The sequence below is a fragment of the Cetorhinus maximus genome, unplaced genomic scaffold, assembly GCF_964194155.1.
Source record: "Cetorhinus maximus unplaced genomic scaffold, sCetMax3.hap1.1 HAP1_SCAFFOLD_557, whole genome shotgun sequence".
Lineage (NCBI taxonomy): Eukaryota > Metazoa > Chordata > Chondrichthyes > Lamniformes > Cetorhinidae > Cetorhinus > Cetorhinus maximus.
In genome coordinates, this window is record NW_027596499.1 from 73,103 (window position 1) to 217,281 (window position 144,179).

The 144,179-nt window shown below is 45.3% G+C and overlaps 1 pseudogene; it reads left to right on the forward strand.

Annotated features, from left to right (window-relative positions):
- Positions 1 to 28,059: 28,059 nt before the first annotated feature.
- On the forward strand, positions 28,060 to 70,106 carry LOC144674108 (uncharacterized; annotated as a pseudogene).
- The last annotated feature ends 74,073 nt before the right edge of the window (positions 70,107 to 144,179 follow it).

Consider the following 144,179-nt stretch of genomic DNA (forward strand, 5'->3'; position numbering starts at 1 on the left):
TTATTTTTCTCTCTCTTTATTATTGCCTTTCTCCCGCCATCTCTTTTGCTATCTGCCCTTCTCTTTCTCTCTATCTTAAGTTTGGAAAGGGCTTGGAATCAAAATTCAAGCGCATCAGATAAAGGGACGACAATGAGAAGGGGGACGGAAAATGCAGGACTGAAGGTGTTGTATCTGAATGTGTTGTATCTGAATGCACGCAGTATATTAAATAAGCTAAATGAGCGTTTGATGCAGATTCAAATTGGCAGGTATGATGTGTTGGGCATCACGGAGACATGGCTGCAAGGGGATCAGCTCTGGGAGCTACATATTCAAGGATATACATCCTATTCAAGAGATAGGCAGGTTGGCAGAGGAGGAGGCGTTGCTTTGTGAGTAAGAACTGAAATTAAATCGATAGCAAGAAACGACGTAGGGTCAGATGATGTAGAATCTGTGTGGGTAGAGTTGAGGAACCGGAAAAGTAAAAAAAAAACAAAATGGGAGTTATGTACAGGCCTCCAAACAGTAGTCGGGATGTGGGGCAAAAGATACTCCAGGAGATAGAAAAGGCATGTAATAAAGGCAAGGTTACAGTGATCTTGGAGCATTTCAATATGCAGGTAGACTGTGAAAATGAGGTGCGTAGAGGATCCCAAGAAAAGGAAGTGTGGAATGTTTACGAGATGGCTTTTTGGAGCAGCTTGTGGTGGGGCCCAGAATTGACTGGGACATGAGCCCAGCAGGGAAGACAGTGGAACAGCAATGGCAGGAGTTTCTGGGAGTAATTTGGGAGACACAGCAAAAATTCATCCCTAGGAAGAATAAGCATACTAAAGGTAGGACGAGGCAACCACAGCTGACAAGGGAAGTCAGAGACAGCATAAAAGCAAAAGAGAATGCATTCAATGCGGCGAAGAGCATTGGGAAGCCAGTGCATTGGGAAGCCTACATTGACCAACAGAGGACAACTAAAAAAGAAATAACGAGGGATAGGATTAAATATGATCGTAAACTAGCTAGTAATATAAAAGAAGAATGCAAGAGTTCTTTTTTTTAGATGTATAAAGGGTAAGAGAGAGTCAAAATCAGTCATTGGGCCGCTGGAATATGACGCTGGAGAAGTAGTAATGGGGAACAAAGAAATGGCGGAGGAACTGAATGGGTACTTTGCGTCAGTCTTCACGTTGGAAGACACGAATAACATCCCCAAAATTTAAGAGAGTCGGAAGGCAGAGGTGAGTATGGTGAAAATTACCAAGGAGAAGGAGCTAGGAAAACTGAAAGGTCTGAAGGTGGATAAATCAACTGGACCAGATAGATTACAACCTGAGTTCTGAAGGAGATAGAAGAAGAGATAGTGGAGGCGTTAGTGGTGATCTTTCAGGAATCACTGGAGTCTGGGATGGTCCCAAAGGACTGGAAAATCGTTAATGTAACCCCCCTTGTTTAAGAAGGGAATGAGGCAAAAAACGGGAAATTACAGGCCTATTAGCCTGACCTCGGTAAGATTTTAGACTCCACTATTACAGATGAGATTTCGGAATACATGGAAGTGCATGGTAAAAAGGGCAAAGTCAGCATGGTTTCATCAAGGAGAGTTCATGCCCTACAAATCTGTTAGAATTCGTTGAGGAGGTAACGAGCAGGTTAGACAAAGGAGAGCCAATGGATGTTATCTACTAGGACATCCAGAAGGCCTTTGACAAAGTGCCGCACAGGAGGCTGCTCAGTAAGATAAGAGCCCATGGTGTTAGGGGCAAGGTACTAGCATGGAAAGAAGATTGGCTGTCTAGCAGGAGGCAGAGAATGGGGGTAAGGGGGTCCTTTTCAACATGGCAGATGGTAACTAATGGAGTTCCGCCAGGGTCAGTGATGGGACCACAACTTTTCAGTTAACACATTAATGATCTAGATGGAGGAACTGAGGGCATTCTGGCTAAGTTTACAGATGATACAAAGATAGGTGGAGGGACAGGTAGTATTGAGGAGGCGAGGAGGCTGCAGAAGGTTTTAGACAGGTTAGAAGAATGGGCAAAGAAGTAGCAGATGGAATTCAACGTGGGGAAGTGTGAGGTCATGCATTTTGGTAGGAATAATAGAGGCATAGACTATTTTCTAAATGGGTAGATAATTCAGAAACCTGGAGCGCAAAGGGACCTGGGAGCCCTAGTCAGTATTCTCTTAAGAGTAACTTGCAGGTTGAGTCGTTAGTTAGGAAGTTAAATGCAATGTTGGCATTTATTTCGACAGGACTAGAATATAAAAGCAGGGATGTGCTGCTGAGGATTTATAAGACTCTGGTCAGACAACATTTAAAATATTGTGAGCAACTTTGGGCCCCGTTTCTCAGGAAGGTTATTCTGCCCCTGGAGAAGATCCAGAGGATGTTCACAACAATGATCCCAGGAATGAAAGGCATAACATATGAGGAACTTTTGAGGACTCAGGGTGTATACTCAAAGTAGTGTGGAAGGATGAGGGGGGAATCTGATTGAAACTTACAGATTACTGAAAGGCCTGGATAGAGTGGACGTGGGGAAGTAGTTTCCATTAGTAGGAGAGGTTAGGACCCGATGGCACAGTCTCAGAGTAAAGGGAAGACCTTTTAGAACAGATATAAGGATAAACCTCTTTAGCCAGAGAGTGGTGAATCTATTGAATTCATTGCCACAGAAGTCTGTGGTGGCCAGGAGTGTATTTAAGACCGAAATAGATAAGTTCTTGATTGGTAAGGGGATCAAACGTTACAGGGAGAAGGCGGGAGAATGGGATTGAGAAACTTATCGGCCATGATTGAATGGCGGAGCAGACTCGATTGTCTGAATGGTCTAATTTATGCTCCTATTTCTTATGGTCTCTCTCTCACTTCCGTTTTGTATGTGTTTGCATCTGTGGATATGTGTGCATGTGTGTGCGGCAGCTTCTCTCATTCTCTATTTCCCGCAATATTTGGCCCTCCCTCTGTCTAAATCTCTCTTTGCAACTTCCTCAGTCAAAATCTATTCCCAGCCTGTCTCTCAATATCGCTGTGTTTTTTTTTTCACTTTCAATCTGTCTCTCTCTATCTCTCTCCGTTTCGATCTCCCTCTCTCGTTTGCTCTCACGCTCTTCCCCTCTGTCTGTCTCTCTCCCTGTGCCGCTGCCAATTTTATTCTCCCACTTCGCCTCTGTGAGCAGAATTAGCACAGGATTGCGCTAAGTGCAGTTCTGTGTGGGAAGAAATAAGTTTAATCCACCCCCCACCCCCTGGCGTCCACAGTGGCAGCTTTTCATGCCATATGGTCCTCAGACAGAGGGATCGTGCCCTTTCGCTTCTCGGTGGCCTCTGAATGTTCCGCCGTGCTGTTGGCACACCGCTTGCTCCCTCCGGGTGCCATACATAAAATGCAGCTGCGCATCCTGTTCTCAGTGCTTGCAGACCAGGATCGCACCACTGAAGACATGGTCCTGAAAGCCAAGAAGAGCTCAGTGGGCCGTTACTGGAATGCCTTTCGGTGGCTCAACCTGTTGCCCTCCAACCCACTCTGGCCTGAGGAGGAGCAGCAATCTAACAACTCCAGCATGTGAGGGGTGACGGTGGTGGTCAGTGCCAATGCTCCACGGGAAGCTTTGGCCACCCAGTGCAGACGGAGGGCGCGCAATCTCATCCGTGCCGCTAGAGTAAGGCAGCCATCTTATCATTCTATATTTAAACGCTCGCAAGGCCATCACACATTCACTGGCACCTCACTCATAGCCATTCAGTTGACATTACCACTCACAATGATCCACACACCCTCACATCTCCATCAAGCCTCAACTAATCTGGAGAATGCCTCCTCAGCCCTGACCATCTTGAGTCCACGTACAAACACCAGAATGTTCCCTCACACATCACCTTTGATAGCCTCCTCCCCCAGCACTGATCTTGCCCTGCAGCCTCTTCCCTTGCCTGAGGTCACTTCTCCCCCTTCCCCAAGCAAGCCCCAAGCCTGCAGCCGTTGAAATGACATCCCTTCTTTACACTTGTATTGTGGGCAGTGCCCAGCCTGTAAGCCTCCCCCCTCCCCCCCCCCGCTAAAAGTGAGAAGATGCAGCCTGCGAAGTCTGGCGCTGATGGCCGCGAGTTCTACTCCAAATAAGGTAGACGAGCAAAACTCAAATTCTCCAGCACAGTTCAGATCTCAGGTGCTCGTCACTTATGTTCAATTGTGAAACAAGTCGGTGTGATTGCCTGGAAGGTCGTACGTTCTGGGATGAATCTGACGAGTATGGCTTATAATGATTTGCAGGGACATTAAAATGAATTCCCAGGCACCTGGCAGTGGGAAACACGGCCTGGCATTGACTCACGCAGCGGGTGATTGCAATTTGTTTTCATAGCGGCGTGAAGTGATTTTTGAACTTCCTGCCATTTTGTCACCTCAGGCCTAATGTCACACCCGACAGCAACGGACACGGAAAACTCTGACCTGTGTCTATTTGTATCTCGCTCTCCCTCTCCCTCTCGCTGTCTCTCGCTGTCTCTCTCTGTCTCTCTCTCTCTCTCTACATCTCTCCTCCCCTATCTCCTCTATTTCTATACCTGCGCCTCGCTTCTCTGTGTCTCTTTCCCCTTCTCACTCTGTATCTCTCCCTTTCTCTCTCTCTCTGTCTCCCTCCCATCTCTCTCTCGCTTCATATTATTATGTCACTTTATTCACTCTCTTCCTTTCTCTCTCCCTCCATTGTTTTCCCTGTCTCTCTCTCTCTCCCTCTCACACACACACTCTCTATCTCTCTCTCTCTCTCCGTCTAACTCTCTCTTTCTATTTTCCCTTTGCCTCTTTACATCTCTGTCTGTCGGAGTCCCTCTCTCTCACTCTCCCCATCTTTTCAACTTTCTTGGCAACTCGTTATCTCTTTCTTTGCCTCTCCCTCTCTCTGACAATCCCTCTGTCTTTGTATCTCTCTCATTCTCTCTCTCTCCCTTTATCCCTGCCTCTCTCTCCCTCTCTCTCGCTCTGTGTCTCTCTGCCTGTGTCTATCACCATTCCAATTCGTCATCTCTCCATTCCCCTATTCCTCTCGCTCTTTATTTCGTTCCCTTCTTTATTTCAATCTCTCTATCTCTACTTGACTATCTTTATCACTGTACATCTATACCTGCCTCTCTCCCTCTGTCTCTCGTTCTCGCTGACTCTCTCTCCGCCTGTGTTTCTGTCTCTCCTTTTCTGCCTCTTCCCTCTGTCTCTCTCCATCTTTTCCCGTATTTTTTTTTCACGGTGAACAAGGTCGATGCTGTCATAATGTAACATGGTGGTCGTCAGATGGAACCAACCAATGGGACGGGAAAGGTGTAGGTGGTGGCATTCTTTCCCTCCACACCCACCCGCTAATCCCGCTGGAAATATGAAATTAATTGAGAAATGTCAGGAAATTCTGACTGATTCATTTCCCCAAGTGAAAGTCTGTACGCCCGCTGTAAATATCAGTTAAAACGAGAGAAGCCTGGGAAGTCTGTAATTAAGATCTTCACTTCATTTAATGAATTGAAGAATTGTAGTAAACGCATATTTCAGCACACTCTTGGTCTCTGACCTTAGTAGGGGGTCATGGCAAACACCGCAGTGCCTGTGCAGGAACACAGCAGGTTCAACATGAAGGCCATATCCTGGACAAAAGAATGTAGAAGCACAGAATAATACCCGAAATTTTCATACTCCCCCATTTAGAATAAACCATTAGCATTGCCCATAACAGGAAGAAATTTCCCAACATAAGAAGCAGTAAAATTATTGATTTCCTGAGACTCTCCATCTCTGCAACTCTCGCCACTGCTGTGAGCCCGCAGTCTCATGTGGGCTGTCTTGGTCACTAAAATGTGTCTGACAGTGAAAACGTTGAGCAGCAATATCAGGTCAACGGCACACCCGGGGTTAAAATGTTGTGGAGTCATTCGACTATGGTCCAATGCAGAGATTCCAGAACTTAAATTGTTACCCCACAAAACCAAGGGGTGTTCAATAGTTGATACCCACCCGTTAACACAACTGACCAGAATTTGTTTTTTAAACAGTTCATCACAGCCACAGTTCCCAGCATCACAGCTGCTGTTTCCTAATTGGCATATTTATCTTTCAGCTTCTGGCAACAAACGGCCACAAATTGGTCAAAGGTGAAGGTTAAGACAGAACAGGCAGCGGCTGCAGAAAACGGGATGGAATGGATGTTACACAGGGGGATGGACTTCAGGAAATAAAACTGTTCCGAATAAACAGTCGGAATATCTCTCAATATCAGGCCGAATATAACGACCAGTAGATCGGCCACTGACATGACCTTTAGTTAACAAGTGAGACATTTGGAGAGACCACAACTTTTGCACTTGTGGATCACAATCGTGAATGTGTTAACTGTCAGGAAGGGAAATACACATTGGCATTTTACATCAGGCTGGGGGCAACGTTACCAGCTTGATCAAAAGTTATTGAGAGGTGCACCAGAACCCTGTGATGTATTGTGATAAATGGACATGAAAGAACTAATGAGATATTTCTTTGATACATTGGCATGAAACAAAGAAGAAGAACTGGTCGCAGAGAGGCGAGGTAGAAATGACAGGGGCGACAGAGGTGATGGTGCTAACCAGCAGTGATGGGGTATCGGGGTAAACCGTGGTGATGGATGAAGTGAGTAGTGATGGGGGAACACGTGTGGACAGGAGCCAGGCGTGATAGATGTGTTACGGATAGAGGAGAAATTGGGAATAATTTCTCCTTAGATCCTGTTCTCTATTGAAGTTTCCTGAGCAGGAATGCTTTAACCACTTCAGTGCTGTATTTATTTAATGAATAACAGTCGGGCGATGTTACTGAAGTGGAAATAGGCCATCTTAGTGATAGTCTGAATGTATGACACCAATTTTGGAATAGTGTGGTTCAGCCTGAAACAGTTACCGGGAGAGGGATGGAGTTGGGGGACAGGGTTTGTGGTGGGGATTTAAAACAAAGATCCAGCCTACCCAATATTTAATTTGAATGAAAGGTGTTTCAGATATGTCATTTTGGGAGGATGAAGATGGAGATACAAAACAAGTTAAATTGTGAATATTAATGGGGAGTGCAAGAACAGAGAGACCTGCAGTAATAGTGATCAAAGCTCCGAAGTTAACAGGGCCGGATAATAAAGGAGCTAGTGAAGTAGGTGGAATTCTGGGCTTTATAATTGAGACACAGATTACAAAGTACAGGAAGTTATGGAGAACCTGAATCAAGGCCCAATTTGATTCCACCTGGCGTTTTGTGTGCCAAGCTGGGTTACAAATTTCAGGAAGGATGTGAAAAACTTGCGGGGGCACAGATGCGTATTATTAGAATTATTCCCGATATGAGGGATTTTATAGGTGCTTGTATGATGTGGAGAAGCTGGGCTTGTTCTCCATAGAGCAGAGGATATTAGGAGGAAACTGGATGGAGGTATTTAGAATTATGAGCGGTGAAATCATTTAAATGGAGAGAATCTGTTTCATTCGCTCAGAGTTCGATTGCCAAAGGGCACAGATTCAAGGTGATTGATATAAAAATGTAATATGAGGGAAATCGTTTTACCTTAGTGAGTGCGTTGGATTAGGAATCCACTGGCTGATAGGATTGTGGAAATTCATTATGTACCTATTTAACGGGAAATTGACAAACCTATGAAAGGAGAAGAATACAGGGATCAGGCGAGAGCCAGAGAAAGGGACAATTTTTGATCTTCAAAAGAACCAATACAGACTGTGTCGGCTGAATTAAATCATTAAGTTCGGTTCAAGTTGATGACGCAAGATTACTCCTGACAGACATTGCCAATTGTCCTGGCCTTTCAAAGTCTGCTTTATAATGTGCCATATAACAGACTTGTAACCAACATTGAAACACATGGGATTAAAGGCTGATAACAGCCAGGCATTGAAATTAGTTTCGCGACAGAAGGCAGAGAGCAGGGGAGAATGGTTGTGTCTTTTTCAGATTACGAAGAAGTGTCCAACAGTGATCCCAGGTTCGGTGTTGGCCCCACTGCTCTTCTTAAATGTTTTAAGGCCTTGGGCGTACTCACACACGTGTACTTGTAAATATTTCAGATGTTTAGAAAGTGAGAAATATTAATAAACAATGAGAAGGATAGTAAAATAATTCAGGAAGACGGAGTGTCACTGGTAAAATGACTGGACACCTGAAAGATGGAGAGAAGAGTGAAATGAAACAAGTTGATATTAAAAGGATAAAATGCAATATACACCAAAATAATGCATTTAAAATCAGGAACTGGGACAGAGAGGCATGCCAGAAGCTGGGGGAGCGTGCGATTGTTGCCGGGCAGGGGAGGGGGTATGTTCTTGTGTTCGGTTTGTAAAGCACGAGTCCGAACAATTCCTGACTTCAGAAACCTGCACCATCCTCCAAACTAGAGGTCTGCTATATTTCCATCTCAAAGAGACCACCCCACCCCTAGTAGAGCTATCAGTACCTTGTTTGTCCAGCTTTCTACACTTATTTAGCACATTCCTTTAGGTAATATCACCACCTTCAACACCTCTTTATCCTTTTGTCTGTGACATCTTTTGGTTATCTCCACCTATCACTGACTTCTTGTCCCAACAACCCCACCCCACACCCCCTCCCCCCTTAAACCAGCTTATATTTCACCCCTTTCCTATTTTTACTTAGTTCTGTTGAAGGGTCATGAGGACTCGAAACTTCAACTGTGCTCTTCTCCGCCGATGCTGCCAGACCTGCTGAGTTTCTCCAGGTATTTCTGTCTCTGTTTTTGTTTTGGATTTCCAGCATCTGCAGTTCTTTGCTTTTATCTCTGTGTTTAATTGACTGCAGTTCTCTTCAAGAAATGCCTACCTCGAAGAATTTTTGTTCTACTCTCCGTCAGGATTTTCGAATCTCTCTTTTGCCTTGTTCACCTTCATTGCTTCCCATTTCTCTCCTGGTGTTTGACAAGGTGTTTACTAAAACCCGCTTTCACAGCCACATTTCCTTTCTTAGTGACTGTCTGCGTCTCCAACTTACCCCACGTGGATTGCAACTGAATTTCCATTCCTCATGTTTGAACCCACCCAGGATTACAGGTATCTCCGGGACATACAATGCTGATCGGACTGCTGTTCCCATCGCATTCTGTGATCCACACTCAGTGCCATGCGCCGCCATATGAACACACTCGACATCTCCCTCCAGCAGCACCGCTGCACCCTTTTTCAAAGCTGCGTGTGCCCCCCAGTTTCATTTTATTCTTCGTCTCATCCGATGCCTCAACAAGAAACTTTTTATCTTTCTCTCAGGTGCTAAGGAACGCAAGATCCAACAACTCATCCACACCAACACCCATCCAGGACACTCCACCCCTGGCTGTCCCTCTGTTACCATCCCATCTTCCAATCCCAGCCCCGGCCGGGTATTCACTATAACCCCTGACCTTCCCCTCTCCGATGCTGAACGTTCAGTGCTCAGCAAAGGACTTAGTATCATACCCTTATGCCCTCATCTCAATGAATTTCGGGCTCGGTCCGATCCTGAACTCTTCTTCCACTGTTTTCGTCTCCGTGCTCACTTTTTTGGGCAGGAGTCCTCTCCCCGTTCAACGGATCCTTTTACCCACCTTCTATATTCTCCCTCCACCTGGATCGCTCCCTCTGGATTCTTACCTTCTCTTGATCGTTTTATTGAGAACTGTCGGTGTGACATTGGTCGTCTCAATTTCTCTGCGCCTCTCACCCATTCTAACCTGTCTCTCTCTGAAATTACTGCACCCCGTTCTCTCAGGTCCAACCCTAACATTGTCATCAAACCCGCTGACAATGGTGGTGCTGTTGTTGTCTGGCGCACTGACCTCTACCTCGCGGAGGTTGAGCGTCAACATGTAGACACTTCCACCTAACTTTCCCTGGACCATGACCCCACCACTGAACATCAAGCCATTGTTTCCAGGACTGTCACTGACCTCATCTCCTCTGGACGTATTCCTTCTACAGCATCCAATCTGATAGTCGCCCAACCCCGGACGGCCTGCTTCTACCTCCTACCCAGAAACCACAAACAGAACTGTCCCAGCAGACCGAACGTGTCAGCCTGTTCCTGCCACAAGGAACTCATTTCTCGCTATCTTGACTCCCTTCTCTGTCCCGTTGTCCAGTCCCTTTGCACCTACATCCGTGATTCATCTGACACCTTACGTCACATCAACAATTTCCAGTTCCCTGGCCCCAACCACCTCCTCTTCACCATGGACATCCCACGGGGATGGTCTGATGGCTTTCCGCTTCTTTCCCAAACAGAGGCCCGAATAATCCTCATCCACCACTACTCTCCTCCGCCTGGCTGAACATGTTCTCACACGGAACAATTTCTCCTTTAACTCCCCTCACTTCCTCCAAATAGAAGGCTATGTGTACCTGCATGGGCCTCAATAATACCTGTATCTTAATGGGGTATGTGGAACATTCCATGTTCCAGTCCTAATCCGGCCCCCTCCCACAACTTTTTCTCTGCTACATCGATGATTACTTTGGTGCTGCTACATGCTCTCGTCGGGAAGGGAAAAAAAATATTAATTTTGCTTCTAATTTCCACCTCTCCATCATTTTCACATGGTCCATCTGTGACACTTCCCTTCATTTCCTTGACCACTCTGTCTTAATTTTTGTTGATGGACTGTCCACCAATATCCATTACAAGTCTACCGACTCCCACAGCAACCTCGACTACAGTTCCTCACACCCCGCTTCCTGTAAGGACTCCATCCCATTCTCTCAGTTCATTTGCCTCCGTCGCACCTGTTCTGATGATGCCACTTTCAAAAACAGTTCCTCTGAAATGTCCTCCTTCTTCCTTAACCGAGGTTTTTCACCCACGATGGTTGAAAGGGCCCTCAACCGTGTCCGGCCCATCTAACGTGCATCCTCCGCCCTCACGCCTTCTCCTCCCTCCCAGAAACATGATATGGCCCCCCTTGTCCTCACTTATCACCCCACCAGCCTCCGCATTAAAAGGATCATCCTCCACCATTTCCGCCAACTCCAGCATGATGCCACCACCAAATACATCTTCCCTTCACCTTCCCTGGCGGAATTCCGTAGGGATCTTTCCCTCCGTTACATCCTGGTCCACTCCTCCATCACCCCTACTCCTCAACCACCTTGCATGGAACCTACCCATGCAACCTCAGAAGATGCAACACCTGCCCCTTCACATCCCCTCTCCTCACTGTCCAAGGGCCCGAACACTCATTTCAAAAGAAGCAGCATTTCACTTGCACTTCCCTCAACTTAGTCTACTACATTCGTTGCTTCCAATGGGGTTTCCTCTACATTGGAGAGACCAAACGCAGACTGGGTGACCGCTGTGCAGAACACCTTTGGTGTGTCCGCAAGCATTACCCTGAACTCCCTGTAGCTTACCATTTCAACACTCAACCCTGCTCTCATGACCACATGTCTGTCCTTGGCCTGCTGCATTGTTCCAGTGAACCTCAACACAAACTCGAGGAACAGCACCTCATCTTCCGACTAGGCACTTTACAGCCTTCTGGGCTGAATTTTGAGCTCAACAATTTTAGAACATGAACTCCCTCCTCCATCCCCACCCACTTTCCGTTTCTTCCGCCTCCTTGTTTTTTCCAATAATTTATATAGATTTTTCTTTTCCCACCTATTTCCATTATTTTTAAATGTATTTCCACCCATTGTTTTATCTCTACATTTTAACCATTTTAGTATTCCTTCCCCCCACCCCACCCCCTCTAGAACTATCTGTACCTTGTTTGTCCTGCTTTCTACCCTTAATTAGCACATTGCTTAGATAAGATCACCACCTTCAACTATTTTTTGACCCTTTGTCTGTGGCATCTTTTGCTTATCGCCACGTATCACTGGCCCTCTACCGAGCTCCACTTGTCCCAACCCCACGACCCCCAAACCAGCTTATATTTCACCCCTTCCCTATTTTACTTAGTTCTGTTGAAGGGTCATGAGGACTCGAAACATCAACTATGCTCTTCTCCGCCGATGCTGCCAGACCTGCTGAGTTTTTCCAGGTATTTCTGTTTCTGTTTTTGTCAAGGAGATAGCTGATTTGCTCTCCATTGCTAATATCTTTCAGAAAAGCGCAATATATCAATTTGCATTTTGCTTCAGTATCTGGAACATTTCGTGCATCCAATTTCAGCAGAGCCTGGAGATGTGCGTCATTGCTACAGCGGCAGACATTTTATTCGAACGCTTAACAGTTTTTTCGGGGCGCCATTTCATACTGAATTTCCATAACCAGTTCACTATTTATGTCATTCATAAGCGGTGAGTCCTACTTGAAACATTTGTTGCCACCATGTTGAGTGATTGTTCCTGGCGTTTCAAAATAAATCTCACTTTTGACAATTATTCTGAAGATTTCAGAAATAATAATTTCTGACATTGCCTTATGTGCAGCGGAGTGATTCACCAAGCGTTTGATACGCAGGTTGTAATGCATTAGTGTTTGATGTAGCAATATAGATATACAGTGCATGCTCATTAAGATAATATAGATTACATGCTGCAATACATTTTGGTATGATATAATAACCCTTACTTTCATAAGGATGAGTCCGACATTCAGTTGGAGAATTTTAAGAGAACCTTGATTCTCTGCTTTGGGTAACTGACAATCAATGTTCCAGCAGTCCTTGTTTTATCCCAAATGGAGGACGACGTTCAACAAATTTTAAGTGAGCAAAGTGGACAGATCCTAACGGAAAAAAATCCAGGAAATTACACTGGTACTGTGCCCATTAAACTGTGTAACTCATGGACAGAGCTGAGCTGTCCAGTGATCGGACGCTGCCTTTGAATTTCATCAGGAGCACAAACTGTTGGTGCACATGCAGCAAACTTTCGAGACTGGGACAATAGAGCTGCTGCACACGTCTATCCCACTGTGAGCAATGGATTGCTTGTCAGCATCTTGCCCAAAAGATGAAGCTGACAATTAAAGTTCATCGACAGTTCCCCGAGGTGTATGTTCAGCTCGCTTACTGTGGAACCGAGCCGGAACGAGCCCAGGACACCTGTCAGCCGGAAAGGAGAAAAATAAACCCTTTACAGTGAAAGCATGCCTGTTGTACGCAATTCCCTCAAACGTGTTTTGTTTCAGAACCTGCTTCGTGAGGATTGACGTAGGGAATTAGATGATATCAGAGAATGGAACCACATTAGCTGTTCTCCAGTCCTCTGACACCTCCCCCGTGGCCAGAGAGGAATTGCAAATTTTGGTCAGAACCCATGCGATATCCTCCCTTGCCCCCGTTAGCAGTCTGGGACACAATCATTCTGACCTGGAGATTTGTCCACTTTAAAGCCTGCAAACATCTCCAAAACCTTTTCACTCCCTCCATCAATTTGCTCAAGAACTTCGAAGACTGAATGCTCGTGCTCGATACCTTTATCCACTCTCTCTTGGGTGAATACGAATGTGAAGTATTCGTTCACCACTCTACCGATGTCTTCTGGATGCAACCATAGATGTGCCCCTCCTTCACTGTTTATCCTCTTCCCATTGATATGCTGATAGAATACATTGGGGTTTTCCCTACTTTTAGCAGCCAGATCTTTCTCATGTCCCCTCTTTGCTCTCCTAATTATTTTCTTAAGCTCCATCCTGCACTTTTTACCTGGACTTGCACGGACCAAGTTTCAGCAGTTCAAAGGCGCTGAATACCTTTCCAAATGTGTTTCATCACATTCTGGCCAACGGCAATGGCGATCAGTGGCACTTCAAGGTTTCTGATCTTTAGAGCGCTGGCACCAGTAGCTCTATGATACCCAAATAATAGCCGGAGAATGGCACAGGAATAAAGAAATACACTTTAGAAAAAGTGCTGCATGAACAAATAAATGGAAATAATTTTCTGAGATACAGACGAATTGGCTCAAATTTAGGATCGACTTCATGGAGGAATTTTAATACATGAATGAAGATGTAAAGATTCAATTGCTGCCAGACCAGGAATTAATGTGGATCAGGTTTTATAGGATTAGGGGGCGAATGGGGGCTGGTGTCTGTTAGGGTATGGGCAGCTTTGATTTTGTCGAACTGAAGCTCATGTGTGTTGTGGCAAGGAGGTTGTCTAGCATGGCATTGGAATACCTGAATCTGGATATAACCATGGCCAGTTAATGCAGCAGGGAGGCTGAGATAGAGGACAATGTTATTGAGGTGATAGCAGAGAGGATTGGTAACAGAGATGATCTGGTTTTGGAATCCATTTCAGCGTTAAATCGTTCACTGAGGTTGCAAAAATCGTTGTTCACCCTGAGGTAATGGCCAGGGATGTAAGTGAGTCCAGTTATAGAGAATAGAGTTTGTGACCTGGACAGGAAACAATGACATCCATCGTCGCGATAGATAAATAAAAATGGGTAACGCCACTGATCGTGGTTTACCGATCTAATAATTGGTAACACAGTTTAAAATGAGCACCAGCAGATTTGAAGATGAGGATGTAAATTAAATGAATTTTAATGCAGTTAGCAATGGTTTGCAAAGTTAATAACTCGAGACAGAGATCAGCAGGATCAACAGCAGCAATAAGGAGTGAAGAGTAATTGAGAGGAACAGTAAGCATTGCTTAGAGAATAAAGAGCTTGTTAGAAATTTACCAGGGACGTTAACAATTGCCAAGATGGAACAGTACAAGTGTTGAATCAACTTAAGTGCATAAAAGTTCCAAGATTCCAATGTAGTACATGGAGAATCATAAGACACATTTATAAACCAATAGGATAGATCTCTATTCTTATTAGCCAAATAGAAATTTATTGTCCTTAGATTCGGATCTCTCCTCACCCTCATCTCTTGACCCGCTGATTCCTGTGATGGAGATGATGTTCCCGTTGACAATACGGAATAACAGAATAAAAGGTCTTCAGCATTAGTAGCAGAGCAGAAGCCTCCAGTCACACAATTATTCTCCATGGAGACTGCCATTAATTAAGGCGCTGAACAAACAGCTTCAGTTCACCACTTTCAAACTTGTTGTTTCACAAAGAAGCCGACCATTTGCCAGGCCTGTGCGTTATGTATGGATGTTGCTGAGGCAAGGTAGGTAAATATAATCGAGACACTGACTACTGTCTTTTCTTCACAAATGAAAATCATAGTAGTGCCAGAGGACTGAAGGGTTGTAAATTGTACATGCTATTATTTAAAGATGGAGAGGGAGAGAGAGAAAAAGAGAAGTAATTCATGTAACTACAAGTGGGTCAATAAAATAGTGCTGATGGGTCAATTTCTTGATGCTATCGTCTGGTTTTAAAAAATCATTATATGGGAGAAAAATCGATTAATATATGAAATGCAGGACACATATTTTGATGAAACATCATATCCACTAAAATTGATTGAGGCCGCTGATGAAAAAATAAAAACATTGATGAGGATAGTGTAGGTGATGTTCACTGTCTCGACGTCCAAAATCTATTTGATCGTGTGCCGTTTAATTGTCTTGTTCTGCAATCTGAAAAGAGCGTATATGAACAATGCCAATGTGGATGTGACACAGGTCAAGTTTTAAAGATGCTTCAGAAAAATAGGGGGTGTACCTATACAAGTATTGGAGATTGCAGATCGATTGATAAGATGGTTTATAAAATATATTTATTATTATAAATGGGGGTATTCGACTGGGGTTTTCCTTTTGCCTCAGACGGTCGATTCCAGCTATTTCCCAAGGGTCCCCCTTGACTCTGAAAGTCAGCCGATTCAGGCTAGCTGTGATTCCTAACGTAGTTCAATAGAAACAGTCAGTCCATACCCGTAAAGGAATTAACATTGTAACCTTGATTCCAGTGAGAGACCAATTATCCTGTAATGTCCAGATAGAGTTTCGCAAAAACAGGCCTGACAAAGCATAAACTGTTCTGGTATTAACGCTTTGGAATGCAAGATATTGGGGAGAGCAAACATTCTTGTTTTGCTCTCCCAAGACATTACAGCATGGGGACACTCTTTCCCATCAAACACATGCAGGGATATTGCAGCACAGCTTCGACACAGGTACGGATTCAGAGGTGGAAATGGATATTCTTAGTGATCGCCGTGATATGTGTGCTTCTCCTCAGATGCCGTGGCAGTCCATGCCCAAATGCAACAAGGCCTGGGCCCTGTCAAGGCCAGGGCTGAGACGTGGCAAGTAACATTCGGGCCACACAATTGCCAGGCAATGAGCATCTCCATCAAGAGAGAATCCAACCATAACCCCTTGATGTTAAATTTACTGTATAAATTCAGGGGTTAGCATTTACCAGAAACTGAGCTGGACGAGTCGCATAAATAAAAGGGCTACTAGACCAGATGAGTGATTAGGAATTCTGCGGCGATTAACTCACCTCCTGCCACCACCCCCCACGCCACCTCCCCCACCCCCAAAATCCTTTCCATTATTTATAAAGCAAATGTCAGGAGTGTGATGGAATACTCTCCAGTTACCTAGAGAAGTGAACCTCCAACAATGCTGAAGAAGATTAACAACGTCCAGCGCTAAGCAGTCCACTTGATTGGGACCACATACATAAAACATCACTCTCCCCACCGCCAACGATCACTGGTAGCAGAGTGTACCATATACAAGCTGCACAGCAAGAAATTAACAAAAGTCTGTAGGCTGCACTTTCCAAACCCAGCATCTCTACTGCCTAGAAGGAAAAGGGCAGCAGGCACATGGGAACACCACTAACTGGAAGTTCCGTTCCGAGCCACTCACCATTCTGATTTGGAGCAATATCGCCACTCCTTCAGTGCTGCTGAGTCAAAGTCCTGGAATTTCCTCACTTACAGCACTCTGGGTGTAACTACACCACAAGAAGGCAGCTCACCACCACCATCTCAAGGGCAATTAGGGATGGAAAATAAATGCTCGCCACCGACGCCCATATACTGAACATGAATAATAATAAAATATAAACTTCTGTCAAACTTGATTATGAAAAGAAAGTTGGATACGGTCTAGTTGAAAAACATACAGTCGCCAGTTGGACAGATGGATTCAGAATGCCAAGTATGGGGTGAGTGGTGAGCACAGAGGACAATGACTTCGATTTTCACAGTTCGCAGGTTATTAAAAATTCATTGTGATGATTCAATGTCTATGATTGAAAATATAGGAAAGGAATAGTTCATCTCACTCGCAGTTACCGCACGTCATCCCAATGGCCCCGCCCAACCACAACCCCCACCCAATTCTCCATGCTCCCATATCCTGGATGGATCAGCTCCAGACTCTCATTCAGAACAGTGTGGGGAAATTAACGCTTGCGCTTCTTGATCAAGCCTATGTAATTTGACTTAATTCTCATTACAAATTACATCTTCCACTGCCTTATTTTTAGCGATTAGCTGCTCACTTCAGTGACATTGTTGGCGATATGAAGAAAAATCTGAGATCTCATCCAAATTGAAACACTTTTGGTCAATGGACTTTGAATTAGCCCAAGGAGGCAGAACGTGGAATGCTTCCTTAACTACTCACCAATATCGGAGCGGCAATGTCAATGAAAACAAAACTCTCCAAGGAGGTAGTTACGAATGGATACCTAATGTGCAGGATGACCTGCGAATCTTTTTCCCTGAAAGCCAAGATTCATTCAATACCAACGCATCCGGATTTTCCAGAGATCCACTGGGGACACGTTTGGGATTTTCCCAGGCAACACGACATCGGTATTTCAAGGCACTTGCTAATGCCACCATTAAAAGTTCTGGAGACTGTGTATGCAAACGGCCCTACCCTAACAGACAGTCTGAGAAGTTAATGCACTTCGTCTAGTTATCGCTGAAGGACTGGCTAACGTCTCCACTCAGAAAGTGGCTGATATTCTGTCTCCTCAGGGAATCATTCACATTTAGAGCAGCTTCTCCAGCTATTGTTGATAAAGGCTCATTCACTAACGTCTGTTGGGCCTTCATCCGCCATATTCTCTCTGCCATCGCTAGGAATACTAAACCATTCACTGCGATCAACTGGGTTCTGGTTAAAACATGAGACACGAATCTTATCCAAGGATGTACCTCAAACATTGATCAACAATTCCATAACTGCATCCATCATGGACATTTTTAATATTTTCTATAAATTACCCCGCTTCAGTTTTTCATTCCGATAATAACCATAATATATGCTGGGTTCGGCCACTGTCATTCAGTAATGTAATTATTTTCTCTTGGAACTCAGAGAAAAGCAGGTATACACCAGAGCCAAATTTAGGAAGTAATTCACCCATTATGCTTTGCGAGAGTGGGTCTGATACATCAAAAAACAATTGCCTTTCCAAGGTCTCAATTTCGTGGTTTCGTATATTCTGTTTGCAGCACAAGAGGTGGATCTATAGAAAAGGTAGATTGCGTAACATGGCGTCAGGCCTCATTTGCATAACTGGAAGATTTTGCAGTTGCAGACACGCACTGCTCTCCATCTCCTCTACAAACATAAGGAACAATTCAATATCTCCCTGGTGTGGATTGCATGGCGAGAATCCATATCCTGATCCTTCATGGATATTTAAACTGTAAGGACATATCACTGTATCTCTTACTTGCTGACATCGCACCAGGGTTGTGGATGGGGTCCTAGTTATCCAGGACACTCGCAGAGATGTTCAAAGCTACATTACAAGCGTTGCCTCAAATACCTAACACTATTTACGGCCTTTGTAGCACATGTCTAATGCTTTTTGCGGTAATCAGGAGATACGGCTGATGGTTTGCAGCTGGAAGAGTGAATTTCAACATTATTCCTAACACTGTATCGTTAACAGTACTTTTACATCTGTGATAAACTATATGTGAATTAATCAACCTTCTTATTCTACATATATTCAAATAAGGTGAAATTTAGTTCTTTGTCAATTGAGTTAAGTGGTCACTGTTAGTCCAATTAGTTACCGATAGATCTTCTAATTTCAACAAATCATGGTTGGTCTGTACTTTCCTGTGAATCACACACAGATCTTTCTGTTCTGTTTCTGTGCTAGAATTTAGTTCTTCTTTGGCATGCTAACTAGAGTCAAAGAAATGTTATTAAATTGACAGTGATTATTAGATCCGCATATAGCTGATCTTTTGTGACATTATTGATTTGCTGTAAGAAACCTTTGATTTGTTCCTGAGCGTTCCTTAACTCGCCATTCAATGATCTTAAACGGTATCTATTTGCACCGTTCCGACCATACTGGCTTCCATAATTATATCAATGCTCAAACTCCTTTTCTTCATCATTTCTTCTGAGCTGCAGGCTTTAAGGACTGTGCGAGGTAGAGGGCGCCACTTCTCCCACTTCTTTCTCAAGGGTTTCATTTTCCTTTTACATTCCCAGAGATCAACATTTGACCCCACCCCGGCCGCCAAAAAAATGTCCACTTGTTGTTACATGGTACACACTGTCCCTTTACCACCATTTCCACCTTGCTACAGTAGAATTCAGAATAACAGAGAATTAGAGGAGCTTGACTGTATGGATTCTGAGAGGCTGTTGCCTCACGTGGGGGATTCTAGAAAAAGGTGGCAGTTTCAAATGAAGTGGTCTCCCAATTAGGACAAAGATGATGTAAATTTATTTCCTGAATGCTTGATAGCCTATGCATTTCAGTTTCCCAAAGAGTTGTGGAGGCTGGGTTATTAAATATATTCAATTCACATTCAGGCAGATTTTGATCGTCAAGGGTCTCAAGAATTACGTTGGACAAGCAAAGAAGTGGACTTACGATTACAACCAGAACTGTCGTGGTCTTATTCACGCCATAATAGACTCGATGGAATGACTGGCCCATCTCTGCTCATATTTCTTGTGAATGAGTTATTGCACTTGCTTTCGCTGGCTCATTGAATGATACAATATTCGGCAATCTGCCTCCCTTCATTTTTCTACCTTATCAAATCTAATCCACTGCTGCATCATATTTCCCCTTGATCCAAAAAGTTTTTACTTTTAAAAGGACATGTAAAATGCAGTTCCTTCACATAGAATTCAGGTTTGGCCTTGTTCATCCAGGTAGGTGATCGTTCATGGCAGCAAACCTAGTTCAGAGACCACACTTTTACACCACACGACTCCAAAGAGGATGGAGAGCACAGTCTTCTTCATTTATTTTTCTACCTGTTCAATAAAATGTCAATTTCGCTCGACTACAATATCCAGGATAAGTATTTCCCAATTGAATCATTACCCCTGGCATTTATAAAACCTCAACTTACATTTCAGAACTCTGAATGCTATTGTCCTCTAGGTTCCGCATCTCATTGCTGGCATCTATTTCCCAATTTTTGAGGGAGTGGGGATAATATCAATGATCTGTGTGACTGTCTCTGTTGCATAATTACCATTGGAATATCCTGTTCTTCCAAGGTACACCATTTCCTCATACCCACAACAATCCCGTCTAGAACACACTGGCAGAAAGGATGGTCCAGGCAGAAAGCCTCCTAACATTTGCAGAACAAAAAAAAAGCAATGTTTTGTCGTTCACTTGAATTGCTGTTAAATGAGGACCACGAACAGAAAATTGAGATTAGGCTGGACAACGTTATCATTCAACAGAAACACTATGGGCCATATGTCACTCATCTGTGAATTCAAGTTTCTAACTCTCTATGTCTGTTGTAACGTTCCACTGACTGAACTGGACCTATCAGATTCAGCGTCACTGGGGAGTGTGTCAGTATTTAGAAAGAACACCTGGGGAATGTGTTCATATTTATAACTAAGTGATGTTCATGTGCCAGTCATTATAATGAAACCCTGTGGAGGATTACAACAGTACTAATGAATCCCTGGGGCATTGCAGGTGCGGGGTGGGTTGGGGGGGAAAGCGGGCGGTGAGTGTTGGGCGGTGTGGAAGGGAGTTGGTGGCGGGGTGGTGATGTCAGTATAGATTATGCGTCCATGGGGAGTGTTTCAGTGTTTATGCTGGATCCCTGCCTTGTGGGTCAGAATCTTTACTGAATCCCTGGCTAGTGTTTTAATATTTACAGTGACCAATACATCGTGTTTCGGTATTTATATAATGAATCAATGGCGAGTGTGTTAGATTTTATTAATGGATCCCTGGCAAGCTTGTCAGTATTTAACATGAATCGCGGGGAGTGTGTAATTGATTTTAATTTTTTCCTGAAGAGTGTGTCAGTATTAATAATGAGTAACTGAGAAGTCCATCAGGTTATACAATGAATGTGTTTGGACATAACCTGTATTTATAATGAATCCTAGGTTAGTGTGTCAGCATTTATATTGACTCCACGAATAATGTGTCAGTATTGGTAATTAATCCCTGGGGAATGTGCCAGTAATTATAATGAATCCCTGGGGTGACTGACATAATTATAATGACTCAGTGTTTAGTGTGTCAGTATTTATAATTGAACATTGGGATTTGATTCAGTATTCATAATGCATCTCTGGGGATTGTGGCATTGTTTACAATTCATCCTTGCCGAATGTGCTCGTATTGATAACGAATAACTGGATATTGTGTCAGTGTTTATAGTTAATCCCTGGGGACTTTGTCAGTGTTGTTAAAGAATCGCTGGGAATTGTGTCTGTATTCATAATTAATAAATGGAGAAGGTGTCACTATTGATAGTTATTCCCCGGGGAGTGTGTCAGTAACTCTAACGAATTTATGGGGAGGTTCTCAGTATTTAACATGAAACCCTGAGGAGAATTTGTTATGAAAACCTGGGGATTGTGTAAGTATCCAGATTGAATCACTGCAGAGTTTTTCAGCATCCACACGGAATTCCACCGGAACTCGTTAGTATTGATAATGAATCTGTGGGGAGTGTGTCAGTATTTAGTATGGATCCTTGGAGAGTGTGTCAGCATTTATAAAGGATCCAAGGTTTGGATGGAGGCGTGACAGTATTTAAAATTAATTCGTAGACAGTGTGTCAGTATTGTTAATGAATCTGTGAAGAGTATTTTATTATTCATAACATAGCTTTGGGGAGTGTGTTAGAATTTATAATAAACCACTGGGGAGTGTGTCAGTATTCAGACTGAATCATTGCAGAGTTTATCAGCATTCACACGGAATTCCCCGGAGCCCGTCCGTATTTATAATGAATCTGTGGGGAGTGTGTCAGTATTTATTATGGACCCCAGGGGAATGTGTCAGTATTGATATTGAAGCCATGGGGAGTGCGTCAGTATTTATAATGGATCCTTGTGGAATGTGACAGGATTTGTAATGGATCCCTGGGGAGTGTGTCAGGATTTGCAGTGAATCCACAGGGAGATTGCTATTTAGTCTTTACATCGGATCCCCGCAAAGTTTGTAAATATTGATAGTGAAACCAAGGTAACCGTGACAGTATTTGGAATGAATTCCTGTGGAGTGTGTCAGTATTCATCAGGATTCTCTGGGAAGTCTATCAGTGTTTATAATGAATCCAGTGATGTTTGTTAGTATTTCTGTTCAATCCCTGGCTATTGTTACTCTATTTATCACGAATTCCTGAGTAGTGTGTCAGTGTTTATACTGAATCCCTTGGGACTGCGTGAGTGATTGTAAAAAATACCAGAGGTGATTATCATTATAAAGAACCCACAGGGTCGTGTGCCAGTGTTTATAATAAAGACGAGGGAGTGTAGAGGGACGTGGGTATTAGCAGAGATACCTCGGAGGGTGTGTCAGTGTTTCAAAAGCATTCCTGTGGGCAGGGGGTGTGTTGGTGAAAGTGCTTAAAATGAATCCCTCTGGAAAGTGTCACTATATTTAATGAATCCCTGGGGAGTGTGTCAATATTTATAATGAACCCCTGGAGAGTATGTTAATATTTATCATGAATCCCTGGGGAGTGTGACATTTTTTAAAAGTATCCCCGGGGAGTGTCTGATTATTTATAATGAAGCCTTCGCGTGCGTGTCAGCAAATATCATGAATCCCTGGGCTGTTTGTCAATATTTATAATGAACCCATGGGGGCTGCGTCATTATATCTAATGAATTCCTGAGGAATGTGCCAGTGTTTATAAAGAACCTCTGGAGAATGTGTCGTTATTTATCATTGATCCCTGGGGAGTATGCCAGGGTGCATAATGAATCTCTGGGGAATTTGTCGCTATTTATCATAAATCCCTGGGGAGTATGCCAGTATGCATAATGAATCTCTGGGGAATGTGTCGCTATTTATCATTAATCCCTGGGGAGTTTGGCAGTGTGCATAATGAATCTCTGGGTAATGTGTCGCTATTTATCATTAATCCCTGCCTACGTCAGTATTTGCACGATGCCGACACGAGTTTTGCCAGTACTTAGACGGGGCCACTGGAATTTATGTCACTGTTTACAGAGCATTTGTGATTTTGTGTGGCATTATAAACAGAATTTTACTTGGGAATATATCAGTATTAAGAGAGGGCCTTGTGTCAGAAACTATGGGGAACCCCCGGGGAATGTATGGGTGATTGCAATTACTTATTGGGGAGTGTGTCAGTATTTGCAATTAATCTCTGGGGACTTGGCCACATTTGAAATGAATCCCTGAGCTGTGAGTAAGTATTTGTGACGAATACCTGGGGCGGTAGTCACTATCTGGCAGGTGTTCTTCTGGACGTTGTCAGCATTCAAAGTGCTTCCCATGCAGTGTGGAACTACCCATTTAGCCGGCAAGCATTTTACAGGGGAACCACGTGGACTGCATCACTATTTACAGTGGACAGAATTTTCCACCACACTTGTCATCAGTTGTCATGGTGGCAGGGGCTCGTCAAACTAGCAACAATGCGAAAACTTGGTTTTATGGTGAAATCAATTTGCGATCGTCCACTCTACCCGTCAATGGCTTTCCCTGGGTCCAATATCAGGAACCTAATTTCAATTTATGAGCATCTCATCATCTTTCCTGCTCACCGGATTCTTCCAGACACATTGGGTTTGTCACCCACGTCAGCAGGAACAATGCCGGCCCCCAATATGTATTGACAGGTGTGATGTACAGAAGTCGGGACTTACTGTTAAAAGTCTGAACTGAGCATGAGGGCCTTGCTCATAACACGGACACCTGAGGAGAAGAAAATGCTCCAGCTCTACAGATACTGGACCCTGGAGGAGCACTTGCATTGTAGCAGGGAATGATTCTGATGGACATGGCTCTGCCACGCAGCAACACAGGGAATGTGGGAGGTGTTCATTGATGTCTGCCTGCTGCTTTTGGATAGCAAATACCTGGAAAGGGGCTGCTTTGGATGATCGCCACGGGGTGTTTGGGGAAAGAGAGGAAGGTACAGCAGTGAGTTGGAAATGTAGGGATAATGGGCGAGTGGGTGGTGGGATGGAAGGTCTAGGTTTGTCTGGGAGAGGGAAGTGTTCAGGAGAGGAATGGTTGGGATAGTGGGAACAAAGGTATCAGGGGTTGAGGTTGGGAGTGGGCAATCCATGTTGTCGGGGGGCGGGCGAGGTGCAGGCTATGAGGCAGGGAGGAAGTACATGGTGAGGGGAGTTTATTGGGGAAACGGTGGCAACTGACCAAGTAGGTACAAGGGGGAAGGAATGTGTAAGCGAAATAGTTCACAGGGGGGAAGAATGTCTGATTGGAGAACGAATCTCGGTGGGAGGGCTTCGTAGGTGGGTAGGAATTCGTGGGGTGAATGCAGTTCACAGGGGCGAAGTAGCCCGGGGGAGGAATGAGTCACGGGGGGAGGAGGGAGTATGGGTGGAGTAGGGAGTAAGGTTCAAAAGGAAGTAAGAGAGGGATATGGGGTGATTTCCAGGTGAACTTACAAGGTAGCTGCCTGTGGAATCAAAGACACCCTCCTCTGGAGAGAATAGAGTGTGGGTGAGCATGGCAAAAGGAATTGTGAGTATTGGTGGGGGGGTTGGGGGGTGGGGGGAGGAGGTGGAGGTGGGGAGTGGGGTGGGGGGGCAGAGTGAGCCAGAAAGTTTGGAGACTGAGGATGAGATGGTAGAGGTAAAGTGATAGCGAGAGTGGATGGTTACGGACTCAGAGTCAGACAAAGACCCTGGAGGTGGAAATAAAGCGATTGGGGAGATCAATGTGGATCGGGGTGGGATTGTCGGGGATGTAAGGAAAGTGCATGTTAGCCAAGGGATCCCGGAAAACAATTGTTTCTGTTTGGTAGGCGATGCTGTTGATTTGCAGGGTAAAGCCAAGGACCTCAACAGTGATGGTGGAAAGGACATGGGTGTCTGGGGCAGGAATAACAACAAGGGAGCTGAAAGTAAGCCTTAGTCAGTCTATCGTTTTGAAATCAAATGTTTTAGGAACCTCTTGCTGGGCGGGGACACGTGCTGCACGGGAGTACGATCAGTGGGTGGACAGAGATACAGTTCAGCTCAGATGGAAAACTGAAAGCGTACCTGAACACGCAGCATTGAACATTCTCGGGACATTGAGATGAGTGTGATAGAGGAAGGTTCTATTTGCGGGGGAGAAAGCTTGCACCAGGCTTCGAAATCCACTGCCAAACGCACACACTTCTACCTCGAGTATCACCTGTGGTCTGGCTCTGTCCAGCTGAAATGCCAGTGGTTGGGGGAGGGGGTGTGTGGGCTGTGTTGGTGACGAGCGGGTGGTGCAATGTGCATGAGGAAGACTCGAGAAGCCTGGAAATGCAGCTGATAAAGTCTAGTGCAAATTACTCAGTGAAAGTGAATGTGTTTTTAGGTTAGAATGAGTCAAAATGCGTCCAGCCATGCAACCACTTGTGATGAAAAGTTCTCAGTTTTTCTAGGCCTACCTCTTCTTCCAGGTGCTGCCCTGACATCCGCAGCAGTGGTCGAGGCAGCCAGTGTAAAGTTTGGCTCTGTTGCCTCTAGTGGATTCAGTGTGCATTACGCGTCCTCTAGAAAGGCAAGGTTATTAGGGCAAAGGCTTGCTTTGGTCAGCTCTGGCTCAGTTCATAGCACCCTCGCCTTTGAATCAGAGGGTTGTGGATTCATGTCCCACTCCTGGAAACCAAGAACTGTGATTGTACTCGAAAGAGTTATAATCTGTGACTGTTGATAACTCGAAAGAGTTTTCACAGCAGTGATATAAAATGGGCATTACCTTTTCTTGAGGTGTCAGCTGTGGCTCAGTTCATAGCACCCTCGCCTTTGAATCAGAGGGTTGTGGGTTCCTGTCCCGCTCCCGGTAAACCAAGAACTGTGATTGTACTCGAAAAGAGTTGCAATCTGTGACTGTTGATAACTCGAAAGATTATCCTGCAGGGCAGCTGCTCCCTCTGCGCTGATTGGGAACAAAGCAGAGGAGGTTCACAGGCAAAGGAGACTCGAAGGGACAGGGCCACTTCTGAGATTCCTGAGTGGCTGATGCTACTGTGTTCGCCTTGCTGCTCCTCCTCTTTTCAGAAGCCGAGGATCTCAAATTGACTCCTTTAGGGTTATTAGAAACTGCGAGCACTTCGAAGAGCCCTGGTTCCTTCTCGTGCCACCACTGCAGGGTCTCACTCATGGCAACACCGATGGAGCACAGGTCTGCACAGATCTCTGCGTTCCGCTGGACCAGGGTCTCCATGTTTCCTCCCTCCCTCCCATGGTCAGTATCAGACACACACACGTGGGCACCATTTCATCAGAGAGATTGTGGACGCACTCTTGTGACTTGTGTTCCAGTCCGGTGAGGGCTTTGAACAGCTCTGTGCGATGTTCCCCAGCCTTCTGCTGGACTGCCACGATGAGTTGGAAGGCAAAATCCAGAGGGTCATACTCTGACTCTGAGCTCCCAAATGTCTCTTCCCAGCCATCCTGCAAGTGCCGTGAGCTCGGCTTAACGATTCTCCTCCTGCTGCGGACATGTGTCCGTGTGGTGGCAACTAGAAAGTGATCCGAGCCTGCTTAAACCTAGATCTCACCGAGACCTGTGACTCTGCACTGATGGAGGGTGTGAGTACACGCAGTGATGGATCTTCCAGGCTGCTTATTTCCAGCTCTTCAATGGAGGAGTTATCCTCTTCGCTGGAGGTGAAGAAATGGATGGAGCTGAGCCACCAGCTAGCTGAAAGATTAATTTGCTTGGCAGAGATCCCAGGGAAGCATAATAGAGATAATTAGCGCATCTGACGGGAGTCAAAACCAGGAGATAATGCACTCATATTTCTGCTGGGATTTGGATGGTCTGGTGCAGGATCGTCAAGTGGTGCCCATAGCCAACGTCACCATTACTGCAGGCACGGCCCAGGATCTCAGCAGTTAGTTTGATGACAGGCTGCTCAAGGTGTGAGAGGTGTCTAACTTTTGCCAGTCCACCATAGGCCCTGGGACCTCACCTTGCAGTTATTACCCCGCTTCTCCTGCATGAAACAGATCCAGAGAGTGTGAGCAGGACGCATGGCAATGCATCGAATGTTTGTGTTGTGAGCAGAGTCATCGGCTGGATGAGCTCCAGAGGATGCGAGCCAGAGGAGGATGTGAGGTCGTGTGTACAAAAGTACAGCACAGCAACAGGCCCTTCGGCTCTCCAAGCCTGCGCCGATCAAATTGCACGTCAACTAAACCGTTTTGCACTTCTGTGGTTCGTATCCCGCTATTCCCATCCTATTCATGTACTTGTCAAGCTGCCTCTTAAACACCACTATCGTACCTGCTTCCACCACCTCCTCTGGTATCGAATCCCAGACTCACAACCCACTGCGTAAAAAACCTGCCCCGCACATCTCCTCTATAATTTTCTCCTCTCACCTTAAATCTATGTCCCCTAGTAATTGACTCTTCCACCCTGGGGAAAAGCTTCTAACTATCTAAGAGATAGAGAGAGAGAAATACAGAGAAATTGAAAGAGACAATGAGAGAGGTAAGGAAAGGGAAGGTGAGAACGAGAGGCAAACAGACAGGCAGAGGCAGAGGAGAAAAGGCAGAGAGGGAGAGAGACCGTGATATAGACAAAGGGTATTTTAGCAAGTGAGAAAGAGAGCTAAATCGAGCGGGGAAGAGGGAAATAGAGCAAAGATGCAATGAGAGATAGAGTGCGAAAGAGAGTGAGAGAGTGAGGCTCAGAGAGAGAAGGATACACAGAGGGAGAGAGAGAGACATAAAGAGAGAAAGAGGAAGAGACTATAAGAGCCATAGAGCGAAATCGGAATAATGAGAGCTAGAGACACAGTGAGAGAGAGACATAGAGAGAGAGAGAGAGAGAGAGAGAGAGAGAGAGAGAGAGAGAGAGAGAGAGAGAGAGACAGATAGACAGACAAACGGATAGTGTGCTAGATGGGGAGAGTGACACAGAGAGAATTAGAGAGGCAGAGAGTGAGGGCAATCGAAAGGGATAAATAGAGAGGGTTGCTGGGCGAGAAGGAGAAAGTGAGGCAGAGAGAGAAATAGAGAGAGACAGGCAGAGAGAATGAGTGATTGAAAGAGTGAGAAGTTGAGAGGCAGAGTGTGTGGCAGGGCGAGAGAGAAAGGGAGAGAGAGAGAGAGACAATGAGGAAGAGGAAGATAATGAAGTCAGAGGGGCTTAAATGCACCGATTGAGGGAGGCAGAGGGAGATGGAGAGAGTGAGATTTAGAGACACAGTGAGAGCGACACAGAGAGAGAGGAAGAGAGAGGGAGAGAGAGGTAGAGTAAATTTGGAAATGAGAGAGAGGGAGAGAAAAGAGAGAGAGAGACCAAAGAGAGAGATGTAGTTAGACAAACAGCGCGAGAGCAAGACTGAGAGAGACAGAGACAGAGAGCGAATGAAACAGAGAGACAAAGTGAGAGATGGATGCAGAGGGAGAGATAGGATGGGAGGGAGAAAGCGAGAAAGAGAAAGAAAGGGAAACAGAGGGGGAGGGACACACAGACAGGCTGAGGCAGAGAAGAAGTGGCAAAGGGAGAGAAAGGCAGACCTCGAAATAGACAAAGGGAAGTTTAGCAAGTGAGAAAGAGAGAGAGAGAGAGGGAGGGAAAAATAAAAAAGAGACAAGGAAAGAGAGAAACTGATTTGATACGCAGGGTGTGGGAGAGAGAGAGAAAGAGAGGGAGAGAGACAGAATGAGAGAGTAAACCGGGAGAGAAAGAGGCAGCGAGAGCCATAGAGCAACAAGAAAAGATTGAGAGATAGAGTCACAGAGAGAGAGGCATAGAGAGAGAGAGAGACAGGCAGACAGACAAAGAGAGAGAGTGCTTGGGAGGGGGATAGAGATAGAAAGAGATAGAGAGTGAGAGAGAGAGGCAGATATATAAAAATACAGAGTTAAATAGTCAGATAGATCGACCGATAGATAGATAGATTGATTGATAGATATATAGGTAGACAGAGTGACAGAGAGACACATGTACAGATAGATTAGATAGATAGATAAATAAACAGATAGGTAGACAGGCAAATGGACAAACAGGTATGTAGATAGATGGATAGATAGATAGACATACAGCAAGGCAGATAGAGGGAGAGGGACTGCAAAGGAAAGCAAGAGATGGGAAAGGCACACAGGGATACGCACACAGATTGAATGAGACAGAAAAACGTTAGAGATAGAGATAAAGACCCACGGACGCACGCAAACATGCACACACACAGGTTCTCACATACACGGACATGCTCATACTCACACACACTCTCGGAGAGAGAGAGAGAGAGAGAGAGAGATGGAGAGAAAGAGACAATGGGAATTTTAGAGTGTGGGAGGCAGAGGATAGAAAGAGATAATCGTGAACACAGAAACACGTAGGCAATCAAGCAGAAAAAGATAGAGAGTGCTGAGAGAGAGGGAGGACGATCGACAGGGAGAAAAGGAGAGAGTTGATGGGAGAGGGAGAGATGGTGAGGCAGAGAGGGAGAGAGAGAGAGGGAGAGGGAGAGAGTGAGAGGGAGACAGAGACAGGCAGAGAGAATGAGAGTGTGGAAAAGAGAGAAGGAGGGATACAGATTGTATGACAAAGGGGGAGAGAGGGAGTGAGAGAGAGAGAGGGAGAGAGGGAGAGAGAGAGAATAGAGAGAGAGAGGTGGAAGCGCACTGAGAAAGGGAGAGAGAGGGAGAAGGAGAAATTGAGAGCTAGAGTCACAGCAAGAGAGAGAGCGAGAGTTTGAAAAATACAGAGGGGGAGAGAAAACAGAGAGAGAGACAAAGAGAGAGACAGAGTTAGGCGCACAATTTGAAAGGGAGAGTGAGAGAAAAGAGAAACAGAGGCAACGTGAGAGATGGACGCAGAGAGTTGGATAGAGAGAGAGAAACAGATAGAGAGAAAGTGTGAGAGAAAATGAGAGAGAGAAAGAAAGGGAAGTCGAGATCGAGAGGCAAACAGACAGGCAGAGGCAGAAAGAAGAGTCAGAGAGAGAGAGAGAGACAATGGAATAGACAAAGGGAAATTTAGTAAACGAGAAAGAGATATTAAACGGGAGTCAAATACGGAAAGAGAGCAAAGATAGAAAGGAAGATAGACAGAGAAAGAGGGCAAGAGAGTGAGGCTTAGAAAGGAAGATGGATACACTGAGGGTGTAATGGAGAGAAAGAGAGGGAGAGAGAGAAATAATGTGAGGAAAGAGGAAGAGACAGCGTGAGCTGTAGAGGAGCGACAAGGAAATAATGAGAGCTAGAGACACAGAGAGACAGGCACAGAGAGAGAGGAACAGAGAGAGACAGACAGACAGAGAAAGGGTTCGTGAGTGGGAGAGAGAAAGAGAAAGATAGAGTGGCAGAGAGAGTTTGTGTGTGTATGTGGGGGGGGGGGGGCGTGGGGGGCGCGGAGGGTGGGGGGGGTTGGAGGAGAGAGAGAGAGAGAGAGAGGGGGAGAGAAATAGGGTGATCGAAAGGGAGAAAAAGACAGGGTTGCTGGGCAAGAAACAGTTTCTTAGGCTGAGCGAGAAATAGAGCGAGAAGGGCAGAGAGAATGAGAGATTGAAAGAAAAAGAGGAGAGACAGCGTGTGTGACATAGGGCGAGAGGGAAAGAGAGAGAGAGAGAGAGGGAGGGATAGAGAGATTGGGAGAAAGAGAGGCAGAAAGACCGAGTGAGGGAGGCAGAGGGAGAAGGAATTAGTGAGATTTAGTGACACAGCAAGAGACAGAGAGAGAGAGTAAGAAATATGAAGAAAGGGAGGGAGAGAGAGAAAAAAAGAGAGAGACAGAGTTAGGCACAAAGTGTGAAAGCGAGACAGAGAGAGAGTGGCAAAGAGAGAATACGGCAGAGAGACAGTGTTAGAGGTTGACACAGAGAGAGAGAGAGAGAGATAGGATGTGTCAGAGTAAATGAGAGAGAGAGAAAGAAAGGGCAAGAGAGAACGAGAGGTATACAGACAGGCATAGGCAGAGAGAGAGAAAGAGACAGAAAGAGAGAGACCATGAAAAAGACAAAGGGGTTTTTAGCAAGCGAGAAAGAGAGAGAAAGCAAGAGTAGAAGAGGGAAAGAAAACAGAGAGACAAAGAGAGAGAGAGATTGAGGCGGAGGGAGGGAAAGTGAGTCAGAAGAAGACAGAGATAGACATGCAGAGGGAGAGATAGACAGAGAGAGAGGGGAAGAAATACATTGAGAGAAGAAAGATGAAAGGAAAGAGACAGCAAGAACCAAAGAACGACAAGGAAAGAGTGTGAGGTAGAGACACAGAGAAAGATGCACAGAGAAAGAGGGAGAGAGAGAGAGAGATAAAACAGACAAACAGAGCAAGTGCGTGCGGGTCGCGGGGTGGGGGGGGAGTGGGGGGGCGGTGTAGGGGACAGAGAGAAATAGAGAGGGAGAGACAGAGAGAGATACAAAAAGACAGAGATAAATAGAACGATAGATGGGCACAAAGATAGATATGTAGATAGATAGATCGATACATAGCTAGATAGATAGATAAATAGGCAGATTGACAGACATAAATGCAGAAAGGCAGATAGAGGGAGAGGGAAGGCAAAGCAAAGCAAGAGAGGTCGAGAGAAACATAGAGATACTCACACAGATTGAAAGAGACAGAGGAATGTGAGAGTGAATGATAGAGACGCTCCAACACACACACACACACACACACACGGACACACACAGAGGCTCAAAGGCAAAAGAGAGAGAGAGAGAGATGGAGAGAAAGAGAGAAAGGAAATTTTGGAGTGTGAGAGGCAGAGGACAGAAAAATTGAAGCACGTACACATAGATACGTGGTCACAAACACAGAAAAAGAGAGGGAACTGAAAGTGGGAGGGCGATCGAAAGGGAGAAATAGAGAGAGTTGCTGGAAGCGAAACAGAGATTGAGGGAGAGAGAAAGAGAGAGAGCGAGAGAGAAAAAAATATGGCCAGAGAGAATGACAGTGAAAGAGGGAAAAGGAGGGAGGCAGAGTGCATGACATATGGCGAGAGCTAAAGAGAAAGAGAGAGAGATGACACAAAGATTGGCCTTGTGGTTAACAGTGAGGTTGAGTATCCTGGGCTCCGGGAAGATATAGACGGGATGGTCAAATGGCCAGATAAGTGACAGATGGAATTTCAACCTGAAAAGTGTAAGGTTATACACTTTCGAAGGAGTAAGTTGACAAGGAAGCATTCAATGAACTGCATGACACTAGGACGTTCTCAGGAACAAAGGGACCTTGGTGTGTGTGTCCTTCGATATCTGAAGACGGAGGGGCATGTTAGTGGGGTGTTGAAAAAGGCAAATGGGATTTTTCCCTTTATCAATTGTGGCATAGATTACAAAACTAGGGTGGTCATGTTGGAGTTGCATAGAACCTTTGTCAGGCCACAGCTGCAGGATTCTGTGCAGTTCTGGTCGCCAATTATAAGAAGCATGTGATTGCACTGGAGGGGGTGCAGAGGACATTCACCAGGATGTTGTCTGGGATGAAACATTTAAGTTATGAAGAGAGGTTGGATAGGCTTGGGTTGTTTTCGTTTGAGCAGAGAAGACTGAGGGCCGAATTGATCGAGGTGTACAGGATTATGAGGGGCATCGACAGGGTGGATAGGGAGTAGGTGTTCCTCTTAGTTGAAGGGTCAGTCACAAAGGGGCATGGGTTCAAGGTGAGGGTCAGGAGCTTTTGGGGGGATGTGAGAAAAAAAAAATCCCCAGAGGGTGGTGACGGTCTGGAATGCACTGCCTGGGAGGGTGGCATAGGAGGGTTGATTCACACCCTTTAAAAAGTGCCTGGATGAACACTTGGCACGTCATAACATTCAATGCTATAGGCCAAGTGCTGCTAAATGGGATTAGGTTAGTAGGTCAGGTGTTCCTCACGTGTCGGTGCAGGCTCGATGGGTCAAAGGGCCTCATCTGCACTGTGATTCTATGTTTCTGTGATTCTGAGAGAGTGAGTGAGAGAGAGAGATAATAGAGAGAGAGAGAGGAGGAAGCGCTCTGAGAGAGGGTGACAGAGGGAGAAGGAGAGAGTGAGAGTTGGAGACACAGCAAGACACGTCGAGAAATGGAGAGAGAGAGAGAGAGGCATAGAAAGAGACAGAGTTAGGCACACATTTTTAGAGAGATACTGAGAGAGAATGAGACAGAGAGACAACCTGAGGTATAGACAGAGAGAGAGAGTTGTAGGGAGAGAGATGGGGAGAAAGTGAAAGAGAGAAGGAAAGGTAAGGGGAGAGGAAGAGACAAAGAGTCAGGAAGAGGAAGAGAGAGAGACACTGAAATAATCAAAGGAATGCTTCGCAAGCGTGAAATAGAAAAAGCGAGTTTGGAAGAGGGAAAGAGAACAGAGAAACAAAGAGAGAGATAGACTGAGAATGAGTGCGAGAGAGTGAGGCAGAGAGAGAGAGAGAGAGAGATGCGCAGAAGGGAGACAGAGAGAAAGAGATGGAGAGAGAGACATAGAGAGAGTAAAGAGGGAGAGTACGAGACAGCGGGAGCCATGGAGCGAGAGAGAAAGAGTGAGAGATAGAGAGACGGTGAGAGAGGCACAGAGAGAGAGCGAGATCGAGAGAGAGAGAGAGAGAGAGAGGCAGGGAGAGAGACAGAGGGAGAAGGCAGTGATATATAAAGACAAAGATAGATAAATAGATAGATTGGATAACAGGTAGGCAGGCAGGCAGAAGTAGAGGCAGACAGACAGATAGACAGATACACAAATAGAGATAGATAGATAAATAAACGGACAGACAGGTAGATAGATAGATAGACAGACTGAATGGCAGTTCGAGGGCAAGGAACTGAGAAGGAGAGCAACATAGGCGGAATGACAAAGAGAGGTAAACACAAAAAAAATGAAAGAGACAGAAACGTGAGAGACAGAGATAAAGACGCACTGACACACGAACACACCCATGGACACACATGCACTCTCAGTGTGTGTGTGAGTGAGAGTGAGAGAGAGAGAGAAATGGAGAGAACTAGACATATGGAATTGTATGTTGTGAGAGGCAGAGGACACAGAGAGAGAGAAACACGTACACACAAAAATGGAGACACCCACACACAAAGAGAGAGAGGGAGGGGGGGCTAAGAGAGAGACGACGATCGAAGGGGAGAACAATATAGAGTTGGTGGGAGAGAAAAAGAGGACGACGCAGGGTGAGAGAAAGACAGAGTGAATGGGAGATTGAAAGATGGAGAAGTTGAGAGGCAGATTTTGTGACATGGAGCGAGAGGTATTGAGAGAGAGAGAGAGAGACTGGGAGACAGGTATAGAGATAGTGAGAGAAAGAGAATAAAGAGACGTAAATGCATCGAGTGGGGAACACAGAGGGAGATGGAGGGAATGAGATTTAGAGACACAGCAAGAGGAATAGAGACAGAGAGAGAGAGGGAGATAGAGAGGGGGAGAGAGAGAGAGAGAGAGGCAGAGAAAAACATTGAAAAAGAGGGGGAGAGAAAAGAGAGAGAGAGAGGCATAGAAAGAGAAGGGTTAGACACAGTGTGTGACAACAAGTCAGAGAAAGAGAGAATGAGACAGAGTGACAACGTGAGAGATAGACTGATAGAAGGAGGGAGAGAGAGAGAGGAGAGGGAGATAGAAGGAGAGAAAGAGACAAAGGGATGTTTCAGGCGTGACAGACAGAGAAACACACACACACACGGAGACACTGACACAGAATGAGAGAGAGGGCTGAGAGAGGCAGGGCTGTCGAAAGGGAGAGAACGAGAGAGTTGATGGGAGAGAAATAGAGGGTGAGGCAGAGAGAGAGAAAGAGGGAGAGAGGCAGAGCAATTAAAAGAGTAAGAGGAGGAGAGATACAGAGTGTGTTACAAAGGGCGGGAGGGAAAGAGAAAGGGAGGGAGTCAGAGGGAGGACGAGAGTGTGAGAGTTAGATAAACAGCGGGAGAGACACAGACATACAGAAAGTCAGAGCTAGAAATTGAAAAAGAGAGAAAGGGAGATAAAAGAGACAGAGAGGCAAAGAGAGAGACAGAATGAGACATGATGTGAGAGAGAGACAGAGAGCAAAAGAGAGAGAGAGAGACAGAGAGAGACAGATAAAGGGAAGTTTAGTAAGCGAGGAAGAGAGAGACGGCGAAAGTGAAAGGGGGAAAGAGAACAGAGACAAAGAGAGAGAGATTGAGAAGGAGGGTGATAATGTGAGGCAGAGCAAGAGGCAGGGATTGACATGCGGAGGGAGAGATAGAGAGAAATAGTGGGATAGAGAGACAGAGAGAGTAAAGAGGAAGGGAAAGAGAGAGCGAGAGTGATACAGTGATAAGGGAAGACTGAAAGATGGAGACACAGCGAGCGTGACACACAGAGAGAGAGCGAGAGAGACAGAAAAAGAGAAAGTTAGGGAGAGATTTGGAGAGAGGCAGAGAGTGATAGAGTGACAGAGACAGAGAGAGACAGAGAGGGAAAGAAACATAAATTCATAGAGAGATAGATAGGTATATGGATAGATAGACAGACAGATAGATAGATAACAGGCAGACAGACAGAGTGAGAACGATGGTCTGAGAAGGAGAGCGAGAGAGGTGGAAACATAGACAGAGATAGAAGCACACAGATTGAAAGAGAGAGAGAAACGCGCGTGAGAGAGATAGATACCCACCAACACACGCACATACATACACACACAGGGACACGCACACAGTCGAACAAAGAGAGCGAGAGAGAAGAGATAAAGGAAGACAGAGGAAGAGAATCACGGAGGGATACCGAGTGAGATGGAGAGAGAAGCAAAGAGGGTCAGAGATAGAAGGAAAGAGGCAGAGAGAGTGAGAGAGGGAAACAGATGCATAGAGGCAGAGAGAGAATGGGACAGAAAGAGAGAGTGGGGAAGTCAGATGGAAGAAACAGAGACAGCGTGAGCAAGAGACATCGAGAGAGAAATAAAGAGGAAGAACGAGGTAATGGGAGCGACAGTGAGCATAAAATACAGAGAGAGATAAATAGTTCAAGAGCGATAGAGGAGGAAAGCGAGAGACACAGCAAAAGGGAGAGAGTGAGATGTGCTCAGAGAAAAAGAGGCAGGTAGCTGGTGGAGGGACAGAGAGGGTGAGAGAGACAAAGATTGCTAGTGAGATAGATTCGCTTTTGATTGTGATGTGGAATCAATTTTTGGGAGATATTGCATATTTACAGATATTTTATTCATTGAATTTAGTAATAAATTGTCACCCTTAACCCATTGCGATCGTACAACTGAATGTCCACAGTTAGAGAGGACAGTTACACCACAGGGTGTAATAGGACAGCGTGGAGAGAGGCACTCTAACACATGGAATTTAATCAATATATGGTAACAGTCAAGTGACGGATATCACTGAAACAATAGGAGATCTAGATGAGGGACTGATGGTGACTGAGTGGACAACATATTATCCAGGTGAATACAGCTCTTGTTTTTTTTATTAGTTAATTAATTTGATAAGTAAAGTCCAGTTCTTGGATCCTGGATCTTCCATTTAAAAATAAACATTTTGTATCACTAAACTCAATGACGTAAACTATTTGTTCATATATTTAAAAAATAATTAGAACAATGTTGCAACTTCAACGTCCCTGGGGTGATCCCACAGGGTATAAATTAAAGGCTTTGGGAAAGTCTCACCTCAGCGTTTAAGGCAGAGAGATTACCAGCAGCACAAAGCGGCACGTCACTTCGCACTGAAACGATGGAACCAATTGATGAGGCTGAGAAAATATTCTACACAATCCTTGCTGTTATAGGTGTTCCTGGTGAGTGACCATAACTACTGAAGTTGTGTAAATCTGTTTGTGAGCGGCTATCTCATTTTAAACTGTGACTGAAAATATTACATGCTGTTCTGGAGCTCACTGTCATAGACACACTGAATCAGTCATATAATTTGCTGAATTAATATGTATTGAATGTCTCTGCGGCTTTATTGAATTTTGTCAAATTAAAATAAACCTCTGCTTGTAACTCACAGGCTCTCTGATGAATTATTTCCTAATATTCAGTGTAAAATTATTTTGTAATGTTAAATAAGACCTTAGTGAAAGCAAATTCTCTGAAGGAAGATTTAGTGGGAGTCAGAGGAAAATCACCCTGAGTGTGGGTCATTAATCGGAGTGGAGCACCTGGCCCCAGTCAACCCTCAACCGTGTCCGGCCCATATCCCGCGCATCCTCCCTCACGCCTTCTCCTCCTTCCCAGAAACATGATAGGGTCCCCCTTGTCCTCACTTATCACCCCACCAGCCTCCGCATTCAAAGGATCATCCTCCGCCATTTCCGCCAACTCCAGCATGATGCCACCACCAAACACATCTTCCCTTCACCCCCCTTGACGGCATTCCGTAGGGATCGTTCCCTCCGGGACACCCTGGTCCACTCCTCCATCACCCCCTACTCCTCAACCCCCACTTATGGCACCTCCCCATGCCCACGCAGAAGATGCAACACCTGCCCCTTCACTTCCTCTCTCCTCACCGTCCAAGGGCCCAAACACTCCTTTCAAGTGAAGCAGCATTTCACTTGCATTTCCCCTAACTTAGTCTACTGCATTCGTTGCTCCCAATGCGGTCTCCTCTACATTGGAGAGACCAAACGCAAACTGGGCGACCGTTTTGCGGAACACCTGCGGTCTGTCCGCAAGAAAGACCCAAACCTCCCTGTCGCTTGCCATTTTAACACTCCACCCTGTTCTCTTGCCAACATGTCTGTCCTTGGCTTGCTGCATTGTTCCAGTGAAGCCCAACGCAAACTGGAGGAACAGCACCTCATCTTCCGACTAGGCACTTTACAGTCCTCTGGGCTGAATATTGAATTCAACAACTTTAGATCTTAAACTCCCCCTCCCCCCATCCCCACCCCGTTTCTTTCCCCCCCCCCCCACCCGCTTTTTTTTTTTATAATTTATATAGATTCTTCTTTCCCCACCTATTTCCATTATTTTTAAATCTAAAACTAAAACCTTTAGTCTTTCCACCCCACCCCCACTAGAGCTGTACTTTGAATATCCTGTATTCCATTCTTAATTAGCACTTTTCTCAGACAAAGACCACCACCTTCAACACCTCTTTGACCCTTTTGTCTCTGACATCTTTTGATTATCTGCTCACACCACACCCTCAATGTGTCTCTTCCCACACCCACCTTAAACCAATTTATATTTCTCCCTTGTTGAAACTATGCTGCAGTTCTGCCGAAGGGCCATGGAGGCTCGAAACGTTGACTGATTTCTTCTCCGCCGATGCTGCCAGACTTGCTGAGTTTTTCCAGGTAATTCTGTTTTTGTTTTGTCTAGGAATCTCTCCCCGATACACTCTATGATTTCTTGATCGTGGCTGAATCTGCCAATGTGATTTCCCCAAACGACATGAAGATTCAAGTCACCCATGATTAATATACTTCAATTTTTTCATGCCATAACTATCTCCTGACTGATTCTCTTTCCGAAGGTATACATACAGTTAGGTGCCCTGTAGACTACTCCCACCAGTGCCTTCACCCCCTTGTTATTTCTTACCTCTACCCATGTGAATTCTACATCTGCAGATCCAAAATAATCTCGTGCTGTCCCACATATTCTATCTCGTCAAAAAAATCTATCCAACCACCCTTTTATTCCTGCCTGTCTTTCCGAAAATCACATGCCCCTGAATACTGAGTTATCAACTTTGATCTTTTTGTAACCACATCTCCGTAATGGATATAAGATCATTCCCATTAACCTCTATTTGTGCCTTTAATTTATTTGCTTGGTTCTGAATACTGCCGCAATTAAGTAATGAGGCATCAATGTTACTTTTTTGCCATTTCCCCCTTTGACTCAATTAGCTGTTGTGATTTTTATGTTGCTACACTCTGTCCCTTTCTGTCACATTCTGGATATCATTACCTATATAGATGCCCTGCAAAATTCCCACATTGTTTTGCTTCTTAAGCAGACATATCTGCTCTCCAGAAATCCCGCCCACCTATTTATCTTTAAAAACTCTCTCGAGCCCTAGTTATTCAATTCACCACGACGCTGGAATCTGCATTTTTAAAGTGAAGCCCGTCCAACCGGAATAGCTCCTTCCTATCCCAGCACTGGCGCCGGTGCCCCTTGAACTGAAACCCATTTTTCCCACACCAAACTTTGAGCACATATTTAAATTCGTGAATTTACTTATCCTATGGCAGTTTGCCTGTGGTTCAGGTAGTAATCCGAAGATATTTCTCTCAGAGGTTTTGCTTTTTAATTTAGCTGCTAACTGTTCAAATTCTTTCAGCAGAATTTCGTTTCTAGTTCTGTCAATGTCGCTGGCATCAACGTGGATGGTGACAAGTAGATTTCTCCCCTCCACTCCAAGTTCCACTCCAAACCTAAGGAGATGACTTGGCACTGGGCAGGCAACAGAGTCTTCGGAACTCACACACACAGCTGCAGTGAACAATATCCTTCGCCAATTATATTGACCCCTACCACTACTGAATTTCCTAATTCCACCCCCAGCTTGAATAGCTGTCTGTATCACGGTGCTGTGGTCAGCTCGCTCATCCTCCTTGCAGTTCCCACTCTCGTCCACGCATCTTCCAAGAACCTAACCACTGTTGAACAGTTGCAGGGGCCGAGTCTCCTCGAACACGACACCCTTCGTCCCCATACCTACGTCACCTGTGGTCAGACCCTCCTGTCCCTGGTCCCAGAACAAATTTGAATCTCCCACCCCCCACCCCCCTGATGTGAGGGGTGTGACCACCTCCTGGAGCAACATGTCCAGGTATCATTGCCCTCCCTGATGTGGCGCAATGTCTGCAGCTCGGACACCAGCTCCGTAACTCGGATCCAAAGGTTGTCGAGCTGCAAACCTTTGCTACTGATGTGCTCGCTCTGGGTCACCTTGGTGTCCAACAGGCCCACATGCTGCTGCAGCTACACATTATCTGTCCTGCCATTGCTATCGTTTTTTAATTAATTAATTAACGAATTACATTGGCATCCCTGCTCTTTTCCCTTGAAAAATCTCCCCCTAGAAGCACTTGATTGTTATTTTTCTGTTGCACTACCGTACCGAATTTATACTTAAGAAGCTATTTTTAAGAGAAACAAACTCTACAGAACTGAAAACAAACTAAATGCTTTACTTTTAATTGAACGACTACACATAATGTTCCCGCTGTTCTTTCTGTTCTCGCGCTCTTTTCCATCTCCTGCTCTTTCCAGTTATATCGCCTCTCTCCGGACTCTTCAATAATTTCTCTTTAATGGGTGATACAAAACAAGGTGGGAAGGCAAGTGGTGAAGATGACACAAAGTTTCCACAGAGGGGTAGAGATAGGTTAAGTGAGTGGGCAAACACTTAGCAGCTGGATTATAACGTGGGGAAAATGTAAGGTTATGCAAAGTGGCACGAAGAATAGAGGAGCTGAATATTATTTAAACGGGGAAAGACTGCAGGAAGCTGCAGCACAGAGGGATTTGGGATAACGCCTGCATGAATACCCCAAAAAAAAAACATATAATTTCCGCAGGTAATAGGGAAGGCGACAGGATTGTAGGCATTTATTCAAAGGGAATGGAGGGAAAAATTGGGAGTTCTTGCTAAGGCTTTGCACAGCATAAGTTAGGCCATGCCTAGAATACTGTAAACAGTTTTGGCCCCTTATCAAGGGAAGTATATACTGACAATAGAGGCAGCCCAGAGAAGTATCACTAGATTGAGCCCGGGTATGGGGGGATTTTCTTCTGTGGAGAGGTTGAGCAGATTATACCTGTACTCAGTGGAGTCTGGAAGAATGAGATGCTGCTTTTTTGAAACAAATAAGATTCTAACGGAACTTGGCAGGGTAGATGCTGAGAAGTTAATTCCCCTTGAGGAGGGTCGGGGACCAGAGGGCATAAACTCAGAGTTAGGGGTCGCCTATTTAAGACAGATACCAGGAGGAATTTCTTCGCTCAGATCGTAGTGAATCTGTGGATTGTTTACTGCTGATGGCGTTGAAGGCTGGGTCGTTATTTATATTCAAGGCAGATATTTAATCAGTAAGGTAACAAAATGTTATGGGAAAAGGAAGGAAAGTGGAGTTGAAGATTATCATGTCAGCAATTACCTCATTGAATGGCGAACAGATTCCTTGTCCGAATAGCCTACTTCAGCTAATGGGTTGAATGGTCTTTTTATTCATGCTCTCTCCACTCCCCCTCCTCAATAATGCTCTGCCGGCACTCTCTCCATGTGATCTAATGGTCGCTCACTCTTCTCGCCCTGTCTCACTGTTAATGTTCCCGCTGTTCTTTCTGCTCTCTCACTGTGTATGGTCCCGCTGCTTCTCACACTCATTCATGTTAATGACCCTGCTGCTCTTCACTCACTCTCTCACAGTTATGGCACCACTGTTTCTCGCACTCCCCCACTCTCAATGTCTACTCTGCTCCTCTCCTCTCGCACTCATAGAGTTAGGGGGTCACAGGTTATCCGAGTTTTAAGCATAGAAGCAGGCCCTTCGGCCCATCATGCCCCTACCAGGCGTCAAGTACTTATCTATTCTCATTCCATTTTCCAGCTCTTGGCACGTAGCCCTGTGTTTCATGCCGCTTAAAGTGCTCATCTAAATACTTCTAAAATGTTGTGAGTGTTCCTGCCTCTACCACCCCCTCAGGCAGGTGTATTGCAGATTCCAACATCATTCTGGGTGATTTCCCCCACCCTACCGACCTTAATCCTGCTAGCATACTCGCTCCTTCTATCGCAGCTTCTCTCAAACTTTCTCGCTCTTAATGGCCCCGCTGCCTCTCACACTCCATCAATGCTAATGGCCACGCTGCTCCTCTCTCACTCTCTCATAGTTAATGGCCCCGCTGCTGTTCTGTCACTGCTAATGGCCCCGCTTCTCCTCTCTCACTGCTAATGGCCCCGCTGCATCTCACACTCCATCAATGCTAAATGCCACGCTGCTCCTCTCTCACTGCTAATGGCCCTGCTTCTCCTCTCTCACTCTCTCACTGCTAATGGCCCCGCTGCCTCTCACACTCCATCAATGCTAATGGCCACGCTGCTCCTCTCTCACTGCTAATGGCCCCGCTGCTCCTCTCTCACTCTCTCACTGCTGATGGCCCCGCGGCTCCTCTCTCACTCTCTCACTTCTAATGGCCCCGCTTCTCCTCTCTCACTCTCTCACTGCTAATGGCCCCGCTGCTCCTCTCTCGCTGTCTCACTGGCAATGGCCCCGCTTCTCTTTTCTTAGTCTCTCACTGCTAATGGCCCCGCTGCTCCTGTCTCTCTGCCAATGGCCCTGCTTCTCCTGTCTGACTCTCTCACTGGCAATGGCCCCGCTTCTCCTATCTTAGTCTCTTACTGCTAATGGCCCCGCTGCTTCTAACACTCCATCACTGCTAATGGCCCCGCTTCTCCTCTCTCACTGCTAATGGCCCCGCTTCTCCTCTCTCACAATCCATCACTGCTAATGACCCCGCTTCTCCTCTCTCACTCTCTCATTGCTAATGACCCCACTTCTCCTCTCTCACTGCTAATGACCCCACTTCTCCTCTCTCACTGCTAATGACCCCACTTCTCCTCTCTCACTGCTAATGTCCCCGCTTCTCCTCTCTCACTCTCTCACTGCTAATAACCCCGCTTCTCCTCTCTCACTGCTAATGGCCCCGCTTCTCCTCTCTCACACTCCATCACTGCTAATGACTCCGCTTCTCCTCTCTCACTGCTAATGGCCCCGCTTCTCCTCTCTCACACTCCATCACTGCTAATGGCCCTGCTTCTCCTCTCTCACTCTCTCACTGCTAATGATTCCGATTCTCCTCTCTCACTCCTCTCTCACTAACTCTTAATGCTACTCTCGCTGTTAATGACCCTGCTGCATCTCGCAATCTCTCACTGCCAACGGTCCCGCTGCTACGCTTGCAAACATATAATCATGGGTTTAAAGCGTAATAGGGTTAATCAGCACAGAAACAGGCACATGGGCCCATCGTGACTGTGCCGGGCGTCATGTATCTACACTAATCACATTTCCTTGCCCGTGCTGTGCCGTTTCAATTGCTTATCGAAATATTTCTTAAATGCTGTGAGGGTTCCTGCCTCTGTTACCCCCTCAGTCAGTGTGTTACAGATTCCAAACACCTTCTTGATGATTTTATTTTCCCTCAAATCCCCTCTGAACTTATTGCCCTTTGCCGTCATGTTCCTTGGTTACTGACACCTCCGCTAAGGGGAAAATATTTCTTCCTATCTACCATATCTCCGCCCGACATAATTTTCTGAACTTCTATCAGGAGCTCCCTTAGCCTTCTCTGCTCTAAGAGAAAGAACAAGAGGTTATCCAGTCTCTTTTCATAGCTGAAACTCTCCAGCCCAGGCAGCACCCTGGTGAATCTCCTCTGCACCCTCTCCAATGCGATCACATCCCAAATTGTCAGACATTACTGCAAACAGTACGCCAGCTGTGGCCTAAATAGCGTTTTATACAGCTCCAACATAACCCCCTCTTCTTATATTCTATGATGTGGCTAATAAAGGCAAGTGTCCCACTTGCCATCATAACCACCTTATCTTCCTGATTTTCAGCCTTCAGGCGTCTATGGAGTATTGCACCAAGTTCCCTCTGATCATTTCTACTTCCTGGACTCCTACCATCCATTGTGTATTTCCTTGCCGTCTTGGTCCTCCCAAAATTCATCACCTCACACTTCTCAGTATGAAATTCAGTTTGACACTGCTCTGCCTACCTTACCAGCCCACGTATATCGTCCTGCCATCTAAGCCTATCCTCTACACTATTTACGACACCACCAATTTTCGTGTTATCTGCAAAGTTACTGATCAAACCTCCTAAATTCACGCCTTAATCATTGATTTGCACATCAAACGGCATGGGTCCCAGCACCGATCCCGTCGGTACATCACTCGTCACAGGATTCCAAACGCAAACACAACTTTTGACCATCGCCCTCTACCTCCTGCCACTAAGTCAATTTTGAATCAAATTTGGCAAATGGCCCTGGATATCATTGGCTCCTAACTTTTTGACCATTCTCCCATGTGGGACTTTGTCAAAAGCCTTACTGAAGTACATGTTGACTACAACAACTGCACTGCCCCCATCTACACATATATGCACCTCCTCGAAAGATTCAATCAAATTTGTTGAACATGATCTCCCCCGGACAATGTTACGCTGACTATCCCTGAAAAATTATTTATTTTTGAATTGAAGATTAACCCTGTCCCTCAGACTTATTCAAAATAATGTATCTATCTCTGACGTCAAACTCACGGACCTGTAATTGCTTGCCATATCCCTACAACCCTACTTGAATATTCGTTCCACATTCGCTCTCCTCCAGTACACTGGCACCCCTCGAGTGGCCAGAGAAATTGGAAATCAGCATCAGAAACATTGCACCCTCCTCCCTTACCTCATATTACAGCCTGGGATACATCTCATCTGGGCCTGTGAATTTATCCTCTTTCAAGCAAAAACCACGAATACCTCCACCCTTTCAATGCTACTTTGTTCAAATTAAACCCCCACCACCAAGTCGCCATCAGCCCCCTGTCATGCTGAAGATTCTATACCCTGGAACATTGAGTTGCCAGTGCTGCCCTGCCATCAACCATGTCTCTGTGATAGCAACAATATCATATTCCCATGTGTTAATCAGCACCCTCAATTCATCTGCCCTACTTTTAAGACTCCTTTGGTTACAATAGCAGCGAACCAGCCTTGCATTATTCACCTTTGTGTTAACAGGTCTACGTTTGCTCTGCCTTCCAGGCTTACTTAGTTCCTCTTCTATATAAGGCTGTTCATCACCCCCTACTGTACATTCACTCAGTATTATATGCCCATACCGAATTAGTTTAAACCCTGCCCCCACAACCCCACACCAACATCACTAGCAAACCTCCCCAGAAGGATGTTGCCCCTGTGCCAGTTCAGGTGCAAACTCTGCGACGTGTACAGGTGCCAACTTCCCCAGAAACATACCCTGATATAGGAACCTGAAGACCTCTCCCCGCAACATTTTTTCAGCCATACAATCATCTTCTCTATCTTCATATTCCAATGCTCATTGGCACGTGACACAGCGGGCAATCCAGAGGTGGCATCATTTGAGGTCCTGCTTTTTAATCTGCTGCCTCGCTCCCTAAGTTACTTCTGCGTGAGCTCATCCCTCTTTCTACCTAAATCATTTGTACCAATGTGAACCCTGACCTCGCCCTCCAGAGTGCCCTGCAACTGTTCTGTGATATCCTTGGCCCTGGTACCAGGGAGACAACACATCATCCTGGAGGCACGTCTACGGCTGCAGAAGCTCCTGTCTGCATCCCTCAATATTTAGTGTCCTACCACTATTGCTCTTGCACTCTTACCCCTACCCACTTGTGCAGCTGAGAAACGCACAGTGCCTGGAATGTGACTCTGGTTGCACTCTCCAGAGGATCATTCACCCTTACCTTTTTCCAACACAGAAAAACAGGGTTTCCTCAATACCTGCCTGCTGCTTTCCTCATTACATACCTGTGGCTTTCCTCATTACATGCCTGCATCCCTTCTTCTGACTGGTGGTCACCCATACCTGCACTTCCTCAAGCTGCTGAATGACCATCTAAAAATGTTCTTTCCACCTAACTCTCAGTCTCGCGGATGCACCGCGGTGTCTCCAGCTGACGTTAACGCTCTGAAACCCATTGCTCAAGCTGGTGAAGCCAGTGGCATTACCTACACATGTGGTCATTCACATTGCAATGCATGGCGAAGAATCCTCATGCAAACACTATACTGAGTCCCTTTGCCGTACGTTTTGTTTGATTTTTATTACAAAAAACGTTTTCACTAAATTTAAGCCAAGAAAAAAACGATTTAGCTTTTTTCTGGCAAAATAAATTCAACTGCAGTGACTGTTACCTCCTGTAAAGTAGTTTAAAAATGGCGGAAAAAAAATCAACTAACTCACTAACTACAATCCAGCTCTCTCCCTTCTCCTGACATCACTCGTTTCGAATTCCAGCACCGCCCAGTGCCTGTGTGAGGACAGGCTCGCTGACTGGTAAACTCCGCATCGCTCTTTATACAGCCGCTCCGCTCCCTCACAGGTAAACTCCGCTATCGCTCTTTATACAGCCGCTCCGCTCCCTCACAGGTAAACTCCGCTATCGCTCTTTATACAGCCGCTCCGCTCCCTCACAGATAAACTCCGCTATCGCTCTTTATACAGCCGCTCCGCTCCCTCACAGGTAAACTCCGCTATCGCTCTTTATACAGCCGCTCCGCTCCCTCACAGGTGAACTCCGCTATCGCTCTTTATACAGCCACTCCGTTCCCTCAGAGGTAAACTCCGCTATGCACTTTATATAGCCGCTCTGCTCCCTCACAGGTAAACTCCACTATCACTCTTTATACAGCCGCTCCGCTCCTTCACAGGTAAACTCCGCTATCGCTCTTTGTACAGCCGCTCCACTCCCTCGAAGGGGCACTCTGCTATACATTTTATACAGCCGCTCCACTCCCTGACAGGTAAACTCCTGCTCTATATGCACCCGCTTCACTCTCGCTCTTTATATAGCCGCTCCGCTCCCTCACAGGTAAACTCCTGCTCTTTAAGCAACCGCTCAGGTCTCAGTCCTTTTTGTTGTTTCACCTTTATTGTTTGTTTAATTTCCCCCTTACCTTAAATTACTAAATTTAATAATAATCAACAAGTGTTTGTAACTTAGCTGCTAATTTCAATCTAAAAACTAAGCTTAAAGCTGAAATACTCACCAGCCAGTAACCTGCCTGTCCTCCTGTGACCAAACTCTGTTTTAGTACTGAATCCCAGTCCTTGCTGTGAGGGTCAGACACGGAGAATGTTTAATCATTAATTTCCAGGCTCTTCTCCCTTCTCTCTCTTACAGTTAATTTCCTGGGGATTGTGATCCTGTCCCGTGGAAAGTGCGGCCTCTCCACCTGCACCACTCGCTACCTGGTGGCCATGGCAACGGCAGTTCTACTGGTCATTATCACCGACCCCATAATGAACAAGATCAATGTTTATTATTTCCCAAGGTCTTTCCTGTACCTCACTCCTGTGTGTCGTGTCCTCACTGTCCTGGTTACTGCAGCCACGGACTGTTCTGTCTGGTTCACCGTCACGTTCTCCTTTGATCGATTTGTGGCCATTCGTTGCCAGAAGCTGAAAACAGAATATTGCACCGGGAAAACTGCGGCTGTGGTTCTAGCGACAACCGGCATCCTGCTCTGTTTAAAAAATTTCCCCTGGTACTTTTCATTTGAACTTGGAGAGATAATCGACAATGTAGAGTGGGTTTGTATGACAAAGCCAAGCGTTTTTACTGATCCCGGATGGGTTGGATTTAACTGGTTTCAGACGGTTTTAACCCCATTTCTCCCATTCGGATTAATTCTGCTGATAAACGGTTTGACTGTCAAACACATTTTAGTGACCAGTCGAGTCCGGAAGGGACTGAGGGCTCAGAGTATGGGACAGAATCGCCGTGACCCAGAGATGGAGAGCAGTAGGAAGTCAATGATTTTACTCTTCACCATATCCGGCACTTTCATCCTCCTGTGGTCGGTGTACATTATAAAATTCTTCAATAATGATATGAGAGGTTTAATTTACCTCACCGAACCTGAATATATATTACAACAAGTCAGATATATGCTGCAGAGTTTAAGTTGCTGCACAAACACATTTATTTACGCTGTGAATCAGTCCAAGTTCCGAGAGCAGGTCAAGAAAACGGTGAAAGATCCGGTTACATCAATTATTCAATTAATGAAGAAAAATACGTGACTGTCAGACGCCTCAGCCAATCAGAGAGCTCCGACCCCTTACAGAGAAGCGCTCCGAATGAGGGAGCTCCGCATGCTGACCTCAGCCTATCAGGGATCGCCGCCACTAACTGACAGCTGCTTGTGCTGTTCAGGGCAAATAGCCCCATAACTATCAGGAGCGGCAGCCAATGGGGCAGCTTCAGGTTTTCATCCACAGACACATCAGCCATTTAGGGAGAACCGCTCCCTGACTGACAACTACCTGAGCCAATCAAGGTGACCTGCCTCCTGACTGACAGTCGCTCCATCCAATCAGGGAGCTGCAGCCTTATGGCCCAGAGGCACGTGGGCCATCCAGGGTGTTCCTCCGGTGTACACACGGTCCTCTCTAACAATCAGAGAGCCTCACCTGCTAACTGATAGGCAGTTCAGATAAACAGTACATTCCACCCGCTGACTGGCTAACGATTCATCCACTCACGTTTCTGCAACCAGTGACTCACAGATAGTTCAGCCAATCAGCGAGCTTCACTTGTGACCACAGAAGTATCAACCCATCAGGGAGCTGAACACGATCATGGACAGCCACATCAGCCAATCAGTAACCTTCGATCGATGTGGTCAGCACTGTAAACAATCAGGCATCACAAACCAAGTCCCACCTTCCAGCGCGGAGTTTCGTCCAATCAAAGCATTCAGTGTTTGACTGACAGCTCCTGAAACAAGTGCAGGAAGTGTGATGGCGGCCTGCCGCGTCCGATTGGAGTGTTTCTGCATGAAAGTGACAGCCAAAATATCCAATCGGAGAGATACAGCAGCCCTGGAATTTACTTGAGTAATGAAAATTCCGCTTTAAAATCCGACCAATAGCCGAGCGACTTGGTCAGCTCAGCAAAACCTATCTCTGTGATTGAGAGCAGCTTAACCAATGGTTGAGTTCCTTGCAGATCATTGGTCAATCGAAATCCGGCCCAAGTGTTTCGATTCTGATAGGGTCACCAACAACCCACCGTCATGACGACATGACGCTCGATCCTGGCATGAGGTTGGTCAACGATCCTTAAAGCGGGGCGGCACTGGGAATTACGGCAGTGCAACTATATTTCACTGATTCTAATTAAAGCTGGAACCGAACGGCAGAAATGCATAGACTAAAATAGGAGGGACACAGGGAAGAGGATGGAGCAAGTTAAATCACAGAACAGTTACCAAGTTGATGGCGACCATTTGGCCCATCGTGTTTGCACCGACTGTGAATGAGCAACTCACAAAGTTCTATTCTCCAGCCTTCTCCCCATAACCTGCACTTTCTTCATTTTCAGATAACAGTCTAATTCCCGAATGAATGCTTCATTTCAACCTGCCTCCACCAGCTCTCATTCACTGTTTTACAGATTCAAACAACTCGCTTTGTGAAAACATAATATTTAATGTTATCATTGCTTCTTTTCCTAATGACCTTAATACTGAGCTTCCTCACCCTAAGTGCTTTCACGAAAATGAACCCTTTCCCCTTGTTTAATAAGGATCACTCATGATTCTAAATAGACATATCAAATCTCCTCTCAGCCTTCTCTTCTTCAAGGAAAACAATCCTAACATTGATTTATAGAGTCATAAGCGTCTACAGCACAGAAAAAGGCCGTTTACGGCTCATCGAAGCTGCGGCGGACATACAAGTACCTAACAAGTACCTACAAGTACCTAAACACACTTTCCAGCACTGGGCCCATCGGCTTGTATGCCACGGCATCGCAAGTGCACATCCAAACACTTCTTAAACGTTATGAGGGTTTCTGCCTCTACCACCCTTTCAGGCAGCCAGTTCCAGATTCCCACAACCACTTTGCTGAAAAAATTGTTCCTCACATACCCACTAAACCTTACCTTAAATCTATGCCCAATGGTTATGGATCCCTCCACCATGGGGATATGTTCCTTCCTGTCTACCCCATCTCTGCACCTCATAATTCTATTTTCCTCAATCATGTCCCCCTTCAATCTCCTCTCCTCCAGGGAAAAAAAGAACAGTCTATCTAATCTCTCTTCATAACTAAAGCTCTCCAGCCCAGGCAACATCCTGGTAAATCCCCTCTTCACTCTCTCTAGTGGAATCACATCCCTCCCGAAATGCAGAATCCAGAACTGCACGCAATACTCTAGCCGTTTCCCAACCAGCGTTTTATATAGTTCAAGCATAAGCTACCTGCTGTTTTATTCTATGCCTCATCTAATATCGGCAAGTATCCCATATGTCTTCTTAACCACCTTATCAACAAGCCCCGCTATGTTAAGTGACCGGTGGACATGCACACCCAGGTACCTCTGATCCTCGGTACTTCCCAGGTACAATTCATCATCTATTCCCGTGTCTTACTTGACCTGCCCAAGTGAATCACCTCACAATTATCCGGGTTATATTCCATTTGCCACTGATCAGCCCATCTAACCAGCGCGTCTATATCATCCTTTAATCTAAGGCTATCCTAGCCCCTATTTACCACACCACCAATATTCGTGTTATTTGCGAACTTACTGATCTACCATCCTACATTCAATTCTAAATCGTTTATATGTACCACAAACAGCAAGGGACCCAACACGAATCCCTGTAACTTCTCCAAGCTCAAACCTGGAAACATTCTCGTGAATCATATCTATCCTCGATACAGAAACTTCACATTCCTTGCCCAGAGCTCGACGTAATACCCAACTAGAGTCCAAACTAGTGATTTATACAAGTTGAACTAACTTCCTGGCACTTATACTCTATTTTACGATAAATACAGCCTCGCTTTAGTTACTGATTTCTCAAAATATACTGCCACTTTCAATGACTTGTCCCTCTGCTTATACCCCCTTCAGTGATATATCCTTCATTTTGTGCTGTCTCTCCTCATGTTCTCGCTATTAAAATGAATCATTTCGCATCTATTTGTATTCAACCTCATCGACAACCTGTGTATCCATTCCATTAACTTGTCCTTGCCCTTTGGAAATGCTGTTCTATCCTCCTCACAGTTCAGAAAGCTTCTGATTTAGCTGCTTATCAGCTGAAATACCGATATACCGTTCTTTTCTCCCCTTGTAATGTTTTCAAGTCCAATACAACAATTAGCTTTACTTTATATCCTTAATATTAGTTATCATGACCAATTTACGATTTACACTCAATTTTCCCGTCTGTGTGTTGGCTATCAAGTTAACTTTTACAAGTCAGATAGAACATTATTCCCTGTGGGTCAGTCATTATATCAAATAAAAGAAACACGTACAATTGCATTCCTCTGCATAGCGACTGAAGCCCAAATTGGCAACTAAATGTCAATTTATGCTACAGTTTATAATTTATCTTAATTATTTAGTGTATAACTGTTTGTTTGTGTGTGTGTGTGTGTGTGTGCGAGTTCACTACAGACCCCAGCCGAGGGAGATTGCTAAAGGTGAGGTTGTGTATGCGTCTGCCTCTTTGACTGTGTGTGTAAATACGTATTTTTATGTTTCTGTCCGTCTGTGTGTACGAATATGTGCAAGAATGTGTATGTGTGTGTGTTTGTGCGTATGTTGTGGCTGCGTGTGTGTGTGTGTGTATGTGTGTGTGCGCGTAGTTGTGTGTCTGCCTCTGTGTGTGGCTGTCTGCATGTATGTTTTTTTGTGTATGTCTATGTGTTTATGTATGTGTGTGCATGCCTTTCGGAGTGCACGCATCTATTTATGTTTCTGTCCGCCTGTACGTTTGTGTCCGTTTATATGTGAGGATGTGAGAGGGAGAGTGTGTATGTGTCTGTCTGTCCATCTGTGTGTATGTGTGCATGTACGCAGTGTGTTTCTGTGCCATGTGAACATGACAGCATCCTACAGCGGGAGATTGCTGAAGGTGAGTGTGTTTATATGTAGGTGCCTATGTCTGTCAGCCTGTTCATCTACCTGTGTATGTGTTTGTGTGTATGCGTGCATGTGTGTAAGTGTTTGAGAGAGAGAGTGAGAGATTGTTGTTCCAGTACACACTATATATATTTTTTTATTTAGGACATACGTTGTTATTGTTCTGCACTGCTGTCAATCTGATCTCTGTGTTAAAAAGTACAAGGCAGTGCTTGTTATGAAATGAGAAATATAAGCCTAACCAGTTTGTAATTGTGTTTAAAATTATCAGAGAAACGGATGCTCTATCAAAAGAGATTGAACGTTAAAAACTTAATGTCAAAGTGGAACAGCCATGTACCAAAATCAAAAAATTATGGAAAAACTCAGCATCTGTGGAGACAAGGACTGAGGCAACGTTTCGACTCCGTATGACCCTTCTTCAGAGCTCCCAAGAGGAGTCATATGGAGTCAATACATTTGCTCTGTCTTTCTTTCCAGAGATGCTGTCATACCTGCAGAGCTTTCCAAACGTGTGTTGTTTTGCTTCAGATTTCCAGCATCCACGTTATTTTGCCATTATGGAACAGTCATGTACTGCACCTTAACATGTTTGATGAATAAAGTGTATCATTTTTTGAAAAACTAGAGTTTTACACAATTTCCATTCTCATTTTTCCTTTTTATCACAGACAATCATTGTGTCCGTTTCCTCCCGTCTTCGCCTTGTGTTTAACCTCTTAAGTGCCTAACTTATTCCAGCTCTAATCTGAGCTCAATGACCTGAAATATAAAGTCAGTAAGCTTTGAATAGAAATACAAGGAAATAATATGGTCTTCAGTAGGCCAAGATGTGTCTTATGAATGTTAGGAAAAGGGCTAGGTTAAGACATACTGAGACCCTGAGGTATGTCAAGGTTAAAACGGCCCAATCTATAAAAGTTTAACTTTATATGTCTTACAGGAAGCGGATTGAAAATTCTATCTTCGCAAATTTGCATTGGAAAAGCCACAAAGAACACATCACAATGGAACTAAAATACGTCTTTACTGTTTGCATTAGATAATAATGACAAATTAAAAGAACCTCACGATTTCTTAATTGGTGAAAATGAACACTTTTTTCAACACAAATAGAAAAGCTGTTACACAAAACAGCAGCTTATTAAGATGAAGCAGTAATACAAACTGCAGCAAATCTGTTTGCAAATCATATGAATCGGAAACATTGAAACGTTTTCTTTCGTGATGTTTGGAAAAAAAAATCATCGATGATGTCATCAAATAATAAGGTGTCAAATGTATCGCTTTGGATGTACATAATGCTGAGGGCAGATCGCTATCCTTGCAGCAAACGTCAGGCAAATTCATGGAACTCAGTCCTGGAGAACTGAGCAGAATTTCTCAACTAAGTTTTTGTGAACGTGTGTCACTCTTACAAAGATATATTCCGTTCAAAGCTTTAAAACACATTTAGTTCTTGCGTTTCCAAACCTACACATCCAAAAATGTAGATATTGCTTTTGTGGCAAAGATAAAAGGAATCCATGCGCAACTGGATCAGAGGCACAACTGATGCTGCCGTGCAGCTGGGACCAGCAGGCTGCTGGTTCTTATGCACGTAGTTTGCAAGTTCAACATTCAACATGGAACATATTTAAGCCACAGGGAAAAAATATGTGTACAGCAGCAAGGGGATCTGAATGGAATCCTTCATTTTGTCTGAAACTAATATTTATCAATGGGGTTTTACGGCATTTAAAAATTAATTATTGTTTCACCTGCACAAATACATGAACTCATTCTGACTGGTAAGTTTGTAAGGATATAGATAAGAAGGCATTTCGCATATTAGAATGAAAAGTCCATATTTGTGGTGTTATTTGCCAGTTTCAACCGATTATGTCCAATTCCAGCCCTAACAGCCACCTGACCGCTCGCCCCATGAGCTTGAAAGTGTGAAATCGCGTCGGCCTGGAACATGCAAGGACCAACTTTTCTTGACTTAACAGGATGGAGGCCTGGAACAGCTCATTATCCCTGGGAAAGACAGAGAACTTTGGGGATGGTAGTTTCCTGAGCACCAAATGCTACCGATTATCTCAGCAATCGCGCCAATGGACACTCCAGCAGTTGTCGCATTGATAGTTTGGTCTCTCCAGCAGTAGTCACATCACTCGGGATATATCTGCAGCAGTTTTCGCATCGCTCAGGTGGTCTCTCCAGCAGCAGACACATCGCTGGTGTGGTCTCTCCTGCAGCAGTTACATTGCTTGGGTGGTCTCTGCAGCAGCAGTCACTTCGCTGGTGTGGTCTCTCCAGCAGCAGTTACATCGCTCGGGTGGTTTCTCCAGCAGCAGTTACATCGCTCGGGTGGTCTCTCCAGCAGCAGTTACATCGTTGGTGTGGTCTCTCCAGCAGTAGTTACATCGCTGGTGTGGTCTCTCCAGCATCATTCACTTCACACGGGTTGTTTCTCCAGCAGTAGTTACATCGATCGGATGCACTCTCCAGCTGCAGTCACATCACTGAGGTGAGCTCTCCAGCGATATACATCTGAAGGGGACCAGGAGCATCTCTTTTGGCAAAAGGAAAGCTTTGCAATCGGGGCGGGTGTGAGGGGCAAACGACAAACATCCAGTGAGGGCTTTTCACACGAGGCTCACAAGCGCTCGGGCAATGATTGATTCCTCCCTGTTTGCACAACTTTCTGACTGGTATAGACCCAGCCTGGGCTGACTCCCTGAATAGAGGGAGTGTGCTCACGAACAAAAAATAGGAAAAGCAATGAAGGCACTCAAGCCCGTTGTGGAAAATCCCGGCCTCTCTCTCAAACCCACACACACACACACACACACAAACACACAGAAACAGGAAGCCATACATATTCACTCGATCTCACAGTATTAAATTGTCAAACACACTTTCTAAAACATATGCACTAACTTGTCTGCACACAGTCACAGTATCATACACTCACAGTCATCCTCACAAACTCACTCTCACACATACCCACTCACAGACACATTTTCACTCACGCAATCAAATCACAAGCTCACTCTATCTGACACTGTCAAAAAGTCATGCATTTTCTCTCTCACACAAACACACACACACAGTATCAGAGGCTGACGTACACTCACACTTTGCCAGACAAACAAACTCACACACACATTCTTACGAAATCACATGCTCACTCAATTCCATACTGTCGACATCTCTCTCTCTCACTCACACACACATACACAACATGTACACACACACGCGGAGACACTCACAAGCATCCAATACCACATTTTTTCTCTCACGCACACAGACATTCATTCACTCCCTCACACTCATTCACACAAGCACTCACACATAATCTCAACGACACATGTACTCCCACTCTCACACACTCCCAGATTCAAATATTCCTTCAATAGCATACTGACAGAATGCCACACATTCTCTGTCTCCCTCACACATGCACTTTCATTCACACAGACTCACATGCACAGAGACAAACACCTACATGGACACACACACAGATTCTGTCACACAGTCACAATATCATACACTCAATGTCTCACACACATTGGCACTCTCACTCTTTATCTCTCAGAAGCAGGCACACACAGAGATTCACATATTTACTCACACAAGCTCGCAAAAGTCTCTCAGCTCTCGCACTTGTACACACTCACATATCACACTCACTCACAAACTCTTACAGAGAAGCACTCATGGGCATCAACAGGCAATCGCAAACATACATTCAGACACACTCTCCCTCTATAGCACTCTCACTACCACGGACATTCACACATTCTCTCAAGTAGTCTGAATGTCACTCACCCTGCTGTCCCAACACATACAGACACTCATCACACAACCAGGCACTCTCTCACACAATTACAAACTCACTTTCACAATCTCAAAATGACACACGCTTGCGCAAACAATATTGATGCACTCATACGCACACACAAACACATACTTCCTGAATCACAAATACACAAATTCAAAGTCACACTGACTCACACGCTCTCCCTCGCACGCTCTCCATCTCACACATACACACAATCACATGCTCTCAGATACAAAGTAATATATTTGCACCACACTATCACACGCACACAGATACACACTTGTTCAATCTCACACTGTGTGGTGTTTTTATGTGTGTGAATGTGTGCGTGAGTATGTGTGTTTCATATGGATTTTTTCTTGTGTGTGTGAGTGTTTTATGCACGTTAATAACCCGAGCGTGTGGGCGTGCGCCTGTATGTGTGTATGTGTATGCGTGTGAAGCAAGATGTTTTCAGGTAGAAATTTAGCCACGATCTTATTGGATGCCGGACAGGATCCAATGCCCGAAAGGGCTCCTGATTGTACCAATTACTTAATTCATTACTCAATTTCAGGATTTCTTTATGTCCTAATTGATGAGAGCAATGGCGGGGGCTGTTACCGAAATCCCCCGCGGATGGGAAAGCCCTCTATCAGAGGGCAGGGCCGCACTGCACTCTGGGAGAGCGAACCGACTGCACATGCGCAAGAATATTGCCTGCTTAACAGGAAGCTAATTCTCATTTTTCATTTCATTATTATCACTATTATTATTGTTTAGCTCCTCGACGGGTCAGAGTTCCAGTTCCTTCTCCATTCTGAAGAGGCGCTTCCTCCTTTCTTTTTGTCGATTTAAAATAACTGCCGGCAATAAAACACTGAAGCCAGGAGGCCATTGCTGCCGACCTGTGGCCGGGGTTCGACAAAGAGCAGCGGTCGATGCAGCGGGTGTGCAAGAGTTAACACTGGGAGGACCAGAGGAACACAGGAGGGCCAGGCGGATCTTTGAGCGGCAACTAGTGGTTGAGAGGTGAAATGGTAGCAAGCGCAGTCTCTCTCTTCACAAAGCCCAGTTCAGTTGGCAGCGGCAGGAGGAAATGTTTTCAAATATAAACTTCAGCTCCTAAAAATACCAACAAAATAACCATTCATGCTGCACAACAGATTTACTCTCCATTCCCGACACAGTATCATCCCTTATCACATCAACTGTGGTGTGAGATAGTTTGAGTCGTTTTCTGTTGAAAGATTTCAGATATCAAGAGCTATTAATGGCTTTAGAAATAGGAGCAGGAGAAGGATACATGGGCCCAGGAGCCAACTCCGCCATTTAATAAGGTCATCGCTGATCAGATTGTGCCCTTAGCTCCAAACCTTTGCTCCATTTCCATATCCGTCCCCCCATTGACCCCCGTTCCCTTGTCGATGAAAGCTCTGCCGAATTCAGCATTGAATAGAGTCAATGACCCGGATTCCACTGCTCACTGGGGAAGGGAATTAATGAGTCTGTCAAACAAATAATTCCTCATCATATCCATCATAAATGCCTGACGCATATTCTTAAACTGTACCACTAGTTCTGATTCCGGCACAAAGGGAATCATCGTCTCAGCAGCCGCCTGTTCAAAGCCTCTTGGAATTTTAGCTATTACAAGGCGACTCTGAAATTCAATATGCAACTCTTAAAAGGGCTGAAAATTTGTTCCTGAGACAAGGCCTTCATCACTGGAATCAGCATCTCTGAACTGCCTGCAGTGCAAGCATTACCCTCGTTATGTCAGGAGACCAAAGTGAATTGAGAAGATTAGACGATATTGGATTCAACGATGAGTGACCTCCGTCACGTGAATAGATTGGAGGAGCTGGCGTTGTTCTTGGAGAAGTGAAGCTTGCGACACTAGGTAGATGTGACCTGAATCATGATTGATCGATACAGAGAAGATAATTATTCTTCACTTTGGCAAAAGGGGCGAGAATCAGATGACATCAGGTTAATTTGTTTGCCAAAGAAGCAAAGGTGACATGAGGAAAACCCCATTTAACACCGTGAGGAGATGGGGTATCGAATGTTTGTCCGAGAAAGATGTGGAGCAAAGTTTACTCATGGTTTCCAAGGGGAATTGGGACAGGAAGCTGAAAGGAATATATTTGCTGGGTTTTCTCTGGATCACAAAAGTGGCAGTAGTGAGATTGCTCCTGCAGTGTACTTTCACTGGCTGGATGTACTGAATGCCCTCCTTCTGTACTGAAACCGTTCTATGATTCACACATAGAGCTGGGTATTAGTTAATCTTACTGCTCCGTTGCATCCCCTGTTTAAATCTGGTTTCTGCCCCAACACATCCGTGCTCACTTTAAGGGCAAATGAGAGATGACGGAATTTGAACCGCACAAAGGGTGTCTTGAATGATCTTTGGAGTGAAGATTCCTCATCAAGCTTCACGTTCAAGTCGCCATATCTGGTATCAAGCTGCTGAAAGCTTTGGCACCTGCCTGTTCTGACATGGTCTCTTGCACTGTTGGTCTAACATAGTCAGTGCTCTTTATTGTTTGAATTAGGTCTTTGGGATCCAGGCAAATACTTACTCGCCATTTTGCCTTCTCTCTCACAGTATTTCAATTTACCAATCTCTAGTCTCGGTGACTTGGGTATTTATTTTCTTCTCTCAATCTCTTGCTGCTCACTTTCAAGCTTCCTTTCAGCTCTATTGGTCATTTACATGGGGTATGAAACAGTGATATTCTCTGGATCAATCATCATGTGATACTCAAAATATTCAGAGCATTCACATATCCTATCTAAACACTTTGGGTCCAATTGGACCAGATCTTTCTTTCACCTGCTTGGAGGACGCTTTTTCAATGAATGTATTATTATCATTCCTCAGTGACACCTCATTTACTTCTTGATTTGCTGCGATCAGATACATCTTTTCACAACTGCCCATTCCAACGATAGCATGTCCATCTGTTTCAGTGGCACATAAAACTCAATAAACCTCACTTCCATTTGCTCCCTTTCACTTTGCTCGTCCCCAGCTATGAAATATCAGTTCCACCTTAAACTTTCAGCGTAAGTTTCCTGGGTTTCATTGCATCATTCTTCGGGGAATAATTCGCTTTCAAACTTTCAGAAAATATTTCCTGGTTTTAGCTTGAACGCTTTAATATTTCTTTGCGCTCTGGCAGGTCTGACTATTTGTGTAAATTACTTCTGTCCAGGAAAATTTCCGTCTTTCAATGTCATTCAATTGATTAGTTCCCATGTCTTATGTATTCTCAACCTCATCGCCATTTCCTAGGGAATGGAGTTTTTGATTTCTTCTCTTCCACATTCGCCCTGTTCCTCTGCCTCAGATAATTTGTTGACCGTGTTCTTTCTTTGTCCCCGTGCATCTGTTCCCAGTGATTGCGTTTTCTTCAAGCTCTGCCTCCAAGTGCCCGTGGGCTCTGTTTGCCAATTGTTTCTGCAGGCAGGTACTACTTTGGGTCAACATTGTATCCCCGCACTGTCAGTCATGATCATGACCCCATTGGTCATTTACATTTCAAGACATGGAAAGTTCTGGGAAACAATAATTTCCATCCCCACTTCCCTGACGGTTTCTGGATTGGAAAAGCTGGTGCTCAATGAAGAGGAAACAGGTGGAAATCTGGTCCAATGTGACAACAATGCAAAAGTCTCAATTGCCGTGGTGTATCGACATTCCACCTGTTTCCTCTACATTGAGCACCAGCTTTTCCAATCCATAAGCCGTCAGGGAAGTGGGGATGGAAATTATTGTTTCCCCGAAGTTGGGAAGATGGACGTTCCTGCCAATCAGCTGCAGGAAACATGTCATTGTAACTGGATCTGAAGTTGGAGTTGGAGGGAAGACGTAAAAAAAGCTCCATGGAGACGGATTGTGGGAGTGGAGCTGAGAGAGATGGTCATGGTTCCAATGACAAGTTTAATAGGTGATTGTGACTTTTCAAGTGGTGGGTTATGGTAACGTGGGATGGCGATACCTTCGGATATACACGTCATAAAATCATAGAGACCCACAGCATAGTTAAAGGCTCTTCGGACCACCAAGTCTGCGCTGGTCAAACAAGTACCTGGCAATTCTAATCCCATTTTCCAGCTCTAGGCACATCGCCTTGTCTTCCAGGGCATCACAAGTGCACAAACAAACACTGCATAGATATTTGGAGTGTTTCTGCCTCTACAACCCTTTCCGGCACTGAGCTCCAGATTCCCACCTCCCTCCGGGTGATAAAATTATTCCTCAAACCCCCTCCAAACCTCCTGCCCCTTTCATGGAATATATGCCCACTTGTGATTGATCTCTCCACCAAGGGGAAAAGTCCATTCCTGCCTACCCTATCTATGCTCCTTGTAATTCTATACACCTCAGTCATGTCCCCACTCAATCACTTCTGCTGCAGGGAAATTAACCTCAGTCTATCCAATCTCTATTCATAACTAAAATTCTCCATTCCAGGCACATTCTGTTAAATCTCCTCTGCACTCTCTCATATACAACCACATCATTTCTATAATGCAGACACCAGAACTGCATGCAATACTCAAACTGTGGCCTAACCAATGTTTTATACAGTTCCAGCATAACCTCCCTGCTCTTATAATCTATTCCTTGGCTAATAAAGGCAATTATCCAATGTGCCACCTTAACCAAATTATCTACCTGCCCCGCTAACTTAAGGGTCGGATGGACATGCACACCAAGCTCCCTCTGATCCTCGGTACATCCCAGCGTCCTTGCATTCATCATGCATTCAAGTGCCTTGTTTTCCTGCTCAAGTGCATCACCTCACATTTATCCAGATTAAATTCCTTATGTTACTGATAATGCCATCTGACTATCCCGTCTCTGTCCTTCAGTAAGCTAAGGCTATCATCCTCACTACTTACCAACCCACCAATTTTAATGTCATCCACAAGCTGCCGGTTGGATGGGCTCATAAGTTTCTCAAAGACTGTGTGACACGGGAGAAACGGTGGAAAACTGTCCAAAGGTCTGGTTGCCCCCCGGTTCGAGAATGAATCTGCAATGAGTTAGAAACACCGGCAGGGGAGGCTAACTCCAAGCTCCGTAACCTCAAACCAGGGAAATGAAGGAAGAGTATACACTGGTCACTGGCAGCAAGGCACTCAGGGAAAAACGTAGGTTCCTTACTGTCCGCCCCTTCCCACCACCCCCCCCCCCCCTCCCACCACGCAGCCCCACCCTCACACTGCGGCCCCCCAAACAGCCATTGCTCGGTAACAGCGAGAGGGAACCTCATCAGCAATGCTTTAGTTGTACTAGCTGAACGGGAACCCGTTGGCAGCCACTGCCCCATTGTCCCACCATAGATAGGATTTTAGCAGATTTAATTCGCCGACCACATGCTAATAGGCAAGCTGCCTTCCAGGTGGTTTCGGGAGATTTTCAATGTCTCGGTCAGAGTCTGTGACGTGCCCAATGATCGGGGAACCTCCTGGTTCTGGAGTGAAGGAACACAGAAATGTCGCCCCAGGTTGCATGGGACAAGTTGAAATAGGTGAGGCCGATTGCTTTGTGCTAATGGGATGGAGGCTGCAGTCAGGCTGAGAGCAGCTAAAGACAGGCATCACAATTCAGGTGCTTTGGAGGAAGAACGTCCTCCGAAAGATGACTGGGACTTTCCGTGGGGGCACGTGACATCTCCACCTCTGCAGAAGTGGGGTGGTGTGAGGTAGAGCAGCTCTATGAGGTGGGCCAGGCTGATCCATAGCAAGATGGTTTCTCAAGCACTGGTGGGGTAGGGGGTTGTGGAATGTCCTGTTGGACGTCGGCATGTGTCTGACACCATCGTGACTGTCCCATATCAGGCAGAGGAAACGGCTCCGTGTGACGGTGCTAGTGAGTTAGAGCTTCCTGTGGGTGTGGTCTCGTCCATTCCACCGACTGAAAAGCAGGTCAAATGGAGGAAAACGATTCACTGCTCAGCAAATTGGAGGCACCCACGGCACATAGTGAGTTCCCAACTGGAACCCGTGAAAAAAAATTCCTTAAGGAAAAATGGCGGAAATGCTGAAAATGATAGAAGTCGAACACCCCCTCCTTTGGACACAGAGACAAAGTATTGCATCAACACTAGTTTAACAAATGTTTTGTCAAAATGGAGAGTGACTATCCACTGAAAATCATTTCCCCAGCTCACGAGAAATGTGGGGTATCCTAATGACCCACTGCACTCTCATACACACACTGCTTTCCAGATGACATCGCAGGATTGTCAGTGGCTGTGAGATATAGCAGATGAGGCAATAATGTACCCGAAGGCCTGGACACACCCTTGGCGTGGGAGTGAAGTGACAAGAGCGCGGAATGTGTGGCACACGTAAACCCAGATTTGATCGTTTTTGTTGGTGCTGGTGGTCGGCCGGGTTTGGGAGTGTTGTGGGATGTGGATATGGCTGAAGCCAAGTTGGGAGCATTCAATGACGGTCATCAACATTCGACTGCCCCCTAGTTTAGCGTCTACAGCCCTGGACCGTACTGCCTGCTACTTTCACAACATTGAAGAAGCACTCAGAGTTGCACGGTGGCGCCGAATCCCACGCAGGTACGAGCCTTTATTTGGCCGTATTCAGCTGGATAGCACAGCTTTTTGGGACGTCCATTCTGCAAGAAAGGATTCGAACACCCGAGGCCTTCCTGTGCAGCCGCTGTGCTTGTAAATGCAAGTCAGCTTTTAACAACGAAGCAGTGAACGTCTGAACCAGGTCTCAGACATACTTGTTACACTGAGGGTTCAGTTGGAGTCTGTTCCTTTCCAGGGTATGAAACACTGAGTTCTACATTGTGTGACGATTTTGACCTCAGACACCACAGCTGCAGTTGTGTCCTGTTCCTTTCCCCATCCATTCAGACAAGTTCGTCAAGCACGTATGAAAATCACTGGGAAAGGGACAGAGACTGCGCAGTAAGTGCTTTTAAGCAGCTGTTTGGAAAATAACTAATCCATCCACGAGAAATATTATCCCTGGCAATGAGCTGCATGAGATTCTCATTAAACACGAATTGGCAGGATCGTTCAACACATTCATCCCCCTCATATTCATCACACGACTTATTTATCTAAGTAACTTTATTTGTAGCTCTCTGCTTAATGATTTTGCTGCTGATACTGAATCTCAGCAATGGAGTTTGAAACTCTGTCATGTGGTGCTTTGAGTGAGAACTTCAATAAACAGTGATACTGTTATGACTCATGGACGTTATAAGTTAGTTATGAACTAAGCTTTCTCTTCCAATTAACAGCAAGAAAAAAATGACCTGGAATGGAGGACGGCGCGAAGTTGCATTGAACTCTTCCAAGAGACAGGGCATTGTGATCTGGTTGACATGGATATCTGAGGCCAAGTTTCAATCCTACCGAAAGTCAGTGATGAGCTTTAATACCTTGAGACAAAGGAAGAAATAACGTGCTTTGATGAGTACAGACTTCAAAATTTCAGAATCTGTGAGACCGGAAGGGTCAGGAGAAAGAAGACCCACAGCAGCTGGTGCTATGCCATGCAGAATAGAAGGACTGATTTTCAGATAATGACCAAGCAGATGGCTCATTAGAACCACGGCCTGGAAAGAGTTAAAGATGGTGTAACCTCCAGAGGGAATCTACAGAGGGAATTTCAGTCGATTATGCTCAAATGTTGAATGGTAGAGACTTTGGTTCACCTTGGTGAAGAAGGGAAAAGCGTTCCTGTTCGGGCCGGAATGCGCCAGACGTTCAGGTTAGGTCTACATGACTACAGAGAGTGTCTATAATGTATAAACTCAGAGTGAGTTTTTCTTTTTAGTTTTTAAGTTGAAGCGGGATTTATTCCATGTAATTTAATATATTAGTTGCCTCCTCATTCAATGTTTATTCTTGATTGATTTCAGTGAACTTTGCACAGCGAAAATCTTAAAACGAGAAAACTCGTTTTGCATTGTTTTGCAAGGTCACTTGGACTTCAGATGTTTTTCTAATCGTTAGCAGACTCTGTTCAACAAAACACACAGACATATGGTTCAACAAATGGAGAGAAATTGAGGATTTATTAATTCCCCATATGATCTGTTCTGCTGGTCAGGGCCATGACAGAACATGCAGCCCACAGTCTGCTGCAGAATTTTCACAAAGTTGTTTCTCAGAGCCGCAGAGCTCAAGATGATCAGGCAGTTACTATGGTCTCCTTCTTTACTGGACTTTGGAGAGCACCGCTGGTTTCAGTGCTGCAGTTCATCACGACAGTGGTGAAAGTTTACTGAGGGGTTTGCTGAACACCTGTCCTGCTACCCAGTGGTTATGTCAGAGCCCTGGAAATGTCTGGCAGCGAAAATAATGTATTGGAGAATGAAAGACACGTTGAATGTCCGACTGGAGAATGATCAGATCTCAGATACATTAACACTTGTGTTATTGTCTTGCCTGCATATCATGCCATTCGGGTTTAGATTCCCGGACACGTTGAGTTCCTACGCAACGGATGGCGAGCTATTCAATAATGAGCAAAAGCAGCTCCGGGATCGCGCAGCGGAATTTTCAACCTTTCTCCTGGAACGTCCAAAATGTTTCCAAGTCTCCCGATGTGCCTGCAACCTGTTCGCATAATTGAAGAGTCAACTGCTGCTGTCCTGACCCTGAATGAACCCGAAATGCCCAGGATACGAACCTCCTGCACCTACTCATCCTTTTTATATCAATTCATTCTTCTCCCAAAATGAGGTATAAATAAAGCCTTGGTGTATATAACAGGTTGTTCTACTGCAAATAACTATTGTGTGCACTGTAAATAAATACATTTACTGGTTATGTAAATACTGGAGGACCAGAGCCTGGGGGAGCCAGAGGATCTGACACATGCAGAACCAGGGAATCAGACACTGCCAGAGCCAGGGGATCTGACACTTTCTGAACCAGATGATATGAAACTGTCACTACCAGTGGGTCTGAAATTGGCCTAATCAGTTGGTTTGACAATGATTGAATCAGGGGATCAGCCATCAGCGAAATCATGGAATCAGTCACTTGCTGAGCCAGGGGATCAGATAATGGTAGAATAAGTGCCATAGAGTCACAAAGTCATTGTTGTGGACATGTACAGCGCAGGAACAGGCCCTTCAGTCGATCGTGTCTCTGCTGGCCACCTGCACCAATCGACTCTAATCGCATTTTCCATCACTGGGCACATAGCCATGTCAGCTGTGACGTTTCAAGTGTTCATCTAAATACTCCTCAAACTTTGTGAAGTTTCCGTTCTCTACCACCACCTCTGGCAGGGTGTTCCAGATTCCAAAACCCTCTGGTGTAAAAGAAAATCCTCAAATCGCCTTACCTTAAATCTATGCCCCCTGGTTATTGACACATCATCTCAGGGAAAATGATTCTTCCCACCTCCACAGTCAATATCTATCATAGTCTCATGACCCCACCACAGAACATCAAGCCATTGTTTCCAGGACTGTCACTGACCTCATCTCCTCTGGAGATCTTCCTCCCACAGCTTCCAACTTGATAGTCACCCAACCTCGGACGGCCCGCTTCTACCTCCTACCCAAAATTCACAAACAGAACTGTCCTGGCAGACCGATCGTGTCAGCCTGTTCCTGCCCCACGGAACTCATTTCTCGATATCTTGGGTCACTTCTCTCTCCCCTTGTCCAGTCCCTTCCCACCTACATCCGTGATTCCTCTGACACCTTACGTCACATCAACAATTTCCAGTTCCCTGGCCCCAACCGCTTCCTCTTCACCATGGATGTCCAATCCCTCTACACCTCCATCCCCCACCAGGATGGTCTGAGGGCCCTTAGCTTCTTCCTTGAACAGAGGCCCGAACAATCCCCATCCACCACTACTCTCCTCCGTCTGGCTGAACTTGTTCTCACACTGAACAATTTCTCCTTTAACTCCTCTCACTTCCTCCAAATAAAAGGTGTGGCTATGGGTACCCGCATGGGCCCCAGCTATGCCTGTCTCTTTATGGGGTATGTGGAACATTCCTTGTTCCAGTCCTACTCCGGCCCCCTCCCACAACTCTATCTCCGGTACATCGATGATTACTTCGGTGCTGCTTCACGCTCTCGTCGGGACCTGGAAAAATTTATTAATTTTGCTTCCAATCTCCACCCCTCCATCATCTTCACATGGTCCATCTCTGACACTTCTCTTCCCTTCCTTGACCTCTCTGTCTCAATTTCTGATGATAGACTGTCCACCAATATCCATTACAAGTCTGCCGACTCCCACAGCTACCTCAACTACAGCTCCTCACACCCCACTTCTTGTAAAGACTCCATCACATTCTCTCAGTTCCTTCGACTCCGTCGCATCTGTTCTCATGACGCTACCTTCAAAAACAGCTCGTCTGACATGTCCTCCTTCTTCCTTAACCGAGGTTTTCCATCCACGGTCGTTGCCAGTGCCCTCAACCGTGTCCGACCCATATCCCGCTCATCCTCCCTCACGCCTTCTCCGCCTTCCCAGAAACATGATAGGGTCCCCCTTGTCCTCACTTATCACCCCACCAGCCTCCGCATTCAAAGGATCATCCTCCGCCATTTCCGCCAACTCCAGCATGATGCCACCACCAAACACATCTTCCCTTCACCCCCCCTGACGGCATTCTGTAGGAATCGTTCCCTCCGGGACACCCTGGTCCACTCCTCCATCACCCCCTACTCCTCAACCCCCACTTATGGCACCTCCCCAAACCCACGCAGAAGATGCAACACCTGCCCCTTCACTTCCTCTCTCCTCACCGTCCAAGGGCCCAAACACTCCTTTCAAGTGAAGCAGCATTTCACTTGCATTTCCCCTAACTTAGTCTACTGCATTCGTTGCTCCCAATGCGGTCTCCTCTACATTGGAGAGAGCAAACGCAAACTGGGCGACCGTTTTGCGGAACACCTGCGGTCTGTCCGCAAGAAAGACCCAAACCTCCCTGTCGCTTGCCATTTTAACACTCCACCCTGTTCTCTTGCCCACATGTCTGTCCTTGGCTTGCTGCATTGTTCCAGTGAAGCCCAACGCAAACTGGAGGAACAGCACCTCATCTTCCGACTAGGCACTTTACAGCCTTCTGGGCTGAATATTGAATTCAACAACTTTAGATCTTAAACTCCCCCTCCCCCCATCACCACCCCGTTTCTCCCCCCCACCCTCCCCCGCCTTTTTTTTTTCAATAATTTATATAGATTCTTCTTTCCCCACCTGTTTCCATTATTTTTAAATCTAAAACTAAAACCTCGTTAGTCTTTCCACCCCACCCCCGACTAGAGCTGTACTTTGAATATCCTGTCTTCCATTCTTAATTAGCACTTTTCTTAGACAAATATCACCACCTTCAGCACCACTTTGACCCTTTTGTCTGTGACATCTTTTGATTATCTGCTCATCTCCACAATCACCACACCCTCAATGTCTCTCCCCCACCGCCCCCAAACCCACCCCCCCCGCACCCACCCACCTTAAACCAGTTTATATATCTCCCTTCTTCTAACTATGCTTCAGTTCTGCCGAAGGGCCATGAAGGCTCCAAACGTTAACTGATTTCTTCTCCGCCGATGCTGCCAGACCTGCTGAGTTTTTCCAGGTAATTCTGTTTTTGTTTTGGATTGCCAGCATCCGCAGTACCTTTTAGCTTTTTGTTTTTATCTCTCATAGTTTTGCCTACCTCTGTCAGGTCCCCCTCAGCATTCTCTGTTTTAAGGAAAACGGCCCTAGCCTATCCAGCCTTTCTTCATAGCTGAAATTCTCAGCCCAGTCAACATCCTGCTGTATCTCCTCTGCATCCTCTCTAGTGCAATCACATTCTTCCAATTGTTTAGCGACCAGAACTGCACTCGGTACTCCAGCTGTGACCCAAATATCGTTTTATAAATCTCCAACATAATCTTCCCGATTGCAAATTAGCCTCGGCTAATAAATGCACATATCCCGTAAGCCTTCCTAACCACCTTATGTTCTTCCGCTGCTGCCTTCAGGGATCAATGGACATCTACAGCAAGGTCCCTCTGATCCCCTGTTTTTCCGAGGGTCCTAATATTCACTGTGTATTCCTTTGCCGTGTTTGGCCTCTCAAAATGCATCAGCTCACATTTCTCAGGATTAAGTTCCATTTACCACCCATCTGCCCGTCTTACCAGCCCACCTATATCGTCCAGGACTCTATGGATTTCCTCCACACTAATTAAGGCACCATCAATCTGCGAAGCTTCTGATCATAGCTTCTATATTCACGTCCAAATCATTAATGTGGAGTAAAAACAGCAGGGCTCCCAGCACCGATCCCTGCGGTACGCCACTGGACAGAGGCTTCCAATTACTAAAGCAACATTCGACCATCACACTCTGCCATTGCCACAAAGTATATTTTGGCTCCAATTTGACAAATTGACCTGGATCCCATGGGCACTTAACTTATTGACCTGGATCCCATGTGAGTCCTTGTCAAAAGCCTTTCTGAAGTACATGTTCACTACATCAACAGCACTACCCTCATCTACACAACCAGCCAGCCCCTCGAAAAATTCAGTCAAATGTGTTAGATATGACCTCCCTCTGAAAAATCCATGCTGACTATCTCTGATTAAGCCTTACCTCTCCAAGTGGAGATTAATCCTCTCGCTCAGACTTGTTTTTGTCAATAGTTTCCCTACTACTGATGTAAGACTCACTGGATTGTAATTACCAGGTTTATCACTGCACCACTTCTTGAATAATGTTTTTACATTTCCTGTCCTTCAGTCCTCTGGCACCTCTCCTGTGGCCAAAGGGTTTTGAAAATTCGTGTCAGGGCCCTTGCAATCTCCTCCCTTGCCTAACATAGCAGCCTGGGATACACCTCATCTGGGCCTGGGCGTTTATAAATGTTCATTGCCGCTAAAATCATTAACACCTCCTCGCTTCCAATGCCAATTTGTTCAGGTATATCACATTCCCCCTACCCGATCAATACACCTGCGTCCAACTCCTCCCTTTTGTGAACACAAGTGAAAATTAATAATTCAAAACATCACTTACGTCCTTCACCTCCACGCACACGTTGCCACTTTGGTCCATAATGCATCCTACTCTTTCCCTGGTTATCCTCTTGCCCTTAATATATTTATAAGCTGCCTTGTGATTTCCTTTATCTTGCCCCTTATTCGCCTTCCTAGTTACTTTTTTTTCAGTAGCCGCTACACTTTCTACACTACTCTAGGGTTCCACTGTTTTCAGCCCTCTGTATCTGACATGAGCTTTCTTTATTTTGCTTATATCCCTTGACATCCAGAGTGCACTGACCTTGTTGGTCCTGCCCTTCACCTCTAGAGGAATATGTTGTCCCTGAAATCTTACTATTTCCTCTTTGTATGCCACCTTCTGGTTTGATGTAGACTTTCCAACAAGTAGCTGCTCCGAATACACTTTAGCCAGATGTTGTCTTGTCAATTTGAAATCGGCCTTCTCCAATTCATGACCTTTAATTTCGGTCTATCTTTGTCCATTCACATAAGTACCTTAAATCTTACAGAATTATGGTCACTATTTTGGAACTGCTCCCCCATTGACACTTTTACCTCTTGCCCGGCTTCATTCCCTAAGACTCGGTCCAGTACCGCCCCCTCTCTTGTAGGAATTTATGCATGCAGGCTTAAAAAAGCTCTCCTGCATGCACTTTAAGATTTCCGTCACCATCCACCACCACCCTAACCCGCTCCCTCTAAGCATTCCACACTAACGCTATTCTCATTAATATTGCGGAAGTTGAAATCCCCTACTAGTATTGCCCTATTACATTTAATATTCTCTGGAATTTGCCTACATATCTGACCCTCTTCCCAACAACTCCCCGCCTCCCATGCTCCCCACCGCCCTCCCCCCCCCCCCCCCCCCCCAACCCCCACCACCACCCGACATACCCCCCTACGCTCCCAGCATTCTTTCGGGGATGAGGCATTCGCTGAAGCAAAGTATCAGATACCGGCTGAACATGAGGATGAGACACTGACTGAATCAGAGCACAAGGCACTGTATGCGCCATTGGATCTCACCCTGTCAGGATCAGCGAATATGATACCCTCCGATCGAGAGGATCTGACTTGAACCAGAGCATCTGACACAGTCTGCACCGTTGGATCCCATTCTGTCTGAATCAGAGGGCCTGGCACTGACTGTAACTGTGGATATCACTCTGTCTGGGCCATAAGATCTGACATTTTCTGACATTTCTGATCCAGTGGATCTGATAGTACCTGATCCAGTATATCTGACACTGAAGCAGAGATGAGGCGCTGGGTGAAACAGAACACAAGAGACTCTCTGTAACATTGAATCTCACTCTGTCCGATCCAGATTACCTGACAATACCTGAACTGGAAAACCTGACACTAACTGAAAAAGTGGATCTGGCCCTGCTGTAAACGGATCATCTGACATTCTCTGAACCTGAGAAAATGACACTGCCTGCTGTAGGGTATCTGACACTGTCTGAACCAAAGCACATGGCACTGCCTGTAGCACTGCCTGAACCAAAGGTTCTAACACTGCATGGTACAGAAGATCTATCACTAATCGTTTCAATGGTTTTGCACTATCTGCAGCAGCGGACCACACTCTGTGTGAACCAAAAGGTCTGAAACTGTCTGCTCCAGTTGACATGACACAATCTGAACCATGGAATCTGACTCTGTCCGGTCTATTGGACCTGGTGCGATCTGGACCACTGGATATCACTCTGTCTGAGCCAGATGATCTGACACTGTCTGTTCCAGAGGATCTTACACTGTCTGATCCAGTGGACCTGACACTATCAGAAACGTTAGGCTTGACGCAATTGGACACAATGGATCTCACTCGCTCTACTCCAATGGATCTGACATTTCCTGAAACAGTGGATCTGGCACTAGGTGATCGAATGGATATCATTCTGTCTGATCCGGTGGAGCTGTGTTTCTATAAACTGTTTAATATAATATTTTCCATAATGTTTGAATCTATGGACAAGCTGGTGCCTCCCACGACATCCTTGCACAGTTAGTGGGAAAGCGTGTTCAGGATGCCGGAAACAGTCCACTGAGTGAGTGAATTGAGAGCCCGGATTAAACTTCATGCTGGGAATACCTGAGGACTCTAAAACAAAAAACAAAAATACCTGGAAAAACTGAGCAGGTCTGACAGCATCTGCGGAGATGAACACAGTTAACATTTCAAGTCCATATAACTCTTCAACAGTACTAAGTAAAAAGAGAAAGGAGGTGAAATAGAAGCTGGTTTAAGGGGGCGGGGTTGGGACAAGTAGAGCTGATTAGAGGGCCAGTGATAGGTGAAGATAGCCAAAATATGTCTTAGGCAAATGGACAATGAGATGTTGACGGTTGTGATAGTATGTAAGAAATGTGCTAATAGGTGACATTAAGGGTAGAAAGCAGGACGAACAAGGTACAGATAACCCTAGCGGGTGTGGAGTGGGGGGGAGGGATAGAAATTGGCTAAAAGGTAGAGATAAAACAATGGATTTAAATACATTTAAAAACAATGGAAAAAGGTGGGAAAATAAAAATCCATATAAATTATTGGGAAAGAGGGGGGATCGGAAAGGGGGTGGGGATGGAGGAGAGAGTTCATGATGTAAGGTTGTTGTTTTTCTATTTTTCCTTAGTTCTGTTGAAGAGACATACGGACGTTAAGCGTTAACTCTGTTCCTCTCCGCAGATGCTGTCAGAACTGCTGAGTTTTTCCAGGTATGTTTATTTTTGTTTTGACTTTCCAACATCCGCAGTTCCTTTCCTTTTACCTGAGGACTCATGTCCCAGAGGGGAGAGCGCATGCGCGGACAGAGTATTGTGGGGGGAGGGGAATGCGGATGCCAATGCATGCGCAGATCCGAGAATGGAAATTTGCACGCGTTCGCAAAACCTTTGGGGAAGGCAGAACGCTGCAGTCATTGATGGAGGAGGGCCTTAGCGCATGCGCGGAAGAGGAAGGGCGGGGCGCGTGTATAGAGGGAAGCGCGGTGAGAAGAACAGGTGATTGCGCTGCACGGGCGCGGACCGTCGTCGGGCTGTGGGGAGGGGAGGAGCAGCGGGATAATGAGGGTGAAGGGCATGATTGAAGACAGCCAGCCGGTGAGCTCGCGGAAGGCCTTTCCGTGCCGGAGGGTGTTTGAAGGAAGCCAATGCGCATGTGCGGTGGCTGAAGCAGCGGGACTGTGTCAACATGGTGGAGGAATGCGGCCCGACTGCGCGTGCGTGACCGGTAACAGAGGGACTGCGCTTGTTCGGATGCGGGTGGCGGGAAGAGCAGCTCGTGTTTGTCGATTCAAAGATAAACGGTCGGGCAGCGACCGCGCCTGCGCAAGAGCGGGAGATTCAACCCTTCCACAGAGATCAACGAGAGAGGGATTCCACACTGGGACAGTGTAAGGGATCAACTCGAGAGGGATTCCACACTGGGGCTGTGCCAGAGATCGACTAGAGAGTGATCACACACTGGGGCTGTGTCAGTAATCAACTAGAGAGGGATTCCACACTGGGGCTGTGTCAGAGATCAACTAGAGAGGGATCTCACACTGGGGCTCTGTCAGAGATCAACTAGAGAGGGATTCCCCACTTGGGCTGTGTCAGAGATCAAATAGAGATGGATTCCAAACTGGGGCTGTGCCAGAGATCAACTAGAGAGGGATTCCACACTGGGGCTGTGTCAGAGATCAACTAGAGAGGGATTCCACACTGGGGCTGTGTCAGACATCAACTAGAGAGGGATCTTACACTGGGGCTGTGTCAGACATCAACTAGAGAGGGATTGCACACTGGGGCTGTGTCAGAAATCAACTGGAGAGGGATTCCAGACTGGAGCTGTGTCAGTGATCAACTAGAGAGCGATTCCAGACTGGGGCTGTGTCTGAGATCAACCAGAGAGAGATTCCACACTGGGACTGTGTCAGAGATCAACTAGAGAGGGATTCCAAACTGTGGCTGCAACAGATATCAAATAGAGAAAGATTCCAAATTGGGGCTGTGTCAGAGATCAGCTAGAGAGGGAGTGCACACTGGGGCTGTGTCAGAGATCAACGAGAGAGGGTTTGCACACTGGGGCTGTGTCAGTGATCAACTAGAGAGGGATTGCACACTGGGGCTATGTCAGAGATCAACTAGAAAGGGATTCCATACTTTGATTGTGTCAGAGACCAATTACAGAGGGATTCCACACTGGAGCTGTTTCAGGGATCAGTTAGTGAGGAATTCCACAGTGGGAATGTTTCTTATCAAATCGTTAGTGAACCCACATTGTGGGGAGCCAGAGATCAACCTGGGCGTTGCCCCAGATTAGGAGGTTTCATAGGTCAACTACAGAGTGGTCTTGAACTAGGGAGTGTCTGTGATAAACTGGAGAGTGATCCCACACTGTGCAGTCTCCAAGTTCAACCAGCAAGAGTTCCCAGAATGGGGAGTGGCTGAAATCAACTGGAGAATGATCCCACACTGTGGGGGTTTTATCAGAGATTACCGAGAGAGGGATGCCACACTAGCGGGTGCCTGAAATCAACTAGAGAGGGATCCATTATTGCGGATGCCTCTGATCAACGAAAGGGTGAACCGAAATTGTGGGGAGTCAGAGATCAACTAGGGCAGGGCCCCAGGTTGGGAGATGTCAGGGATCAACTCGACAGGGGTCTTGCACTGGGGAGTTTCTCTGATATGCTGGGGAGGGATCCCACACTGGGGAGTCTCTGAGGTCAACTGGAGAGTGACCCAGTACAGGGGATGTATCAGAGATGAACTGGAGAGGGATGCCACACGAGGGGGTGTCTGAATTCAATTAGAGGGGATGATTGAACGGAGTGTGGCAAAGTGAAGGCACGGTGCTTGTGTATCAGAGAGATCATTAACGATGCCACTGATCTATTTCGTAGAATTACAGAGGATTGGCAGCCCAGATACAGGCCTTTTGGCACCTCTGCTCCATACCGGTAATCCTTCCCACACCAGCCTTCTCCCACCCACCACTTCATCACCCCCATCCCCGTATCCTTCTATTCCTTTCTGCCTCATGCATTTACCCAGCTCCCCCACCCCGCACCCCCCTTAAGTTCATCGTCACCATTCACCTCCTCCAATCCGTTTGGGAGCTAGTTCCACATTCCCACCGCTTTCTGAGTGAAGAATTTCCTCCTCAAATACTCGACTGCATTAAAGGCTTAGATTTAGCTTGTCTCCAAAGCCTTTCTTTGCATCCCGGTTGCACTGCAGCCCTACGTTACCACAGTGAATACTCATTAAGAAGGAATCCATTGGTTTTCCTTTAAAGACATTCTGAAATGGTGAAAGTCTCTGAAGAAATGCAAAACTTTATTTATATTTTTCCATTTGCAGAATCCTGCACTTTGATCCGTGGCTCTTCACTCAAGACTCGAAATTGGGGAAATGTGATTCGTGCTGACGTCACACTGTCCAGCACAAAGCCATTGTGACATAGCCCCGTGTTGTCAAGGCACCCGCCATGTGTATCGTCACCAACCTGCTTTGCCCGCTTCCATAGTTACACCCGTTCACTGAAAGTTTACCATTGCATCGATGTACTACCTGCCAACTGGCTACAGCGGCAGTAGCTACTGCGGGTGAGTATTGCATTTTCCCCATCCTCACTGCCCCCCGCACCACCGACCCCACAACCACTGTCATCCAGGGTTATGTCAAGATGGATTATCTTTTTGTTTTTGAGGACATGGGTTGGTTTTGTGTGCAAATAAATTCCGTCTCTGTTTCCCCATCGGTCAATGAGCTGGAAAGGCCGGTGGTCAATGAAAACGGAGCCAGGGGGAAGTCCGGCCGAACGCGACATCGAGGTGAAGAACTCAGTTGCCATGGCGCCTGAGGAGGCAGCACCAGAAATCGGGAAGATGGAAGTTCCCGCCAAGCAGGTGGAAGTCACCGTTGTGTTAACGCGATCTGACGCTGAGGAGAAGAGAAGTGCCCAGGCGCTGCATTGAGCCCAACTGAGCGAGGTGAGCCATGTGAGCTGGACAACGAATCGGATCATGATGACATTTCAAAAGATGGGTTACGATCTCCTAGGCTGGGTCGGAATAACAAAGGGCCCGCTAGATGGTCTCACAGGTTCCTCATAGTCTCTGTGACCCAGGGGATGAGGCAGATATGTGTCCTATAATCTTGGCACATCCTCCCACGGAGATTGAAGGTACACAGGAGCACCGATCGCTGATTCAGTGAGATCTGCTAACACACACGTGGCTAGTGGCCCATTCGCTGGTAGGGGTGTGGCTGCAAGCAAGCTGTAAGTGTCTACCGATAAGTGTTAACATAGGGCTGATTTGGAGCAGGGCCACCCTACAACCAATGATTTGGTGACCGACCCCCCTCCCCCACTAATTCCCCAGCACGTGTGGAAGTCTCTATCCCTGGACAGTGGGGTATTACGCTGCAATAGGCCAGGCTACACCACGTCAAGGTGGGTTTACAACCACTGGGTAAACTCCAGACGTGAGCCCTTCTGACAGCATTGATGGTCTACCAAGTAGGGAAACTAATCTGGATGTCAGCCCCAGCTAGTTTGGAGCATCACGCGATGACTTATCCATGTCCACCCAATAGCAGTGCAGGTATAATGGAGGAAGAGGACAGACTGGTCAAACACAGAGACATTCACGACAGACATTTAGTTCCCAATTGGAGCCTGTGGTGAAAAAAATCCTAGCTGGAAAAGGGACAGGTGAGCTGCAGGAGGAGGACATTGAACATCCCGCAGGCACAGTAAGAAAGAATCTCAGCAGCAGAGCCTTGATGCTGTGTCATTGCAAGATGGAGTGTGAGTACCCATGAGCAAGAATTCCTGCTGAAACGGAGCAATTTCGAAGCAATTCCGTATACCGACTGCACTCCGGGGATGGATGCCCGATTAGCTCTGCAGCCAAAAGCTGGAGCAGAGAACAGGTAAGGCCCCTCGGTCTTGCTGAGCTTCTTTGAGTGCTCCGCCATGCAGTTTCAAACCTGGGAGGCTGGGATCTTGGACACCCTATGCAGGAGGTTGGGGATAGAGCCACAGGAACAATCAGACCACTGACATGGAGCCCAGACCTATGCCAAGTATTCCGAGTGTGATGCGGAAACTGGAATTGTGCAGAATACTCCAGTGAGGTCTAAACCAGATTTTATATAAGTTCCAAACACCTGCCTTACTTTTCATTTTCATTTCACAAATTATCAACCCCAAAGCTTTGCTGACCCGTGTTGCACTGTTAATGTATTGAGAATCTTTAACCCGAGATTCCTTTACTTTATGGCCAGTTACAAGACTTATTTGTGAAGGAGTGGTGGCGCCTTCCAGTTGCAATCCTCTATCCATATCCACATTGAACTTCAGTTGCCATTTGCATGCACATTATCCAAGTTTATTCACGCTGTCATGTATTTCACGGTTGTCTTCTTGGGTATTCTCAATGAGTTGGGAAACACAAAGATTGATGGGTGACCCCAGAAAAGGACAACTAGAATTTCATTAGGGTAGACTTAGGCAAGTTGTTTCCACTTGTGTCCTGGGAGACGTGGCTTGCTGAGGTAAAGAGACCAGAACATGAGGATGCTATCAATATCATATACTCACTATTAAGTCCAATTGGGGAATTCAGGGGAAACTGCTTTACCCAGAGAACGCTGAGAACGTGGAACTCACTTCCACGGGTTGAACTGAATCGTGTCGATGCATTTAAGGGAGGGGTGGGTGCATCTGGACAAACAAGTGAGGGAGAAACGAATAGAAGGATATGAGGATGTGGAGAGATGAAGTGGGGATGGGTGGAGATTAGTGTGGGGCAGGAATACAGGCAAGGAGCAGAGGGGGTGAATGGCCTGCTCTAGTGCAGTGAATCCTCTGTAATCTTTTGAAACAAGAGCAATGGGTGCATTAGGTTGTACGGCACGGTGTGGTAGGGGCAGTTAGTGGAAATCATGGCCTTGTTGAGAGGTGAAATTTTGTATCTTGTCTTTCTGAAAAGAGCTCAGTGGGGATTAGTGTCATGTCGGGACGGTGTTGTGACACTATAATGGTGGGTGAAGCAGCGCCTATAAGTCCCTTCTGTGTCCCAATGAAGAAACAGTCCTCAGTCATGTGATGGGCTTCGTCAAGCAACATTGACCAAACCAGAATTGTGTTGCTGAGCTCACACCAACCGCCAACAATGGGCTCCCATCTTCCTTTCAAGCATACTGCCAGTGAATTACTGTGGTAATTTTGGACAAGCTTGGGCTTGTATCCATTGGCGTTTAGAATAATGAGAGGTGATCTTATTGAAACATCTAAGATTTAGAGGGTCTTGAGAGATTGATTGTTGAGAGGATGTTTCCATTTGTGGGAGAGAATAGACATAGTGGACACAGTTAATAAATCTGGGATATCAGATTAAAGACGGAGATGAGGAGATATTTTTTTTCTTTCAGAGGGTGGTTAGGCTGTGGAATTCTCTTCCGCAGTGAGCGGTGGAGTCTGGCTCATTGAATATGCTTCAGTGGGAGCTTGATAGACTCTTCACTAAGAAGGAAGTCAAACCTTATCGGTGGGAGGCGGAAATGTAGAGTTGTGCCACAATCAGATACTGTCGAATGACAGGAGCAGACACGAAGATGATACTCCTGATCCTAATTCCTATTTCCATATGTGTTGCATTATCATTGATTATAACTCTGGTTGCTTGGATACATCAGTGATTGATTGCAGTATTTTTTTGCCCCTCATTCGCTCAGCAGCCAATAAGAGTGGAGCTGACTGCGAGGATTATTGCCAGTGAAAAATAGGAAGCCGTGCTGTAAGAGTGGGCGTGACCAAGTGTAACTGCACCATGGGAGGAGTGAGGGTGACGAGGTCTCCAAACGCAACAGGAGCAGTTCAGCAAGATGGTGGGTGTCCACTGCGCGGGCGTGCCCAGCTCGGTCTTGTGTGCCTGTGTGACTCTCCAATCCCTGGCGGGTTTCAGCCAGCACACCTGCTTGCAGTACCGGTTGCTGGCAATACGCTTGCGCCTCCTTCCCTGTTCCCTCCCTCCTTCAGTGTCACATGACGCACAGCCGAGGAGAGTCCTAAAGTGACTGGGTGGGATGGAACGAGGAGAAAGGGCAGCTGGTGCGACTGAGGCCGTAAATGTGAGAGGGCGTGGGAGGACTGAAAAAAAGTGTCACATTTCTGGTGTACAGTCGCATGCGGTTACGTTACTGCAATAGTTATACAGTGCCCTAAATTAATGATCCACGATATCCAGAAAGAAAAACAGAAGGAGGCCATTCTGCTTGTCTTGTCCATGCTGGTTTTCTACAAGAACAACCCAGCTAGCCCCACTCTCCCTGCCCTTTCAATGTAGATCTGCAAGTTTCTTTTCTTCAGTTAATAATCCAATTCCTTCTTTAAAGCCTGGATCTAACCTACCTCCGCCAGACACTCAGGCAGCTCGGTCCAGATCCTAACCAATTGCTGCATAAAAAAGTTTCTCCTCACATCTCCTTTGCTCCTTTTGCCAATCGCCTTAATTTGGTGTCCCTCTGGTTCTCAATCATTCCGCCAATGGGAACAGCTTTTCCCAATTTACCTTGTCCAGACTTCTCATGATTGTGAACACCTCGATCAAATCCCCTCTCAGCCTTGTATTCTCCAAGGAGAACAATCCCAACTTCTCCAAATTAGCTACATAACTGAAGCTCCTCATCCCTGGAGCCATTCCCATGACTCTTTTCTGCTCTCTCTCTCTGCAACCTTCACATTCTTCCCAAATTGTGGCGAGCAGACTTGAACACAGCTATCACTATCAACATCCCAGGGGTTACAATTAACTGGAAACTGAATAGCACCAGCAATATAAATACTGTGGCTAGAAGAGCAGGTCAGAGGTTGTGAATTCGGCAGAGAGTAACCCACTTCCTGGCTCCCCAAAGTCTAAACAGCATCTACAAGGCACAAGTCAGAAGTGTGATGGAATACTTTCCACTTTCCTGGATGAATGCAGCTCCAACATAATTTAGGAAGCTTGACACCATGCAGGACAAAGCAGCCTGCATGATTTGCACGCCATCCACAAACATTCACTCCATCCACCAGCGATGCAATGTGACAGCAATGCTTACCATCTACAAGATGCACTGCAGCAACCCAGCAAGGCTGCTTCGGCAGCACCGCCCAAACGTGTGTCCTCTACCACATAGAAGGACAAAGGAAGCAGACACAGGGGAACGCCACCACCTGCAAGGTCCTCTCCAAACCAGACACAATCCTGACTTGGAAATATATTTTTTAGTTGATGGGCAATATGATTGGCGCAGGCTTGGAGGGCCGAAGGGCCTTCTTGTTCCTGTGCTGTACCTTTCATTGTATATCCGTCGTCCCTTCACTTTCACTGGGTCAAAATCCTGGAACTCCCGCCCTAAGAGCACTGTGGGGGTACCTACACCACATGATATGCAGCGGTTAATGGAGACAGCAAACCACCACCTTCACAAGAGGCACTTAGGGATGGGCAACAAACGTTGGCCTAGCCAGCGATGCCCACATCCCATGAATGATTTAAATAAGGAACTGAATGCTGAGGGCAACGGGGCAAAGAGGGCTTGGAGTTCCGAGTGATGAGTTATCGGAATGAATGAAGGTGCAGTGTGATTCTGAATAATGAGGAAGGGCATTGCGCCTCAGAATAGCTAAGGACACCAAAACTCTTTCTCGGAAAGCATTGGAGGCTGCATCATTGAATTTATTGAAGATGGATTCTTGATGGAGAAGACAGTCATGTGTTGCGGGGAGTGGCGGAAAGGAAGGTGGGGTTGAGGCCACTGTCAGATCAGGCATGATCTTATCGATTGGATGATCAGACTTGAAGGGCCGAATGGCCTACTCCTGCTTCTAAGGCTTCTATTCCTAGAAGTAAGTGTTGAGGCTCAGAGTGAGAGATGCACATCCATGATGTAAAGAGTACAGGGAGCGTCAGGCCGTGAATGATGAAGGGGACAAGGCAGGGAATGAGTTAGCCGGGCTTAGGGTGATGGACATTAGCACAGAGTAAACTGCACGCGGGTAAGTGCGACTAAGGATGAAAGTGGCTTAGTGTAAAGGCAGGGCAAGGAGGCAGTGTACAGTGGAATCCCTCTCTAGTTGATCCCTGACACAGCCTCACAGTGAGATCCCTCTCTGGTTGATCTCTGACACAGCCCCATCGTGGAATCCCTCTCTAGTTGATCTCTGATACAGTCCCAGTGTGGAATCCTTCTCTAGTTGATCTATGACACAGCCCCAGTGTGAGATCCCTCTCTAGTTGTTCTCTGACACAGCCCCAGTGTGCAATCCCTCTCTAGTTGATCTCTCTGGAAGGGTTGGTTCTCCCACTCTTGCGCAGGCGCGGTCGCTGCCCGACCGTTTATTTTTGAATCGACAATCTCGCGCTGCTCTTCATGTCACCCGCATCCGGGCATGCACAGTCCCACTGATATCGGTTAGGCACGCGCAGTCCGGCCGCATTCCTCCAGGATGTTGACACAGTCCCGCCTCCTCAACCACCGCACATGCGCATTGTCTTCCTTCCAACACCCTCCGGCATTGAAATGCCTTCCGCGAGCTCACCGGTTCGCTGTCTCCAATTCCGAACTTCACCCTCATTATCCCGGTGCTCCACCCATCTCCCACTGTCCGACGACGGTCCGGACCCATGCAGCGCAATCGCCTATTTTTCGCGCATGCTCCCCTCCCTACGCGCACCGTTCCCAGCCTTTCCTCTTCCGCGCATGCGGCAAGGCACCCCCCCCCCCCCACCCCCAACATAAATGTGTGCCGCGTTCCGTCTTCCCCAGCGGTTTTGAACACGCGTGCAACTTTCCATTCCCGGATCTACGCATGTGTTGCCATTGGCTCCCCCCTCCCCCCAACAAACCTCCAACCGCGCATGCGCTCTCCACTCTGGGACATGAGTCTCTCTCAGGTGAGCGTAAAAACATTCGAAAATCAACAAACCTGGAAAAATTCAGCAGTTCTGAAAGCATCTGTGGAGAGGAACACAGTCAGACCTGCTGAGTTTTTCCAGGTATGTTTATTTTTTGTTTAAGAAGCCTAAGCTGCTCCAGATAGTGCCGAACCATTGAAACGATTAGTGATAGATATTCTGTATCAGGCAGTGTTAGAACGTTTGGTAGGCAGTGCTACAGGAAGTGTCAGGTGCTTTGGTTCAGAAAGTGTCAGATACCCTACAGCAGGCAGTGTCATTTTCTCATGGTTCAGAGAATGTCAGATGCACCGGTTACAGCAGGGCCAGATCCTCTTTTTCAGTTAGTGTCAGGCTTTCCAGTTCAGATAGTATCAGGTAATCTGGGTCGGACAGAGTGAGATTCAATGGTACAGACAGTGTCTTGGGTTCTGTTTCACTCAGTGCCTCATCCTCTGCTTCAGTGTCAGATCCACTGGATCAGGCACTATCAGATCCATTGGATCCGAAATGTCAGAAAATGTCAGATCCTATGTCCCAGACAGATTGAGATCCACTGCTACAGTCAGTGCCAGGCACTCTGATTCAGACAGAATGGGATCCAACGGTGCAGACCGTGTCAGATGCTGCAGTTCAAGTAAGATCTTCTGGCTCGGAGAGTATCATATTCGCTGATCCTGACAGGGTGAGATCCAATGGTGCATGCAGTGCCTTGTGCTCTGATTCAGTCAGTGTCTCATCCTCATGTTCAGTCAGTACCTGATCCTTTGTTTCAGCAAATGCCTCATCCTCGAAACAGTTCTGACTGGGTAGGGGGGCGTGTGGGTGGGGGTGTGGGGTAGTTTGGGAGGAGGGGATTTGTTGGGAACAAGGTCAGATGTGTAGGCAAATCTCAGAGAATATTAAATGTAATAGGGCAATACTAGTTGGGGATTTCAACTTCCCCAATTTTAATGGAGATAGTGTTTGTGTGGAATGGTTAGAGGGAGCAGATGGTGGGGGTGGTGCACGGTGTCGGAAATCTCAAAGTGCATGCAGGAGATCTTTTTTGAGCCTGCACGCATAAATTCATACAAAAGGGGGGGCGGTACTGGACCGAGTCTTAGGGAATGACGCCAGGCAAGTGGAAAAAGTCTCAATGTGGGAGCAGTTCCAAAATAGTGACCATAACTTTGTAAGATTTAAGGTAATTATAGGAAAGGACAAAGATAGACCGGAAATAAAGGTCATGAATTGGAGAAGGCCGATTTCAAGTTGACAAGACAGGATTTGGCTAAAGTGTATTCGGAGCTACTACTTGTTGGAAAGTCTACATCAAACCAGTGGGTGGCATAGAAAGTGAAAACAGTAAGATTTCAGGGCCAACATATTCCCATAGAGGTGAATGGCAGGACCAGCAAGGTCAGTGCTCTCTGGATGTCAAGCGATATAAGCAAAATAAAGAAAGCTCGTGTCAGATACAGAGGCAGAAAACGATGTAAGACCTAGAATAGTGTGGAAAGTGTAGGGGGTACTGAAAAAGTATTTAGGAGGGCGAATAAGGGGCAAGATAAAGGAAATCACAAGGCATCCTATAAATATATTAACGGCAAGAGGATTACCAGGGAAAGAATATGGTGCAAAATGGACAAAAGTGGCAATGTGTGCGGGGAGGTGAAGGACGTAAGTGATGTTTTGAATTATTAATTTTCATTTGTGTTCACAAAAGGGAGGGGTCGGACGTAGGTGCAGTGATCGGGGAGGGGAACTGTGATATACTTGAACAAATTGGCATTGGAAGCGAGGAGGTGTTACTGATTTTAACGGGGATGAACATTGGTAAATCCCTAGGCCCAGATGAGGTGTATCCCAGGCTGCTATGTGAGACAAGGGAGGAGATCGCAAGGGCCCTGACACTAATTTTCAAAACGCTTTGGCCACAGGAGAGGTGCCAGTGGACTGGAGGACAGGGAATGTAATAACATTATTCAAGAAGTCTTGCAGTGATAAACCTCGTAATTGCTGTCCAGTGAGTCTTACCTCAGTGGTAGGAAAACTATTGAAAAAAACAAGTCTGAGGGACAGGATTAATCTCCACTTGGAGAGCTAGGGGTTAATCAGAGATAGTCAGCATGGCTTTCTCAACAGGAGGTCATATCTAACACATTTGACTGAATGTTTCGAGGGGCTGGCTGGTTGTGTAGATGAGGGTAGTGCTGTTGATGTAGTGAACATGTTCTTCAGTAAGGCTTTTGACAAGGTCCCACATGGGATCCAGTTCAATAAGTTAAATGCCCACGGGATCCAGGGCAATTTGGCAAATTGGAGCCAAAATTTAATTTGTGGCAATGGCAGAGGGTGATGATCGAAGGTTGCTTTAGCGATTGGCAGCCTCGGTCCAGTAGCGAAATGCAGGATCGGTGCTGCGACCCCTGCTGTTTTTAGTGCACATTAATGATTTGGATATGAATATAGAAGCTATGATCAGTAGCTTTACAGATTGGTGGTGACGTAATTAGTGAGGAGGAAAGCCTTAGAGTCCTGGACGATATAGGTGGGCTGGTAAGACGGGCAGAGCGGTGGTAAATGGAACTTAATCCTGAGAAATGTGAGCTGATGCATTTTGGGAGACCAAACATGGCATAGGAATACACAGTGAATAGTAGGACCTCGGAAGAACAGGGGATCAGTGGGACCTTGGTGTACATGTCCATTGATCCCTGAAGGCAGCAGCGGAGGAAGATAAGGTGGTTAGGAAGGCTTACGGGATACGTGCCTTGATTAGCAGAGACATAGAATTTAGAATCGGGAAGATTATGTTGGAGCTTTATAAAACGATATTTGCGTCACAGGTGGAGTGCTGTGTGCAGTTATGGTCGCCAAACTATTGGAAGACTGTGATTGCACTGGACAGGATGCAGAGGAAATAGAGCAGGAAGTTGCCTGGGCTGAGAATTTCAGCTATGAAGAACGGCTGGATAGGCTATGGCTGTTTTCCTTACAGCAGAGAATGCTGGGGGTGGGGGGGTCCTGACAGAGGGAGGCAAAACTATGAGAGAAATAGAATGTGGAGGTGGGAAGAAACGTTTGCCCTGAAATCATATGTCAATAACCAGGGGGCATAGATTTAAGGTAAGGCGATTTGAGGATTTTTTTTTTACACCCAGAGGGATTTGGAATCTGCCAGAGGTGGTGGTAGAGTACGGAAACTTCACAACGTTTGAGGAGTATTTAGATGAGCACTTGAAACGTCATAGCATTCATGGCTATGTGCCCAGTGATGGAAAATGCGATTAGAGTAGATTGGTGCAGAGACACGATGGGCTGAAGGGCCTGTTCCTCCGCTGCACATGTCCACAACTATGACTTGGTGACTCTATGGCACTTATTCAGCAACTATGAGATCCCCTGGCTCAGTGAGTGTCTGAACCCCTCGTTCAGCGAGTGACTGATCCCTTGATTCAGCGAGTGACTGATTCCATGATTTCGCTGATGGCTGATCCCCTGATTCAATCATTGTCAAACCCCCTGATTCGGCCAACGTCAGACCCTCTGGTAGAGACAGTATCATATACTCAGGTTCACAGAGTGTCAGATCCCCTGGCTCTGCCAGTGTCTGATTCCCTGGTTCTGCATGTTTCGGATCCTCTGGCTCTCCTAGGCTCTGATGCTCCAGTATTGACATAACAAGGAAATATATTTATTTACAGTGCACACAATAGATATTTGCATTAGAACAACTGTTATATACACCAAGGCTTTATTTATACCTCATTTTGGGAGAATAATGAATTGATTTAAAAAGTAGGAGGAGGTGCAGGAGGTTCGTATCCTGGGGATTTCGTGTTCATTCAGGTTCTGGACAGCAGCAGGTGACTATGCAATTATGCAAAGAGGTGGCACATCGGGAGACTTGGAAACATTTTGGACGTTCCAGGAGTAAGGTTGAAAATTCCGCTGCGAGATCTCGGAGCTGCTGTTGCTCATTATTGAATAACTCGCCACCCATTGCGAAGGAACTCAACATGTTCGGGAATCAAAACCTGACTGTCATGATATGCAGGCAGGACAATAACACAAGTGTTATTATTTCTGAGTTCTGATCATTGTCCAGTAGGACAATCAATGTGTTTTTAATTCTCCAATACATTCTTTTCACTGCGTTACATTTCCCGGTCTCTGACACAACCACTGGGTAGTAGGACAGGCGTTCAGCAAATCCCTCAATAAGCTTTCACCACTGTGGTGATGAACTGCAGCACTGAAACCAGCGGAGCTCTCAACAGTCCAATAAAGAAGGAGACCATAGTAACTGCCTGATCGTCTTGAGCTCTAAGGATCTGAGAAACAACTTTGTGAAAATTTCGCAGCTGACTGAGAGCTGCATGTTCCGTCATTGCCCTGACCAGCAGAACAGATCAATTGGGGAATTAATATATCCTCAATTTCTCTTCATTTGTTGAAGCATATGTCTGTGTGTTTCGTTGCACAAAGTCTGCTAACGTTCAGAAAGAGATCTGAAGTCCAAGTGACCTTGCAAAATTATGTAAAACGAGTTTTCTCGTTTTAAGACTTTTGCTCTGTAAAGTTCACTGAAATCAACCAAGGCTAAATATCGATGAGCAGGCAACTAATACATTAAATTACAAGGAATAAATCCCGTTTTAACATCATAACTGAAAAGAAAAACTCACTCCGAGTTTATGCATTATAGACACTATCTGTAGTCATGTAGCCCTAACCAGACCTGCTGAGTTTTTCCAGGTAATTCTGTTTTTGTTTTGGATTTCCAGCATCCGCAGTAGTGTTTTGTTTTTAGCCCTAACCATAACGTCTGGCGCAACCCGGCTCTAACAGGAACCGTTTTCCATTCTTCACTGAGTTGAAACAAAGTCTCCACCATTCAAGGCTTTGAACATTATGGACTGAAATCCCCATTGAAGATTCCCTCTGGTGGTTCCAATATCTTGAACTCTTACCAGTCCGTGGTTCTAACGAGCTATCTGCTTGGTCATTATCTGAAAATAACTCCTTTTCTTCTGCATGGCTTAGCAGCACCTGCTGTGGGCCTTCGTTCCCCTGACACTTAGGTCTGACTGATTCTCAGATTTTAAGCCAGTACTCATCAAAGCACATGTTACTTCTTCCTTTGTGTCAAAGTGTTAAAGCTCAGCACTGACTTTCAGTAGTATTGAACCTCAGCCCCAGATATCCATGTCAACCAGATCACAATGCCCTGTCTCCTGGAAGAGTTCAATTCAACTTCACACCGTCCTTCATTCCAGGACATTATTTTCTTGCTTTTAATTGTAATAGAAAGCTTATATCATAACTAACTTATAACGTCCAAGAGTCATGACAGTTGTCTGATTCAATAGCAGCATCACTGTTTTTTTTGAAGTTCTCACTTGAAGCCCCACATGACAGAGTTTCAAACTCCGTTTCCACGATTCAGTATCAGCAGCAAAATCATTAAGCAGAGTATGATTAAGAAAGTTACTTAGATAAATAAGTTGTGTGATGAATATTAGGGGGAAAATGTGTTGAATGATCCTGGCAATTCGTGCTAAATGAGAATCTCATGCAGCTCATTGCCAGGGATAATATTTCTCGCGGATGGATTAGTTATTTTCTAAACAGCAGCTTAAAAGCACTCACTGCACAGTCTCAGCCCCTTTTCCACTGATTTTCATACGTGCTTGATGAACTTGTCTGAATGGAAGGGGAAAGGAACAGGACACAACTGCTGCTCTGGTGTCTGAGGTCAAAATCGTCACACAATGTAGAACCCAATGTTTCATACCCTGGAAAGGAACAGACTCCAAATGTACCCTCAGTGTAGCAAGTATGTCTGAGACCTGGTTCTGAAGTTCACTGCTTCGTTGTTAAAAGCTGATTTGCATTTACAAGCACAGCGGCTGCACAGGAAGTCCTGGGGAGTTCGAATACTTTCTTGCAGTATAGCCGTCCCACAAAGCTGTGCTATCCAGCTGAATACGGCCAAATAATGGCTCGTCCCTGTGTGGGTTTCGGAACCACCCTGCAACCTCAAGCGTTTCTTCAATGATGTGAACGTTGCAGCCAGTCCGGTCCTGGGCTGTAGACGCCAAACTAGGGGGCAGTCGAATGTCGATTTCCAGCATTGGATGCTCCCAGATTGTCTTCATCTAGATCCTTATCCCACAACACCACCAAACCCGGCCACCCACCAGCCCCAACAAAAACGGTCGAATCTGGCTTTACGTGTGCCACACATTCCGCTCTCTTGACACTTCACTCCAACGCTAGGATGTGCCATGGCCTTCGGGTACATTACTGCCTCATCTGCTATATCTCACAGGCACTGACAATCCTGCGATGTCATCTAGAATTCAGCGTGTGTTTGAGAGTGCAGTGGGTGATTGGGATTCCCCACGTTTCTCTTGAGCTGGGGAGATGAATTTCAGTGGATAGTCACTCTCCATGTAGACAAAACATGTGTTAAAGTAGTGTTGATGCATTACTTTGTCTCTGTGTCGAAAGGAGGGGGTGTTCGACTTCTATCATTTTCAGCATTTCTGCCACTTTTCCTGCAGGGATTTTTATTCATGGGTTCCAGTTAGGAACTCACTAAGTGCCGTGGGTGCCTCGGTGTTGCTGAGCAGTGAATCATCTTCCTCCATTTGACCTGCATTTCAGACGGTGGAATGGACGAGACCACACCCACAGGAAGCGCTAACTCACTAGCACCGTCACACGGAGCCGTTTCCTCTGCCTGATATGGGACAGTCACGATGATGAAAAACACATGCAGACCTCCAACAGGAGATTCCACCACCCACTACCCCACCAGTGCCTGAGAAACCATCTTGCTGTGGATCAGCCTGGCCCACCTCATAAAGCTGCTCTACCTCACACCACCCCACTTCTCCAGAGGTGGAGATGTCATGAGTCTCCACGGCAAGTCCCAGTCATCTATGGGAGGACGTTCTTCCTCCAAAGCATCTGAATTTTGATGTCTGTCTTTAACTGTTCTCAGCCTGACAGCAGCCTCCATCCCATTAGCACAAAGCAATCGGCCTCCACTCTTTCAATGTTTGCGACACAACCTGGGGTGGCATTTCTGTGTTCCTTTACTCCAGCACCAGGAGGTGCCCTGATTGTTGGGCACGTTTCAGTCTCTGACTGAGTCAATGAAAATCTCCCGGGTCCACCTGGAAGGCACCTTGCCTATTAGCATGTGGTCGGTGAATGAAATCTTTTAAAATCCTATCTATGAAGGGACAATGGGGCAGTGGCTGCCAACGGGTTCCCGTTCAGTTAGGACAAATAAAGCAGTGCTGATGAGTTTCCCTCTCGCTGTTACCGAGCAATGGCTGTTGGGGGGTGACAGTGTGAGGGTGGGGCTGCGTGGGGGCGGAAGGGGCGGAGGTGTCCCCTGTTACCATTTTGAGTTGGGAATGTACTGTTTAACTTTAGTGCCTCGGTGCCAGTGACCAGTGTATACTCTTCCTTCATTTCCCTGGTCTTGAAAACAGAGCAAGGAGCAGATAAAGCATTTTAGAGAACAAGCAAAGAAATGGCTCCTCCAATTGTTCAACCACTGCCTGGCATCACACAAGAAACATAATATTTGGCAGAAGGCACAAGTAATAGCACTATCAAAGCCCAGTAAAGATCCCTCAGCGCCTAAGAGTTTTCATCCAATTTAACTGCTTTGCCGCACCAATAAGCTGTTTGAATCCCTGATATCTAATAGGATACCACCATCTGTAGATGGGAAGATCATTCCAGAGCAAGCAGATTTCCGCCCCGGCAAATCAAAAAACAAGCTAACTGCTCAACCTCACACAACATATCGAAGATGGTTTTGAGCAAGGGATGGTAACATGTGTTGTTTTTGTAGACCTGTCAGCAGCATCCGATACAGTGAACCATAGACGTCTCCTCTGGAAGATCCTAGAGATGACAAAAGATATTCACTTAACAGAGCTGTTAAAAAGCATGCTTCAGAATCGCCGGGTCGATGTTGAACTAAGTGGGTAGTGCAGCAGGTGGTGTATTCAGAAGAATGGTCTTCCTCAGGGAAGCATGCTTGCACCGCTGCTGCACAACATCTACACGAATGACCAACTTATAGACGGTGTCACACGCCGTTTTATATCTGCTGATGACTTATGTTCAACTGCCAAAGGCACTGATTTTAAAACCGTGGAAAAAACGCTTTCTGAGGCCTTGGAGGGACTAAGATCGTACTATGAAGAAAACCACCTTCGCACAAACCCATCAAAGACACTATTTTGTGCATTCCACCTCAGAAACCGTGAAGACAAACGCCAGATTAATGTAACCTGGTGTGGAGCAACACTGACGCATCACGAGCACCTTATCTACTTAGTCACACTTGATAGATGACTCACCTTCAAGAACCACGTTGAAAAGACAAAAGCAAAAGTGAGCGCACGAAACAACATCCTGAATAAGCTCACTAACACAAAATGAGGAGCAAGCTGGAAAACATTGTGAACCAGTGCACTTGCTCTTTATTATTCCACTGCCAAATACGCCTGCACTGCATGGGAAAGATCTACTCAAGCCGAGAAGATGGATGCAGTTCTGAATGCAAGCTGCTGACTTATCATAGGTTGTTTTAAACCAACAAACACCAACACCTTGTATATCCTGGCGGGTATCACTACTCCTGATATAAGAAGAACGGTAGCCAGCAAGAACGAGCTATTCTGTCAAAAATCAGATGAGAGGCACCCTCTACTTGGTCAAAAACCTACACCCAGCCGCCTAAAGTAACCGAGGAGCTTCATGAACAGTGTTGTTCCATTACAATCAAACCAATCTGAAGCCCGCATCGCCTTGTGGAAAGACCGGCTCGCCAGTCTCGAACAAAACCCAGTGATGCAAATTCTACCGGATGAAAGCCTTCCACCAGGAGCTAATTGCATCTGAGCAACCTGGAAGTGCCTTAACAGAGTTAGGTCTTTCAAAGGTCTCACTAAGCAAATGGGGACATGCAACCAGCCTAACAACTTGTGAATGTGGAACTGAGCCACAGACTATGCAAGATTTCCTGCAATGCCTATCGCTAGAGTAACCCTGCACTGTTGCAGATCTTGCCGAATTCAACAAAGAGGCGCAAAAATGTGTCCAGTTCAGGCTGGGCCATGTATAGACTGTCGATGGACACGATAAGAATCATTTCCCTGGTTTGTTGTTGCGGAGCATGGAGGAGGCCTCGCCTGGAATTGTTTCAAACTCACTGTCGATTCATTCTCGAATCGGGGGGCACCCAGACCTTTGGAGAGATTTCCATCGTGTCTCCCATGTCACAAAGCCTTTGAGAATATATTGAGCCCATCCAGCTGGCCGGTTGCAGCTGACATGAAAATTGGTGGGTTGGTAAATAGTGAGGAGAAAAGCCTAAGATTACAATAGGATATAGACGGGCTGGTCAGATGGGCTGATCAGTGGCATATGGACTTTAATCTGGATAAGTATAAGGTAATGCACTTCAGCAGGACAAACAATGCACGGGAATGCACGTTGAATGCAAGGACCCTGGGATGAACCGAGGATCAGAGGGAGCTTGGTGTGCATGTACACCCGTCCCTTAAGTTAGCGGGATAGGTAGATAAGTTGGTTAAGGGGGCATATGGGATTCTTGCATTTATTAGCCAAGGAATAGAATATAAGAGCAGGGTGGTTAGGCTGGAACAGTATAAAACACTGGTTAGGACACAGCTTGAGGGCAGAGGAGATTTAAGAGGGTGTGCCTGGGGCTGAGAGCTTCAGTTATGAAGAGAGATTGGATAGACTGAGTTTAATTTCCCTGCAGCAGAGGCGATTGAGGGGGGGCATGACTGATGTGTATAAAATTTTGAGGAGCATAGATAGGGTAGACAGGAAGGGACTTTTCCACTTGATGGAGGGATCAATTACCAGCGGGCATAAATATAATGTAAGGGGCAGGAGGTTTATAGAGGATGTGAAGAAGAATGTTTTTTTTTCACCCAAAGGGCGGTGGGAAAATTGGAATTCAGTGCCTGAAAGAGTTGTAGAGGCAGAAACCCTCATAATATTTATGAAGTGTTCGGATGTGCACTTGTCATGCCCTGGCATAAAAGGCTATGTGCATAGTGCTGGAAAATGGGATTAGAATTACCAGCTAGTTGTTTGGCCGGTGCAAACTCGATGTTCCGAAGGAATTATTCTGTTTTAAGGCCTCTATTATTTTGTGACCTGTATATCCGATGGTGTCGCCATCCCATAGGACCACTACCCACCACTTTAAAAGTCACAATGACCTGTTCAACTTGTCAATCGAACCGTTACTACGTCATTCGGCTCCACTCCCACAATCTGTCTCCCTGGAGCATTTTTTTCATCTTCTCTCCAACTCCAAATTCAGATCCAGATACAATAACATGTTTCCTGCACCTGACGGTAGGAACTTCCATCTTCCCAAACTCAAAGGCTACATGCCGAGCCACCACAGCAATTGAGGCTTTTGCATTGTTGGCATATTGGACCAGATTTCCACCTGGTTCCTCTTCATTGAGCACCGACTTTGCCAACCCATAAACCGTCGGGGAAGTGTTTATGGAATTTTTTGTTTTCCGAAACCTTCCATGTCTCCAAATGTAAATGACCAATGTCGTCATGATCATGACTGACAGTGTGGGGATACAAATGTTGACCCACAGTAGTACCTGCCTGCAGAAGCAGGTGGCAAACAGAACGCACAGACACTTGGAGGCAGAGCTTGTGGACAACACAATCAATGGGAACAGATGCACGGGAGCAAAGAAAGAACACGGTCAACAAATTATCAGAGGCAGAGGAACAGGGCGAATGTGGAAGAGAATAAATCAAAAACTCCATTCCCTAGGAAATGGCGATGACGTTGAGGATACATACGAGATTGGAAATAAACAACTGAATGACATTTATAGGCGTGACTTTTCCTGGACAGAACTAATTTACAAAACTCCTCAGACCTTGATGAGATGGGAAATACTCTCACAAACACTATTCCAAAGGTTAATGCCAGAGCACAAAGAAATGTAAAAAAGTTCAGGCTAAAAACAGGAAATTTTTGCTGAAATCCTAGAGATTGTTAAATTGAACTGCCGTGAGAGAGAAGGCAGCATGGGCGAATAAGTATTTGCCTGGATCCCAAAGACCTAATTCAAACAGTAAAGAGCACTGACTAAGTTAATCCAACAGTGCAGGGGACCATGCCAGAACTGGCAGGTGCCAAAGCTTTCAGCAGCTTGATACCAGATATGGCGACTAGAACGTGAAGCTTGATGAGGAATCTTCACTCCTGATATCATTCAGCACACCCTTTGGACTGTTCAATTTCCGTCATCAATCATTTGCCCTTAAAGTGAGCACGGATGTGTTGGAGCAGAAATCAGATTTAAACAGGGGATGAAACGGAGCAGTCAGCATAACTGATACTCAGCTCTATGTGTGAATCATAGAACGGTTTCAGTACAGAAGGAGGGCATTCAGCACATTCAGACAGTGAAAGTACGCTGCAGGAGCAATCTCACTACTGCCACTTGTCCACCCTTTCCCCGAAACCCAGCAAATATTTTCCCTTCAGCTTCCCGTCCCATTACCTCTCAGAAACCAGGATTAAACTTTGCTCCACCTCTTTCTCGTACGAACATTCGAGACCCCATCTTATCACGGTGTTAAAGGGGTTTTCCTCATGTCAACTTTGCTTCTTTGGTAAACAAATTACCCTGAAGTCATCTGATTCTTGCGCTTTCTGCCAAAGTTAAGAATAACTATCTACTCTTTCGATTAATCATGATTCAGGTCTCATCTACCTAGTCTCGCAAGTTCCACTTCTCCATAAACAACGCCAGCTCCTCCAATCTATTCACTTAACGGAGGTCCCTCATCGCTGAATCCATTCTCGTCTAATCTTCTCTATTCACTTTGGTCAACTGACATAACGAGGGTAATGCTTGAACTGCAGGCAGTTCAGAGATGCTGATTCCAGTGATGAAGGCGTTATCTCAGGAACAAATTTTCAGCCCCTTTAAGAGTTGAATTTGAAATTCAGTGTCGCCTTGTAACAGGTAAAATTCCGGGAGGCTTTGAACAGGTAGCTGCTGAGACGATGATTCCCTTTGTGCTGGAATCGAACTAGTGGCACAGTTTAAGAATATGCGTCAGGCATTTATGATGGCGATGATGAGGAATTCCTTGTTTCCCAGACTCATTAATTCCCTTCCCCAGTGAGCAGTGAAATCCGGGTCATTCATTATATTCAAAGCTGAGTTCGACAGAGCTTTCATCGACAAGGAAACGGAGGGCAATGGGGAGACGGATATGGAAATGTAGCAAAGGTTTGGAGTTAAGGGCACAATCTGATCAGCGATGACCTTATTAAATGGCGGAGTTGACTCGTGGGCCCTAGTATCCTTCTCTTATTCCTATTTCTAAAGCCATTAATAGCTCTTGATATCTGAAATCTTTCAACAGAAAACAACTTAAACTATCTCACACCACAGCTGATGTGATAAGGGATGATATAGTGTGGGTAATGTAGAGTAAATCTGTTGTGCAGCATGAATGGTTATTTTGTTGTTGAGTTTAGAAGCTGAAGTTCATATTTGAGAACATTTCCTCCTGCGTCTGCCAACTGAACTGGGCTTTGGGAAGAGAGACTGCGCTTGCTGCCATTTCACGTCTCAAACACTAGTTGCCGCTCAATGTTCCGCCTGGCCCTCCTGTTTCTCTCTGGTCCTCCCAGCGTTAACTCTTGCACACCCGTTGCATCGACCGCTGCTCTTTGTCGAACCCCGGCCACAGGTCGTCAGCAATGGCTTCCTGGCTTCAGTGTTTTATTGCAAACATTTATTTTAAATCGACAAAGAGAAAGGAAGAAGCGACTCTTCAGAATGGAGAAGGAACTGGAACTCTGACCCGTCGAGGAGCTAAATAATAATAATAGTGATAATAATGAAATGAAAAATGAGAAGCAGCTTCCTGTTAAGCAGGCAATATTGTTGCGTATGTGCAGTCGGTTCACTCTCCCTGAGTGCAGTGCGGCCCTGCTCACTGATAGAGGGTTTTCCCATCCGCGGGAGATTTCGGGAACAGCGCCTGCCATTGCACTGTTACCAATTATGAGATAAAGAAATCCTGAAATTGAGCAATGAATTTAGTAATTGGTACAATAAGGAGGCCTTTCGGGCATTGGATCCTGTCCGGCATCCAATCAGATCATGGCTAAATATCTACCTGAAAACATCCTCCTTCACACGCACACACAGATACAGACGCAGTCCCACACGCTCGGTTAATTAACTTGCATAAAACACACACACACAAATAAAAAACGCATGAAACACACATAGTCACGCACACATTCACACACATAAAAACACACAGCGTGAGATTGAACAAGTGTGTATCTGTGTGCGTGTGATAGTACAGTGCGAATATATTACTTTGTAGCTGAGAGCATGTGAGTGTGTGTATGTGTGAGACGGAGAGCGTGCGAGGGAGAGCGTGTGATCAGTGTGACTTTGAATTTGTGTATTTGTGATTCAGGAAGTATGTGTTTGTGTGTGCGTATGAGTGCATCAGTAGTGTTTGTGCAAGAGTGTGTCATTTTGAGATTGTGAAAGTGAGTCTGTAATTGTGTGAGAGAGTGCGTGATTGTGTGATGAGTGTCTGTATGTGTTGGGGCAGCAGGGTGAGTGACATTTAGACTGCTTGAGAGAATGTGTGAATGAGCGTGGGAGTGAGAGTGTTATAGAGGGAGAGTATGTCTGAATGTGTGTTTGCGATTGCCTGTTGATGCCCATGAGTGCTTCTCTGTAAGAGTTTGTGAGTGAGTGTGATATATGAGTGTGTACAAGTGAGAGAGCTGAGAGCGTTTTGTGAGTTTGTATGAGTAAATATGTGAATTTGTGTCTGTGCCTTCGTGTGAGAGATAGAGAGTGAGAGTGCCAATGTGTGTGAGACATTGAGTGTATGATATTGTGACTGTGTGACAGAATCTGTGTGTGTGTCCATGTAGGTGTTTGTCTCTGTGCATGTCAGTCTGTGTGAATGAAAGTGCGTGTGTGAGGGAAACAGAGAATGTGTGACATTCTGTCAGTTTGCTATTGAAGGAATATTTGAATCTTGGAGTGTGTGTGAGAGGGAGTAAGTGTGTCGTTGAGATTATGTGTGAGTGCTTGTGTGAATGAGTGTGAGGGAGTGAATGAATGTCTGTGTGCGTGAGAGAAAAAAATGGTATTGGGTGCTTGTGAGTGTCTGTCTGTGTGTGTGTGTGTACATGTTGTGTATGTGTTTGTATGAGTGAGAGAGAGAGAGATGTCGACAGTGTGGAATTGAGTGAGCATGTGATTTCGAGCAAATGTGTGTGTGAGTTTGTGTGGAAAAGTCTGAGTGTACATCAGTCTATGATACTGTGTGTGTGTGTTTGTGTGAGACAGAAAATGCGTGACTTTTTGACAGTGTCAGATTGATTGAGCTTGTGATTTGATTGCGTGAGTGAAAATGTGTCTCTGAGTGGTTATGTGTGAGAGTGAGTTTGTGAGGATGAGTGTGAGTGTATGATACTGTGAGTGTGTGCAGGCGAGATAGTGCATACGTTTTAGAAAGTGTGTTTGACAATTTAATACAGTGAGATCGAGTGAATATGTATGGTTTCCTGTTTCTGTATGTTTGTGTGTGTTTGTGTGTGTGTGTGTGTGGGTTTGAGAGAGAGGCCGGGATTTTCCACGCCGGGCGTGAGTGTTCTCATTGCTTTTCCTATTTTATGATCATGAGCACAATCCCTATATTCAGGGGGGCAGCCCAGGCTGGGTCTATGTCACCCAAAAAGTTGTGCACACAGGGACGAATCAGCCTTTACTCGAGTGCTTGTGAGCCTCGTGTGAGAAGCCTTCCCTGGATGCTTGTCGTTTGCCCTGCACACACGCCCCGATTGCAAAGCTTTCCTTTCGCCAAACGAAATGCTCCGGGTCCCCTTCAGCTGTATATCGCTGGAGAGTTAACCTCAGCGATGTGACTGCAGCTGGAGAGTTCATCCAAGCGATGTAGCTACTACTGGAGAAACGACCCGTGTGAAGTGAATGATGCGGGAGAGCCTACACGAGCGATGTGACTGCTGCTGGAGAGTTCATCTGAGCGATGTAACTACTACTGGAGAAACGACCCGTGTGAAGTGAATGATGCGGGAGAGCCTACACGAGCGATGTGACTGCTGCTGGATAGACCACCCGAGCGATGTAACTACTGCTGGAGACACCACCCGAGCGATGTAACTACTGCTGGAGAGACCACCCGAGCGATGTAACTGCTGCTGGAGAGACCACACCAGCGATGTGACCACTGCTGTAGAGACCAAACTATCGTTGGGACAAATGCTGGATGGTCCATTGGAGCGATGACTGAGATAATCGGTACCATTTGGTGCTCAGGAAACTACCATTCCCAAAGTTCTCTGTCGTTCCCAGTAACCATGAGCTGTTCCAGGCCTCCATCCTGTTAAGTCCTGAAAAGTTGGTCCGCGCATGTTCCAGGCCGGCGCAATTTTACGCTTTCAATCGCGTGGGGTGAGTGGTCTTGTGGCTGGAAGGGCTGCAATTGGACATAATCGGTTGAAACTGGCAAATAACACCACAAATATGGACTTTTCAGTCTAATATGCGAAATACCTTATTACCTATATCCTTACAAATTTACCAGTCAGAATGAGTTCATGTATTTGTGCAGGTGTAAAAATAATTCATTTTTAGATGCCATGAAACCCCATGGATAAATATTAGTTTCAGACAAAAGGAAGGATTCCATTCATGTCCCCTTGCTTCTGTACACATAATTTTTCCCTGCGGCTTAAATAAGTTCCATGTTGAATGTTGAACTTGCAAACTATGTTCATAAAAACCAGTAGCCTGCTGTTCCCAGCTGCACGGAAGCATCAGTTGTGCCTCTGATCCAGTTGCACAGGATTCCTTATCTCTTTGCCACAAAATTAATATCTACATTTTTGGATGTGTAGGTTTGGAAATGCAAGAGCTCAATGTGTTTAGAAGCTTTTAATGGAATATATCTTTGTAAGAGTGACACACGTTCACAAACACTTACTTGAGAATTTCTACTCAGTTCTCCAGGACTGAGTTCCATGAATTTGAATAAAGTTTGCTGCAAGGATAGCGATCTGCCCTCAGCATTATGTACATCCAAAGTGATACATTTGGTAGCTTATTATTTGTGGACATCATCGATGATTTTGCTTTACAAACATCACGAAAGAAAACATTTTAATATTTTCGCTTCATATGTTGTGCAAACAGAAATGCTGCAGTTTGTATTACTGCTTCCTCTTAATAAGCTGCTGTTTTGTGTAACAGCTTTTCTGTTTGTGTTGACAAAAGTTTTAATATTCGCCAATTAAGAAATCGTGAGGTTATTTTAATTTGTAATTATTATCTAATGCAAACAGGAAAGGCGCATTTTAGTTACATTGTAATGTGTTCTTTGTGCCTATTCCAATGCAAATTTGCGAAAATAGAATTTTCAGTCCGCTTCCTGTAAGAAATATAAAGTTAAACTTTTCTAGAATGGGCCGTTTTAACATTGACATACCTCCGGGCCTCAGCATGTCTTAACCTAGCCCTTTACCTGACATTCATAAGACACACCTTGGCCTACTGAAGACCAGATTATTTCCTTGTACTTCTATTCAAAGCTTACTGACTTTATATTTCAGGTCATTGAGCTCAGATTAGAGCTGCAATAAGTTAGGCACTTAAGAGGTTAAAGACAGGGTGAAGTCGGGAGGAAACGGATACAATGATTGTCTGTGATAAAAAGGGAAAATGAGAATGGAAATTGTGTAAAACTCTAGTTTTCCAAAACATGATACACTTTATTCATCAAATATGTTAAGGTGCAGTACATGACTGTTCCATAATGGCAAAATAACGTGGATGCTGGAAATCTGAAGCAAACAAATACACGCTTGGAAAGGTCGGCAGGTCTGACAGCATCTCTGGATATAAAGACAGAGCAAATGTATTGACTCCTTTTGGGAGCTCTGAAGAAGGATCATACGGAGTCGAAACGTTGCCTCAGTCCTTGTCTCCACAGATGCTGTCAGCCCTGCTGAGTTTTTCCAGCATTTTTTGTTTTTGTTACATGACTGTTCCACTTTGACATTAAGTTTTTAACGTTCAATCTCTTTTGATAGAGCATCCGTTTCTCTGATAATTTTAAACACAATTACAAACTGGTTAGGCTTATATTTCTCATTTCATAACAAGCACTGCCTTGTATTTTTTAACACAGAGATCAGATTGACGGCAGTGGAGAACAATAACAAGGTATATCCTAAATAAAAAAAATATATAGTGTGTACTGGAACAACAATCTCTCACTCTCGCTCTCAAACAAACACACACACGCACGCGTACACACAAACAAATACACAGGTAGATGAACAGGCTGACAGACACAGGCACCTACATATAAACACATTCACCTTCAGCAATCTCCCGCTGTAGGATGCTGTCATGTTCACATGGCACAGAAACACACTGCGTACATGCACACATACACACAGATGGACAGACAGACACATACATACTCTCCCTCTCACATCCTCACATATAAACGGTCACAAACATACAGGCAGACAGAAACATAAATAGATGCGTGCACTCCGAAAGGCATGCACACACATACATAAACACAGACACAAAAAAACAAACATGCAGACAGCCACACACAGAGGCAGACACTCAACTACGCACACACACACACACACACACACACAGCCACAGACATACGCACAAACACACACACATACGCATTCTTGCACACATTCGTACACACAGACGGACAGAAACATAAAGAGACATATTTACTCACACAGTCAAATAGGCAAACGTATACACAACCTTACCTTCAGCAATCACCCTCGGCTGGGGTCTGTAGTGACCTCGTACACACACACACACACAAACAAACAGTTATACAGTAAATAATTAAGATAAATTGTACACTGTAGCATAAATTGTCATTTAGTTGCCAAGTTGGGCTTCAGACCCTATGCAGAGTAATGCAATTGTACGTGTTTCTTTTATTTGATATAATGACTGACCCACAGGGAATAATGTTCGATCTGACTTGTAAAAGTTAACTTGATAGCCAACACACAGACGGCTAAATTTAGTGTAAATCGTGAATTGGTCATGATAACTAATGTTAAGGATTTAAAGTAAAGCTAATTGTTGTATTGGTCTTGAAAACATTACAAGGGGAGAAAAGAAAGGTATATCGGTATTTCAGCTGATAAGCATCTAAATCAGAAGCTTTCTGAACTTTGAAGAGGATAGTATAATATTTCAAAAGGTCATGAACAAGTTAGTGGAATGCATAGGCAGCTGGTCGATGAGGTTGAATACATTTAGATGCGAAATGATTCATTTTGGTAGTGAGAACATGAGGAGACAAAGCATAAAATGAAGGATACATCTTTGAAGGGGGTATGAGCAGAGGGACAAGTTATTGAAGGTGGCAGTATATTTTGAGAAATCAATAACTAAAGCAACGCTGTATTTATCGTAAAATAGAGTATAAGTGCCAGGAAGTTAGTTCAACTTGTATAAATCACTAGTTCGGACTCTAGTTGGGTATTCAGTCGAGCTCTGGGCAAGGAATGTGAAGTTACTGTATCAAAGACAGATAAGATTCACGACAATGTTTCCAGGTTTGAGCTTGGAGAAGTTACAGAGATTGGTGTTGGGTCCCTTGCTGTTTGTGGTATACATAAACTATTTAGAATTGAATGTAGGATGGTTGATAAATAAATTCGCGTGAATGACACGAATATTGGTCGGGTGGTAAATACGGACTAGGATAGCCTTAGATTAAAGGGGGATATAGACGAGCTGGTTAGATGGGCTGATCAGTGTCAAATGCAATATAACCCGGATAATTGTAAGGTGATTCACTTCGGCAGGTCAAGTAAGGCACGGGAATAGATGATGAATTGCACATGGGAAGTATCGAGGATCAGAGGTACCTGGATGTGCATGTCCACCGGTCCCTTAACATAGCGGGGCATGTTGATAAGCTGGTTAAGAAGACATATGGGATACTTGCCGATATTAGATGAGGCATAGAATAAAACAGCAGGGAGCTTATGCTTGAACTATATAAAACGCTGGTTGGGCAACGGCTGGAGTATTGCGTGCAGTTCTGGATTCTGCATTTCGGGAGGGATGTGATTCCACTAGAGAGAGTGAAGAGGGGATTTACCAGGATGTTGCCTGGGCTGGAGAGCTTTAGTTATGAAGAGAGATTAGATAGACTGTTCTTTTTTTCCCTGGAGGAGAGGAGATTGAAGGGAGACATGATTGAGGTAAATAAAATTATGAGGTGCAGAGATGGGGTAGACAGGAACGAGTATATCCCCATGGTGGAGGGATCAATAACCAGTGGGCATAGATTTAAGGTAAGGTTTAGTGGGTATGGGAGGAACAATTTATTCAGCAAAGTGGTTGTGGGAATCTGTAACTGGCTGCCTGAAAGGGTGGTAGAGGCAGGAACACTCATAACATTTAAGAAGTGTTTGGATGTGCACTTGCGGTGCCGTGGCATACAAGCCGATGGGCCCAGTGCTGGAAAGTGTGTTTAGAATTGTTAAGTACTTGTCTGTCCGGCGCAGATTCGATGAGTCGTAAACGGCCTTTTTCTGTGCTGTAGACGCCTATGACTCTATAAATCAATGTTAGGATTGTTTTCCTTGAAGAAGAGAAGGCTGAGAGGAGATTTGATATGGCTATTTAGAATCATGAGTGACCCTTATTAAACAAGGGGAAAGGGTTCATTTTCGTGAAAGCACTCAGGGTGAGGAAGCTCAGTATTAAAATCATCAGGAAAAGGAGCACTGATAACATTAAATATTATGTTTTCACACAGCGAGTTGTTTGGATCTGTAAAACAGTGAATGAGAGCTGGTGGAAGCAGGTTGAAATGAAGCATTCATTCGGGAATTAGACTGTTATCTGAAAATGAAGTATGTGCAGGTTATGGGGAGAAGGCTGGAGAATAGAACTTGGTGAGTTACTCATTGAGAGAGTCGGCGCAGACACGATGGGCCAAATGGTCGCCTTCAACTTGGTAACAGTTTTGTGATTTAAATTGATCCTTCCTTTCCCCTGTATCCCTTCTATTTCAATCTCTGAAAATCTGCCGTTCGGTTCCAGCTTTAATTAGAATCAGTGAAATATAGTTGCACTGGCGTAATTCCCAGTGCCTCCTTTCTTTAAGGATCGTTGCCCAACCGCCAACCAGGATCGAGCATCATGACCTCACGACGGTGGGTTGTTGGTGACCCTTTCAGAATCGAAGCACTTAGGCCGGATTTCGATTGGCCAAAGATCTACAAGGAATTCAGCCATTGGTTAAGCTGCTCTCAATCACAGAGATAGGTTTTGCTAAGCTGAGCAAGTCTCTCGGCTATTGGTCGGATTTTAAAGCAGAATTATCATTACTCAAGTAAATTCCAGGGCTGCTGTATCTCTCCGATTGGATATTTTGGCTGTCACTTTCATGCAGAAACTCTCCAATGGGACATGGCAGGCCTCCATTACACTTTCCCCACTTGTTTCAGGAGCTGTCAGTCAAATACTGAATGCTTTAATTGGACGAAACTCCGCGCTGGAAGGTGGGAATTGGTTTGGGATGCCTGATTGTTTGCAGTGCTGACCAAATCGATGGAAGCTTACTGATTGGCTAATGCGGCTGTCCATGATCGTGTTCAGCTCCCTGATGGGTTGATACTTCTGTGATCAATGGTGAAGCTCGCTGATTGGCTGAACTATCTGTGAGTCACTGGTTGCAGCAACATGAGTGGATGAATCTTTTGCCAGTCAGCGGGTGGAATGAACTGTTTGGCTGAACTGCCTATCAGTTAGCAGGTGACACTCCCTGATTGGATGAAGCGACTGTCAGTCAGCAGGCAGGTCACCATGATTGGCTCAGGTAGCTGTCAGCCAACGAGCGGTTCTCCCTGAATGGCTGAGGTGTCTGTGGATGAAAACCTGAAGCTGCCCCATTGGCTGCCGCGACTGTCAGTCAAGGGGCTGTTGGCTATGAATAGCACATGCAGCTGTCAGTTAGTGGCGGCGATCCCTGATAGGCTGGGGCCAGCATGCGGAGCCCCCTCATTGGCGGAAGCGCCTCTCTGTAAGCGGTCAGATCTCTCTGATTGGCTGAGGCGTCTGACAGTCACTTATTTTTCTTCATTAATTGAATAATTGATGTAACCGGATATTTCACCGTTTTCTTGATCTGCTCTCGGAACTTGGACTGAGTCACAGCGTAAATAAATGTGTTTGTGCAGCAACTTAAACTCTGCAGCATATATCCGACTTGTTGTAATATATATTCAGGTTGGGTGAGGTAAATTAAACCTCTCACATCAATATAGAAGAATTTTATAACATACACTGACCACAGGAGGATGAAGGAGCCGGATATGATGAAGAGTAAAATCATAGACTTCCTCCTGCTCTCCATCTCTGGGTCACTGCGATTCTCTCCCTTACTCTGAGCCCTCAGTCCCTTCCGGACACGACTGGTCACTAAAATATGTCTGACTGTCAGGGCGTTGATCAGCAGAATTAAACCGAATGGGAGCAAAGGGGTTAAAACCGTCTGAAACCAGTTAAATCCAACCCATCCGGGATCTGTAAAAACGCTTGGCTTTGGAACACAGCCCCACTCGACATTGTCGATTATCTGTATAGGTTCCAGTGTAAAGTATTGGGGGATGTTTTTTAAACCGAGCAGGATACCGGTTGTCACTAGAACCACAGCCGCAGTTTTCCCGGTGCAATATTCTGTTTTCAGCTTCTGGCAACGAATGGCCACAAATCGATCAAAGGAGAAAGTGACGGTGAACCAGACAGAACAGTCCGTGACTGCAATCTGCATGACAGCATGAACATGACACACAGGAGTGAGGTTCAGGAAACTCAGTGGGAAATAATAATAACTGATCTTGTTCACTATGACGTATGTGATAATGACCAGTAGATCCGCCGTTGCCATGGCCACCAGGTAGCGAGTGGTGCAGGTGGAGAGGCCGCACTTTCCCCGGGACAGGATCACAATTCCCAGTAAATTAACTGTCAGAGAGAGGGGAGAATGGACTGGAAATTATTGATTAAACATTCTCCGTGTCTGACCCTCACAGGGAGGACAGGATTTCAGAACCAAAACAGAGTTTGGTCACAGGAGGACAGGCAGGCGACTGGCTGGTGAGTATTTCAGCTTTTAGCTTTGTTTTTAGATTTAAATTTGCAGCTGAGTAACAATCACTTGTTGCTTGTTATTAAATTTAGTAATTTAAGGATAGTGGGAAATTAAACAAACAACAAAGGAGAAACATCAAACAAGACCGACTCCTGAGCGGTTGTTTGAAGAGCAGGAGTTTACTTGTGAGGGAGCGGAGTGGCTGTATAAAGAGCGAGAGTGGAGCGGGTGCATATAGAGCAGGAGTTTACCTGTCAGGGAGTGGAGCGGCTGTATAAAGAGCGAAATTGGAGTGCCCCTTTGAGGTAGCAGAGCGGCTGTGTAAAGTGTGTAGCGGAGTTTACCTGTGAGCGAGCAGAGCGGCTGTATAAAGTGCAGAGCGGAGTGCCCCTTTGAGGGAGCAGAGCGGCTGTATGAAGAGCGATAGCGGTGTTTACCTGTGAGGAAGCGGAGCGGCTGAATAAAGTGCGGTGCGGAGTTTACATGTGAGGGAGTGGCTGTATAAAGAGCGATGAAGAGATTATCTGTGACTGAAAGGAGCGGCTGTATAAAGAGCGATGCAGAGATTACCTCTCAGGGGGCCTGTTCTCACACAGTGAATGGGCGGTGCTGGAATTCGAAAGGGGTGATGTCAGGACAAGGGAGAGAGCTGGTTTGTTGTTAGTGAGTAAGGTGTTTTCTATTTTCTCCAGTTTAAAACTACATTACAGTAGGTAACAGTCACCGCATTTGAATTTATTTTTCCAGATAAAAGGCTAAATAGATTTTTGCTTGGTTTAAATTTAGCGAAACAGTTTTTTTTAATAAATATCAAACAAAACTAATGGCAAAGGGACTCAGTCACGTGATTTGCATGAGGATTTCTCGACATACATTGCAATCTGGATGACCACATGTGCAAGAAGTGCCAGTGGATTCACCAGCTTCAGAAATGGGTTTCAGAGCATTAGTGTCAGCTGGAGACACAGCGGTGCATCCACGAGGCTGAGAGTTAGGTGGATAGAAGATTTTTGGATGTGGTCACTCAGCAGCGTGAGGAAGTGTGGGAATGGGTGTCCACCAGTCAGAAGAATGGTGTCAGGCATGTAATGAGGAAAGCCACAGGTATGTAATGAGGAAACCCTGTTTTTCTGTGTGGCAAAAGGGTAAGGGTGAATGTTCCTCTGGAGAGTGCAACCAGAGTCAAATTCCAGGCACTGTAGGTGTCTCAGCTGCACAAGTGGGGAGGGGTAAGAGTGCAACAGCAATAGTGGTAGGAGACTAAATAGTGAGGGGTGCAGACAGGAGCTTCTGCAGCCGTAGACGTGCCTCCAGGATGATGTGTTGTCTCCCTGGTACCAGGGCCAAGGATATCACAGAACAGTTGCAGGGCATTCTGCAGAGGGAGGGGAAACTCAGAGGTCGTGTTTCACATTGGTACTAACGACTTAGGTAGAAAGGGATGAGGTCCTGCAAAATGAATTTAGGGAGCTAGGCAACAGATGAAGAAGTAGGACCTCAAAGGTTTCAACCTCTGGGTGGTCCACTTGTCACGTGAAAGTGAATATAGGAATATGAGGATAGAGAAGATGAATGCGTGGCTGAAGAAATGTTGCGGGTGGGAGGCCTGCTGGTTCCTTGATCAGGGTATGTTTCAGGCGAATTGGCACCTGTACACGTCGGACAGGTTGCACCTGAACTGGCACAGGAGCAACATTCTTGTGGGGAGGTTTGCTAGTGATGTTGGGGTGGGGTTGCGGGGAGAGGGAAAAAATAATTCGGTATGGGTATATAATACTCAGTGAATGTAAAGTAGCACAGCCTAATATAGAAGAGGAACTCAGTGAGTCTGGAAGGCAGGGCAAACGTAGACCTGTTAAGGCACAATGAAATAATGCAAGGCTGGTTCGCTGCTATTGTAATGAAAGGAGTCTTAAATGTAGGGCAGATGAATTGAGGGTGCTGATTAACACATGGGAATATGATATTGTTGCTATCACAGAAACATGGTTGTTGGCAGGGCAGGACTGGCAGCTCAATGTTCCAGGGTATAGAATGTTCAGGCATGACAGTGGGCTGATGGCGACTTGGTGGTGGGCTTTTAAAATTGAAGTTGGTATTGCACGATTGATGAAGAAGTAAATTAATGCCATAAGGAGTGATGGTAATTTAGAATGTTCCTCAAATGAGGCCATCTGTTGAGAACTTAAATAGCGGAGGCAATCACTTTGCTGGGGGTGCAATAAATGCCTCCAAAGAGTCAGGGGGGCTAGAGGAGCGGATATGTAGGAAAATCTCAGAGATGTTTACAAGGGTAATTATAGTAGGAAATTTCAATTCACCAATGTTAACTTGGATAGTCTTAGTGTGAGAGGCTTCGATGTGGTGGAATTCTTAAAGTGCTTGAAAGAGAGCTTTTTGAGCCAACGATAAAGCTGTAAGAGAGAAGGGGCGGCACTGGACCTAATCTTAGGGAGCGAAGACAGGAAAGTGGTATAAGTGTCAGTGGGGGAAAGCATTTCGGGGAGAGAGACCATAGTTTTTGCGGTTTTAAGGTAGTTATTGAAAATGACATAGATGGCTTGTAAATAAAGGTCCTGAAATTGCGGAAAGCCGACTTCAATATTTTTTGACAAGATGTTGCCAAAGTGGAGTGGGAGCAGCTAATTTTAGGAAAGTCTACAACAAGCCTGTGGGAGACATTCAGAAAGGAAATAGTGAGAGTTCAGGGCCAACATGTTCCCGTAGAGGTGAGGCGTAGGACAAACTATTCCAGGGTATACTGGTTGTCAATGGATTTAGAGGATTGAATAAGAAAAAAAGGAATGCTGCTTATGGCAGATAGAGGGGGCTTAAAGCAGTGGAAGCCCTAGAGGATCATAACAAGTATGTAGTGGGGGACGGGGGTCGTACTTAACAAGTAGTTAGGAGAGCGAACAGGAGGCATGACTAAACACTGGCGGGAATGGTAAAGCATAAACCCAAGGCAATTTATAAATATATTGAGGGAAAGAGGATACCAGGGAATGAGTAGGACCCATTAGGGAAAAAGTGGCAGATTGTGCTGTAACCGAAGGACATAGGTGACGTTATAAACGCTTAGTTTTCATCTGTGATGACTGCAGAGAAGGATGATGTAGCTGTCGAAATCAGTGGGGGGTGGCACTGTGGTACACTTGAAGAAAGTAGCATTGAAAGGGTGGAGGTATTAGTGTTTTTTGCTTTAAAGTGGATAAATCCACAGGCCCAGATGAGATGTATCCCAGGCTGTAATATGAGGTAAGGGAGGAGAGTACAATTGCTCTGATGCTGATTTTCAAATTCTCTGGCCACTCGAGAGGTGCCAGTGTAATGGAGGAGAGCGAATGTGGAACGAATATTCCAGTGGGGTCGGAGGGATATGGCAGGCAGTTTGACATCAGAGATAGATAAATCATATTGAATAAGTCTGAGGGACAGGTTTAATCTTCACTTCAAAAAGAAATAATTTTTCAGGGACAGTCGGCGTGACATTGTCAGGGGGAGATCATGTCCAACAAATTTGATTGAATCTTTCGAGGAGGTGCCTAGATGTTTATATGGTGGTAGTGCAGTTGATGTCGTCAACATGTACTTCAGTAAGGCTTTTGACAAAAGTCCCACATGGGAGAATGGTCCAAAAGTTAAGAGCCAATGACATCCAGGGCAATTTGCCAAATTTGATTCAAAATTGACTTAGTGGCAGGAGGCAGAGAGTGATCGTCAAAAGTTGTGTTTGCGATTGGAATCCTGTGACTAGTGGTGTACCGACGGGATCGGTGCTGGGTCCCATACTGTTTGTTGTGCATTGCAATGATTGAGACGTGAATTTAGGAGGTTTGATCAGTAAGTTTACAGATGACATAAAAATTGGTGGTGTCGTAAATAGTGTGGAGGATAGGCTTAGATGGCAGGAAGATATAGGTGGGCTGGAAAGGTAGGCAGAGCAGTGTCAAACTGAATTTCATACTGAGAAGTGTGGGTGGATCAAGACGGCATGGGAATAGGCAATGAATGGAAGGAGTCCAGGAAGTAGAAATGATCAGAGGGAACTTGGTGTAATACTCCTTGGACGCCTGAAGGCCGAAAACCAGGAAGATAAGGTAGTTAAGAAGGCAAATGGGACACTTGCCTTTATGAGCCACAGCATACAATATAAGAACAGGGGGTTATGTTGGAGCTGTATAAAACGCTATTTAGGCCACAGCTGGCATACTATTTGCAGTAAAGTCTGCCAAATGTGGGATGTGATCGCATTGGAGAGGGTGCAGGGGAGATTCACCAGGATGCTGCCTGGGCTGGAGAGTTTCAGCTATGAAAAGAGACTGGATAACCTCGTGTTCCTTTTCACAGAGCAGAGCAGGCTAAGGGGGTACCTGGTAGAGGTACATAAAATTATGTCGGGCGGAGATATGGTAGATAGGAAGAAACATTTTCACCTTAGAGGAGGTGTCACTAACCAGAGAACATGACGGCAAAGGGGAGTAAGTTCAGAGGGGACTTGAGGGGAAATAAAATCATCAAGAAGGTGTTTGGAATGTGTAACACACTGACTGAGGGGGTGGCGGAGGCAGGAACCCTCACAGCATTTAAGAAATATTTAGATAAGCAATTGAAACGGCACAGCACGGGCAAGGAAATGTGATTAGTGTAGATAGATGACGCCCGGCACAGTCATGATGGGCCCATGTGCCTGTTTCTGTGCTGATTAACCCTATTACGCTTTAACCCCATGATTCTATGGTTGCAAGCGTAGCAGCGGGACCGTTGGCAGTGAGAGATTGCGAGAAGCAGAAGGGTCGTTAACAGCGAAAGTAGCATTAAGAGTTAAAAGGTGAGAGAGGAGAAGCGGGACCATTAGTAGTGAGAGAGTGAGAGAGGAGAAGCGGGGTCATTAGCAGTGAGAGAGTGTGAGAGGGGAGAAGCGGGGCCATTAGCAGTGAGAGAGTGAGAGAGGAGAAGCGGGGCCATTAGCAGTGGGAGAGTGAGAGAGGAGAAGCAGGGTCATTAGCAGTGAGAGAGGAGAAGTGGGGTCATTAGCAGTGAGAGAGTGAGAGAGTAGAAGCGGGGGCATTAGCAGTGAGAGAGGAGAAGGGGGGCCATTAGCAGTGAGAGAGTGAGAGAGGAGAAGCGGGGTCATTAGCAGTGAGAGAGTGAGAGAGGAGAAGCGGGGTCATTAGCAGTGAGAGAGTGAGAGAGGAGAAACGGGGTCATTAGCAGTTAGAGAGCGAGAGAGGAGAAGCGGGGCCATTAGCAGTGAGAGAGGAGAAGCGGGGCCATTAGCAGTTAGAGAGCGAGAGAGGAGAAGCGGGGTCATTAGCAGTTAGAGAGCGAGAGAGGAGAAGTGGGGCCATTATTAGTGAGAAAGGAGAAGCGGGGTCACTAGCAGTGAGAGAGTGAGAAAGGAGAAGCGGGGTCATTAGCAGTGAGAGAGGAGAAGCGGGGTCAGTAGCAGCGAGAGAGTGAGAGAGGAGAAGCGGGGTCATTAGCAGTGAGAGAGGAGAAGCGGGGTCATTAGCAGTGAGAGAGTGAGAGAGGAGAAGCGGGGTCATTAGCAGTGAGAAAGGAGAAGCGGGGTCACTAGCAGTGAGAGAGTGAGAGAGGAGAAGCGGGGTCATTAGCAGTGAGAGAGGAGAAGCGGGGTCAGTAGCAGCGAGAGAGTGAGAGAGGAGAAGCGCGGCCATTAGCAGTGAGAGAGTGAGAGAGGAGAAGCGGGGCCATTAGCAGTGAGAGACTAAGGAAGGAGAAGCGGGGTCATTGGCAGTGAGAGAGTGAGAAAGGAGAAGCAGCGCCATTGGCAGTGAGAGATTGAGAGAGGAGAAGCGGGGTCATTAGCAGTGAGAGAGTGAGAGAGGAGCAGCGGGGCCATTAGCAGTGAGAGAGGAGCAGCGGGGCCATTAGCAGTGAGAGAGTGAGAAAGGAGCAGCGTGGCCATTAGCATTGATGGAGTGTGAGAGGCAGCGGGGCCATTAGGAGTGAGAGAGTGTGAGAGAAGCTGCGATAGAAGGAGCGAGGTTGCTAGCAGGATTTAAGGTCGGGGTGGGGGAATCACCCAGAATGATGTTGGAATCTGCAACACACCTGCATGAGGAGGTGGTAGAGGCAGGAACCCTCACAACATTTAAGAAGTATTTAGATGAGCACTTGAAACGGCATCGAACACAGGGCTAGGTGCCAAGAGCTGGAAAATGGAATGAGAATAGATAGGTACTTGATGCCTGGTAGGGTTCTAATGGTCCGAAGGGCCTGCTTCTATGCTTAAAACTCGGATAACCTGTGACCCCTTGACTCTATGAGTGCGAGAGGAGAGGAGCAGAGTAGGCATCGAGAGTGGGAGAGTGCGAGAAACAGCGGTGCCATAACTGTGAGAGAGTGATTGAAATGCAGCAGTGTCATTAACAGTGAGTGAGTGTGAGAAGCAGCGGGATCATACACAGTGTGGGAGCAGAATGAACAGCGGGGACATTAACAGGGAGACAGTGCGAGAAGAGTGAGTGACCATTAGATCACATGGAGAGAGTGCCGGCAGAGAATTAATGAGCAGGGGGAGTGGAGAGAGCATGAAAAAAAAGACCATTAAACCCATTAGCTGAAGTAGGGTATTCGGACAACGAATCTGTTCGCCATAATTGCTGACATGATAATCTTCAAATCCACTTTCCTTCCTTTTCCCATAACATTTTGTCACCTTTCAGATTAAAAAGCTGCCTATCTCAGCCTTGAATATAACGAAAGACCCAGTCTTCAACGCCATCAGCAGTAAATAATCCACAGATTCACTACGATCTGAGTGAAGAAATTCCTCCTGGTCTCTGTGTTAAATAGACGACCCCTAACTCTGAGATTATGCCCTCTGGTCCCCGACACCCCGCAAGGGGAATCAACTTCTGAGCATCTACCTTGCCAAGCTCCCCAAGAAACGTATTTGTTTCAAAAAAGCTGCCTCTCATTCTTCCAGATTCTAGTGAGTACAGGTCAAAGCGACTCAAGCTCGTCACATAAGAAAATCCCTCCGTACCCGTTGCCTCTAATGTCTGAATATATTTCCTTAGATAAGGGGCCAAAACTGTTTACAGTATTCTAGGCATGGCCTAACTTATGCTGTGCAAAGCCTGAACAAGAACTCCCAATTGTTTCCTCCTTCCCCTTTGAATAAATGCCAACAATCCTGTTGCCTTGCCTATTACCTGCTGAAATAATATGGTTTTTTTTGGTGGGGGGGATCCATGCAGGCGGACTCCCAAATCCCTCAAATCCTTCCTGCAGTCTTTCCCCATTTAAATAATATTCAGCTCCTCTATTCTTCGTGTCACAGTGCATAACCTCACATTTTCCCACGTTATATACCAGCTGCCAAGTGCTTGCCCACTGGCTTAACTTATCTCTACCCCTCTGTGGAAACTTTGTGTCATCTTCACCACTTGCCTTCCCACCTTGTTTTGTATCACCCATTAAAGTGAAGTCATTGAAGAGTACGGAGAGAGGCGATATAACTGGAAAGAGCGCGAGATCAGCTGGGTAGGTGTAGTCGTTCAATTAAAAGTGAAGCATTTAGTTTGTTTTGAGTTCTGTAGGGTTTCTTTCTCTTAAAATAGCTTCTTAAGTATAAATTCGGTATGGTAGTGCAAAACATAATAACAATCAAGTGCTTCTAGGGGGAGATTCTTAAAGGGTAAAGAGCAGGGATGCTAATGTAATTGGTTAATTAATTAATTAAAAAATGATAGCAATGGCAGGACAGCTAATGTGTAGCTGCAGCAGCATGTTCGCCTGTTGGACACCAAGGTGATACATAGTGAGCATATCAGTAGCTAGAGTTTGCAGCTCGAGTACATTCGGATCCGAATTAAGGAGGTGGTGTCCGAGCTGAAGACATTGCGCCACATCAGGGAGGGGAAAGATACCTGGACACGTTGCTCCAGAAGATTGTCACAACCCTCAGAACAGGAAATTCAAATTTGGTCTGGGATCAGGGACAGGAGGGTCTGACCGCTGGTGACGTAGGTATGGGGACCAAGGGGTTCGCGTTCGAGGGGCCTCGGCCGCTGCAACTGTTCAACAGTGGCTACATTCTTGGAAGATGTGTGGACGAGAGCGGGGACTGCAGGGAGGATGAGCGAATTGACCACTGTGGTACAGGGAGCCATTCAAGCTGGGGGTGGAATTAAGAAATTCAGTAATGGTAGGGGTCAGTATAATTGGCGAAGGGTATTGTTCACTGCAGCTGTGAGCGTGAGTTCCGAAGGCTCTCCTTCCCACCCGGTGCCAAGTCATCTCCTTTGGTTTGGAGAGGAACTTGGAGTGGAGGGGAGAAATCTACTTGTCACCACCCACGCTGATGCCAGCGACAATGACAGAACTAGAAACGAAATTTTCCTGAAAGAATTCAAACAGTTAGCAGCTAAATTAAAAAGCAAAAGCTCTGAGATAAACATCTTGGAATTACTACCTGAACCACGGGCAAACTGCCATAGGATAAATAAAGTCACGGATTTAAATATGTGCTCAAAGTTTGGTGTGGCAAAAATGGGTTTCAGTTCAAGGGGCACCGGCACCAGTTCTGGGATAGGAGGGAGCTATTCCGGTTGGACGGGCTTCACTTATGAAATGCACATGCCAGCGTCCTAGTGAATTGAATAACTAGGGCTTTAGAGAGTGTTTAAAGATAAATAGGTGGGCGGGATTTCTGGAGAGCAGATATGTAGGTTTAAGAAGTAAAACGATGTGAGAATTTTGCTGGGCAGCTATTTAGGTAATGATATCCAGAATGTGACAGAAAGGGACAGACTGTAGAAACATAAAAAACACAACAGCAAATTGAGTCAAAGGGGAAATGGTAAAAAAAAAGTGAAAATTGATGCCTCATTACTTAATTGCTGGCAGTATTCAGAACCAAACAAATACATTAAAGGCAGAAATAGAGGTTAATGGAAATGATCTTATAGCCATTACGGAGACGTGGTTACAAAGAGATAAAAGCTGATAACTAAATATTCAGGGCATGTGATTTTCGAAAAGACGGGCATGAATAATTGGGTGGTGGGCTAGCTTTTTATGACGAGATAGAATATATGGGATAGCAAGAGGTTATTTTGGATCTGATAATGTAGAATTCACATGGGTGCAGGTAAGAAATAACAAGGGGGTGAAGACAATGGTGTGAGTAGTCTACAGGGCGCCTAACAGTAGCTATACCTTAGGAAGGAGAATCAGTGAGGAGATAGTTATGGCATGAAAAAATGGAAGTACATTAATCATGGGTGACTTGAATCTCCATGTCGTTTGGGAAAAGCACATTGGCAGATGCAGCCACGATAAAGAAATCAGAGTGTATCCGGGAGAGTTTCCTAGAACAATTTGCTGTGTATCCGTTCAGGGATCAGTCTACTTTGGATCTGTTAATGTGTAATGAGGCAGGTTAATAAATGATCTCAGTGTAAAAGGTCCCCTCGCAAAAAAAATGACCATAACATGGTATAATTTAGCATTCAGTTCGAGAGTGAAAATGGGTCCGAAACAACTGTGCTAAACTTACAAACGGATAATTACAATGGAATGAGGGCAGAGTTGGCTGGAGTAGACTGGGAAAGGAGTTCAACAGAAAAGACGTTTGATGAACAATAGCAGACGTTGAAGAAAATATTTCATGACTCATAACAAAGATATATCCCCGTGAGGAATTAGTGTTCTAGGATGGAGATACATCAACTATGGTTTACCCAAGAAGTTGAGGATAGAATCAAATTGAAGAATAATACATACAATGTGGGAACGTTTAGTGGTAAGCCAGAGGATTATCATTTTTTTAAGACCAAGAAAAGATGAATAAAAATACATTAAAGATTGGGAAAATAAGCACTGATCGTAAACCAGCAGGTATTATAAATACGTTAAGTAGCAGCTGTTTTTAATGTAAAACAATTGAAGAGAGAGGCTTCAGTAAACTACCTCCCCTGAGAGAATGAGTCTGTGGAAATAGAAATGGGGAACCAGAAATTGGCAGAGGAGTTGAATTAATGCTTTGCATCATTCTTCACGGTAGATGACACTAATCACATTCCAAAAATACTGAATAATCCAGGGGAAAAAGGGGGGTTGGGAATAAAGCAATAACTATCACCAGAGAAAAAGCGATAAGGAAACGAATGGAGCTAAAACCCGATAAATCCCTGATGGGTTGCATCCTAGGATCTCTAAGGAGGTATGTGCAAAAATAATGGATGCACTGACAGTAATCTTACAAGAATCCTTTGATTCTGAAAAAGAGTCAGAAGATTAGAAATCTGTCAAAGTAACCACCATATTCCAAAAGGGAGGGAGATAAAAACTCAGGTAACTATAGGCCAGTTAGCTGAACATGCGTAATTGGGAAAACGTTAAAGCCTATTGCAAGGAATGTGATAGCAGAGCTTTTAAAATACATAATATACTCAAGCAGAGTTAGCATGATTTCATGACGGGGAAATCGCGCCTGTTAAATTTATTAGAATTATTTGAGGAAGTGAAAAGCAGAATGGATAAAGGGGAACCATGAGGTGCAATATTCTTGTATTTCCAGAAAGGCGTTCAATAAGGTACCAGACACATGGCTGCTTAATAAGAAAAGAGATCATGGTGTTGGGGGTAGTATATTAGCATGGATAGAGGATTTGCTAACTAATAGAAGACAGAGCTGAGATAACGGGGGCGTTTTCAGAATGGTAACCTGTAACTAGTGGAGTGTCACAGGGATTTATTTACAATATATATTAATGACTTATATGAGGGAAGTGACTGCACTATCGGCAAATTTCCACATATCACAAAAATAGGTGCGAAGGCAAATGGTGACGATGACTCAAAGGGCCAACAGGGACATGTAAAAATGTTAAGTGAATTGACAAAACTTGGCAGATGACATATATTATTGGAACCTTTGGGTTTATGCACGTTGGCAGGAAGAATAGAGGAACTCAATATTACTTAAATGGAGAAAGACTGCAGAATGCTGCAGCAGAGAGGGATTTGGGAGCCCGCGTACATGAATATGAAAATATTAATTTCAGCAGGTGATAAGGAAGGAAAATAAATTGTTGGCTTTAATTTCAAAGGGTGTGGATTATAAAAATCGGGATGTCATGCTACAACTATACAAGGCACTAACTTAAAATACTGTCAAAAAATTTGTTCCCCTTATTTGAGAAAAGATATACTGGAAGTGGAGGCAGCCCACAGAAGGTTCAATCGGCTCGTTCCGGATGGGGAGGGACTTTTTCATGTGGGGAGATTGATTAGGTTGGGCCTGTACTCATTGGAGTTTAACAGAATGAGAGGAGACCTTATTGAAACATATAAGATTCTTAGGGAGCTTTACACGGTAGATGTTGAGAAGTTGTTTCTCCTTGTGGAAGCGTTTAGGACGAGTGGGCATCATCTCAGCGAAAGCGTTCACCAATTTAATACAGAGATTAGGAGGCATTTATTGTCTCAGAGAGTAGTGCATCTGTGGAATTAGTTCCCCTAGAGGGCTGTAGATGATGAGTCGTTAAGTATATTCGAGACTGAGCTCGAAAGATTTTTTAGTCAGTGAGAGAATCAAGGGTTATGGGGAAAAGGCAGGATTGTGGAGGTGACAATGATCAGATCAGCAATGATCTCACTGAATGGCTGAGCTGACTCCGTGGGCGGAATGACTTTCATTTGTTCCGATCTCTTCTGGCCTTATAATACAATCAAAGAGAACATTGGAACACTGTAAGAGTGCTGGCGGATTGCTTAAATATCATTAGCGGGTTGACATCTATTTCTGTTGGAGCAGCTCAATAGAAAATGGAGTTAAATCCAGACATTTAACGTCATACACTCACTACCAAATATCTTCGACCAACATCAAAACACTTCCTGTTGTCAAACTATTCATAAGGTAAAACACAGAGAGAGCTCCATGGAATGGAAAGATCACTCATACATTAAAAAAAAAACATGAGTTCCAAATTGAACCGATTCCTTTCATTGCAGTTACTCACCCTCACTCAGTTCAATTCTGCACCGGGAAATGTTCCCAGTCATACGTTATCACTTGTAGCAGGTATTCCATTCTGCTTACTGACCTATGCTCAATGCAATTCTGCACTGCCAGATATAACCAATATAAATGTTGACTGGGGACGGTTATTCCACTCTGGTTACTATCCCACACTTAGTACAATTTGACACTAGCAGTTACAGTCAGTGAAAGAGTGGTGACTGGGGCCAGGAATTCCACTCTGCTTAATGAACCACACTAACTACAATTCTACACTGATAGATAGAACCAGTAATACATGTTCACTTGGGCTAGGTATTCCACTCTGGTTACAGACCCACACTTTGGTAAATTTTACACTATCAGATACAGTCAATGAAAGATTGATGACTGTGGCCAAGTATTCTACTCTGCTAAATAGCCCACACTTAGTACAATTAGACACTAACAGATACAGTCAATGAAAGAGTGGTGACTGGAGTTAAGTATTCCACTCTGGTTACTGACCCACAATCAGTACAATTCTACAGTGACAGATAGAACCAGTAATACATGATCCCTGCGGCCAGGTAATCCAATCCGGTTACTAACACACACTTAGGGAAATTTGACACTAACAGATAGAGTCAGTGAAAGTGTGGTGACTGGAGTCAGGTATTCCACTCTGGTTATGACTCACAATTAGTACAATCTGAAATTAACAGATACACCGAAAAATATACGGTCACTGGATTCAGATATTCCACTCTGGTTTCTAACCCACACTTAGTACAATTAGACACTAACAGATACAGTCCGCGAAAGAGTGGTGACTGGGGCCATTGGTGACATTCAAGACATTTTAATTCAGCAAATTATATCGCTGATTCAGTGTGTCTATGATAGTGAGCTCCAGATTAGCATGTAATATATTCAGTCACAGTTTAAAATGAGAGAGCCGCTCACAAACAGATTTACACAACTTCAGTAGGTATGGTCACTCACCAGGAACCCCTATAACAGCAAGGATTGTGTAAAATATTTTCTCAGCCTCATCAGTTGGTTCCATCGTTTCAGTGCGAAGTGATCTGCCCCTTTGTGCTGCTGGTAATCGCACTGCCTTAAACGCTGAGGTGACACATTCCCAAAGCCTTTAATTTATACCCTGTGGGATCACCTCAGGGACGTTGAAATTGCAACATTGTTCTAATTATTTTTTTAAATATATGAACAAATAGTTTATGTCATTGAGTTTAGTGATAGAAAATATTTATTTATAAAAGAAAATCCAGGATCCAAGGACTGGACTCTACTTATCAAATTAATTAACTAATAAAATAAACAAGAGCTGTATTCACCCGGATAATATGTTGTCCACTCAATCACCATCAGTCCCTCATCTAGATCTCCTATTGTTTCAGTGCTAACCGTCACTTGACTGTTACCATATATTGATTAAATTCCAAATGTTAGAGTGCCTCTCTCCACGCTGTTCTATTACACCCTGTGGTGTAACTGTCCTCTATAACTGTGGACATTCAGTTGTAGGATCACAGTGAATTAAGGGTGACAATTTATTACTAAAGATAATGAATACAATATCTGGAAATATTCAATATCCCCCAAAAATTGATTCCACACCACAATCAAATGCGAATCTATCTCACTAGCAATCTTTGTCTCTCTCACCCTCTCTCTCCCTCCCCCAGCTACCTGCCTCTTTTTCTCTGAGCACATCTTACTCTCTCCCTTTTGCTCTGTCTCTCGCTTTCCTCCTCTGTCGCTCTTGAACTAGTTATCTCTCTCTGTATTTTACACTCACGGTCTCTCCCGTTACCTCGTTCTTCCTCTTTATTTCTCTCTCTCTGGCTCTCGCTCACCCTGTCTCTATTTCTTCCATCTCACTTCCCCACTCTCTCTTTCTGTCCCATTCTCCCGCTGCCTCTATGCATCTGTTTCCCTCTCTCACTCTCTCTGCCTCTTTCCTTTTCTCTCTGGCTCTCTTTGCTTCTCTCTCCATCTCACTCGGTATTCCTCCGTGATTTTCTTCCTCTGTCTTCCTCTATCTCTTCTCTCTCGCTCTCTTTGTGCGACAGTGTGCGTGTCCCTGTGTGTCTATGTATGTGCGTGTGTTGGTAGGTATCTATCTCTCTCGCGCGCGTTTCTCTCTCTCTTTCAATCTGTGTGCGTCTAACTCTGTCTATGTTTCCACCTCTCTCACTCTCCTTCTCAGAGCTTCGTCCTCACTCTGCCTGTCTCCCTGTTATCTATCTATCTGTCTGTCTATCTATCTATCTATCTATCTATCTATATATCTAACCCTCTCTCTCTGAACTTATGTTTGTTTCTCTCTCTCTCTCTGTCACTCTATCTCTCTCTGCCTCTCTCCAAATCTCTCCCTAACTTTCTCTGTCTTTCTGACTCTCACTCTCGCTCTGTGTGTCACGCTTGATGTGTCTCCATCTTTCACTCTTCCCTTCTCACTATATCACTCTCGCTGTCTCTTTCTCTTCCTCTTTACTATCACTGTCCCTCTACCCCCCTCTTTCTCTCTATCTCTCCCTCTGCGTGTCAATCCCTGCCTCTTTCTCTGCCTCACATTATCACCCTCCTTCTGAATCTCTCTCTCTTTGTCTCTCTGTTCTCTTTCCATCTTTCACTTTCACCTTCTCTCTCGTTCTCGCTTACTAAATTTCCCTTTATCTGTCTCTCTCTCTGCCTCTCTCTCTCTCTTTCGCTCTCTGTCTCTCTCTCACACCGTGTCGCTTTCTGTCTCTCTCTTTGCCTCTCTGTCTCTTTTATCTCCCCTTCTCTCTTTTTCAATGTCTAGCTCTCACTTTCTGTATGTCTGTGTCTCTCCCGCTGTTTATCTAACTCTCACTCTCTCCTCCTCCCTCTGACTCCCTCCCTTTCTCTTTCCCTCCCGCCCTATGTAACGCACTCTGTATCTGTCCTCCTCTTACTCGCTTAATTTATCTGCCTCTCTCCCTCTTTCTCTCTCTCTGCCTCACTCTCTATTTCTCTCCCATCAACTCTCTCGTTTTCTCCCTTTCAACCGCCCTGCCTCTCTCAGCCCTCTCTTTCTGTGTCAGTGTCTCCGTGTGTATGTGTGTGTGTGTGTGTGTTTCTCTGTCTCTCATGCCTGAAACATCCCTTTGTCTCTTTCTCTCCTTCTATCTCTCTCTCCTCTCTCTCCCTCCTTCTATCAGTCTATCTTGCACGTCTCTCTGTCTCATTCTCTCTCTTTCTCTCTTTCTCTGTCTTGTTGTCACACATTGTGTCTAACCCTGTCTCTAACTATGCCTCTCTCTCTCTCTTTTCTCTTCCCCTCTTTTTCAACGTTTCTCTCTGCCTCTCTCTCTCTCCCCCTCTCTCTCTCCCTATCTCGCTCTTTCTCTATTCCTCTCGCTGTGTCTCTAAATCTCACTCCCTCCATCTTCCTCTGTGTTCCCCACTCAATGCATTTGCGCCTCTTTATTCTCTTTCTCTCACTATCTCTATCCCTCTCTCTCAATGTCTCTCTCTCTCTCTCAATACCTCTCGCTCCATGTCACAAAATCTACCTCTCGACTTCTCCATCTTTCAATCTCTCATTCACTCTGTCTTTCCCTCACCCTGCCTCGTCCTCTCTTTCTCTCCCAGCAACTCGATATTGTTCTCCCCTTCGATCGCCTTCTCTCTATTAGCCCCCTCTCTCTCTTTCTGTGTGGGTGTCTCCATTTTTGTGTGTACGTGTTTCTCTCTCTCTTTGTCCTCTGCCTCTCACAACATATAATTCCTTATATAAAAACAAAAAGCTAAAAGCTACTGCGGATGCTGGAAATCCAAAACAAAATAAAAACAGAATTACCTGGAAAAACTCAGCAAGTCTGGCAGCATCGGTGGAGAAGAAATCAGTCAACGTTTCGAGCCCTCATGGCCCTTCAGCAGAACTGAAGCATAGTTTCAACAAGGGAGAAATATAAATTGGTTTAAGGTGGGTGGGGGGGAAGAGACACATTGAGGGTGTGGTGTGAGCAGATAATCAAAAGATGTCAGAGACAAAAGGGTCAAAGAGGTGTTGAAGGTGGTGGTCTTTGTCTGAGAAAAGTGCTAATTAAGAATGCAAGACAGGATATTCAAAGTACAGCTCTAGTGGGGGTGGGGTGGAAAGACTAAAGGTTTTAGTTTTAGATTTAAAAATAATGGAAATAGGTGGGGAAAGAAGAATCTATATAAATTATTGAAAAAAAAGGCGGGTGGGGGGGGGGGGGAAAGAAACGGGGTGGGGATGGGGGGAGGGGGAGTTTAAGATCTAAAGTTGTTGAATTCAATATTCAGCCCAGAAGGCTGTAAAGTGCCTAGTCGGAAGATGAGGTGCTGTTCCTCCAGTTTGCGTTGGGCTTCACTGGAACAATGCAGCAAGCCAAGGACAGACATGTGGGCAAGAGAACAGGGTGGAGTGTTAAAATGGCAAGCGACAGGGAGGTTTGGGTCTTTCTTGCGGACAGACCGCAGGTGTTCCGCAAAACGGTCGCCCAGTTTGCGTTTGGTCTCTCCAATGTAGAGGAGACCGCATTGGGAGCAACGAATGCAGTAGACTAAGTTAGGGGAAATGCAAGTGAAATGCTGCTTCACTTGAAAGGAGTGTTTGGGCCCTTGGACGGTGAGGAGAGAGGAAGTGAAGGGGCAGGTGTTGCATCTTCTGCGTGGGCATGGGGAGGTGCCATAAGTGGGGGTTGAGGAGTAGGGGGTGATGGAGGAGTGGACCAGGGTGTCCCGGAGGGAACGATCCCTACGGAATGCCGTCAGGGGGGGTGAAGGGAAGATGTGTTTGGTGGTGGCATCATGCTGGAGTTGGCGGAAATGGCGGAGGATGATCCTGTGAATGCGGAGGCTGGTGGGGTGATAAGTGAGGACAAGGGGGACCCTATCATGTTTCTGGGAAGGAGGAGAAGGCGTGAGGGAGGATGCGCGGGATATGGGCCGGACACGGTTGAGGGCCCTGTCAACGACCGTGGATGGAAAACCTCGGTTAAGGAAGAAGGAGGACATGTCAGAGGAGCTGTTTTTGAAGGTAACGTCATCAGAACATATGCGACGGAGGCGAAGGAACTGAGAGAATGGGATGGAGTCTTTACAGGAAGCGGGGTGTGAGGAGCTGTAGTCGAGGTAGCTGTGGGAGTCGGTAGGCTTGTAATGGATATTGGTGGACAGTCTATCATCAGAAATTGAGACAGAGAGGTCAAGGAAGGGAAGAGAAGTGTCAGAGATGGACCATGTGAAGATGATGGAGGGGTGGAGATTGGAAGCAAAATTAATAAATGTTTCCAGGTCCCGACGAGAGCATGAAGCAGCACCGAAGTAATCATCGATGTACGGTCGTTGACAGGGCCCTCAACCGTGTCCGGCCCATATCCCGCGCATCCTCTCTCACGCCTTCTCCTCCTTCCCAGAAACATGATAGGGTCCCCCTTGTCCTCACTTATCACCCCACCAGCCTCCGCATTCAAAGGATCATCCTCCGCCATTTCCGCCAACTCCAGCATGATGCCACCACCAAACACATCTTCCCTTCACCCCCCCTGACGGCATTCCGTAGGGATCGTTCCCTCCGGGACACCCTGGTCCACTCCTCCATCACCCCCTACTCCTCAACCCCCACTTATGGCACCTCCCCATGCCCACGCAGAAGATGCAACACCTGCCCCTTCACTTCCTCTCTCCTCACCGTCCAAGGGCCCAAACACTCCTTTCAAGTGAAGCAGCATTTCACTTGCATTTCCCCTAACTTAGTCTACTGCATTCGTTGCTCCCAATGCGGTCTCCTCTACATTGGAGAGACCAAACGCAAACTGGGCGACCGTTTTGCGGAACACCTGCGGTCTGTCCGCAAGAAAGACCCAAACCTCCCTGTCGCTTGCCATTTTAACACTCCACCCTGTTCTCTTGCCCACATGTCTGTCCTTGGCTTGCTGCATTGTTCCAGTGAAGCCCAACGCAAACTGGAGGAACAGCACCTCATCTTCCGACTAGGCACTTTACAGCCTTCTGGGCTGAATATTGAATTCAACAACTTTAGATCTTAAACTCCCCCTCCCCCCATCCCCACCCCGTTTCTTTCCCCCCCCCCCCCACCCGCCTTTTTTTTCAATAATTTATATAGATTCTTCTTTCCCCACCTATTTCCATTATTTTTAAATCTAAAACTAAAACCTTTAGTCTTTCCACCCCACCCCCACTAGAGCTGTACTTTGAATATCCTGTCTTGCATTCTTAATTAGCACTTTTCTCAGACAAAGACCACCACCTTCAACACCTCTTTGACCCTTTTGTCTCTGACATCTTTTGATTATCTGCTCACACCACACCCTCAATGTGTCTCTTCCCCCCCACCCACCTTAAACCAATTTATATTTCTCCCTTGTTGAAACTATGCTTCAGTTCTGCTGAAGGGCCATGAGGGCTCGAAACGTTGACTGATTTCTTCTCCACCGATGCTGCCAGACTTGCTGAGTTTTTCCAGGTAATTCTGTTTTTATATAATTCCTTATGCCTAGTTCTTCCATTTCTCTCTCTCTCCCTCTCTCTCTCTCTCTCTCTCTCACTCACACACACAGACTGAGAGCGCATGTGTGTCCATGGGTGTGTGCTTGTGTCAGTGTGTCTTTATCTCTGTCTGTCACGTTGCTGTCTCTTTCAATTTTTTTGTGTTTACCTCTGTTTGTCTTTCCGCCTCTCTTGCTCTCCTTCTCAGTTCCTTGCCCTCAAACTGCCAATCAGTCTGTCTGTCTATCTATCTATCTACCTGTCAGTCTGTTTATTTATCTATTTATCTCTCTGTCTATGTGTGTATCTGTCTACCTGTCTGTCTGCCTGTACGTCTGCCTGCCTTCCTGCCTACCTGTTATTCAATCTATCTATTTATCTATCTTTGTCTTTAGTGCGTGTGTGTGTGTGTGTGTGTGTGTGTGTGTGCTGTAATCCGACTGTGTGTGCGTGTGTGTGTGTGTGCGTGTGTGTGCTGTAATCCGACTCTGTGTGTGTGTGTGTGTGTGTGTGTGTGTGTGTGTGCGTGTGTGTGCTGTAATCCGACTCTGTGTGTGTGTGTGTGTGTGTGTGTGTGTGTGTGTGTGCGTGTGTGTGCTGTAATCCGACTGTGTGTGTGTGTGTGTGCGTGTGTGTGCTGTAATCCGACTGTGTGTGTGTTTGTGTCTGTGTGTGTGTGCTGTAATCCGACTGTAGCTCACTCGGATTTTCTTTCACTCTCCCTTTCTCTCCTTTTCTCCTTCTCTTTCTCCCTCATTTTTTCTCTCTCTTTCTGTTTCTCTATCTTTGATAAATTCTCCTGTTCACTATTTTCTCCTATCTTCAATTCATCTGTCATTCTGTTTTCTCCTTCTCCTCCAAACCTCTCTCTTTCTCCATCTCTCTCCCTCTATATCTCCCCCTGTCTCCGTCTCTCTCAGACTATCCCTCGCTCACGTCACATCTCACGATCTCTTACAACTCTCTTTCTCTCTCTGTCTATCAATCTCTTTGCCTGTACCTCGTTGTCACTATCTGTGTCTCTTTGCAAATCTGTCTCTTTCTTCAAGTCACCCCCCCTATCTCCAAGAATTCTTCCGTCTCCCTTTCTGTACCCGTCTCTCTCTCTCTCTCTATGGCCCTTTCTCTCAGTACCGTTGACTCTGTCTGTCTAACTCATTCCCTCTTGCTCTCGTTCTCTTTCATTCTATTTCCCTCTCTTAATATTTCCTTGCTTCAACAGATCCACTCATTATCGCTGTCTACCCGTCGTTCTTGCACTGCTCATCTCTGCCTCAGTAAATCCCTCAGCCTTCCCCTGCCCCTGCCTGCATCTCTCTCTCTCCATGTCTCTCTCTCTATCTCCCCCTCTGTCTCTGCCTCTCCCTTTCTCTCTCTTTCTGTGTATGTTTCTGTCTCCCTCTGTCTGTCTTACTATCTCTTTGTGCCTCCCTCTGTCTCACTCTATCTCTGTCTCTGCCTTTTTCTCTCTCTGCCTGTCTGTCTATCTTTCACCTTCTCTGTCACTCTCTCCGGTCCAGTATTTTTCCTTCTCCAATCAGTGTCAGGTAGCGTTATGATGAACATTTGGATCGGACAAGTGCAGCACCGGTGTGTTTCTTCACCTCCCAGACATCCGGTAGAAATGTGAAATAAATGGTAAAATTCTGGACCTGCACAGTGTTTCAGTTCATTTCAGCACTTTATTAATTGAATAATTGGAGTGAAGGAATATGCCAGTGCATTTTTCAAATTCTCTCTGAAATTAGTCTGGGTCACAGCATAAATAACAGTGATTGTGCACAAATTCAGGAGCTGCAGCATGAAGCCGAAATCATGAAGAGAAAGATGTAGATCTACCAAAGAAAATCCCAAATTATACATCCTCCACCATATAGAATAAACCATTAACAATTTGCATAACAGGATGAAATTGGCTGAGATAACAAGCAGTAAAATGATGGATTTCCTTTGACTCTCCATCTTGCGTCTCTGGGACCCTTCCCGCTGCTGTGATCCCTCATCCTCCTGAGGCCTCTGATGTGTCTGACGGTGAAAACATTGAGCAGCAGAATCAGTTCAAATGAGATCCCCGGGGATTGAATGTCGTGGAGGATCTCGATTGTGAACCAAACTGGAGAAAACAAAACATACATTGCAACCCCACAAAACCAGGGATTGTTTGTCAGCTGATATCCATCTGTTAACATAAAATACCAGGAAACATCGTTTTAAACAGCTCAGCAAAGTCACTGTTCCCAGGACCATAGCCGTCGTTTTCTCACTGCAATAATTTATTTTCAGCTTCTGGGTAACAAATGGCCATAAATCTGTCCAATGTGAACCTGACTGTGAATTGGACAGAACAGTCCTACACGCTTGGGGCCAGTCTACCCTTCGCTTAGCCATATTGTGTCTCTCTGACCCTCCCAGCGTTAACTCTTCCCACCCCCGACCCTGTACAGAACCTGTGCTGATCTCTGTCCAACACCAGCCACAGGTCGGCAGCAATGACCCACTGAATTCACTGCCTCCTTGTAGCCTTTTTTTAAAAAAAATCGACAAACCAAAATGAAGTAGCGGCTTTTCAGAATGTTGAACGAACTGGTGCTTTGATCCGTCGAGAAGTTGAATAATAATAATAATTATTATTATAATAATAATGAAATGAAAATTGAAATGCACCTGTCTGCTCAGTGGGCGATTGCGCTGCGCACGAGCGGACGGTTCACTCTCCCAGAATACAGTGCGGCCCGTGTCTCTGATAGAGGGATTTTCCGACCGCGGGGGATAATGGGCACATTGTGCTCCATTGCTCTATCACCATTTGGGACATATAGTTTTCCTGATGGTGAGTAATGAATTAAATATGTCGAACAATGAGTAGGCCATTCGGTCATTGTAGCCTGTCCGCCATTCAGTAAAATCATGGTTGAACCTTTTCCTCAAAACACTGTCCCTCCCGCACACACATACACACACAAACTTACTCACACCCACAGAGTCAAGATATTAGCATATAAAAAACACTCACAAACAAAAAACAAACACAAATATAACACACACACTTGTGCACACACTCACACTGACAAACAGGGTGAGATTGAGCAAGTGTGTAACTGTGATGTTGCGCTGCGAATATATGAATGTGTTTCTGGCAACATCTGAATGTGTGTAACGGAGAGTGTGGGAGAGGCAAAGTTGAGGCAGTGTGTGTTAGGGAGAGTGTGTGAGACAGTGTGATTGTGACTTTGTGTATTTGTGGTTCAGGAACTGTGTGTTTGTGTGTGGCTGTGTGCGTGTGTGTGTGTGAGTGAGTGCGTTAATAGAGTGTACTTAAGTGTGTGTGAATGTGGGATTGCAAAGGTGAGCTTGTGATTTTGTGAGAGAGTGTGTGATTGTGCGAGTTTGTTTGTGGGGGCGGGGTGGTGATGGTGGGGGTGGTGTGTGGCATTGAAAGTATTTGAGAGAAAGTGTAAATGTGTGTGGAAGTGAGAGTGTGACAGAGGGTAACTATGTCAAAATTAGTGTTTGAGTGTGTCTGTTGACCCACTTGAGTGCTTGTCTGAGAGTTTGTAAGTGTGATAGTATGTGAGTGTGTACAAGTTGAGAGAAGAGAGCGTTTTGTGATGGCGTGTAAGTATGTGAATCTGTGCGTGTGTGTGAGAGAGAGAGAGAGAGAGAGAGAGAGAGAAAGAGAGAGAGAGTGAGATACAGATAGAGAGTGAGAGTGTCAATGTGTGTAAGAGATTGAGTGTATGATATTGTGAATGTGTGACAGAAACTGTGTGTGCTCATGTTGGAGTGTGTCTGCACGCATGTGAATCTTGAGTCTGTTTTGAATTAAATTCATTGTGTGAGGGAGACAGCGAATGTGTGACATTGTGACAGTGCGATATTGAAGGGGCATTTGATTGTGGGAGTGTGTGTATGAGAGGAAATGAATGTGTGAGTGACATTATGTGTGTGAGTGCTTGTGTGTATGGGTGTGAGGGAGTGAGTGTATGTCTGTGTGTATGAGAGAAATAATATGGTTTACAGAGCATCTGTGAGTGTCTGCCTGTCTTTGAGCGCGTGTGTGTGTGTGTGTTTGTGTGAGAGAGAAAGTGATATGGACAGTGTGGAATTGAGTGAGCATGTAATTTCGTGAGAATGTGTGTGAGTGTGATTCTGAGTGGATAAGTGTGAGTATACGTCAGTCTATCATAGTGTGAGTGCATGTTTGTGAGAGACAGAGAACGTGTGACATTTTGATCGCGTCAGATGGGGCGAGCTTGTGATTTGAACGTGTGAATGAGAATGTGTCTGTGAATGGGTGTCTGTGAGAGTGATGGTTTGTGTGCGAGTGTGAGTGTTTGGTAGTGTGAAAGTTGCAGGCAAGATAGTGCATGTGTTTGATAAAGAATACATAACAATATAGTAGTGTGAAATCGAGTGAATATGCACGGTTGCGTGTTATTTTGTTGCGTCTGTGTGTGTGTGTGATTGTGTGTGTAATTGTTTGAGTTTGTATTTGTGTATCTGTGTGTTTCTGTGTGTGAGAGAGAGTTCGGGACTTTCCACTCCGGGCTTGAGCATTCTCATTGCTTTTCCTAGTGTTTAATCATGAGCACACTCCCAACATTCAAGAAGGCAGCCCAGGCTGGGACGCTGTGACCCAGAAGCCTATACACACAGGGGGGCATCAATCTTTGCCAGTGCGCTTCTGAGCCTTGTGCGAGTAGCCTCTCCTGGATGCATGCAGTTTGCACTTCACTCACCCCTCGATTGAAAGCTTTGTCTTAGCTTAATAACTGCTGGGGGGCCCCCTTCATTTCTACATCACTGGAGAGTTCACCTCAGCGACCTGACCGCTGCTGGAGAGTCCATTCGAGCGATGTTACTACTGCTGGAGATTCCACCCGAGTGATATGACTACTGCTGGAGAGTCTATCCGAGCGATGTTACTACTGCTGGAGAGTCTATCAGAGCGATGTTGCTACTGCTGTAGAGTGTATCCGGGCGATGTTACTACTGCTGGAGAATCTATCCGAGCGATATAACTACTGTTGGAGAGATTATAAAAGTGATTTGACTGCTGCGGGAGAGTCCACACGAGTGAAGCAACTACTGCTGGAGGGTCCGCGCGAATGCTGCTATAATTTCTGCAGAGTTCATGATTGAGATAACCGATACCATGTGGTGTGCAAGAAACCATTTACCTCAAATTTCTCAATCATTCCCAGTTTCCATCAGCAGGATCACGCCTCCATCCTGTTAAGACGCGAGAATGTGGTCTGTGCATGTTCCGGACCGGCACAAAATCACACTTTCAAGGGCCTGAGGCGGGCGGTGGGGGCTGGGAGAGCGGGAATTGGCCATAATCGGCTGAAACTGGCAAGCGACACTACAAATATTGATTATTCATTCTATATTGGGAAAAAACTCTTCATATATATATAGTTACAAAGTTACTTGTCATATTGAGTTTATGCATTTGTGCAGGCGTAGTTAATTTCATAATACCATAAAAAGCAATTGATAAATATTGAATTCAGACAAAATGAAGGATTCCATTCACTTGCCCTTGCTGCTATCCACATTATTGTTCTCTTTGGCTTAACCGTGTCCCACGTTGAGTGTTTAACTGGCATATTACGGGTATACTAACCAGCAGCCTGCTGGCCCCAGCTGCACCGCAACATCAGTTGTGCCTCTGATCAAGGCGCACAAGGATTCCTTGTCTCCTGGACACAAGATAAATGTCGAAATTTTTGAATATGTACGTTTGGAAATACAAATGATCAAGGCTTTTAGAATCTTTGAATTGAATATACCTTTGTAAGAGTGTCACACGCTCACTAAAAATTACTTGAGAAATTCTGCTCAGTTCTACAGGACTGAGTTCCATGAATATGACAAGAGTTTGCTGGAAGGACAGCGATCTGCCCTCAGCATCATTTGCATCGAATGTGATAAATTCCATAGCTTCTAATTTGAGGACATCATCGATGATTTTGCATCCAAATATGACGAAATAAACGTTTTTTTTTAGCTTCATGTGATGTCCAAACCGATATGCTGGAAGTTGTTTTACCGCTTCGACTTCATATGCTGCTGTTTTCTGTAACAGGTTTTCTGTTTGTGTTGGTAAACGTTTCCAATTTTACCAATTAAGTAATTGTGAAAGCATTTTAATTTATATTTATCAACTAAGGCAAACCAATGTTTTGTAAGACGTTCTTTTAGAGCCATTGCAATGTGTTTGTGTGCCTTTAACTTTCCATATTTGCAAATATAAAATTTATCAGATCTACATTCCCAGTCCACTTTCTGTGAGAATTATAAAGGAATGCTTTTATAGAATGGGCCGTTTTAATCTTGGCATATCTCAGGGTCTCGGCATGTCTTAATCCAGTCCTGTAACTGACATTTATAAGACACACCCTTGTCTGCTGAAGACCGTAATATTTCCTTATATTTCTATTAAAAACTTGCTGGCTTTCAATTTCAGGTCATTGAGCTAAGGCCAGAACTGGACTTTAGAGGATTAAGAGGCTTAAGAGAGAATGAAGACGGGAGGAAATGTACACAATGAATGTTTGTGACAAAATGGAAAACGGAGAATAGAAACTGTGTAAAACCCTAATTTTCCAAATAATATATACTTTTTTCATCAAACATGTTAAGGTGGCGTACATGTCTGTTCCAGAAATGCAAAATACTCTGCATGCTGGAAATCTGAAAAAATAATAAAACGAAATGCTTGGAAAACTCAGCTCTGGAGTAGAGTCATATGTACTCGAAACTTTAACTCTATCTTTCTCTGCACAGATGCTTTCAGACCTACTGAGTTTTTCCAGCAATTTTTTGATTGTGGTACATGACTGTTCCACTTTGATATACAGCGTAGAAACCTTCAATCTCTTTTGACACGGCATGCATTATTCTCATATTTTTACACACACTTACAAACTGGTTAGGTTTATAATTCTTATTTAATTACAAGCGCTGCCTTGTACTTTTTAACACAGGGATCAGACTGACGGCACTGCGGAACAATAACATGATATTTGAGAAATAAAATTGCGTGTGCTGCAAGAACAATCTCTATCTCTCTCTCTCACATGCACACATACACAGACACAGAAAGGCTCACCCTGCTCTCTCTGCCTCTCACCTGCACACACACATGTGCGCACACACATAAACACATGCAAATACCCTCTCACTCTCTCCCTCCCCCTCTCTCACACGCACAAACATAAGGAAATGTATAAGCACACACACACACACAGACACACAGGCGAAAATACAGGCAGGTACTTACACAGATGCAGACTCACCATCCGCGCACATACACACATTCAAACAGACATACATTAAATAAGTAGCATAAATTGTAAACCATACTATGAACTGATATTTAGAAGCTAATTTGGGCTCTATACCCAATGCAGAGGAATACATTGTTTGTGTTTGTTATATTGGATATGATAAATGACCCACATGATGTAACGTTCGATCCTACTAGTAAAAGTCAACTTGCCAGTCGAAACACCAAAGACTCTATATACTGTAATTCGTGAATTGGACATGATAACTAATACACCGGAAATGAAGTCATAACTAATTGTTGTATTGGGCTTGAAAACATTACATGGGGAGAAAACAAAGTTAATTCTGTATTGGACCTGATAAGCAATTAAACCAGAAGATTTCTGAACTGTGAGGAGGATAGTATTGTATTTGAAAAGGACATGAACAAATTAGTGGATGGGTGGGCAGGCGGTAGATGAATTTCACTGCAGAGAGATGTGAAATGATTCATTTTGGTAGCAAGAGCATGAGTATGGACAGCATAAAATAAACGCTACATCTCCGAAGGGGGCAAGAGCAGAGTGACAAGTCATTAATCGTGCCAGGGTAGTTTCAGAAATCAGAAATTAAATCATACAGTATCTAAGGCTGCATTTATTGGAAAGTTCAGTAGCGGAACAAGGTTACATTCAACTTGTATAAGTTGCTAGTTCGGACTCCAATTCATATAATATCAAGAGTTATTAGTGCTACATTCAAGCAAGGAATGTGACGTAAATATATGGAATACAAATACGATTCACGAGGATGATTCCGGGTTTGAGGAACTTATGCTTTGAAGATAGTTTGGAGAAGTTAGGATTGATTTCCTTGGAGATGAGAAGGCTGAGAGGAGATAAGACAGAGTTATTCACAGCCATCAGTGATCTAGATTAAAAAAGGGGAAATAGTTCCTTTTCACAAAACTGTTCAGGGTGAGGGGGCTCATTATTGAAGTAATTCGGAAAAGAAGCATTGACGGATTAAAAATTACTTTTCACACAGCTAGTTGTTAGGATCTGGAACACAGTGACTGAGAGTCTGGTGGACGCATGTTCAAATGAAGCATTCATTAGGGAATTAAATTGTTATCTGTAAATGCAGAAAGTTTAGGGTGGTGGAGAGAAAGAGAAAGAGGAAAACTAATTGAGTTGCTCATTCAGAGTCTCCGTAAAGACACGATGGGCCAAATGGCTGTCGTCTACGTGGTCGTCTTCTGTGATTCAGCGATATAATTTCATCCTTCCTCTTCCCTGTTTTCCTCATTTTTTACTCTCCGAATTTCTGCCGTCCGGTTACAGCTCTAATTAGAATCAGTATTAGAATTAATTAGAATTACTGCAGTAATTCTCAGTGTGCTTCTGCTTGAAGGATCCTTGCCCACCCGCCCGCAGTAATTCTCAGTGCGGCTCTGCTTGAAGGATCCTTGCACACCCGCCCGCAGTAATTGGTGGAAGTTCATGATCTGAAGTTGTTGAGCTCAGTGTTACATCTGAAAGGCTGCAAAGTGCTTTATCGGAAGATGAGGTGTTGTTCCTCCAGTTTGTGTTGAGCTTCACAGGAACATTGCAGCAGAGCAAGGACGGTCATGTGGGCATAAGGGCAGGGAGGAGTGTTGAAATGGCAAGCGACAGGAAGGTCTGGGTTATTAATCCAGATAGACCGAAGGTGTTCTGCATGGCAGTCACCCAGTCTGCGTATGGTCTCTCCAATGTAGAGGAAACCGCATCGGGAGCAGCGAATGCAATAGACTGAATTGAGCGAAGTGCAAGTGAAATGCTGCTTCACTTGAAAGGATTGTTTGAGCCCTTGGGTGGACAGGAGGGGGGAAGTAAAGGGGCAGGTGTTGCACTTTCTTCGTTTGAATGGGAAGGTGTCGTCAAATGGGTTTCAGGTGCTTTGGGTGATGGAGGAGTAGAACAGGATGTCCCAGAGGGAAAATTCCCTATGGAATTCCGACAGAGCTGGTGAAGGGAAGAAGTGTTTGATGGTAGCATCATACTGGATTTGTCAGAAATGGTGGGGGATGATCTTTTGAATGCTGAGGCTTGTGGGGTGATAATTGTGAACAAAGGGAACCCTATCGTGGTTCTGGGAGGGAAAGGAAGGTGTGAGAGTGGATGCGTGAGAGATAAGCCGAACAAGTTTGAGGGCCCTGTCATCCACCATAGGTGGAATACCTCGGTAAAAGAGAAGAGGAGAAATGTCAGAGGAACTGCTTTGGCAATTGTCATATTCGGAACAGATGCAAAGGTGGCAAAGGAAGTGAAAGAATGGGTTGGAGTCCTTACAGGGAACAGGGAGTGTTGTGCTATAGTGTATGCAGATGTGGTAGTCGGTAAGCTTGTGATAAATATTGGTGGAATTTCTAACACCAGAAGTTGAGTCAGAGAGGTCAAGGAAGGGGAGGAAAGTGTCAGTGATGGACCATGTGAAAATGATGGAGGAGTGGAAATTGTAAGCAAAATTAATCATTTTTTCGAGGTCCAGGCGAGAGCATGAAGCAGCACCGAAGCAGTCATCGATGTACCGGAGAAAGAGTTGTGGGAGGGATCCTGAGTAGGACTGCATCAAGGAATGTTCCACACACCCCATAAAGAGACTGACATAATTGGGGCCCATGCTGCAATCCAGGGCTACACCTTTTATTTGAAGCAAGTGAGACGAGTTGAAGGGGGAATTATTCAGTGAGAGAAAAATTTTAGCTAGACGGAGGAGAGTGGTCATTGATGGGGATTGTTCGGGCCTCTGTTCGAGGAAGAAGCGGAAAGACCTCAGACTATCCCGGTGGGGAATTATGTTGTAGAAGGATTGGACGCCCATGGTGAACAGGAGGCAGTTGGGGCCAGGGGACTGGAAAATGTTGATATGATGTAGGGCGTCAGAGGAGTCGCTGATGTAGGTGGGAAGAGACTGGACAGGGGGGCGAGAGAATGGTGTCAAGATAGCAAGAAATTAGTCCCGTAGGGCAGGAACAGGCTGATGCGATCGGTCTGCCGGGCCAGTCCTGACTGTGGATTTTGGGTATCAGGTAGAAGCAGGTCGCCCGAGGTCGGGAGATCATTAGGTTGGAAGCTGCAGAGGGAAGATCTCCAGAGGAGTTAAGGTCAGTGACAGTCCTGGAAAATAATGGCTAGATGTTCAGTGGTGGGTTCATGGTCCGGGGGAGGTAGGAGGAATAGTCTGCGAGTTGACATTCAGCCTCTGCGAGGTAGAGGTGGGTGCGCCAGACAACAACAGGACCACACTTGTCAGCAAGTATAATGACAAAGTCGGGGATGGACCTGAGAGAATGGAATGTGGCATGTTCAGAAATACACTTTCACAACAACAGCACCACCCTTGTTTGACTGAGACCTCTGCTGGCATAATGGAAGGACGTCCTGACTGGCCAATTTGACTGTGGTCAATATGGTGAATCACAATCCCTGATTTGATGAAGCGACTGTCAATCAGCCAGCAGGTCACCTTGAATGGTTCAGGAAGCTGTCAGTCAGCCAGCGGCGTTTCCTTAATGGCTGAGGTGTTTGTGGGTGAAAGCGTAATGCTGCCCCATTGTCTGCCGCATCTGTCAGTTGTGGAGCTGTTTTCCCTGTTTGGCACACTCAGCTGTCCATCAGCGGGCGGAGCTCTTTGGTTGGCTGAGGCGTCAGGCAGTCAGGTGTGTCCTTATGAATTGAATAACTGATGAAACCGTATATTTCACTGCATCCTTGATTTGCTCTCCTAACTTGAACTGAGTCACCCCATAGATTAATGTGTTTGTGCAGCAACTTAAACTCCGTAGCATAAATCCGACTTGTTGTAATATATATCCAGAATAGGTGAGGTAAGGTACTTCTCTCAGATCTTAAGAAAGGAATTTTACAACATACACTGACCACAGGATTATGTAGGTCCCAGATATTGTGATGAGTAAAATCATTGACTTCCTCCTGCTTTCCATCTCTGGGTCACTGCGATTCTCTCCCTTACTATGAACCCTCAGTGCCTTCCGGACTCGACTGGTAACTGCAATGTGTCTGATTGTCAGAGCGTTGTTCAGCAGAATTAAATTGAATGGGAGCAATGGGTTTAAAAGCTTCTCAAGCCAGGAAAACCCAACCCATCCGGGATCAGTAAAATAGCTTAGCTTTGTCTGACATCCCTGTGGTACATTGTCGATTATCTTTCCAGGTTCCAGTGTAAAGTACCAGGGGATATTTTTTGAAAAGAGCAGGATGCCAGTTGTCACTAGAACCACAGCCTGTGTTTTCCCGGTGCAATATTTTGTTATCAGATTCTGGCAACAAATGGCCACAAACCGATCAAAGGAAAAAGTGACGGTGAACCAGACAGAACAGTCCATGGCTGCAGCCAGCAGGGCAGCGCAAACACTACACACAGGAGTGAAGTCCAGAAAATTCACTGGGAAATAAAAATAATTGACCTGGGTCAGTATGGGGTCAGTGATAATGACCAATAGATCCGCCGTTGCCATGGCCAAGAGGTAACGAGTGGTGCACGTGGAGAGGCCACACTTTCCTCGGCACAGGATCACAATCCCCAGTAAATTAACTGTCAGAGAGAGAAGGGAGAAGAGAATGGTATTTAATGACGATACATTCTCCATGTCAGACACAGACAGTAAGGATAGGACTTTAGGACCACAAAAGGACCTGAGGAGAAATGGGGCAGGGAGGTGGTAGAGAATAAGTTTGCAGGCTGGGGCACAGGAAATGTAAATGTAACATTTACGAATGGAGCAATAGATGAAATAAGAACTAAAGACCAGTTAGTTTGACGTCAGTGGCAGGACAATGTTAATTTTAATATCTTTTGTAATCCTGGAAGCGCCTGATTGAATCTGTTTTGGAGGATTAATTCTGAGCAGCATCAAAGCGTCCTCACTAAACGAGTGTCAATGGGAATTAAGGGGATTAATCCCGGCTGTTTGGTGTCAGGCTGATCACAAAGGAAGATGGTTGAGGTTGTTGGAGGTCAGTCAACGCCGATCCAGGACATCACTGCAGGTGTTCCTCAGTGTAGTGTCCTCGATCTAACCATCCTCAACTGCTTCATCAATGACATTCGTTCCTCCATAAAGTCCGAAGAGGAAATGTTCACTGACGATTGAAAAATGTCCAGCGCCATTCGCGACACTCCAGATACTGAAACAGTCCATGCCCAAATGCAGCTCGCTCTGGACAATATCCGGACACAGGGGCAAGCAACCTTCGCACCATACAAAGTGTTTTAGTTACCATTTCCATCAAGAGACAATCTAACCATCGCCTCTTGACATTCAATGGCATTACACTCTATGAAAGCTCCACTATCAAATCCGTGAGGGTTACTGTTGATGAGAAACTGCAATGGACTAGCCTAATAAACACTGTAACTACAAGTGCAGGTCGTAGGATAGGAATCCTGCGATTAGAATTCCTCCGAACTCCCCAAACTCTGTCCACCATCTGCAAGGCACAATTCTGGAGAGAGATGAAATGCTCCCGATTTGGTTTGCTGAGTGCACCTCCCACAACACTCAATAAGTTTGGCCACGTACAGGTCAAAACAGCCGGCTTGTTTGGCAGCCCATCCACACACATTCACTCCCTTCAACATCGATGCTGAGTATCAGCAGTGTGCTCCATCTACAAGATGCACTGCAGAAATTCACCAGGATTCCTTAGGAAGCACCGTCCCAACTAACGGCCACTACCATCTAGAAGGACCAGAGCAGCAGATAGGTGGGAAAGCCAACTCCTGGAAGTTCCCCTCCAAGTTACTCATTTTCCTCTCTTGAAATGTATCGCCGTTCCTTCACTGGCAGTTGCTCAAAACCCTGGAACCTTCTTCCGAACAGCACTGTGAGCGCGCCAGCACCACGTGGGCTGCAGACGTTCAAGAATGCAGCTCACTACCATCGTCTCAAGGTCAACTAGGGCTGGGCAATAAATGCTGACCGAGCAAGCAAAGGCCACACCCCCTAAATGAAAAATAATGATCCCAGGAAACGAGCCTCTCCAGCACTGAGCGCCCAGTAAGTAATGCTCAGGATAAGACTCAGGATCAGACTCAGTATCAGACCCTTTCCCGGCCTAGAAAATCTACTGCACCACTATTTTCTGTTTAGTTCCCGTCCAGGTAGGCAACTTTAGCAGTGCACCACCCCAGGAATATTTGTGCTCCAGATTTGTTCCCTCAGCATCTAATGCTCTTCCTAAAAGCCTTTCGTCTCCATGTCTGTTCCTCCGTAGATCACATTCTTCCCAGGAATACTGCCTCTTCAGGATCCAGCTCTTCCCAGGTCACAATCAATCCAGGAATAGACCTTGATCTGGTTCGGACGCTTCCCAAGTCACATTCATTCCAGGAGTAGACCCTATTCTGAGATCGGACGCTCCCCAGGTTACGTTCTTCTTAGGAATATACACTAACCATGATTGGACATTCCTCAGGGCACGCGCTTCCCTAGATTGGAAACGCTCTAAACGCCAGACAGCTAATTCTTCCCAGGATCCTACTCTATCCGGCCTCACATTTACCATGACACACTTTTACCCAGAACAGAATCTCTCTCCAGGATTGCTCAATCCTTACGAAACAATCTGCCCGGGAATAGACCTTCTTCAGTTTTGGATGCAATCCGAGGCATACACTTTACCAGGAATATACCCTCCCCAGGTTCAGTCCACACCCACAGCACACTCTTCTCAGGAATAGACCCTCTCCTCGAGTGGGAAATGCCCATAGCACAAGCTTCCCAGGTGTGAACCCTCTCCAGGTTCAGGGCCTCACCAGGCCACATTCTTCGCAGTAATAGACCGTTTCCACATTCGGATCTTCTACAGTGCACACTTTTTGCACGTAATGGACCTCTCCAGTTTTTGGCCTTCCCCAGTTCACATTCATTCCGGGAATAGACGATCTGCTTGTTCGTTAGCTCCCCAGGACCCGCACTGCTGAGGAATATCAAGATATATATTTCAAAAATAACCTGGTCACACTCTTTTCAGTACAATTCCTCTTCCAGTTTCAGACCCTCCACAGGGAACACTCTGCCCTGGGATAAACCCTCTCCAGTTTCATGCTCTCCACGGAGAAAACTCTTCACAGTAGCACAAAATCACAAAATACAGAACACCGCCCCCCCCCACCCTCCCCCACAACAAACCCACCACCCACATCACACTTTTCCAATAATGTGAGCTTCTACAGATTCAAATCCTTCCCATGTTACAGACATCCCAGGATTTAAGCCGTCCTGGTTCAAATATTCCTCAGATCAATCCATTCTCAGGAATGGCCCCTCTCCTGGTTCAGACATCCCCGCCAGGGCACACACTCCTCAGCAATCCTCTCAATCCAGGTTCCGAACCTCCATTGAGCACTCTCTACCCAGAAATACACACTGCCCAGTTTCAGAACTTTCAAGTGCATTTTCTGTTTCCCAGGAACATATCATCTCCAGCATTAGAAGGTCCCCTATCTCACACCACCCATGAGAAGAGCCTGCCCATGTGCAGGCCTTCACTAGGGGAGAGGCATGTGGGGAAACAAACCTAGCCAAGTTTTGAAATCCCCATTGCACACTTCACAGGAATGCTGACCAAATAGCCTATTCCTGCTCCGGTGTTCCCATATTCCAAGGAAGAGATCCTGCCCAGATCTGGACAATCCCATGGACATATAATTCCCAGTAATAGTTGCTTTCCAGATTCGGACTCTCCCCAGCTCACATTCCATAAGGGAATAGGCACTCCCGTGTTAGCACCACGTCACTCACTTCCGTTAATATCACAGTTAAAAAATTTTCCCAGTCACTCCAATTCCAGAGATCGATCCCTAGGTTTTGAAACGCTCAAGAAGACACTCTTGTCAGGAAAATAAAAGCCTTGGCCAAGTTTAACTTTTCTCCAAGGCATACTTTTTCCTGGATCGTGCCTAAACAACTTCAAGATCTCACCATCTCGACATTTCTCCAGGAATAAACCCTATCCACTGTCGGACACTCTTCAGGGTAGACCTATAGGGCGAGAGCATTTGAGAGCGGAGAGAGAGGCCACACAGCGTTAATGAGCGTGGAGAGAGAGAGGGGAGCGCAGAAGACCAAAATGCCATGAGGCCGATGAGCAAAAGTAGGCCATTGGGCCCATCGTTTGTGTTCCATCACTCAAAGAGATCGTGTTTGAACTGATAACCCTCAGCACCACTTTCCTTCCTTTCGCCATAAACCTTCATTGCCTTGATCATTAAAAATCCGTCTACCTCAGCCTTGAATATCTTTAACGACGCGTCTTTTAAAGGCCTCAGCATTAAATAATCCACAGATTAACTACCATCTAAGAGAAATAATTCCCCCTGACCCCTGCCTTAAATAGGCCAACCCTAATTCTTAGATTATACCCTCTTGCCCTCGACTCCAGCACAAGTGCAGACAACCTTTCAGCATCTACCCTGTCAAGAATGTTTTGCATTTCAATATGGTCACCTCTCATTCCTCTAAACTCCAATGACGAAAGGGCCAACTTGTCCAACTTCTTCACATAAAAAATCTATTCATACCAGGTATCAATCTGGTTAATTTTTCTGTACTGCCTCTAAATTCAGTATATTTTCCTTATATAAGGGGATCAAAACAGTTGAGAGTAATTTAGGTGTCACTAATGTCTTGTATAGTTGTAGCAAGACTTCCCAATTTTTTTTTACCACATTCCCATTGAAATAATCGCCAACATTCCAGTTGCCTTCCCCAACACCTGCTGAAAATGTATTTTATTTTTGGGGATTCATGCACGAGGACTCCCAAATCCTTCTGTGCTGCAGCTTTCTGCAGTCTTTCTCCATTTAAATATTATTCAGCTCCTCTGTTCTTCATACCAATAAGCGCATAACCTCACATTTTCCCACGTTATTTTCCTCCTGTCAAGTTTTTGCCCACTCACTCTATATCTCCCTGTAGGCTCTTTAAATGATCCTCACTACTTGCCCTCCAAAATATTTTGGGGTCATCCAGTAAAGATAGACCAATAAGGAGTGTGGGGATAGAGGTGATAGATCTTTAAAGAGCACGAGATGGAAAAAAGTGCAGAGAACAGCTGATTGGTGGATATCTGTAGTCTTTAAAGTGAAGTTAAGGCGTTTTCTTTGTGCTTTGGTCTGTTGTCTATCCTTACCGCTTTTAAGAAATGGCTTCTGAAGTATAAGTTCGACACTAGTTTTTTTTTTAAATACAATAAAACATAAAGAGCGGGGGATTATTCAAGTGTGAAGAACAGGGATAGTGGATTAATCAATTAACTAATTAATTAATTACGACCGCGATGGCATGACGACTGCTGTGTTGCTGATAAAGCATGTGGGTGTTGCTGGTCGCTAAAGTGACACAGGACGATCAGATTTGTAGTAAATGTTTGCAGCTCGAGGAACTTTGGATCCAAGTTAAGGAGTTGATGTCCACGCGTTAGAGGAGCCTCGGCGCCTGCAACTACCCAACAGTTGTAGGTTCTGACACGCTGTGTGGACGAGGGCGGGCCTGCAGAGACGATGAGCGAACTGACCATGGGACTGTGGTACAGGGAACAATTCACTTTGGGATGTTAGGGAGCAGTATATTTGGGAGGATAGATACTGTTCTCTGCAGCAGTGAGCGCGACTCCCGAAGGTTGTGTTGCCTGCCCCGTGCCAGGGTTATGGAAACCTCCTCAGGGCTGGAGAGGAATTTGAAGTGGAGGGGAGAAATCTACTTTTATTCGCAACGTTGCCGCCAACGACGTTGAAAGGAGCATAAAGGAAATTCTGTTGAAAGAATTCGAAGAGTTAGGAGCTAAAGTAAAATGCATAACCTCTAAGGTAATAATCTTGGGATTACTAACAGAGCCATGGGCAAACTGGCATAGGATAAAGTCAAGGAGATAAATGCTTGGCTCAAAGTTTGTTGTGGGAAGAATGGGTTTCAGTACAAGGGGCACTGGCACCTGCACTGGTCTAGAAGGGATCTGTTCTGGTGGGGCGGGCTTCACTTGAACTGTGCAGGGACAGGTGTCCTGCCGAATTAAATAACGAGGGATCAAAGGACCGTTTGTAAGTTTAATTGCAGTTGGGGAAGCTGGAGCGTGGTAAAGTAGATTTACAAAGGAAAATAATATGACAGCATTGCAGGTCAGCTTTTTAGATATCGATGCCATGAATATGGCAGGAATGGACAGAATGTTTAAACATTAAAAAATAAAACCAGCAGAAAATATCGTTAAAGGGACAAACTGGTTAAAAGTCAAAATTGATGCCTCTTTAATGAAATGCTCATAATATTCAGTAAATACAATAAACTAATTAACGGCAAAATAGATGTAAATGGGTGTTATCATATTGACATTATGGGGAAGTGATCACGAGGTGTCCAAATCTGGGACAAAAACATTCAGGGCAATGTGATTTTCGAAAGTACAGGCAGGAAGAAAAGGGTGTTGGGGTAGCTTTGTTAATACGAGATGGAACAAGTACAGTAGCAATAAATGATTTTGCTTTGGAGGATGTAAAATCCACATGGGTAGAGTTAATAAATAACGTGGAATGAGACACTGGTGGGAGCCGTCTATAGGCTGCCTAACAGTAGCTATACTGGAGGGCACAGAATATATCAGGGATAATGTGGGCTTGTAAAAAAGACAATACCTTAATCATGGGTTAGCTTAATCCTAATGTGGTTTGGGAAAATGAAATTGGCAGAGGTAGCCATGAGCAAGGGAATCAGCCAGTTTATCCAGGACAGTTTCCTAGAACAATTTGCTGTCGTTCTAACAATGGAGCGGGCAACTTTGGATCTGTTTCTGTGCAATGAGTCATGTTTAGTAAATTATCTCGGAGAAAAAGATCCCCCTCGGAAGCAGGGAACATAAAGTGCTAGAATTTAGCATTCAAATTGAGAGTGAAGATTGGTCCGACACAACTGTGTTAAACTTACAAAAAGGTAATTACACAGAAATAAGGGCAGATTTGGCTGGAGTGGACTGGGGAAGGAGTTTAGCAGAAAAGATACTTAATGAACAATAGCAGACGTTTAAGTAAATAATTCTTGGCTCTCAACAAAAATCTATCCCTGTGAGTAAGAAGGGTTCTTGGAAGGAGATACACCAAACATGGTTAACCAAAGAATTTAAGGATGGAAACAAATTGAAATAAAATAAAACGAACAACATGAGAAAGATTAGTCATAAACCTGAGCTTTAGGAAATATTTAGAAACCAATAAAATACGACCAAAAATATAATAAAGTGGGTGTAATGAAACGCTGATGGTGAATGAGCAATTAATATAGAAGCGGACAGTAGTATATATTTTTAAATATAAAAAGAAAAGAGAGGTCGAAGTGATCCTTGACCCTTTAGAGAATGACGGTGTGGAAATAATAATGGGGAGCCAAGAAAGTCAGAGGTTTTGAATAAATATTTTCCATCAGTCTTCACGGTAGAATACACTCGTAGCATTCCGAAAAATGGTAAATAATCAGGGGGAACATAACATGGGGGGAGGAAATGAAACAATAACTATCAATAGAGAAAAAAGTATGAGTGAAACTACTGGGGCTGAAACCGATAAGTCCCGTGAACCTGAGTGTTTGCATTCTAGGACATTAAAGGAAGTAGCTACACAGTAGTAGATGGACTGCTGGTAATCTTCCAAGAATCCTTAGATTCAGGAAACTCCCAGAAGATCGGAAGTTTGTCAAAGTAATGCCCTCATTCAAACAGGAGGGAGACAAAATGCAGGTAACCATAGGCCAGTAAGCTTAACATCCATCATTGGGAAAATGTTAGAGTCTATGATAAAGGATGTCTTACATTCATAGAGTCATAGTGTTCTAAAGCACAGGAAAAGGCCCTTCGGCCTATCGAGTCTGCGCCGGACAAACAAGCACCTAACTATCCTAATGAAATTTCTCAACACTAGACCCATAGCCTTGTATGACATGGCATCGCAAGTGCACATTCAAATTCTTGCTAAATGTTATGAGGGCTTCTGCATCAGAAGTCACACCCCCCACTCCCACCCCCCCCCCCACAACCCGCCCCCCCCCCCTCCCACCACCCCCCACACGCACCAATCCCCCGGCCCCATCAATCTCCTCTGCTACAGGGGGAAAAACAGTCCGTACAATCTCTCTCCAAAACTAAAACTTTCCAACCTAGGCAACACCCTGGTCATTCTCCTCTGCACTCTCCCTAGTGCAATAACATCCTTCCTAAAATGTGAATTCTAGAACTGCCTACAATACACTAGCTTTGGCCTAAACAGCGTTTTATACAGTTCCAGCATAACCTCCCAGCTCTTATATTCTATGCCTTGGCTAATAAAGGCAAGTATCCCATATGCATTCTTAACCACCTCATCTACCTCCAGCGCGACATTAAGAGACCAGTGAAAATGGAGACCAAGGTCACTCTGATTCTCGGCACTTCCCAAGGCCCGTCCATTCATCGAATATGCCAGTGTCTTGCTTGTCCAGCCCAAGTGCATCATCTCACACTTATCTGGATTAAATTCCATTTGTCACTGATCAGCCTGTTTGACCAGCCTACCTATATCTTCCTGTAACCAAAGGCTACCCTCCTCTCTGTTTATCACCACACCAATTTTCGTGTGATCAGCAAAGTTCCTCATCATCCCTCCAACATTCATGTCTAAATTGTTTATATACACCACAAGCAGCTAGGACCCAACACCAATCCCTTTGGAACCCCACTGGACAGAGGCATTCAGTCAGATACACACCTCGACCAGCAGGCTTCGCATCCTGCCACTCAGCCAATTCTAGAACCAGTTTTCCAAATTGCCTTGGATTCTATGGTCTAGTTATCAGTCTCCCATGAGGGACCTTATCCAATGCCCTGCTGAAGTCCAACTAGACTACGTCAAATACATTGCCCCCATCTACACACCTGCGTACCACTGCGAAATAATCAATCAAGCTGTTCAGACATGCCCTCCCCTTAACAAAACCATGCTGACTGCAGTTGACTAATCCATGCCTCCCAAAGTGTAGATTAATTCAGGCCCTCAGAATGGCTTCCAAAATTTCTCCACCACTGAGGTTCGACTCACTGACTTGTAGCTCCATTGTTGGCCCCTCTCTCCCTTCCTGAATAAGAAATGATGTAATAGCAGATCAATTAAAAATGCACATTAAAATCAAGCAGATTGAGTATGGCTTCATGAAGGGGAAATCATGCCTGACATATCTATTATAATTATTTGAGGAGATAACAAGCAGAATGAGTAATGGAAAACCAGTAGGTGTAATAATTCTGGATTCCCAAAAAGGCATTCAATAATGTACCACACATATGGCTGCTTAATAACGTAAGAGCCCATAGTATTGCGGGTACTATATTAGCATGGATAAGGGTTGGCTAACTAAAAGAAGACAGGGAGCTTGAATAGTGCGTCTGAGGCGGTGGCGGGGAGCGGGGGTGTTGGTGTCCCGCATTTTCATCATGGGCACCTGTAAGTATTGGAACGCCACATGGATCAATACTGGGGTCACAATTGTTTACTTTTTATATTCATGACTTAGATGAGGGAAGTGAATGTACCAACCCAAGTTTACAGATGACACAAAAATATGTGAAAAGGCAGGTGGTGAGGATGACACAAAGAATCTACGTGGGAATATAGAAAAGTTAAGTGACTAGGCAAAAACTTGGCAGATTGCATATAATGTATGTAATTGTGTGGTTATGCACTTTGTCACGAAGATCAGAGGAGCTGAGTATTACTTAAATGGAGAAAGCCTGCAGAAAGCTGCAGCACAGAGGGATTTGGGAGTCCACGCACATGAATACCAAAATGCTAACGCGCAAGCTCAGCAGGTAATAGGTAAGGTGAACCAAATTGAGGTCCTTTATTTCAAAAAAAATGCCGTATAAATTTGTGACATGATGCTAAAACTATAAAAGGCACGAGTTAATCCTCACTTAGAATACTGTGAACAATTTTGACCCCCTTATTTAAGGAAAGATATACTAGCAGTGAAAGCAGTCCAGAGAAGGTTCATTAGGTTAATCCCAGGTATGGAACGATTTCATCTTTGGAGATGTTGAGTAGGTTGGATCTGCACTCATTGGAGTTTAGCAGAATGAGAAGCCACATTCTTGAAACATCTGCGAATCTTAGGGGCTTGACAGGCTGGATGATGAGAGCTTGTTTCCGTTGTGGTAGAGTTTTGGACAGGAGGACATAATCTCAGTGTAAGGGTTCAGCAATTTAATCAGGAGACGAGGAGGAATTTCTTCTCACAGAGGACGGTAAATCTATGGAACTATTTCCCGCAGAGGGATGGAGGGACTGAGTCATTAATTACATTCAAGGCTCAGTTAGACAGATTTTAAAAGAGTAAGGGAATCAAGGGTTTTGGGGAAAAGGCAGAAATGTGGAGTAGAGGATTATCAGATCAGCCGTGATATCATTGAATGTCATAGCAGACTCAAAGGGCGGAATGACAAGCTTTTGCTCCAATGTCTTATGCCCTTATATTAAAAAAAAAACAATAAGAGGATTGGAACACCGTCAGAGTGCTGCTGGAGCGCTTAAAAGTCAGGAACTGGTTAACACCTATTTCTGTTGGAGCAGTTCAATAGAAAATGGAGCGATATCCAGACATTTAACTTCAAACACTCATCAACACATTAATTCAACCAACATCAAAACGCTTCCTGTAGTCAATCTATTCAAATGGAAAAACACATTGATAGCTCCATGGAATGAACTGATCACTCATCAATAATAAAAAAAAACATTATTTCCTAATACAAACAAATTATTTCATTCCAGTTACTGACCTACAGTCGGCCCAATTCTACACTGACCTATACACCCAGTATTACATTATCAATTGGATCAGTTATTACACTCTGGTACTGACCTACATTTAACGCAGTTTTAGACTGACAGATATACCCAGTAAAAAATGGTGACTGGGGTCAGCGATTCCACTCTGCTTACTGACCGACACTTAGTACAAATTAACATGAACAGATAATGTCAGTAAAAAATGTCGCGACTGGGGCCAGGCACCCCACTCTGATCAGTGACCCACATTCAGTACAAGTCTAAACTGGTAAATAGATGCAGAAATATATGGTCACTGGATTCAGATATCCCACTCTGGCTAGGGACCCACAATCAGTGTGATTTTCCTTTCACTGCCACTGAACATTACTTCAGAGAATCTGCCTTCACTGAGGCCTAATTTAACATACACGATATTCCGTTAAATGCTAGGACTTAATATATAAAGGAGCCTGTGAGTTATAAACAAAGGTTTATTTTCAACTGACAAAAGAAAATAGAGTCGCAGAGACAGTTCAAGACGTTATAATTCAGCAAATTATATCGCTGATTCGGTGTGAACAGTGATCAGCAGATCAGCATGTAATATTTTCAGTCACA